Source organism: Centruroides vittatus, unplaced genomic scaffold (assembly GCF_030686945.1).
Source record: "Centruroides vittatus isolate TY-2023 unplaced genomic scaffold, ASM3068694v2 scaffold_752, whole genome shotgun sequence".
Classification (NCBI taxonomy): domain Eukaryota; kingdom Metazoa; phylum Arthropoda; class Arachnida; order Scorpiones; family Buthidae; genus Centruroides; species Centruroides vittatus.
The window spans coordinates 1307716-1417532 of record NW_027122716.1 but is presented as its reverse complement, the minus strand read 5'-3'; the positions used below and the strand labels follow the sequence as shown (position 1 = coordinate 1417532).

The window sequence follows — 109817 nt, the reverse complement described above, 5'->3', positions numbered from 1 at the left end:
AAGCGGCAACTAGTATATGTATATAGAGTAGCCTACATACATACTATATAATAGAAAGGACTAGATTTATGGGCGGGCATTCTAGACATGTGTCCAGGGTTTTCCACAAAACGAAAATAATAAAAATGAAAAAAAAAGAGAGAAAAAGCAATGGATGATTTGGGGAATGAAATATAACATGCTATATTTATAAATGCCGTATAAATTTAAACTAAAGAATGCCGCAGTAGAATTTGCGCAAGCGAAAACCTCTACGGAGGCTTCCAGAACTGTGAGTGCTTTGGGGCTTCAATATAAACAAATCCATCTCTGATCTAGAGTTTATAGGTGTATAAAGTTATACAATTCAGTAAAGTGAACGAATACAAAATAAATATAAGTTATATTCAATAAGTGTATATTGTTTTGATGATTTTTCCCAATTTTTTTTTAACTCTCCGTCCTGTGGGCACTTAGAGGACCTTTTTAACAATCTCATTATGGGTTCGACCAGGCCCACAATTGAGTGGCTAGATGGTGAGGGACGAGGACCAACATATCCGGACGGACCACTTCCAAAAATTCCTGAAGTGCTTTCGATCTGTCGATTTGATCCCAAGTCAATTCCCAGAGCGGTGCTACCTTAACTACTCGGTCATTTGGCCGGATGGCCGAGCGATCAAGGTGGCAGCCTATCGCTCTGGAGGGCCGGAATCGAATTCGGACGGGTCGAAAAATTCTCAAGAATTTTTCACTTGGTGGGCCGTCTGGATGTGTCGGATTTCGTCTCTCACCATCCTGCATCTCCATTATGGGCCTGGCCGAACCCATAATAAGCTTGCTAATGGAGGCCCTCTTAGTGCCCACAGGGAGGAAAGAGCTTTAAAAAAATCTCCATGTTTATTTTGCACTGGGGCATAGAACAATATCGAACCATTGTTTAATGTAAAGTTTGAAAGATATCCACATGCGTTGTCACAGCATTTCACTAGACCACCACAAAATGAGGTGGCAGCCGTGGGTGAAGATACGGCCAGTTCCAATTAAGAGCAGATTTAAAATGCAGTTGGATTGAATAGCATGCATAGGAATTAAAGAACAATATCTTGACCAAACTACCCCTGAAAAATCACGAGATTCAATTTGGATTCGATCTTGAATCCCTCTCAACTAAAGAAAATATCTTACAAGTGATGATCCAGTTTAATAAATTACGAAAAAATGAATTTTTTTATAAATAAATTTAAAAATCTTTTTAGTTAGTTTTATAGATTTTTAAGTATATAAACTCCAATATTCTGATTTTAAATCGAATTATTGTTTACAAAACTTTGGTTTAATAATCTATTGACATTTTTTTTTCTTCTATTTATCTGAATTTCTAGTTAAATTTTGTTCACTTTAACCGAATCAAGAAAGCACATATTCAGGAACGTCGAGAATTTTTCCGAATGGAATTATACCTTTTATTTGCTTTTACTTTTCTCTTAAGTATTAGCGATTCAATTTGGTAGGAAATTGTTTGACTTTATCTGTTGATACTTTTGACGCTTTTCGTTTTATTTTTTCCCCATCAGTTAACAGCATTATCTATTGATCAATCTATATGCTGTCTTATATTTACGTGGAGCAAACTGTTCGTCACCATAATTATTTTTCCTTTATTTAAATTTTTAAACAATTACGTCAGATTTAAAAAAAAATTGAAAGTTAATACAATTTTATTTTTATTTTACGTATTAATTTTCCCGAATAATTTATTCAACATAGTTTTTTGATTCATAATTTTTATGTTTAATGACGAAATTACGCGTAAGCGAGCTACATTAACGAATAAATTATTCACGATAATTAATACAGTTTGAATGTCAACTTTCAAGTACAATTACTTTTCGATAGATTTTAATATAAATACATTTTATACGATTAATCCAATGAGTATCCAAGTAGGCTACATGATTAGCAAGCCCAATGCGTTTGACCACGCTCATAATAGAGAGACCGAGTGGTGAGGGATGGAACCCAACATATCCGGACGGACCATCCCGAAAAATCTCTGGGGTTTTTCGACTCGTCTGGATTTCATCCCGGATCTCTAGAGCAGCTTGGCGAATCTTCAATCCGACCGTCTAAAATTGAAAAGACTTGTAACCTTTTAAAGATAATATATTTTAAAATAACGTTTGATTCAGAAATGTATTTTCATATACACTTGAATATCTGTTTACTTGTTAAATAAGTACCGTATTAATATTATAAAGCCTATGTAAATTAATTACTTATATGACCAGAGCCGTGGCTAGAGCATTTGGAATCAGGAGCAAACTTAAATATGGTACCTTTTGGATAAGTCTTTGATCAATCTGTCATAAATTAAAAATCATTTAAAAAAGACCTTTGTTTATTAATTAACACGATGAATATTATATTTCAATACAGCAGAAAAAGTACCAAGATATTATTAAAAATCACAGCAATGTTCATTAGTTTCAATTTCATTAAAAACATGTAATTAATGTTAGGATTTTGACGCCTCATTATCTCGGCGCCCTGGACACTTGCCCACTCTGACCCCGCCTTTTCACGGCCCTGTATAGACACACTTACGAATTAGTCTGATAAATAATATAAAAATAATGGTTTATTCTGACAACACTCTTCGCAAATTTAGCATTCTATCCGTAGTAAATCATATCGACCTAAATCCTTACTTAAAACAAATAAATAAATAAAAAACACACACAAAAATCTAGATTTAATTTTAATATTAGTATATTATACATTTAAAAATGAATTAAATTTCTTCTGAGGAATTTTTAATGTTAAGGCATACAAATCTCCTTTAGAATTAAACAAAAATTAATTATGAATATTAAAGATAATAATTAAATAAATTTATTACCGATTAATTAATGTTTGTGAAAGTTTTCCTCTTTGTAAATGTGCTATGTTCATCTCAAGCTTATCTCAATTTAAGTTCGATTATAATAATAAAATAGTATATAAATAAAGAGAATTTTTTCTTATTATATAAATATTTATTATTAGATAAATGTATTTTTTGGATCAAATTTTTACTTAATTATTATAATTAAAACACCTTTAAACAATTAAATTAATTCGAAGTGTATGATTAAATAAATAGTTGTCAAAAAATAACTGCATGCGTGATGATTTTCGAAATATATGGCACGGCCTTTAATGAAAATGTTATAAAAAATTCTATGAACGATAAAAATAAAGCCATATGACTACTAAAAGATATGTAAAGTAGGACGCGGATTAAGAAAAAAATTTGAAAAAACAATGATAATAAAACGATCGCATTCAATTATAAATAATAACAAATATTTATCGATTAAACTATAAAAAAATTATTAATATATTCAGAAACGTTTGAAGATTTTATGATCAATATTTAATATCTTATAAAAAAATTTTTCTCGACGGTTAAAAAATAAAATGTAATTTAAAAATTATATTTGAAAAAAATTAAATAGAACAAAACTAAAAAAGTCTAAGATAATTTTGTTTTAAAATTCGATATCTATCAAATATTATGCAATTATAAAATCGATTGCTTGTTTTTACAGATAGGTGCCGCTAAGTTTAGATGTAGCAGATGTGACGTATAACGCATCACTTATCTAAACGTTATCGTACCGGAGATGGTATTTTCGATTCAAAATTCATAAAGTTGAATTAACTCGCTTCAAATAAGTCGTAACAAATATTTAAAAGTATTTTAAATATTAATAAAAACTATTTAAATTTTTAAAAATTAATTTTATAAAAAGCAATTTTTTTTTTTTTTTTTTAAATCAATGTACGGGAAGAATTGGATGTATGTAAATACTCGAAATATCACGACTTTTATCTTTAATGATAAAGCAAATTTATATTGTAAAGAAGTTTATTGATAAAAAAATATTATAATTTTATATTAAAATATTTTTCGCTATTATTTTCAAGTTACAATTTTCAATTGACAAGAAAATAGCAACTTTAAGCGGGAGACCATGTAATGAACAGAATAGCCGCATGCGCAGAAAAGATATTCGTCGATATCTCCGCTTTTCCTTTCGCCCTGCTGTCGATTATAGAAGAAAAACTTTGAAAAGGTAAAAGATGAAAATTATACAATGTAATCCGTTTTTATCTTTTATTCCTTTTTTAAAAATATTTTAAACGTAAATGGCGTTTTTACAACGTTTATTCTTCTTCGAAAATACAACGCCGTATTTGGCTGTTAAAATTACTTGTCATCCAATCGAAATCCGTTTTTTATTAAAAGACGAAAAGAATTTTTTAAAAAAATCTTAAAACGTATTTTAAACGTAAAAATTAATTTTAATTATAACATATTATTAATTTACATCAATGGTAAGAAAATTTTCACGGAAAAGTTTAAATTTTCTAACTTTCGGGAAAGGAAGTGAAATTATTTTTACTTTCATCGACACATCGTATTTTAATAAACAGTTAATTAGAGACAATAAAAATAATTATATTATTTTTCCTAAAATATTTTTAATTTAAAGAAAAAACCCAACAGTTTAATTATAAATTAAATACGCTACACGCCAAATAAAACTTTCTGGTGTTACATTCGATGTTGATCAGTGTTGTAGTTCGTCCTTCGAAAGTGTTTGTTTCGCGGTTGAAATTGATTAAAAAAACCACATGGGATTTATTCATTAAATCAAGCAAAAAAGGGTAATTTTAATACATTTATTATATATTATTTTTATTTATAAACATCTCTGTATTAAATTATATATATATATATATATATATATACATAGAAAAATACAATAGATATAATATACGTACTGTACGTACGTACTGTACATAACGAATATGATGATCAATTAAGTGTCAGTGTAAGTCTACAGTTATTAATAATTTTTAAAAATAATTATAATATAATCAAACTAGCTGTATAAAATAATCGAATAATAATTAATGAAAATAAATTAGCGTTTTTTTAAATTAGTAATTGCACGTATAACGTTAGCGAATAAATTATTACTGTGTATTATGAAACGTAACGGAACTGTTTATTATTAAGATTTTAATTTAAAAATTTTTAAATTAATCGTTTGCAATAAGCTAACGTAACAAGTTAAATAATGGGCATTTATTGTTAAAAAAATAAATGATAAAAAAATGTTATATATTTTCGGTTCCTAAACTAATTTTATTGATACGTTAAATATTCCTGATGAATTATTTAACGTCAATGTATATAAATTATGGATAAATATTCATTATTGTATTCAGAAAACGAGTATTTAATTTATTTGAATGAAATGTTTCTAACATTTGTATATATCGTAGTACTCTATGCTTCGTAGATGGCGCCATTATCTATTTCATTGTTTACATATTTTCCCCGTTTCCTTTTTAAGAATTTTTTCATAAGCAAAAATGTATTCATTCTTTACAAATCATACTGATGGAATCATCATTAACAATATTTACCAATTTAGTCTGATGAGCCAGAACACTATATAAATAAAAGAAATAATTTTCCATTATGAGAGGGGGGAAATAAAAATAAATATTTATTACAAGCTCAGTTTATTAAAAATGATTTGCTGATAGTTTAAAGTATAACATTTATCAAGTAGTATTTAGTTTTTTAATTTTATATGTTCTCTATCTATATAAAGGATTTTTTTTTATATTGAATATTTTTTTATAGGTAAATATGACTTCCATAACATCGGTTCCTTTGACACAAGAAAATCCTCCTCTAGTAAAGAAACTTATCGCGGAAACCGAAAAGCATGTTACGACGATTGCTACGATTCCTCCGCCGGCCGGGATGATTCGACCTTTAGTTACGATTGCAGGAACGCAAACGTCGGTTTCTTCGTCTGCTCCTATGATCAATCTGACAATTAGTAATGGTGAAATAAGAACAAATCAGTCAATTCCACCATCTGTTGCAATGGTTACAGGTAAATAACTTTATGTGGATTGCATTTTAAATATTAAAAAAAATTAAACAATGTGACTAATATTTGGAAGTATTATGAAATTTTTTGTATTTTAGTTAATTGCGTGTTGAAAATATAATGAGTACTTAATATTGTTTTTACCTAGTTTTAAAATTCTTGAGATATTTCATATAATCATTTTTATCTATGCTATTCTAAATATGTTTAATTAAATTCACAATATTTATTAAAGTGCAATTTACTTTCTTCACATTGAAATTTGAAGTGTAAGTATTAAATAATATAACATGTTCATACTTTTTATTGTATAAAGCTGGAAAGTAATATATTTTTATAAATTGATTGGAAAAAGAAATCTGATATCAGTGATGGACTGGGCTTTAAATTGTTAAACGGAAAATGCTTCTTACCAGTGCATAAGGGGGGTTGGGTTATTGGTGCAAAGCACTGACAAAAGGAGGTCTGTATCTCGCCTCCCCACAGAAAATTTTGAAACTTCTGAGATGAATTTAGAGAAATTTCCTTGCTGGAAATGAACCAAATTTTTTGTTATTTGGAAAATGAAAACTAAGTAATCCACCCTATCTCGGGCAGTTTTAATTCAGCCTCCATAACACCATTTCTTTTTTCCTCTTGAAAAATTTAAAAGGAAATATAAATGAACTTGAATGAAATTGGTGTTAAAAGTTTAATTCTGTATTATATAACCTTAAAATTTCTTCTATAAAGGTTTAAAAAATAATTCTAAAAGTTCTACTAACATATGATTAACTTTTATAATAATTTCATTTTTTAGCAACTAGGACTGCAATGCTATTTGGTGCAATGTCATTCAGTGTCATGTAACACATTTTTCTTTATGTACTGTACATAAGCAATGTGGCTTCTAAATATTCTTGTGTAAAAAGAGACCTTGATTTTGATTATATCTGAGATAGTTTAGGAATAGTGGCAGTTACATGCTACATCTCATGACATGTTCAGAGAGAGGTATTGGATTGGATAGTTGCACTGGAATTATGATGGGAGAGTCTAAATCTATGAAATTTCTGGATCAAGGCAAGACTGGAGTATTGCATTGAACTTGGACTTAATATGATGTCACAGCAATGTAGAAAAAATAATAACATTACAGTAGACCCCTCTATAACACGGTAGATACGTTCCGTGTTATATGAATTTGTGTTGTACGAGTCACTTAAATACATGAGCCAATCACAGCCCGGCACATGTGCAGTTAGGGGCTATGGCTGTTTGAAAGGTTTTCTTCCATAAAATTAATCGATTCTAGACTAATTTGACTCAACATTTCCAAATTACGTATAATTTTTTAAGAATAATTCATATAAACTATGCTATAAACAAAAATTGTAGGATTACTTACCGAGTGTGCACCGTTTGACGACGCCATTGCTTAAGTTTGTTTTCATTGCGGAGTGGCTCGTCGAACGGCGGAGTCGTGTTTCCTGATCAGCGAATTTTTCGCAGAAAAATAACTTAACTTTGGAGACATCATTAATAAAAATATAATTTTTATGGCTGTTGAATAATAAATGTTTTTAGTAGGTCTAGTGCTCGTTTAAACTTGATGGTTTGTACAATATTTGCTATTGGTTTAGATTTGACCAATCCTGTCGCAACATGAGTCGGCAATGACATTTTACCACGTTATACAAGTCTCTTTTAGTGTGTTATACGAACCCGATTGCAATTTTTTCGCCGTGTTATATGAATCTGTTATACGAATCTGTGTTATATGAACCCGTGTTATAGGGGGTCTACTATACTAATTTTTGCTATGGTAATATGGTACGATTTAAACATGTAGATGTCACTATAGTACAGAATTAACAACATAACGGTCTGTCAGCATTATGGAAAAATTTATTTTTGCAAGTATTTTCAACAGTATATAACTGCCCCCTTCAGGCAATATTATCATTCACAAAGAAACAGAATGCTATTAGCACCCCAACCTACATTGCACAGGGTCCTTTGCAATAACAGAGACATTGTCACACTCTGAAAAATCTGGGGTTTATGCTATTCCATTACAAAATTCACTAACTGGTCAAATTTGATATATATTGGGGTGACTGCCAGAATGCTCCTCCCCATCTTGCAGAGCATCATGAAAATGTTACACATAATAGGTGTATAACAGAACTAGCTGAACAAGTAATAGAAGGTAAATTTGATCTGTTTTGGTCACAAACATTCTCCCGAGATGATATGGGGATCAAAGAACATTATTTATCTGGGAGTCTCTTTTCATTGCATCAATGTCACCATGCAACTCTTTCAAACTTGACCTACCAGAACTGTGGACAGTGCTATTTAAACTTCTATGGTCATAAGTTGCATATTTTGCACTAAAAAGCATTTTGCTTCATTAATGGCTATGCTGTGTGTTAATCTGTGTTCATATATTAGTTTGGAAATTTTTATTAGTTTTATGTCATTGTGTACTCAGGTTGTTAAAAAATTTTGTAATTTTATCTATTTCAATTATGTTCCATATTTGTGTGTGAGGAATAATTTTTTTTTTTAATGTTCTTTACTGTCTGTATTCCATTTTTCAACTAGTAGCATTCTGTTCTTTGTAAATGATAATATTACACTAAGAAGACAATTAAGTACTGTCACAGGTACTTGCATAAATAAACCTTTCTGTAATGTCAATAGACAGTTGTGTTGTTAATTTTGTAGCATTTCTTGGCATCTAGTATTTTTACATTTTATAACTATCACTATAGTAATAATAGATTTTGATTTGGAATTATTTTTAAAATAATATTTGCACTGCCTGGATAACTAAGGTGGTTAAGGTATCAGCCTACTGCTCTGCAGATCTGGGATTAAATTTAAGTGGGATGAAAAACCCCAGGAATTCTTCAGGGTGGACTTCTCTGGATATGTTGGACCTGTTCCTCACCCTTTTTTAAGTCCATGATGGATTTGGCAGGTCTTTCAAGTGGGCCTGGAAAAAAGATACTTGTGCTCACAGATGGAAAGAATTAAAAAAAACATACATATATAGATTTATACATATTGTTCTATAGGTCTTGGCTGGGTGACGTATGGTACTCAGTTGGGACTCTGGAAGTTTTAAAAAGTTCAACATTTTATAATAATGCACAATGATTTTAAGATTTACTGATGATTTATCAACAATGTCAAAGACTTGTCAATAATGTTTCATTCATTAAGTAAATAGACTTGTCCATGCTGCCAAACATTTTTATATCCTGGCCAGGATTAATTAAAGAGTTATAAGTAAATATTTGTTTATAATCATGTAATATTTAAAGCAGAAAATAATTCAGTTAATTCATTGTAACAGAAATTAATTGCAATTTACCTGTATATGTGCCATAATTGTAATATGTGTAAACAATGTGTGTGTATACATATGCATAATACACATGAAATAGAATGTTCATGTTTTCTATATACTTCTAAGCTTTTTTCACTGATGTGCAATAAATATTTTCATACTTATTCTCTAAGACCCCAAGGAAAATACAGGCTATAATAAACTCAAAATACACCTTAATCTAGTAACAAAAAAGAAATTTAATAACTGAACTAATGTTTTCTGATGTTCTTATTTAAAGATTATCATCAGGTCATACCCTTGACATTTCATGTTAAACATAACAATGATAAGTTAAAATAACCAAACTTTTAACATGGCTTTTATTTTAACATTTGTTTTATGTTCCCACAAAATACTCGTATATTTGCTAGTTATCAATAAAAACAAATATCAATACTTATGAACTATAATAATAATAGAACTATTTCAAATATATTTATAAATTTAAAATACTTAAAATAATTTCATTATTCCTAAAAAGCCATGTAACTTTTTCGTTTAGTTCAACTTCAAATCCAGATAAGAGTTCACTGTTTCATGAAAAGCCATATTCATAAAACTACAGAATGAAGAATGCCATTGGTAGTTCTGACTGGAACTGTCTTAACAATTGGTGTGGAACAGTTCCAAGTAATTCTGAATCCAGAATAGTTTCTTTGAATGGTTCTGACCTGGAACTATCCATACTAGTTTTAACTTGTTATAACCACATAGGAGTGGTTAGATAAAATGGGACTGTTCATCTCAGTGTGCTTTTACCTACTATTTAAGCTAGTCTACTATGAAATATATTATTTTTCTCATTATGTGCATTTGTTTTAATTTACAATAATCATCAGTTTCATTTTATGGAAGAAAAATGTTTTTAAATTTAATTTTTTTTCTTAAATTTCATTGACTTATATTTTTTATAATTGTTCACGGCATTCACAAAAATAACTTTTGAAAAGTAAGTATCAAATTAAGTATTGTTTTCTACAATATTATCCTGTTTTTGAGTTCTTTATATTTTTAAGCTATTACAAAGGTAGCTTTTAGCCCTTGATATAATTAATTTTTAAGCTATTTTTTCTAATCTAATTGGTGTATCATATAAACCTAAGATACATATGGAGATGATAAAATTGAATGCTTTGTTTCATAATACATTCTGTATCTGTTGCTAGTGTATTTATAAGCCTATTATCTTTTTTTTAAAATCAGAGTTATGTCTGGACATTGACAATTTGTTCTCTTTGATAATCTATTTACCAAAAATTTTGGTAAATAATTATAATTATTATTATTATTAGTATGTATAATTATTAGGCTGCAATTTTAAAAAATTATAGACCTATAAATTTCCACTGCTGTCTGTCTGTCTTTCCTTAATCTTGAGAACAGTGTTAGATAAATGAAATTGAAGACCAGATGTGGAAAGTTTTGGGGCAGGAGGCCCCAATTAACTACATATGAACTTTTGATGCAAACCGGAAGTCACGTTATTTTAATTCAAAGTTTCCCACTGGAAAGAGTTAGATAGATAGAGCACAACTCCATTGCTAATTGGAAAAATATGATGTACCTTTACAGGGGCAAAACAATACAGTAATAATTTGAGGTGGAGAGCATACATTTTAAATGAAATAAATTAAAAATGATTGTCACAATGCCAGCTGCAATTTTTAATGTCACAATAAATAATTGTTCATTAAATAATAATTTTTCTCAAATATTATTTAATATAAATAAAACAATAATGCCTATGAATATTGTGCTTCAGAAAAATTTAAATTTTTATTCTTGCATAAGCACTTTAAATAGTGGCTATATTTCTATTTTTTCTATTTTATTTTTTCATTTCATTTTTTACTAAAAAATTAAAATTGAAAATTGCATAAAAGTAATAATAATCTTAGATGATGACAATAATGATAATAATAATGTTTAGCATTTCAGTCCTAATAACTAATTCTAATTATATAGAATACAATATCTGATGAAGAATCAGGTTTGCTCCTATGTTATAGCAAGCATATAATTGTGTACAGCAAATAGCTACATTAACTAGAAAGTTCAGGATAAACTTTTATTCACTCTGCTCTCTTATTTTAATTAATTTTTGATTAGTGAAATGAAATAGTGAAAATGAAAATTTGATTATAAATGACAAGCGTAATAATATTTCAAAGTCATTACTGATGATTAATATTTGTTGAATTTTACTCAGTTATTAATTTTAGATAAAAATATGTCAGAAAATAAAAAATAATATTAAAAGTTAATCAAATTATTAGTTTAATCAAGTAAAATATTAATCTTAAATTGATATGAGTTTTACAGATTTTATTATTGTGGAAACTTGCAAAAGAAAAAATTATTTTTCTCTTTCAATTTATTAACTACAAATGAATCATAATATTTATCGTTCTTGTTAATGAAGAATTAAAATGGTTTTCCTCTATTACAGATGTGCTTATTTTTTTAAATTAATGTTAGAAGCATTTGATTCTTACTGTTCTTATTGCACAAAAGAGACTACCAGTATTTTTACTTTCCCTGCTGTTATATATAACAGAGAGAAAACATGACAATCAGTCAGAAAAGGACCCCTGAAGATTTTTACATTTTTGAACTTGGGACACCTTGAAACGTGTAGAAATGAAAAAATATGGGGGTCATTTCTGTATGTAAAGATGTTAGTGTATGTGTGGGGAGGGCATGATTTTGTTCACTTTCTTCGAAGTTTAATAATTTCTGAAATTTTGCAAGGTTTGTTTATTAGGGAGATTGATGCTATTAAATTTTGGTAATTAAAGATCAAAAAGGTGGGAGGTGGGGGAGATAAAAGAGGTCATGTGTATCTACAGAGTAGGGTTGGACTTAATGACAATTTTACTTGTTATTAACATTTACAATTTTTTTTATAAAACTCATCCCTACCCTCAAATTAAGGTTTTTGCCATTTTATAAAGTTTTTAATAATAAAATATCATAACATATGGTGCCAACAAATGTTGCTGGGAAAGTTAAGCAACTCGTTGCTGAATCTTTTTTATTGTTTTTATTTAAGTAAGCTTGCATGCTGTCTCAAATTTGCCCATGAATTTTAGAATATTGAAATTTTCAATTTGCTTTGTGTCTTTCATCAGGTTTACTTTAATAAAAATAGAGTGTAATTTTTTTTCTTCCTTATCCTAGCTTTCCTATCAATCAGGTTTTGTTGCTGCTTTCAGACGTTAGCCTTTAAGACTGTCACCATGTTTTTGTTTTTATAGATTAATTTTTGTATTTAGTAAAGTTTGTTTAGATGTTTAGGTAAGTGTTATTAAACTTTTTTTTTTTTTAATTGTAGGTAGGTAATCATTTGTAAAAATAATGAATGAAATACAAGTGGTATTTCAATATTCAAACAGTTTCCAACTCAAACTATTTAGTATTTGAACACAAATTCTGGAAAAAAAATCACTTAGTACTCAACTGAATAAATGTAACCTGCTAGAACAAATTTTCAGTTAGTAACCTGTTTTTATTTTGTTATCTGTAAACAATTTTTATGATAAAAATAAAATAAATTGAAGATGTTGCTGATATTTCTGATCAAGATCAATATAAAGCTCTGAAGATGACAATATTTTGTAAAAAGAAAACATCTTGTTGAACTAAAATTAACATTAACATAATACAATAGTTTTAATTGTGATTGTTAGTTGATTATTGATTGCTTTAATAAACATATTTCTCCTAGTAATGAAAAAGAATAGTATACTTTTGCCAACCTTTGGAACCTAACCCTATGTTTTGCATTAGTCCTTTGTTTCATGTAGCATGGATTCACATAACACAGCACTTTTTAGAATGTAACTGCTGTGTTATATGACAGAAACCTTTACTCTGTTTTTCATATTCTCAAATTACACAAATCATTCATTTATGTAATTTTACATACAACTAGCAGATATGTCTAGGCAAAAAGTAAGAACAAACAAAATGAAAATCATATTAAGAGTTTTTTGTTATTTTAGTCTGCCATTGTCATGTTTATCATGAAGTGTTAAATAAATTATAATAAGAAAAAAGAAAATGTAAGACAATAGTATAAAAACAATAAAGAACTTTGATTTGTTTTTTCTTCTCCAAAATAATCTTATTTAAATTTATATAACAAAACTAAAAATAAATGTACAATCAGATTTTGAGGCAAATGGACACAAGATTCCCACCTACCTGTATGATGCCGAATGTGCCCAAGTACATGCTTTTGTGCTTATTAATATTGTGATACTTGGATGGTATAGAAGAGTGTAATTTCATGTAGACAGGAATTAATGTTTTTCAACAGGAAATAGTTGTTGAATTCCATCTGCATAAGATAATTCAAGACATGCAAATTTTTTCTAATGTTGATTCTAACATATCATTCACAACTTAATATGAATGTAATTGACCAACCAATCAAATTTTATGAAAAATGGACAAAATATTTAAACTCTGCACCCTTAAACTTCTGAAAACATATTTTGTTCTCATTGGTAATTTTCATATTCAAATGCCACCAGATTATTCAAATTCTGCTGGTCAGATAGAAAGGAGACCTGTTACAGGTAGGAGGTTGAAATTAATTTCCACCAAAAGTTGTTGGATGAGAGGATAGTCTCTGAAAAATTTCATTGCATTTGTTCAAACTGTTGAAATATACGAAGAACAAACCAACAAACTTTCTTCTTTATGTATTATTTGGATAATTTTAAATAATTTGTTTACAAATGAGGCTCTGCAGCAAATGAAAATAGTGCTTTATGAATAGAAAAGTTGAGTATAGAGAGCATGTTGAATTGAAATTGGGGAAAGCAAATGAGATGAGTGATATGGAGGAGGTTTGGAAGCATTTCCAATCTTGTGTGGTAGAAGCAGCAAAAGAGGTATCTGATGTAACAGAGTAAGCCATGAGAGAAGGACTGTGTGAGGAAATGACAGAATTGAACGAGCAGCAAAAGAGAAAAAGGCTGCATACATGGCCTGACTGAATGACAGTGTGAGTGAGGATGAGTACAAAGTGAAGAGAAGCAGCTGCATGAGTGATTAAGGGAAGTAATGACAGAGTGAATGAAGAATGGACTGAATATGTCCAAGGAGCATTTGAGGAAAATAAAACTAACCTGGAAGCAAATGAAGAATATACTTGACAACAAAAAGAAAAGTGCACTGTGTGTACAAAGTGAAATGGCGAGATGTTACGGGATGAATGTGAAATGCAAAATAAATGTGAATTTTTTGAGCCTGTTGAGGAGCAGTGGAGATAGCATAAATAGAGAAACAATTACAGAGATAAGTGAAGATAGTGGTGAATGTGGCCCTATTCTTTTGAATGAGGTTAGGAATGCAATAAGAATGCAAAATGGAAGATTTCCTGGTCTGGATGATGTGATTGAAGAAATGTTAAAATTTGGAAGAATGAATGCTGTGACTCTGCTGTGTGTTGGAAGAAATGCCATGAATCAGACTATTCATATAAGCTGTCACAAAATTCATCATCATTTTCATTTGCAGCATTGTGTAACAACTCTCTAGAATTCTGATAAATGCTTCTTCAAAATGAGTTTCCAGCAGATGTTCAATGTCTCAAATTTTTGCAGTGTTTAGCGAACCTCCTTTTGGTACATCTTCTGGTGTCAAGTCAGAGATTTGTTTTTCTTTTTCATTTACCATTTTACAAATTTTTCTGTATCTGAATTATAGAACATATCCCTTCTAATAGTGCATTCACTCTTCATTTTCTCAATGTTTAGTCTCTTGGCTTCTGATAGTTGTCAGATACTCTTCCACAGGATAATCGTCATCCAAACTAAAAACTGTTGTATGACATGAATAATTTTCAGTTTGTTTTTTTCTTATAACAGGAAGTTTTCTTTCTTCTCAGTAAGAGCATAAGCTTGATCCAAAGATAGAAATGAATATCTTCTGATTGAAAAAATAATTTCTGTTCTCTTCCACATTTGGAGGTGCCTTATTGGCCAGGAAATAACTACACATTGCAATCTTTGAGCTGTTATTTTGTTTCTTGCACTCATCTCCACCACACCTAATTGTGAAAACAGAAGTTGGATCAATATCAAAAAAATTCAGTAACGAGTTTCTCAACTTTCCCAGCAACATTTGGTGGCATCATCTGTTATGATGTTTTATTTTTTAAAAGTTTTTATATTTTTAACTATTATAAAATTGCAAAAACCTTAATTTTGAGGGTAGGGATGAGTTTTATAAAAAGATCGTAAATGCTAATAAGAAGTAAAATTATCATTAAGTCTGTCTGACACTACTCTGTAGGTACACATGGCCTCTTTTATCTCCCCACCTCCTTGACCTTTAATTACTAAAATTTAATAGCATCAAATAGCATCCCCCTAATAAACAAAGCTCTTTGCAAAATTTCAGAAATTTTTGACAAAAAGCACAGGAGTTATTAAGCTTCAAAGAGGGTAAACAAAATCATGATCCCCACACACACTGTAACGTTCTTACAAACAGAAAAACTCCCAAATTTTTTGCACATTTCTTGACATTTTAAGGTCCTCTGAATCCAAAAATATAAAATTTTTGAGGGGTCATTTTCTAACTGATTGCTATACTTTTTCTGTTATATATAACAGCCAGGAAAATAAAAATATTCTAGTAATAAGTTGTCATTTTTTATTTTGATAACTATTTATTCATTTGGTTCTGCATCACCCATGAAAATTAATAAACTAATTTTACAGCAATTTTAAATTTATTTTAATTTAGGCACCAAATTAGTTCCAGCATTTTTATTTTACTTACCTCTATTTTTTTTTCACATTTTTTGTTTATAGTGCTAAATTTAAACTCTCCTTTTTACCTCTGCTTGCATTGCATTAGTTATTTAATTTCAGTCCAAAGCAGATTTAATATCAAAAACTTGAAATTAAATTTTTAGCTAATTATTTTTCAAGCATAGAAACCACTTATTTTTATGCAAAATACATAGCTTTAACAGCATACTTTCTGTATCTTGCGATCATCTGTATTAATGTTTTTGATTAGTTAAGTGGATAAATTTTGAAATAAATGTAAGCATGGATAAGATGCAGTTTGAAATGAAATTTAATTTTATACATTAAATTATTATTCTATAAGCTTGTTTTTGAATGATGAAACATTCTTATTTTGATAGTTCTTTACATTAGTAATTTGACAGCACAGATGATTAGAAAAAGTTTAAAAAGTGGGTAAGATGCAGTTTGGTTTGGTCTGTATTATATATGACTTACAATTGAGATCAAGTTTTAAAAGTTATAGAATTGTGATGTCTCTTAAATATTCTTAAATAAGATTTCATAAATACAAATGAATAGCTCGGTTCATCTAGGATTCTTTTAATTTAAATAAGATTAGTTTTTTCATTTTGCTGTTAACTCTATTAGAACACAATAAAGACACGTATATTATCTTATAGAACTCCCATGGAATGATGAGTTTAGACCAAAATATTAAAGTATTAAATCCATTGTTTTGCCTATTTCAATCCTTAATATGCTACAGAATGCTCCAGTCTAAATATTGTTCTAAAATGTAACTGTTTTCTCCATTTTATTATGTCCAATTCCCATACAACAATAACGTAAGTCAACTTACTCTTCAATAAAGGATCAAACAACTCAAAATATTCTTGGTTAAATTAAATTTTATTTTGGTCTGCTACCTAATTATCTGAAATTTACTTTGCTTTATATCTTTTAGCTTACGTTAAATTAAATAATAATTATTTTGTCAAAAATTAATTTATTTATATTACAAATTCTTTATTTACTTTAATTTTTATATGAAACTCTGAGTGAATATTACATTTTATACAATTTATAAAATTTGCATTTTCAGTTACAAGAGATTTCAGAGATATCAGTTCTGCAACAACAATTCAGAAACCTATAATTGTAACAGTCTCTGGAGCCCCAGGTACAATTACAACAAACAAACCTCAAGTGAGTATTAATATCTCAAGTATAACAATTCTTCTTAATAAAAATACTTACTGTAGTTTAAATTACTTGCATCTTTATTTATTTACAACAGTATTTGTAAAAACATGTGAATATTTTTACATTTTTTCATATTTTTTTTTTGTTTTATGAAGTTGGCTTTAAATAAGATCATAATTTGTGGTTGAAAAACATGAAAGTGAAATGCTATCTTAAAAATTATGTTTAGTTCTGTAAAAAGACTAGACTCGCTTTTCTAATAATAAAGCTTTATTCAACTCCTGCTTTGTATACAGGATTAGAGCACCATGTATGGGAGAACCCACAATGCAACTAACATAAAAATTAAAAATGAAAAAATATTAAAATTATGTGGATTATCATAACAGTAATAATAATTAACACTTTCTTTTCCTTAATAATATGTCATCTCACACTGGAAAATACTATTAACCTGTTCCTTGGTATTCCTGAGATATTTCAGGCTGAAACATGATGACCTTGACCAGTTGACCCGAGATATCTCGTTTCAGCATCAGAACGTTTTTGAAACTAGATGTCGCTAGTCGTTATAATTTTTATATTAAAACTAACTTCTGAAATATAATTTTTTTGTTCTTACATTTATTAATATATCTATTTTGTTTGTGCAAAATAAAAATATAATTTCTGATGATAGAATAGCCACGATTGTTTTTTTCAAAAACATGTAATTTTTGTTAGGCTTAACATCGACAAAAATTCACGTGGTGCGACACGCAACGGAGAAAAATTTCAACATGGGATATGTTAATATATTGTGTTATATTACATCATATGTATGAGAGTATTAAAATATATTACTCATAAAACAAAAGAAAAACGTTTACTGGAACACAAATCAAACGTACTACACCTTTAACATATCCAGTAGGAAGTCTTTAATAGCTTAAAAACGTTTTTGGCTGCGTTACTCATGCCAACAAATTATAAAATAAACTTGAATCATCTTTAAGTATTAAACATTGAATTGCCATCATAAAGTAAACAAAACTTAAACATAGATCTCAGACCCCAATGTCTGACAGGGGTTGAAAAAAGATCTTGGTCTCTCAGGGTCATCAATCAGCAAAATCCTAGTACAATAAAGAAAATCAAAATTGCAACATGGAATGAAGAACATTGATGAAGTTAGAAAAATTAGAAGCCAAGAATATGAAATATCCAGGAATAAAATACAAATTGGAGGATTATGTGGAACAAGATGGAAGGGAATTGAAGATTTTTACAGTGGATAATTAGGATAATTCATAGTGGAGGAAAGAATGGAATTGCAATAATGCTTAACAAGGAATGGGCATAAAGTGTATGTAATATATACCATGTAAATGACAGGTTACTCATGATAAAAATTAGCAGTATACCAACAGACTTGATAATAATTCAGGCATATTTTTCAACTTTTAACTCAGAGAAAGAAGCAATAGAAAAAAAATGTATGAAGACATTGAAGAACTACTAGAATTGACAACAGAAAAGGACTGTGGAGAGAGAAGCAAAGATAAAGAGGGGTGTAAGACATGGCCACTCACATTCTCTTTATCTGTTTAATATGAAGAGAGTGAAGAGATTATAAAAAAATAAAGAGTAAGACAAAAGGTATAATGATAAATGGGAAAAAGGTACACTGCATCAGGTTTGCTGATGATATAGTGACAATGAGTAATTCAGAAAGAGAAATGAATCATATGCTTAGTATATTGCATGAGAACTTGCATCAATGGATTTAAAACTAAACATTAAGAAAACAAAGGTGACTGTAGTAGAAAAGAACACCAGGAAGACAAAAGCTAACATTAGGATTGACTGGAAGGTGGAACAAGTAAGAAATTTTACCTATTTAGGGAGTGAAATCACAGAAGATAACAGGTATGTAAAGGAGATTAAAAAAAAAGAAAAATTTTTTTGCTTTCAAATACTTGGGAAACAAGCATTTGAAAGCAAAAAAAAAATCTGTTAAAGTCAAAACACCTAAGTATTGAAGCAAAGAAAACATTTACTAAGATGTTTCTCTGAAGCATTTTGTTGTATTGAAATGAATGCTGGACACTAGGAAAGCAAAAGACAACCTGTCTGGAGACAGTAGAAATGCAGATATGCAGGAGAGTAAACAAATCAAGCTGGACTGAACAGAAAAACAAATGAAACAAATCTGAGGGAAGTGGCAGGACAAACGAAGTTAATACAGGAAATAGGGGAAAAGAAAATTAAATTTAAAGGTCATATATTATTAGGCACAATAATTTTTTAAAAACTATTCTTGAAGGCAAAATTCTTGAAAAGAAAGGAGGAGAAAGACAAAGAAAAAGGTATCTGGAAGTGGTCAATGCTTCTATGGGGTTCTAAGATTATTATGAATTAAAAGGACCTCAGTGGACAGAGTATTGGTTGCTGTGACAAGGCAAAGCCTTTAGTAATAGAGACATTGAATTAACACAAAATTTGATTAATGATTAAGCATTTTTCTTAACTTCATTGTTTAATGAATTCAAGGTTAAGGTTTTAGGATAAACTATTTTAAATTCAAAATTATGAAACAACATAATAACAATCCAGTTATTATGTTGTTACTTATCTTATGTAAGTGTGTTTTTGTATTGAATCCTGGTGTGTAAAGAAGATTGATCATAATAACTGGATTGCACATTTCAATACATAAAGAAATAACAACTATGTATAAAACAAAAAATTGAGAGTCAATTAAAATAATAATTTTAATTAAAAATGAAATAAAATAATTTAATGGTTAGCCAAAGCAAGCTTTTAGTTTTCAGATAATTCTGAAACTATTTAAGAATTTTAGATTTATAGTTTTGACTGTTTCAATGATAAAATAAGGTTTTAGGCTGTTATTACAATCTACAATTTTAAGTATTTCAAACTAGTACAAAAACATGCATTACAAACAATTTTGCTAACTCTGTATTAAGAAGAATGTCATGAATATTATATTCTTTAATTTTAACTTTTGTGGATCTGGAAGTCATATCAATGTAGAAGAGACAAGTTTATTAAATAAAGTAAATGTATCAATGTATGTACAGGCTATTTATTAACAGAACTGATTTCAGTGTGTAGCATTCAGAAAAAAAAACCAGTTGTTACCACCAAGCACACTGTGTTTAGACTGGTTTCCACCAGTGCAACAATATGATTGTTTTCACATGTTACCAATTTTATTATATAGAGTCCAAATTTTCTTTACTTTTAGATGAAGAATTATCTCAGACAAATGAAAATGGCATGAATGAATCATGTAGTATCTTGTAATTGTTTGCTTTTCAGACATTTTGAAAGCACACTGTTTGTTTAGTAAAATTATTTGCTATATTATTTCCTGTGCACTTAAAGAACTAATACTGAAATTCAAGTTTGTATACTGAACTTGTCTAATGTGTTTATGCTAGACTTTGATAACAGAAGTGGGATAGAGCATATTCCATTTTTTTCTATTAATTACACTTTAAGATCATTGATTATAAATTAGACATAGATTGAACTGAAATACAGTCGACTCTGCATAAGTCGACACCCGGATAACTTGACACCGTAGGTTAATTAGTCAGTTTTCTGTGATCCTGGCCGACTTACATAGGCAATAATGTTATTAATGTTTAAAAACTCGGTTTACTTGACATCGTTTAACTCGTCACCACTGGATAAATCAACATACTTTTTCTGTTTCACACTTCTTAGACGTCATAAGTCGTCCCCTCCTGAAAATTGTGTTCACACCATACAATAAGCTGTGTGGTGTGAACTCATTTTTCAGGGGAGGGGAGTCGGCTTATCAGAATTCTAAAAAGTGTGAAGCAGAAAAAGTATGTTGATTTAGGTCTAGAAGTTTGACAATGGTGTTTGGAAAGTCAGTGGAATCACGCTCGACATTCCAAATGCCATTGTCAAACTTCTAGGCTTACAGGAAAGCGGCGCTGAACGTCTGACGTACAGTGCCTGTTTTCGCATTTAAAACTTCGACCTCAACTTCGCTATTGTCACAGTTTGGGAGTTTGACTTAGCTACTAATAAAGTGTGGATGAATGTTTGGTACAAGAGTGTGGTCTCAAGAGGATCTCAGGAAATAGCTTACTGTTTATTATGGCATCATTTTTCAAATGCAGTAATAGACAGTTATAAAAATACTCCAGAAGCTGGGTTAAACTATACTGTGGAAACTCCCTACCTTGGTATTCACTCAGCAGAATGGTCACATCATTATGAAAACTGTTTTACAATTTCTACACTTTGATGCATCCTATTAGTTGATTTTAGAGGATTTTAAATTTTCATATAAATTCTTCTGTGCCTGACACATTTGAACATCAAAACATTAGACGTTTCATCTATTTCAAATTTGTGACCTGTAGTAGGTCTTAGAAGAGGACCTACTTCAGGTCACTGAAAATGTTCATTTTTCTGAACTTGCACTATTCTGCTGGGTGAATATCAAGGTAGGGAGTTTCTGCCAGACAGTAAGTTATTTCACATAAAGTACATAATGATATTCGTTGACAGTTGCAAGGACAAAACTGTAATTTTAAAGTAGCATTAACATGGATAAAAAGTTCAGTAGACTTTAGCATTATTTCAGTGATCATAAATTTCTTGTTTTTGGCCACTTATACATGAAAAATGATTTTGATTTTGGAAACATTGAATCTGTCACAAAGAAATGAAATTCACTGTGTACCTTCAGACTGGTTTGACACCACTTGTACTGCCTAACAGAGTAATCTTCAAAACCACACAATAGCACAAAAAAATTTTCAATTAATAGTTCAGCTAGAAAAAGATGTGATGAGAAGAAAAATAAATGAAGAGTATATTCATATATTGTACGTACTGGATAAATAAAATATGATAAAAAAACACACCTTTAACAAACCAGCAAATAAAATTTACTAAAATAAAAAAAGTTTTCGATCGTTCTAACTGATCTTCCTCAGTTAACATAAAATAGAACATAATTTTAAAAATAAAATGAAAATGAGAATTCCAAAATAAATAATTTAATAAATAACTGAAAATGTAGTTGTGGACAATAAAATAAATAACCCAATACAGTATATGAGGTTCAGAAAAGACAGTCCCTATGTTATGTTTTATAAGGAAATTCTTAATCAAAACATTTAATTTCAGAAACTGTTGCAACAAGCAAAAGATGCCTTTTAACAATCATAAACACAAATTAAGCAATGATATCTTTTCAATGCATCTAGAACGGGTGATGAACAAATAAGGAAAAATCATCTGGCATGTAACATATATGATTTTGATTTATTATCTGTTTTTTTCAATTATCCTTTTGATTTATCACCTGATAATCCATTTTTCAATCGGCTTTTTTATGTTTATTCTAATTATAGCATATTCCTTTAATTTCTTTAAATATCATTATTCAAAATCTGAAACTTTGGCATGTGTAAACATCTTTAAAGCTAAGTATACTTACAGTATGGCACACAGACTCTAAAAGGTTCCCATCCCTGATCTAGACCAATAACAGAGACCAAGATAAGTGACATGCTTGATTTACTCTGGTACATTCATCCTGTGTACTACCAGTTATATATATATAATCATTGAAAACAGCAAATGATGATGATGATAAACCTTTGGATGGTGATTGTGGAGATTAATGAACTGAATGAGTCCTACACTATACATTATTGATTGGGCTCTGCACTGCTAAAATTTGTCTCATGTTCACTTTATTTTTATTTGAATTTATTTGGTTCATTATAAATCAATGAAACTGTAATGTGTAAATTTTTACAAAAGTAAATTATTTATGAAAAATAAATAATTTTGTGTGATTATTTCACGTTACATAAAACAGAAAAGTTCATAAAAGTTCATAAACATTTTTATAATTATATCATAAAATACAATAATTATCTGAGCAGTAAACAAATTTTATTTTTGATTGTTCTTTGAATTTTTAAAATATCCTAATAGGGAGTTACCTATGCTTTGAATTTTTGTATACATTTTGATAAATATTAATGTATAATTAGTCATTATTCTTACATACACCATTTATTAGTGATGGCATCATTGGAATGATATGAATAATCAAATGTTTACTAGAATGAATCATTTGAACTTTGTAAAGTTTTAGTTCTTTTAGGTAAATTCTTGAATTTCTCAGATGTTGAAATTACATGTTAAAAATCTAATTTTAATTACCATTTCATTGACAAAAAATTTTTGAGGCAATTTGAATTTTTTTAATTTAAAATTTTAAAGTTCAAACAAAGATTAGAAAACAAAAAATTATACCTTATTGGAACTTTCCTTCTAGATATTAAAAACCAAGCATTTTTGAGCCAATAAGATTCAAATTGCTTCAGTTTTGAATTTCAAATAATCTTTCTTTAATAGAAATATCTAATTATAGGAAATTTTTTAAAAAGTTAAAACTTCTTAAAATTAATTTAAAATAAAAATATTAAAATCTAATTAGATTTTTAATAATTACAGTTAACAACTGTAACAAATGTCATTACAACTCCAATAGTGGTTGCACCTCACACATCAGGATTGTCTACACTTCCACTTGATAAATCTGCTGTTTCTAATATTGCTGCAGCTAATACTGTGCTGAATCAAACAACTCTTCGAGCTACATTGCCTGCAGTGCCTGCAGTTGCAAATAATACTTCCATACCAGTTGTAGTTGTTCCATCAAATGCATCTAAATCAGCAGTGTTATCATCATCATCCAATAATCCATCTCAGTCACCACTTTTAATTGTAGCCACTAGTTCACCTGTTTCAGCTGCTGTTGCAACTACTGTAACCTCCTCTAGTTCAGGCTCTTTTCCACCAACTTTAGTACCTGTTACATCAGTTACTATGTCATCTGGATTAAGGACATCAGTTCCTCTGCCTATTACGGTAACAACACCTGTTGTTGCTATTACAAATCATTCTGCTCCATTAATTCCACCAACTTTAACTCCCGTTTCTTCTCAACCTAAATCTTATCCTGTGACATCAGTTACATCATCATCAGTTTCTTTTTCAAATACAATTACAACTGTGAAAACAGACCCTTGTAGCCCAGATTTTGACCCAATTCAAGCTATGGATTGGAAAGATGGTGTAGCTACTTTGCCAGGAAGTAATCTTAAGGTAATTGTTTCTTGATTTATTGTAGAAATTAAATATCAGTAGTCACATAAAATTGATATTAAATGTTTAATTTGCTAATTGTTCAAGATTTAAGTAAAAATTTATTTTAATAAAATTTTAAAAAATAATTACAAAAGTAATACAAGTATCCCTCATATAACATGGTAGTTATGTTCTGAAAAAGTGCCGTGTTACACAAAACAAAGATCTAACGCAAAACATGGGGCTAGGTTTCAAAAGTTAGCAAAAGGATACTATTCTTTTTAGTTATTAAGAAAAATACATTTATTAAACCAATCAATAATTTATTTTCAATCAATAATTAACTAACAGTCACAATGAAAAGTACAGTATTACAATTTAGTATTAATTTTAGTTAAATGAGGGCATTTCATATTTCGTTCATTATTTTTATGAATGATTACTTACCTACAATTAAAAAAAGTTTAATTATACTTACCTAAAAATGTTTGAATGAATTTTACTAAATATAAAGATTAATTTATAAGAACGAAATTGTGACAGTCTTAAGGGCTAATGTCCGAAAGCAACGACAATGACACCTGCTTGATAGTGCAATTTTTTCTTCCTTGTTTTTGCTTTTCTGTCAGTTTGTAATATATATTATAAAATAGTTAGAAAGAAATAGGAAATTTTTACTTTTTATAGATTTGTTAGAAATTTTTATGGTTATTATTCTAAGGTATTTTTGTGTGTGTTTATTTATATTTAGATAGTTACCAGATTGCTTTTTTCTAAAATAGTATATATTAAAACATTATTTATTGGTAAATTATTATATAATTTATTATGTACACAAATAGAAAGCTTTCTTGGATTTCTTTCTGTTACAATTGAATGGTTTTATTGTTGATAATCTGTTATATGGAGTTGTGTAACAAGAACTTGTCTAGTATAATATATATTATAATGCTAAATAAAGAGCTCTTTAGAATGAAAATTTTATAAATCTATCAGAGTAACTAGATACTGCATATATAAAAATTTTTTCGTATTTTCTGACAATTTATTTTAGTTTTGTGATATGATACGTGCATGCGTTCCATGATGTTTAAATAATACTGAACAATATGATGAGTTTAAATGCACATGTGTTCCACTTTCCATATGATTGCAAATTAAATATTATTGTCTAGTAGGACCTGCCATGCCATCAAAAGGCACAGCTCCTCTTTAAAATTAATGCAGGTGGTTCTGCATCCTGCCTTGAAAATTTCAATCACCTCCAAGCATTTGAGATGTTCCGGGTGTAGGGTGGTAAGGATAATATGGGCTCCAGTGAAATCTGCCGTAATATCAGATGCAATCATATGGAAAATGGAGTGCATGCACATTCGAACTCATTGTTCAATATTATTTAAATTTAAATAAATTTAAATAATATTATAAAAATATTAAAAATTATAAAAAAATCATAAAAATTTTATAAATATAAAATATATTTTTAAAATGTTTAAACAAAATTAATGTTCCTTCTAGTTCAAAATAAATGAATTTGGAACATTAGAAATGATAAATGAAGATTGGACATCAGATTTATCTCTTCAAGTACTTAACCAGAATTCTAAGGAAGAAATTAATGATATTTCAAAAGAATGTAAAGATGTAGATAAAAATCAAGTTAGGTCTGTTTTAGTTAAGAAAATAGAGCCCAAAACTACTACAAGTAAGTTTGTTTGCCAGTTACTTTAATTGAAAAATTTAAACAAGTTTAACTTTTACCAATAAAAAAATTAGAATATACTTATATGGTGATAAATACCACTACAATAAATATGATTATAAAAAAAATGTAAAAATAGTTTAGCCTGTATAATTAATGTTATTAAAATTTTGCTTTGGTATGTTTATATGGAAAATACTGCTTTTAATGAGTTTTATGCTAATTATTTATTCACTTCTCTTTTATTAGCTTCAGATAACATCAAGCAGACTGTTATTGAAGTTGTCAGTGTTGCACCAGTAGAAAAGCCTGATGATATATGTCGATGTGAAAATTGTGGATGTTATGGTTTAATAAGTGAATTTCATAAATCTGGACGATTCTGTAGTCAATCGTGTATGTCCAGCTATTCAACCAAGTTAGTATATTAAGAAAAATTCAGTTCATAAATTTTGCTAAATATCATTAAGTATTTATGGAGGGGAAAAAAATGAAATATGCAATGTTTTAATTCTTTGATATGTAATTTAATTTGTTAACAAAGTTTTTTTTACTTTACTTGACAAGCTACATCAACCAGATAATATTTAAAGTATTTATAGAATTTTTATATAAGCACTTCTTCTGGAACCTGTTACTGGTGTGCTTCGTGAAAATACAGACTTATCACAAATACCATGGATATCCTGGTTTCCGGAGACCTTTGTGAAATGGCCATTAGACAACTTGAGCGCAAGGTCCCCTCATTCCTCCCGAACATCCTACTTTATAAGAGATACATAGACGACATTCTCTTTAAAAGTGAATTCTCATATAAAGCATTATTTATTTATGAACCTTTAAAGGATTTTCTTTTTCTTGTATTAAAATATATAAAAATTTGGTTATTTTTTTAATTAAATTTTTATTAAAAATTTTCTCATTGAACTGCTGTCAAACTTCATCAAAATGTGGTATGAAAAAATTATTTTGTTAGTTAAAAATAATTTCTATGAAATATACTTATTGGATATTACTAAAGAAGATAAATAATAAATGTATAGTACTACGTCTAAATTGTTTGCTAATAATGTGTCAAATAGAAATAGCAGAGACATCCTGTTTTTCATTGCTAGTACACGGAGTTAAATTGATATTATGTGAAAAACCTTAAGTTTTCTAAGTCACATATACCATCTCTTAAGAAAAAATCATTTTAATGAAATAATTGTGCAGTGGACCTTGGGATAAGTGTAAGACTTCTTTCTATTAGTTTCTTCAATAAAGTAGTTTTTAAAGACTTGAATATCATGGAGTGATAGAATTTCAAAATTCTAACTTTTCAGTATATTTTATTCATTCATTTATAATTTTTTCATTATATTTCCATATACAGGGTAGTTTGAAATTATAAAATTTTAAAATATTTTCTGCATAAATGGCATATTTCCACACTTAATAAAAAAAAATCTCTAAAACGAAACTGTATTTTTTACATTTTAATTTTTTTATCTTGCAACTTAGAAACAATTGCATTACAGACTTTGTGCTGTCCTGTATTTATTAATATTAATTAATGTAATAATATAAAAAAATATTTTATAATAAATCTTACATATTTTTCTGGATTTTTTAAAAACCAAAAAATAAATTGTTTTTTTTTATATTAGGGGTGGAGAAAAAATAAAACTTTATTACCATTAAAGAAGAAGAAGAAAAAACAAATATATACCCAATCATCAGAAGAAGTAAGATATTCAAAATCTATTACAATATTTATTGCAACACACACAATATTTCTGGTAGCATGTAAGCTTTGAAAAATTATTATTTGTATTCATAATATTCATATCATGAAACTTAAAAAGTATCATACATTTTGAAAATGGAAATAAGTTGATTTTCTAAACTGAAAAGAAAATATATTATTAATTGAATATTTAAGATTATAAATAAATCTTTCTTCTTTAATTAAAATATTTTGTAATTATAATTTTTTATTCATATTACTTGTGTAATGTAAATTAGTAAGTAACTTACTAATTTACATTACATAATGTAACAAATAACTTACTAATTTATAATTAACTATGGAAATTTAAATTTACAAAAAATTTTAATCAATTTTATGTATATTTTTTCATATTAGCCTCCCAGAAAAGAGATTAAACTTAATGTTAAAGTAGAAGATAATACCAAATCTTCAGATAAAACAGAAAAAAATAATTTGGGCTTTTCATGGACAACATATTTGGAAAAAGAGAAAGCAGTTGCTGCACCAATAAAACAATTTCGTGATGTATGAATTTTTTATTGTAAACACAATCCAGTGATTTTATTTGTTCTGATTTTTGTTAATTTGTTTAATGATAACTTATAATTAATATTATTCATATGCTTAGTTTTAAAAATTTTATGATTAAATAGAAGACAGCACTACAACAGACACTGAATCAACTTCCAGTATGTATAATACAAAAAACAAACACTGCACAAACATTTGCCAACTTCCAAGTTCTTCGGGTGTGACTGAATGGAATGTTATTGAAACTAATGCCTATTTGTAAAAATTTTTAAAACAACATAATTCGAATGACCATTTGAAAATAAATGTAAATTTAATGCTGCATAAGTGTAGTCATGCACATAATGATCATTCAACTAACAACTATAATGTTCTGTCTAACAGGACCCGACAAGTCTTTTTTACATGGCTCTCCATCACAATGGATCAGTCATATGCTTTCTCTGAGATATGTCTATGGATGTCCCAATACTTACGATACCATATCAACACTTTCCTTCAATACCAAGTATTTTTGTACTTGATACTTTTGGTCCAAACCAGTAGTGGTATTGATACTTTTCCTGGAGTATCTGATCTGGTATCATTTCATTTTTCACAGACAAAGTCTGACCAAAACCAGATTTTGCAGCCAAATCACAAACCAAAATGGAATTTTAAACTATATTCAGTTAAGTTAAACTTATATAAAATTATTAATGATCCAATATCAATAAATGTATTACATCAAATTTCATTTCCAGAATCTATATATGCTTAGAGTTCTGATTAGTATTTATGAATAAATATTTAGTTAAACATTATGCAGTACATTTGTTTGTTAATTAACTTGATCCACCAGTGATGTTTAAAATGAACTACAATTTGTATGTACTTGTTTGCACTGACATTTTGTAAAATTTGAACACAATAAAACTTTCAGTGTAAAGACACTGTTCTACTTTTCCACTAATGATTGCTTATCTATGTCTATCCTATATATAGTAGTACCCATAAAGTTCATTAACATGACTCTAGATCTGGGACTTCTTTTCTATACATAAGATGACATACAAGTGCCAACTGAAGTACCAACCAATGCACTGACTTCTGAATCAGATAGCACAGATTCAGTTACCTGGAGTAAGCAGCAAAATATTAATTGCTGCTCTGGGGCCCACTCCACCTTCATTGTAATGAGTACAGTACACCTATCCCACTTTTTACATGGTCCATTTTACATCATTTTGAAATAATGCTTTGTCAACCAAAAGAAAACTAATCCTCCATAAGCCGGAAAGGAAAGAAAATTTAAATTTTCATGTATTTTTCTACAATACAATTGCATAAGATTGGAAAATTAATCTATCATTTTAGGTAATCTATTTTTTAAATAAAAAGAATGTTTCAGATCTACTTGCAGCTTCAAAGACTGCTTTCTATTACACTTCTCACAAATACTACTGGAAGGCAAAAAGTCAATTTTTTCAGTAAATCTCACATCCGAAGAAATCCTCTCATTCAAGCCTTATTTCTTTTATTAACCATGCAACAACAAAATAAGGTCTACAGTTGTGCAAATACACCAACAGATATCCATAACTGTAATTTACCTTAAAGTTGTTATTCCTGATTTTTTCAATCTCACACATACAAACTCCACAAAAAAATAAATTAAAATGCAATCAAATTATACTGCCATACATATGCAGTAACCAACACTGTATAATTGAGCGTAAGTGATTTTCATATAGATAAGAGTTGTTTTAAATTTGCATATGTAACTTTCACAAACAAGATCTCATTCAAGAAGCAGAAGTATGATATAGGTGAAATTTTACAATCCTACAATCTAGTCTATTAGTTTCAATAGTTGAAAAATAATTAAGAAAAAATTAAAATTACATTATGTTACATCAAATATAATCATGTTACAAATAGGAAGCAAGCACTTTTTAATCATCATACATAATTGAAAAATTTTATTTATCGAATTTAATGAATCTAGCAAGGATTTAATTAATTTTTTTTATTTTCTCAGTATCAATCAATTCCTACATACAAGAATGGTTTTAAAGTTGGCATGAAACTTGAAGGTTTGGATCCAAAACATCCTTCCATGTTTTGTGTTTTGAGCGTTGCTGAAGTCTGTGGTTTTCGAATACGATTACATTTTGATGGCTATTCTCATTGTTATGACTTCTGGCTAAATGCTGATTCTATTGATATTTTTCCTGTGGGATGGTGTGAGAAAACTTGTCATCAACTTCATCCACCAAAAGGTTAGATAATTTTAATTGATAATTATATAATTTTCTTAATATTTATATTCTTTTATATAATTGATGATTATATAAAAGAAATTTTAATTTAAAATTTCAAGATTTTTTAAAACTTAAATTATTTTAAATTCTTCACTTGTATCAAATTGAAAGAAATACTTATATCTTTAATTTGCTCATTTTATTTAAAAAAATTAAAAATTTAATATATTTTCATTAAACTACTATTTTTATTCATTTTTTTTTAAAGTCTAAAAATTCTTCATGGATAAATTTTTTATAATGAATTAGATTTTAAGAAAAATACTTATGTATTGAAAAATGTTTTTTTTTCCTTTATCTTAAGAATTATCTTTTAAAAGGTAACTACAAATCTTTCAGGGAATAGTGTTAATATCAAGTTTATCTGATACAAACTTATATATCAATCTTTCTGTTGTGTGTTAAGATCTTTGAAACTTTCTTATTAGCATGCTGCTTTGCATAGATTACATATTCATTATTAGTAATGGCATTATTTATTAGACATAAAATATAAGTTAGTTCTATTAAGATAACACTTTATTATAAATTTAAATTATTTATATATTTTCATAGAAACAAAATAAATTCAGAAGTACTTCAAAATTGCTAGTTATTTCATATTAAAAATTTCAAACAATTATGGATTGTTTTGATCACTATGTATTTCAGTATGATGGAAAATCATATCTGTTCAGGAATTTTTGTTTACTTGTTAAATTAACAAGTTTATAATTAAGTAAAATGTAATTTTTTAAAATAATATATATCACTTTTTGTTTATATCTTTGTCTATTTTGGACCTTATTTATTAATAGGTCTTACTATACCAGTGTAATAAGTCCTATTAATAAATAAAGTCCAAAGTAGACAAGGATATAAACAGAAATTGATAAGAGTAAGGACAGATGTAAATAGAATTAATATATATTACTATATAATTTATATTCATTATCACTCGATTCTTCCTTGGTCTTTCAATAAATTCATACAATTCTCTTTTATCTCTTACAGTGCTGATTAATCTGTTAGAAATAAAAAATAATTATGATTTGTTTTATTTATAATTATTTGCTTTTGTCTTTATCTGGCTAGTTATTTTGTATCCAGTTATATTGATTGACTATGCATGAGTTATTACTATTTATCTGAAAAATTACTTCATAAGAATTTTTTTATGAAGTCCTTTTTCAGATAAATCATTTATTTCAATATGAGAATTTTGGTTTTAAATAAATAAGTTGTAAGAAAGTTGCTGATTATTAATTTTCTGTTTTAAAATTTTTAGGCTTTACTTCTCAAGAGTTTAATTGGAATCATTACTTACAAATCAGTAAAGCTCAAGCGGCACCAAAACATTTGTTTGCTTGTAAAAATTTACAGGTAATTTTGTGAATATGCTAATATAACTTTAAAAATGTAAAAATTGAATTTATTTTAAACTAAAAAAATAATGCATGTTCATTTTGTTAATTTTTGAAAGATAAATCAAAATTGTAAGGTATGTATTTTTTTATTTTAAATTCAAAATCTTATGACATTTTGTACTTAAGCTATTAATCAAATAATTTTAAAATTAAAACAATGAAGCTTCAAAAATGTCATGACAGAGAGAGAGATTGAGTATTTCAAAATAATTTTTTTATTTTTATTCTACCTTTACAACATTTATATAATTTATTAAAACTTATTATTTTCAACTGTAAAAAGTTTTTAAATGTTTTAACAGTCCTAATTGCATTATTATTTTATCTGTTTTTTTTTTTAAAGAAAAAATTCAACATCAAATTCTCTGAAATTTCAATTTTGGAGAATATAGATGTTGCATATAATTTTGGAATTCCTTACAAGATATTTGATATGACTAACTAGACACAGTATCTAGAAGTATCTAAAATTTTAACTTTTTTTTTGTTTTTAAATTGTCTGTGTTTTTTTTAGCTGATTAGTGTTTTTCTTAAGATTTCCATCTATATGAAATTTGAAAAATAAATCTCGGGAGATTCAAGATTTCATCATGTATGATTCTAAATTTTTAAAAAGAATAATTTTAATTATTTGATTAAATCTGGATATTTCTGATCAGTTCTGTGTGTCATCATCATTTAGCAAATATGGAACAAACTAGCTGTTTCTTCATACATGTTCAATTCTATTAAAATAATGGAATAACTTTTCACAAAAAAGACCTATAGACATATTTGAATTATTTACAATAGACATTGCAATGGAATAGTGATCTTATTCTACAGCTAAAACTTTTTAAAATTCAGTAGGAAAAATAATATAAATAATTTAAATTTGTATTGGAAAAGGATAAAAATTAATATCAATAACTCAACATCTATACTTTTTCCAGTAGTGTTTTAATATAGATTAAAACACTACTGGAAAACTATAGAAGTATAGAGTTAGATATTTTGGTTTGTGTTTCCAGTTTTTTTTTCTACAAGTATGTTTATAAAAATTAATGCAGTAAGAATTTGGAAATATAAATTATGTAAGTTATATTTAATTATAAGCCATAAAATATACTTTCACTTATTACTTTCACTTTTCAACAAACACTAACCAGTTTTAATCTTTATTCTTTTGTATTTACATTTGTTTGAAGTAGCATTCAATCAAATTATTTATTAAATTTTTAATGTAGATATTGTTCAAATCATACATAAGAAATGTCTTTTGTCTTCATTTTTTATTCATAATTAATGTAATATTTTTTGTTCAATTAATTTATCATTTTTTATGAAAAAATAATTTTTAGGTATTCATTTTAATATTTATCTAGGCACAAAGAGATCTTTCCAGCATTGCATGAGTATATTCATATAGTGCATTAGTTCTACTGTAACATTTATATTAAAGTAAGTTCATTCATTCAAAAAAAAATATGTGTAAATTTATGTAGGCATTCTGAGGCAATAACTAAAGTTTTCAAACAAGAATAAGATAAAAATTAAAAATGCAATTTTGACAAATATGATGACACATGATGCTAAAAAAGAATCCTTAACAATTCTTACAAAATAGCCAATATGAATGCAGTCTGTTAGTTGGTAGAAGATACTGCAATAAGTGTCAGTTTTGTTCAGTTGCTTGCTGTGCCCTCTCCACCAGTTCCACTTTAATCAAGGATGGTTTGCCACAGTCTTCCATGGATTGCCTGCACTGTTACCTGACCATATTGTTACTCATGATGTCCAGTCCATACATTTCACACAACTATTGGTGGATCTCTGCTACTGTCAGCTTTTTAGTTTGCAAAAACCTGATTACAGCACATACCTCATATTCAGTGGGTGACTGTATGAGAGCAGCCATCTTTTATGTAGCACTGTGCTATAGAAACTGTCTCTATGGAGCAGCACATACACTAGATTATGATCAAATATTCTTCCTTCATGCCTGTGCAAGTGCATCTCACTCCAATCTCCAGCACCACTTTCTGGCACTTTCAGAACTTATTTTCTGGACATGTCTCATATATTATGGGATAAAAATTAAATGAAGAAAAGTAAAGAACAAAACTGTTTATAACATACTGCGTGCCACCAGTCACACCAGAACTGGCATTGTCTGATGCATATACCATGGAAAGCAATGTGACTACAGCTGTACAACAGCCCACCAAATTCAAGACTAGCCACTTTCCAAATTAGCCAGTTTTCTGGTATTTTCAAATATTTGGTTCAGTATTGCATAGCAAAATAAAGCTAACTGTTTTTATATTAATTAATGCAATGTTGGTCTTTATTCGTTAGAATCAAAGATTTCTTGTTATGCTATATTTTAAAATGATTCTTTTCTATTATTCTTACACTTGAGAGAGATGGGAAAATCTATGTATTGTCTTGGAATTGCTGTGCAATTTACACATGTCCTTTTTTTTGGATGAATTAATCTATTTTGTGTAAACATTGCTGCAAAAATAATGTATCATATGCACATACTGTACTTGTACTTGTGCAATACTGGAAAGATTTTTTTGTATCTGAATAAATAGTAAAGTGAATATACTTTATACATGTAATAGTAATAATTACCTGTATAGCAATCTGTAAAACTATTTTTAATTATAGACTGTGACACCACATGGATTCAGAGTGGGAATGAAATTGGAAGCTGTTGATAGAAAAGATACATCTCTTGTATGCGTTGCTTCAGTAACAGATGTCATGGATAACAGATTTCTTATTCATTTTGATGGATGGGATGATATATATGATTACTGGGCTGATCCAACATCTCCATACATCCATCCCGTAAACTGGTGCAAAGAAACAGGAAATGTTCTTATTCCACCCAATAGTGAGTTTTCAAAGTAAAATTTAATTAAAATTTTTTGACTATTTTTCAGAAATATTATAAGAATGAAAATATATTCAAATTGCATGGAATTTGGCCACATTGTTAGTTTATGTATTTTCAATTAGAATAATCAAGTAGTAATATATCTCAGTTCAAATATGCTTGAAAATTATATTTATGCAAAAATCTTGACATAACAGAGATTTGAGAATTAAGAGATATATAGTAGATGCCACTCATTGTAATTATAAATATTATTAGTCATCTAATATTATCAAAATCAACACATCCCAAAACAAATTATTTAATGTTACAAAACTTTTGCTATTGTAATCAGAAATTCACATATTGTTAGTAACATAATGATAATGTTGGAATTTATTTAGATAGTTAATAATAGCCAACTGACAAACAGACAATAAAGGTTAAAAGCCATGTAATTCCAATTCAAATGTTAGAACAATGGTCAGAATCAATTTAATCATCCCATCATAAAAGATGTTTACTCTTAATGTGTTAAATGTTTTTTTAATTTTGCACTCAATATTGTATACAATACAGCAAGCAAATCTGGATGTAAAATAAAAGTTTAGTAATTAATAACAGGTAAAAACAAGTTATAAAAATAAATTTAATTATCATTTTGTTACATTTCCATTTTATTTAACAAGTAATTAGTGTTGTTTTGGTAGATTGTGTCTTAGTTATCAGTGCCTGATATACTATACCAAAGCAAGGTTAAAGTTTATCTACTTAAAATGTTGTTAGTATAGTTATGTGCTATTTGTGATATGTTTTTGTATGGTTTCTTTCTGTAACATGATATATATTACTTTTATTAAGATTTAATGTTTCTAGACTTAATTTAGAAATAAAATTTCAAATCAAGTAAATATATTACTATGCTGAGAGACTTTTCAAATACTGCATATATATTTTTTAGTTTGTTTAGGATAAGAATTATTGTTATAAAAACTTTATATTTAATTTATAATTAATATCAAATTGATGACAGTTAAAATAATCTTCTATGAATAAAAAGCCAATATTAATGTAAGGGTTTGTCTTTTGATACTTATAGTTGAATGTAAGTGATTACACTCAAATTTTTGACAGCAAGTAGATTATGCCTACTACTTGAGTTGAGCATTTTGGGGATGATGTAACATGGTCTCTTGAGGCTAGGGATAAGAAGGAAATGATGAGATTCAGTTGAAAGGAGACACTCAGCACATCTAACAACATTTAAAACATTTATTAGACTGCATTAAAGTTCATATAGTACACATCTAAGTAAGACAAAGGATTAGCATTATGTCTGTTATTGCTGCAGAGAGAGAGAGAGAGAGAGAGAGAGTTCACAGTTTACAATATCTTTAAATCTTGACAAATAATTCCTACATTGAACACAAACAGTTCTCAATGTCAGAAAAATAGTTCATGAGGAGCAAGAGCTTTGGATTCAGACAATTTATATGGAGAAGCACCCAAATAGAAATTAAGCTGAATCATGCTAGCACAAATCTAACTGTGGGGAGAAAGGCACACAAACATTAATCCCAATGATTTGAAAACCAGGTGACAATTGACTAAAATAGAGGTGACTAATAATCAAGGATGTGTCATAAGGTATCACAATTGACCTGAGAAAGCATTAGTTGACACTTTCTCAGGTCAGAAAGTTGACATATCTGAGATTCTGGTGGGTTTATCATCAGGTTTTTTCATTTTTGTTCAATTCTCATGTTAAAGAGTTAATGTTTTAAAATAATTACAAGAAATTATGTACTGTCAGTCAGTAGTGGATCAGAGATCCCAACAAATGTCCAGAGAAACTTTATTTCATTAGGTCTAATGTCCTATCATGTCAGTCCAGTTACCATAGTATTGCTAGTTCAGTTTAAATTCTTATTAGAAGTGGAGTGATTTTTTAAAAGGATTGCATTTATTTCCTTGTTCTATATTATTATTTTATTTTTCATTAACAATTTTCAATTATTATCTCAGCATTTTTTCTTTTGTAATTACTACTACTATTTTTATTTTTTAACAAATTTATAAATACTTTTGAATAATTTCTATTATTCAGGAATATTTTAAAATTAAGATGTAAAAGAATTTAAATAAAAAGCAAAGTAATTTTTTTAAAATCATTTTATCCATGTTCTTTGTTACATTTTTTAATAAAGCAAACAATAACTGAACATTAATGTAGTAAGTATGGTTGCTGTGTATACTAATTCTGTGTGTACCATCCTTGTAATCCAAATAATGATTTTGGTAGACGATCATACAGCAATGGTTAGGAAAATTTTCGTTTATTTAGTCAAATGCATTTCGGGTTGGTTTATCTCCCAACCCCTCTTCAGTGCTGTTAAAGAATACAAAATATGTATTCTTTTGTATTCTTTAACAGCACTGAAGAGGGGTTGGGAGATAAACCAACCCGAAATGCATTTGACTAAATAAACGAAAATTTTCCTAACCATTGCTGTATGATCGTCTACCAAAATCATTATTTGGATTACAAGGACGGTACACACAGAAATAACTGAATATATTGTATAGTACTTTACATATTAAAGATACATCACTAAATTTTCATCACGCTTGGTTCCAAAATCTTGCCAGATTAAACATTTTGCCAGAACAATTATGGTCACATATAATAATAATTAGTCAACACACTCCTGTAATCCACTAATGATATACTTCCCATATATCTAATGTATACCATGTACTACTAGAAACTTAAATATTAAATGTAAATTACAATTCACACCACCACTGACATTCTCATCTCTTAGAAAGCCATAAATTAGATAGCTAGGATTAAATTTAAGCAAAACAAACTAAGAATATCACAAAATTATGATATCACCATGAACAAGTGTAGTGTAAATAATGTAAATAAATGTGCCCTACATACAATGCCATGGGAATTTCAAGTTCCCTCTAATAATTTTGTCTAGATTAAAGGTGATGTCAGACCATCAGTTGCCAGAAATTTGGTGGTGTACCTATATTAGAAAACTTCACCACTCATACACAGATTGAATTATACCTAAAGAACAGTGTGATTTGGGATCTAAGATCAATTAGGAAATTCATTCTTAGACATGATCAAATAATTACTGGCATAGGAAACGATGTACTTGAAAAATAACTATCCCAAAAGGGTTAAATTATAAGAATTATCTTATCTGAATGGAATGTGATAAAAATAAAAATCATAATGATGTAATTTTTATCATTTTTATATTGTTTGCAAATAAAAAGTTGGGTTAAAGTTTACCTAGGGAACCCCAATGGCCGCGCTTCCGGTCGCCATTTTGTTTGCTGTACTACGCACGCGTACTACGTTCAAAAAATTATGCAAATTAGTTAGTATGTATAATTTTTTGAAAAAATAATAATTACATTAGTAAAAAATAAATGTTTTAAGATTGTTTTATATTTCATAGCTAGCTGAACTTGCAAAATAAACTGTTACTCACGTGTTTGACGCTCTGTCATACATTTTCTGTCCGTTTCTTCTCGCTTTTCCTTGATTTGCGATCCCTATCGCTGATGTTTCTCTTTTTACTTGATATTTTTACACGTTTTTTAGTTTCGCCACACGAATGTGCCTTACTTTTTTCCCTTCTTACACTCGTCGCTTTGTGGAGCAGCTGGAACGGACTCCGGTTCTTTCCATTTCGGCTCGATTCCGGCACGTTGCATCACGAAAAGTAGACGGAATAAAAACTTACCTATTTACTATTAAAAATAGCAGAAAGTAGCATTTTTTCTTCAAAAATGTTTACCTGGTGAAAAAAAACCACTCGCAGCAGTCGAGCCGTCACGAAAAACAAAAAATTTGCATACGATAGCGTTATTTAAAAATTGCGCCACCTACACCGAATTTCTAACATCACCTGCCGTCGAGATTACCAGAAGCGCGGTCATTGGGGTTCCCTAGGTAAACTTTAACCAAAAGTTGTCATCTAATTTTTGGTACTTTTACAGATTACAGAGATCCTGATAGATTTACGTGGGAAAAATATTTATCAGAAACAAAAGCTCAAGTTGTTCCCAATCGAGCCTTTAAACGACGCCCACCACATGGTTTTAAAAAAGATATGAAATTAGAAGTGGTAGATAAAAGAAATCCCATGTTAATTCGTGTTGCTACTATTGCTGATACTCAATCTCATGCTATTAAAATTCATTTTGATGGTTGGTCAGATGCTTATGATTATTGGTTAGATGATGATTCACCAGATATTCATCCAGTTTCTTGGTGTACTAGAACTGGTCATCCTCTTCAGCCTCCTATAAGTATGTTATGAATTTTATAATTTAAATCTTCATTGCTTGATTTGATATTCTAATTATTAAACATTAACAATTAATAATTTTAAAATTTCTGATAGTATAACAGATTAATAAAACTTTTTCAATCTATCTGTATTAATCCTATAATATTTTTAAAATTATAATATGTTGAAGAAAGCAATTATTTAATCCTGGAATAAAATGATAGACTGATTTTAAACTCTTTTATAACATTGAATCATATATAAATAATATCTTCATTGTAGAAACAATATATGTAAATTTATACATACTTAACACAATTTATTTTTGTTTTAGGTGAAATGACAATAACTAATTCCAGTGGATGCCCAACAACTGGTTGTCAAGGTATTGGGCATATAAAAGGTCCTAAATATACCAGTCATCACAGGTATTGTTATGTTAATCCAATAAATATATTATAAAAATAATTTTATTAGTTGCAATTTATATTTAATCTAATAAAATATTTTGGTAAACAGTAATGCTTTATTTCTCAAAGGTTTTAAATGAAAACAGCTGCTTTGTGTATTTTTAATGCCTAATGATTGCTGGTTTGGGCTATATTAATGTTACTGTTAATAATTGAATGTTTTACTTAAAAGTATCTAAACTATTTCTAAGTCCATTAAGTTTAATCTAAGGTGGCATAAAATATTAACATGAAATTTTAAATGTGACTTTTGAAATTTTTCACACACAACTAAGAATAGAAATTTCTGAATTTAAAAGTGAAATTATTTATGAATTAAATAAAATGTAAAGCTCACAGAAAATAGTAAGTGAAATAGTACTTAAAATAATTAAAATTTTAAACAACTAATATTACATTTTTTGAATATTCAATTCTTTTATACTGTCTGTAAAAGTGATAGAAAACAAAAAAAGTTCAGACTTGTTTCATTATTACAAACACTAAATATGATACCATTTAGAGTTTGTATAGATATGATTATGACATACAGTTTATGCATAGGCAACCCAAGGATTTGCAAGGTCTTAGGCAAAATTTATTTTTTGAGGCCCATTAAAAGAACAATGGAGATAGAGGGTAGATTTATTTAGATCTATGAGAATATGAACTTTTTTAATATAGAAACAGAAAGTACATATTTTAATTACTTTATTTTAAGTTTTACAATAAATTAGAAAATTCAATAGGTTTACAAGGTCCAAAATGTCAAAGAAACAATTCTTGTACAACAATTTTATAAAAAATCAAAACATTTTAATAAACTAAACTTGACTTCAAAAGTTATAATTTCAACAAAAATAAATTATTATAAAATTCAAATATTCAATTATTCAATTCAAAATTTATTCGTAATAAGGCGATAGCCAGTTACAAAGGATGTTTTTGACAACAATCGCTTATTATTAATGTTAAAAAATACACTAGCAACACAAGTCAAACCAAGCATTATATTCCACATTTAGTTACCAATTATAATTATTTTAATAACATCAATTTAAAGTCATTTCAACCTATACTGCAACTGGTAACTTTCTTCATACACATGGTTCTATAACATACAATACCATTAATTTATGTTATTTATGTATTCAATGAATTTGTTACATTAAAAATTTGTGGGCATATTTATATAGTCTATAAATTATGTCTATCTTGGCTGTATGGAATATTTCATACATTGCTCTTTCATTAGTGCACCTTGTTAACATATGCAAGTCAAGATTGTGTGCCAGTTCCTTTGCATCTTTACAGCCACAAAACATATGAAATTTTGAAATTATTTTTTGGCATCTTGGGCAGATACTCTTAGAAAACTCAATGAAATTATTATTAATTAATATTAATTCTTTGTTTATTCTGAGTTGTATGAAAAATCTTTTAACATTAAAAGCCAGGTTAGTTAACATGTAGTTATTAATAAATGGATACTCAAGAATTATGTTATACCAATCAGTTTTCTCTCTTGTGAATATGTCTTCTATGTCTTGTGATAAAGAGATTTCGAGCACATTTTGTATCAACATTTGGAAATGTTGTTCACTTATTTCAGGTAAATCTAGGAATATTTTAATAGAATATCCAAAGCGCTTTAAAATTTGTGCAATTTGTGACACCCAGTTTTTGCTTTGTACCTTAATCAAAGATTTTCGATACAATTGGTATAATAATACAGTTGAAAGATTTCGAGCGTCTCTTATTTTAAATAAAAATTTCATGTATCTCCTTATTAAGGTAGCACTCAATTTAAACCTGCTTAATTCCAGTCTTAACACGCTACCTGGTGTGTTGTAATCCAGCAAAAAAATCTTGCGTACAAACCTATTTTGGATAACTTCTAATTTTTGAAAGTTCGTAAGGCTCCAAATTGGGGCCGCATAGCCAATGGAATTCATTATTATAGAGTTAAACAGCCGGAAATGAACTTGGATGTTCTTTATCTTTGCCCTGAAAAACAATCTAACCATATTATTTATTAAAGTATTTGCTTCGGCGGTGGCTTTTTTGTACTGTTTATCGAAGGATAAATTGGGTGTCAAAATGATACCTAAAAATTTTATTTCCTGGACTACTTCCAGTTCTTCATTATTAATAAAGAACGACATATGCTTCTTTGGTAGGTTAGCTCCATTCCTGAATATCATGACTTTGGATTTTTTTGGGTTTATTTTTAATTTCAGGCCATCTAAATAATTCTTCACTAGTTGAATTTTTCTACGCAAGGCCGCGGCAGTTGGAGCAATGATTACTATATCGTCCGCGTAGGATAACGAATGAACAACTTGTTCTTCTATTATAAACCCATCGTCTTCGTTCTCAAAACAATTATTTAAGTCAAAGGTAAAAAAATTGAACAGATAAGGAGACCAAGGGTCTCCTTGCAATAACCCTCTGGCTGAGTCAAACGATGGCCACTGAATATAGTTCTGTTTGATTATTGTTTTGTACCTACCAAACAACAATCCGACAATTTCTGTTAGTCGTTCGCTTGCATGATAATATGTCATTTTCGATTGTAAGCCGGTGATGCTCACCGAATCATATGCCTTTTCCAGGTCTAAAAAAAGTGCAAAGACCTTCCGTCTTTTCTTAATTAGCTGTAGCTGTACAATTGCTATTAGTATGAAGATGGCTAGTTGGGTACCTCCATTTTTGATATACGCATATTGAGTTTCATTCTTATACTTGTTTTCAACTATCCACTTGTTAAACTTCGACATTAGAACGGCTGTGAAAACTTTGCGCAGCCCTGACAACAATGCAATTGGGCGGTAATTAATTGGGTCTTTTCTATCACTGTGTTTAAATATCATAGCAAATATTACTTCATTCCATGAGACTGGTATCACTCCTCGATTATAAAACCCGTTGAATTGTCGAGTTAAAAAACTGACCATTTCTATTGGAAAGTTTTTGATTATATAATTAGAAATTAAATCAGACCCTGGAGCAGAATTTTCTTTTAACTTTTTAATACAATGCTGTATTTCTTCTACTGTAATCACTTCCTCAAAATCATTGCCTTGAGATGGTCTAGTTATTTCCTTCTTTGCACTATTTTTACTTTTATACACTTCTGAGAAAGTACCAAAATAACGAAGCCAATTACTATAGGGCACTTGGATTGAATCTTTGTGTATTGACTTAGAACTTCGAAAGCCATTAATTATCGACCAAAACGACGCTGTATCTCTGGTCGCAATCAACTTATCGCTTATTTCTGAATAATACCTCTTCTTTTTTGCCTTCACAAGGTTATTATATGCTTTCTTACTGTTTAAATACTTCTTCAACGCTTCTTCTGTATTTACTTTTCTAAATTTCTGTAGATTCTTTTGTTTTCTAATTTTGAAAGAATAGCACTTATTATCAAACCACTTGTTTTTATATTTGACTGCGTTGTTGCCTGAACTTTTCTTAAACCGATAGGAGTCCAATAATGCCATTAAATGATTGTAATTTTCTATCGGATCATTTTCCCTTTCATGAAATAATACATCATTAATATTATTCGTAATTTCATTACAAAATTTAACTTTGTTAACAGACAATTTTATTCCTTCATTAGCTTTACTAGCTTGGTAAGCTCCGCACCCCCCGTTTCGATCTTCTGTGCTCCCACTTAACTCCAAACGGACCGGGAAATGGTCAGAATCGTCCTTGTCTAAAACTGACAGTGTATTGCACTGTTCTACCAAAAACTCTGAGCATATGATGTAGTCGATGATTGATTTTCCCATTGGCGAGACGAAGGAGAACTCGGCAGGAATGTCGCCCATGAACCTTCCATTTAATATAAAAAACTCATTTACTTTTACAAAATCCAAAAGGATTCGACCATCGGCATTAACCGTCTTATCTTTGGATATTCTTTTATTATTAATATTATTTATCTTGATACTTTTTGTGTCCAATAACTCACCTATACGGGCATTGAAGTCACCTCCAATCAACCATAGATTAACAACATTGGACCACTGATCGATAGTTCTTTGGACTTCATTTAGTATTGACTTTTTATCTGAAGATGGTGCCAGATAAATTAGTACAATTCCCACAAGCGACTCTTCCCAACATATGCTAATACTGTGTTCTAGCTCGATTACAACAAAAATAAACTTATCTGTAATACAATATTTAAATAGCTTACCAAAATTCTTCTTGATTAACAGCAATAATCCACCCGCTGGACGACCCTTTTCACACTTCCTCTGAGCTCCGCTGAACAACACCGTGTTTTCACGTTTTAACACCTCCTCGTCTTCTTTATTTAGATTAACAATCCAGGTTTCCGTGAAGCCACATATCGTTTGAGATTTTATATACTCTTTTACTGACTTCCTATGCATTTTCCCCCGGAGACCTTGTATATTCCAAAAACTAATAAATAATTTGTCTCTAACGTTATTAGTATATCTTATAAATGCAAAATTGTTATTGCTAACATCGTTGACTCTATCATCCAGACTTATGATAGAGTTTTGAACTAATTGTAGATTATTTCCAATTGAACCAGAATTAGATGTATTACACCTTATTTCCCCGTCCTTCCCTAACTCTGCAGTCAAACATCTCCTAAAAAATGATTCAATTGGATGATCTTATTTGAGGCAATATCGTACGTATATACTAAGTTATCTTTTATGTTGTCCAGTTCTTGTAGCTTATATCTAATAATCATCTCGTACTATTATTTTTTTCTTGTTTAACTTTTCTAGTTTAATTCTGGCCTGTAAATGTTTTTTCCTTATCCTCGATCTCCTACATAAATCAGCCGTAAAAATTATTTTTTTCTCATTCTCACCAACTAAATTCGGTTTCGTTCTCCAAAATTCTTTAAGAATTAAATTCCTTATATTTACAGACTCTAGGATTACTTTAACAATAGGTTTATTATTACTGCTATTTAATTTAATTAATCCTTCTATTTCAACATTTTTTAATTCTAATTCATTATTAATAAATGAATTTATTTCTTGTAAATAATCTAGTGTTGCGAATGGATAATTTATAATAATTATGTTCTTTTTAGTCTTTTCATTTGCTAATTTGTCAAACTCAAATTCGAACATACCTTTAAGATGGTCATTAGTTTCCGATTTTTTATCCAATTCTTGTAGCTTATATCTAATTTCCGTCAATTCCTCTTTATAACACTTATTTTCTTCTTTCAATATATTTACCTCAGATTTAATCGATTGAATCTCGATATTTAACCGACAAAAATTATCCTGGATTAACTCGTAAATAGATTGCAATGTATATGGAGATTTAACTGCAGTTTGTAATTCCGGTTCATTTACTGGTTCAAAATAATCATGAATTGTTGGTTCTTTCGTGAATACAGACGGTTGTTTACTCTCTTCTTCTATTTGGTGGTAATCTATACTTAAAATTTCTACTTGTTGGTTTTCTTTCTCCTCGTCCTTGGAGCTTTCCTTCCGAGGTCTCCCACGCCCCTTCTTTTGCATATCCTGATGACTTATTTGTTGTGGGGAACGGGGGAGAGGACCTGGATTGGGCTCAACTCCAGCAATTATTAACAATATTATAATCAAATCCAGGGATAAACTATTCGCCAATTTCTCTATTTTACCGTCAAACATATTCCTCTTCCTTTGACACAATTGTATTTTAGTATACTAAGTATCAGCTACTTTCAAAAGTTCACTCTCACACCAGACGAGCAACTCACATCCTGTCATAAAATTCAAATATTACAAATTTCAAATTCAGTATTTACAATAAAATTAATTATTAGTATGTGTTACAATATTGTGAAATCACAGTTGAGGGTATAACCCTCTTGTTGGGACATTAAGGCCTGCTCATGGGGTCACTGGATGGCGGTTAGGTGGGCTATTACTCGAGTGGGGAGGAGTTGCTGATAAGTTCGAACATAGCAGGGTGAATGTCCAGAGTTAATTAAATGAGAGAGTCACCAAATGTAACTACTCTACCAAATGTAAGATTTACTAAATAAACTATCAACAAGATACTTAATTCAAAATACAAATATAACTGAATGTAATCGAGCCTAACTAGAGTTACATCTCTAAACTGAGAGTATACTGTTAAACCAAGAAAGAGAGAGAGAGCTTATACTAATTTAAGTTTACTACCTTGGCTGAAGGTCTAGAAAATAGTCTTCTTCTCTATAGACAGAGGAGGGATGAGGGAATGCACAAGTGAGAATTTGCAAGAGAACTCTATTCTTATGACAGGTTCTTGGCAATCGTTGACTGGCTTCCTATGGCTATGTCCTTATACAATGAACTTATACGATGAAAGAGTATTACATAAGAATAGATTTTACTTCATTTTAATAGTACTATTTTAATGCTGTTATAAAGCAAAGAAACAGCCTATGTGGCATATTCAGACTAATGTCGACTGCATCTCATATGGCAATCTATTCTTTGGATCTATTCTTTGGATTCTTTGACTGCCCTGAATGGCGGGAAAATCGCCCCTTTTATCATAATTTCTGACCAATAGTATTAAAGGATTTACGTTTGCTAACAGGATGTGCAGGGATGTGCAGAGGCGTAAACAACTGATGGTTTGATTTAAGATAAGAAATAAACTCTTGGGAAGGGAAGTTGATTTCCCTTTTTTGTAAAAAGTGACAGCTGTGTCTTCCTTTTTTGTAAACAAGATGTAGTGAATAAATATAATTTCTCACGCTAATTAACTGCTATAATTTCAATTCTCACATCATTATGATTATTTAAAATCTCAACAATTAACTTGATTAGGGAATGAACCCTAGCAGAAGAAAAACCATCAATCAACACCAATTATTCAATCATTTTACACTCTAACCAGCAGGAGTGAAGACTAACCTCTTGTGGGATTCAATTCCATTTATTATTCCAATGTTGTTATGAAATTACAACAGTTGGAAAATATTTAGATAGATGTTGAGGTTTAACATAACTCAACCCCAAAACACAGTAACTGAAACAAAAGGAAAAAAAACAATGTAAGTAACTAAATATAACTATAAATAAAAATCTCTCTCGCTATTACAGTAGGGAATACACTTATCACCAACTACTGGGGATAAGTGCATTCTCTAGCATTGTTGAATCAGAATCAGAACATGGTTTTTTAAAAAATAAATAACAGTCACCAAGATTTGATATTCTTGAACTGTTGCTGTAGAACCAGGTAAGTTATTCCAGCAATTGGTTTTTGATGCTAGATAATCTTTGATTTGCCTCACTGACTGAAACTTTCAATTTTTAGAACTGCAGGGACACATACTACTCAACCTTAAATGCTTAAGAGTCTTCTTTTCATGCTTGTTTTTATTTGCTTAATATTTGTAGTTTTATTATATATATATATAAAACCAAATTATACAGATAATATATATATAATATATATATATATATATATATAACTGTATAATTTGGTTTCAAATTTGGATATACAGTCGACTTTGCATAAGTCGACACCCGGATAACTCGTCACCGTAGGTTAATTAGTCAGTTTTCTGTGGTCTCGGCCGACTTACATAGGCAATAATGTTATTAATGTTAAAAAATTCGGTTTACTCGATATCGTTTAACTCGTCACCACTGGATAAATCAACATACTTTTTCTGTTTCACACTTTTTTGACGTCTGATAAGTCGACTCCCCTCCTGAAAAAATGAGTTCACACCGTACACTAAGCTGTGTGGTGTGAACTCATTTTTCAGGGGGGAGTCGACTTATCAGTATTCTAAAAAGTGTGAAACAGAAAAAGCATGTTGATGTATCCAGTGGTTACGAGTTAAACAATGTTGAGTAAACCGAGTTTTTTAACATTAATAACATTATTGCCTATGTAAGTTGGCCAGGACCACAAAAAATTGACTACATAACCGACGAATGACGAGTTATCCGGGTGTCGACTTACGCGGAGTCGACTGTATAGCATTTTTTTACATTTATATATATGTACAGTATAGACATGTATTCTTTATACATGTATTTTATATTTTCAGTTCATTTGGATGTCCTTACTCACAACTTAATATGAACAAAGAAACGGCACTTCAAGATAGGCTTGGTCCATCAAAGGCATCAGTAATAGACATTGCAAAGAGACAATATGAATGGAGGTATAGTGGAACAATAGCAAAAATAATGCCTCGGAATAATTCTACAGATGTTTTGAAGTATGATTAATATTTATAAATTTCCAGAATTAATATTGATTATTAATTTTGATTTTTTATTTAATTTAAATTTTTGTGGAAAGTTTAGTTTTTAATTGAAGATAATGGATGGAAATGGTATTTCATCACACTACATCTGTTATTATTTAACAAGGATATTTTAGTATTAACAATATAGACTAATTTGACACAGTGTGTTCTTAAAACAATCTATTAAATATCTATTAACAATCTCTGAGGAGTTTTTCATGTAACTAAACTATATATATTCCATAAATTTCAATTACATAAAAGTGATATTTTTCTGAAAATTGCTATAAATTTAATAAATTGAAATTAAAATCTCTCATCTTTATAAAAACTTTTTAATATTAATAGTAATTCTTAATTGCAAAATTTGAAACTTTTTTTTTTACCTTTTTAAAGTTCAATAAAAGCATACATAATTTCTTGTCTACATTCTATCATAATAAATATAAATTACAAGGTTATTGTTGGTTATTTCTACAAATCCATGTCTATTCATTTTGGACATGTAATGAAAATATGAATATATTTTTCATTATTCATGTTTTATACAATTAATTGCACTTTGAATTAGATTTAAAAGTTGTAAAATTGAAAATTTTCATTAGATTCATATGATAGTATTTCACATTTTATGTATTCAATTCCATGATTAAAATTAGACTATGGTCCATGTGATGAGTTTGCATTCTATTAGATTTGTTTAATTAATTCATTGAGCTATAAGTAGTCTCTAGTGAATAAGTTTCATTCTTTCACATTGGTTCAATAAGAGTATTACATAAGAATAGATTTTACTTCATTTTAATAGTACCATTTTAATGCTGTTATAATAATCATTTCAAGAAGAAAACCCATTGCAATATATGAGCATTATTTCATTTGACAACAGTATTATTTATTATCATCATATAGATTAGAAATAATACTAGGTTTTAAATTTGTTCATAATTCAAGTAAGTCTTGTTTTCAGTGTTGACATATTGATAATATTGAATTTTTTTAATTATGATATTTTAAATGTGTTTTTTCATCTACATAATTTCTGTTTTGTTTACAAGCTTTGTTTCTGGTGAGTTATTTGCAAACATATTTGTGTTGGGATTTGCAGTATCATTAAATTTCATCATTATTTCTCCTAACTTTTCTTCAAGAAATTTATCAAAGCCCAAACAATTGTCAGGTTAGATCAGGCAATTATTTGGCTTTAATATGACTTTTATCTATCAGGCTTACAGATGTTTAATTTCTTATGAATATGTTCATTAATCATAACATGAAAAAGGAGCCTGTTCCTGTTTTTAGAAAAATTTACAAAAGTCCACAAATTTCTTTCAATATGAGTATATTTGAAAAGAAATTTTGCTTATTTGATCAGTCTGTAACATCATTACCTATAGATCAAAAATACAGCAACACATTTAACTTTGCATTCAGTTATTCTTAGTTTGGAAGTTGTAAATTAATAAAACAATTAAATTATTATTCATATAAATTTAAGAACATATGATTTAAATAATGTGCAACTGGCTAATCAGAGTTGTTACCATTTAATTGAATACTGTTCTTTCACCCAAGTACTGGCACTTTATCACTTCTGATGCAAAACCTGATGATGCTTGCATATTTTAAAATTTTTATTATTTTCAATGTTTCTTTGAAATATAATTATTGCCTCTTGAAATATATTACTGTAAATTATTGTTACAGATAGTTCTGAAAATTACTTCATCATTTGAGAGAGAATTTTTAACCCTTTTATTTAATTTTACAGGAATATTTGCAAAGGTTTCTGTGAGAGAGGATAGAATTACATAATGAATTTCATTGTTTTTTTAATTTCAATGACAGTCACAACTAACAAAATCAAGTGTACTTTTCAAACCTGTTCAATGTTTTAGTGAATTTACTAATTCATACTATTCTTAAGTATTATTTAATTTTTTATTTGGTTTTTACCCAACAAAGGGACTGATACAGAGAATTCAGAGCCAACTAGCAATCACATAACCCAAGCATTACTGGGTAGATCAGCTAGTGTGTGTATGTTATATATATATATATATATATATATTACAAATATACAACAGATTATTTATACAGTAGAGCGTCGATAAGTGGAACGTCGGTAAGTGGAATGGCCGGAAAGTGGAACGATTTTCAGTTGGACTGTGTCGTGCTGAATCGAATGTTTTTGATACTAAATTTACTTCTAAAGTATAATTTTCATGTTTTTTATATTCTTTAATATATTTATTTTGTTTGTACAAAATGCAGAAATAATTTTTAACGATACGATAGCCTCGATTATTATTATAAAAATTTTCGTTAGGCTTAAAATCGACGAAAATTCAACACGAAGCGACACGCAACGGAGAAAAATTTGAACATCGGACAGGTTAATGTATTTTTTCGTACAAAGTCGGAAACTGGAACAAATCATTAACTGGAAGGACCCCAGTCCCCAATTGGTTCCACTTATCGACGCTCTACTGTATATTACTTCACCAATTTTTTTGTTTTACATTTTACGATATCATCTTTCATGACATGTTTTCTATTGAATACATTATTTTTCTATGAGGTTTATATATTTATATCTTTTTCTTATAGTAATATTTAAATTCAAACTTCTTTACACTTAGTTATTCATATAATCAGACATGCTGTTATAATCTAATTTTTTAAGATTAATATTAAAGTATAAAGGTTTTTATTATAATTTTTCACGTATAAAATTTTACCAGAACTAATTAATATAAAGTTTACTAAATATTATGTATCTTACATAAAATACTTTAAGACTATATTAATTATCTTTACACAAAAGTTATATATAAACATGTCATATTTGTATGTTTCTTTGCAGATATAATATATGTTCGTCAGAGGAAAATAAAGAAATAAAATATATAGGTTAGTATTTTGTATATTTTATTTCAGAAAAATTGACTATAAAATTCAATGATCTAATAATTTTAATTACAGATTAAAATTATTAAATGATAAATTACTTTTGAAATTGTCAATTATAGCACAAAAATAAATTTTAATTAACACTTTGTTTAATTAATAGTATTAAGGAATTAGATTGACAAAATAAAATGAGTGGTAGAGTGGGTCAATAAAGCAATTTTGTTCCTATGAACTGAGGGTTGCTGCAGTTTCCCCTTATGAAATACAAGCTCCTTCTAAATTTTTGATAGTGGTTGCAGTCTTGTGATGCATGAATTCTAGTAATTTATTAAACTGATATCAATTTATTAAATTATTCTAATTTATCAAGAAATGATAGCTTAACTACCTATCACTAGCCAAATTGATTTCTATCCAGTTAGTTATTAGCCTTAATATAGCCCAATAGATATCTGGCAGATTGTTTGACTCAAAAAAATATATATAATAAACAACTATCTGGTATATGTGATATCAGCTCAATTTTCAATAATAATACTTTTCAATTTAGAGAAAACAAATTTGGTAAAATTTGCTTCCTAGTTGAAGTTTAAAGCTGTTTATCCAAGATATCTAGAATGCCAAAATTTTGGCTTGACTGTTAAGATATTTCACAAAAATAATTATGCTGCATTAGAGATTCCATCATAGTAGAATTATAAAATTTTAAAGTGGGAAGATACATCAGAATTTTTAAAATAATCAGCATAATCAGATGGCAGGTTATCAAATATACCAAGAAAGGACTAATATAAATTTTAATAGTAAATAATTTAATTCTGTTGATGGATAATTTTCATTTATATAACCATTTGTGAAAACACTCAGAATTACATACTTGGTCTCAGTGAAGAGGTTTTTTTGCTTTACTTCAAATAATTCCTATTATCATCCTAGTTATCAAGCAAAATATGTATTAGCCTCAAACAGATATTTTGAAATTAAGATTTGGTCTATATCTGTTTTCTGGTGACAATTACCAGTTTTATTCAAATAATAATTGCCCTTGAATCCTCAAGTAGTAGCCATGGTCAAATATATTTGAAAATTTCTGAATTTCATGATACTGAACTTTCTGATACACTTCAGATTTATGAAAATTTTGTAAAATTAGGGAATCAAAGTTTACAATATTTAAGAAATAAATTTTAGAAAATGAAATATGTAAAATGTAGAATATAAAGTAACAACTACAAAGTATATGTACTGTATTTTTTTTTTTTTTACTGGTTTATAGAGTCATTATAAATAAAGATACAAACTATACTTGAAATGGCAACGTTATTTATGAAAAGTTTGATTTTTAATATATCTAAATACTTTGTTATCCATTTAATGCCTGCTATTATCAGTGCTGTGAGAAATAACTGCCCTCACATACTAACCACAAAGAAAATATGCAATTTAAAATAGCAATAGTAGTCATGGTTATTATTTGAAAATTGGCATAATAGTCAGTTCAACAAATTTTAGAATTGGAACACAAAATGAAAGACATTACTACAACTACATGCAAATAAAATAGCTGTAATCTCTAGTTACACATATTCTGATAATACAGATATTCAAGAAACATAAAGTTTTAAATAGCTATCTTTTGCTATTAATATTTGGCATGTATAACGTCTGTCGGCTTTATATAAAATTTATATATCGACAAAGATACTTGTAAAATAAATTACTGTCCTCTTCAGGCAGAATCATTCATATTGAACAAAACATTTCAAATTCAAGAAAAAGAACCTGAACATCAACCAACATTTTTTCAAATTGCTTGTCTTGCATGTCCTGCATAGAAAATTTAAATTGCACATGTACAATTTACAAAATTATACAATGATGTGTAAAAGAAAAATATCAAGAATAAAATTGGATTAAAATAAAATACATAAATAATAATAATAATAAATTAAGCAGTCAATAAACAAATAATAAACATATAGCAATGCAGTGCTGCTATGGGGTGTTTTATCAGAAGCCATGTGATTTACAACTTTAGAAAATATACCAGAGTTGTGGATAACACTGTTTAATCTAGTGTGGGAGAGTTGCACAGTGACATTGTTGAGATGTGGAATGTTGCTAAACCTTATATTTGTGTTAACTTTATAATAATCCTATTGCAGAAATAGATGGAAAATGTTCCAAATGCCAAAATCCTTATGTTAAAGAAATTAGTATAATTATTACAATTTTTAGTAATATACTGTTTTATTTATTCTAACATAACTGAAAATTGAATAAACTACAGTGGTACTTCATAGTTCAAATGCTTCAGAGTTCAAACACCAATTTTGACAAAAATTTGCTATGGAGTTCTAATGATATTTTAATGTTTGAACTGTTAGAGTGCATTTTTCATTCTGTGCAATTCAAAGTGTAAAATAAGTTTCTGAACAAAGAATGTAATCTCAAATTAGCAATAATGTGATTTAATTATAGAAGTTGTGAATTTTATCATACATCTATGTTAAGTAAAACAACTGTCAAAAATACACAAAAACTTTTTGTTCAACCCAATATAACCTTTACTTATTAATCATGACATCCCAGAAGTGTATGGAAGTAATGAAATCTAACTAGTAAAAGGAAGGAAGGCTTGTAAAAGACTAAGATGAAAAGAAACTTATCACAAAGCATGAAAGCAGTACATGTGGTGGATCTGGCAGTCTTGTTTAAAATGCCTAAGTCCATGGTGTGCAACCAGTAAATACAAGTTTTATTTTATTATACATTATTTACATATTTTATTTGTTGTTTTCATGTTTGAATTTATTATTAGGGCATTTAATTGTGTTATTTTTACCTTAAAACAGCAAATACACATAATTTAAGTTTATTGAAATGGATACTGTTTAGGGTCCAGGAATGGATTAATTCAATTTCCATTATTTCTAAAGGAAAAAATTGCTTTGGAATTCAAACAGCCTCTTGGAATGGATTAAGTTCAAAGGGGTTACTAGGCACCACTATATTTCATAAAAACACAAACAGAATAATACTATACAATCTTTCTTCAGTAAGTATTAACATGCTTTTAACATCAAAAGACATTTTTCACAATGTCACAGTTTAGAATTCAAGGCTTGATTATTTAATTGGCCATGGATATACTGAGAAATTTCTGTTAAAAATTTATACACTACAGTTTTAAAAAATAGTTGAATTCTTTCTTAACTTTATTTTATGAAAATTTATAAAAAAAATGAAATTTTAACTCTCTTCAAAATTTTGAATGCATCTATATGAATTATATGAGAATAATTTTGTATTGTTGTGAAATGTATATTTGTCTTCACTTGAATATAATATTAATATAAAATATAATTTAAAAAATATATATGTAGAAATATAATATAACTTAAAGTTATTATATATTAATATAAAAAAATAATAATATTTTTTTATATTAATTTGAATGTAATATTTTGTACTAAATTTAATTTCAATATATATTAATACATAATATACATTTAAGTATATAAACAAAATTGTAAATTGTTACAGCAATTTTTACAATATTGATATTGAGAATTAATATTTCTCTAAAATTTCATTTAATTCTTTATGATGATGTAGTGTATTTAGACACATCAAACTACTCTAAGAGAATTTATTTCTCCTGAAAACATGCATTAATTTTATAGTGTCTTGATTAGTAATAAGTAAAAAACAAATACAGTAAAACATTGAAACTCAAGGGACCAAAAAGTAACACAACTTTGAATTATCTGAACTTTCTCAAATCAAATGTTTTTGTAATTCTAAAATAAAAATATAACATTATCTTACATAATTTCACCCATTTGGTTACAAATGTGTTATTATTATTACTTTGACAGTTTTTCTGAAATAGCTTAAATTACAATTGGTCTGTACATACTTAATGAAAATGTATTGTATAGAATTTATACAGAACTTTGAAAATCATGTATTTATGCACTAATCATAATAAATTAAAATTAAATTTTAAAGAGAATTAATGATGCAACTTACCTTATCGTGACTTACCTTATTTATCACATTCGAGATTGCTTAAGTACTTCAATAAGAATTATCGATGAATTTCGTCTCGAGCAGTGTTTTTGACTTTTTTCCCATCATTGACCAGTAAAATTATAGGTAATTTTACATGAACAATAATTATATGCAACTATGAATTATGCTTATTCATTAGGCATATACATGCTTATCTAGGGCTATTTCTCTATCTCTTAATTAATTCTACATTATTATTTAAATATCATCCGTAATCAACTTCTCAAGCATCAGTATGGTCAAATGTTTTTCTGCAAGCTGGTGGTTGAAAAACACTGGTCTAGAGGACCAATGGCTAGTTCTATGAAAAATTCACTGTCTTGAGTTCGAATGAAAATAGTGATCTGATGAAAACAAGTTCTATTAACAGCTAAAGCTATAAGTAGGCATTCTATTGTGAATAAACATGTCTATTTAATCAACTTTGGAATTATTGGAACAATAGATTTTTGCAAAAATGATCCAAAACAATTAAATCCCAAACAGATTTCTTCCAAAACATAAAAAAAAAAATCTTTTGTAAAATTCTCTCTTCTTTAGCAACTCCGTAGGAAGTCCAAATGACTTGAATGGATGTCCAATAAATCAGTATAATTGGTAAAATCAAAATTGAAAATGCCACTTGAGCATGGAAACTTTTTCTTATGATCGGATATTACAAATTAAATGATATTACATGTTTATGTTTTCATCGGTCACCAGTCCAGATAATGATTTTGAATTTCATTGTATGCTTATTTCAAATTATCCAAACTAAAATATATGCAAAAATCCCATTCTTTTGGCTAGGGACAAGATTTAACTTCAAATTATGTGGTACTTTGAATTATTGAGGTTTACTGTATTTGCATAGTTTACAATTTTCATTTAAGTTATCCATAATAAAAAAAAAGATAACTAGAAATGTATGCTATATATATATATATATATTACATACATTTTTCTAGTTAATATATTTTGATATAATTTTACATAATATAAAAATGAAAGATCTTCAGGATTTTATAACCAATAATATTTTGACTGATTACTGTAGTAAAAATAATTATTGTTGAATTTTAAAACTCATCGTTTTATTACATGAAGAATATTTGATATTTTTATGTACAAATTTACATCCAATTATTATTTGAATATTGCTATTTTTACAATACATATATTATATAGCTATTTTTACAATATAATATATAATCATTATTTAATGAACAAATTACTTTATCATTGATTTAAATAAAATTTTACTCATAAGGAGTTTTTGAAATTTTTTATAGATGATGACGAATCAAAATCTTCTCATGAAACTATTCAAGACAATCAACCAATAACTCAAGAAGAATCCTTATTCAGACCTTCTAGTGAATTACCTTTGTGTTGGGAACAACATTCCAAACTTTTACCTGGTGTTTGTCACATAGCAGGTCATATGGTATCTAAATGGTCTATTGGTCAGGTAGCAGATTTTGTTGCTACTCTTCCCGGTTGTGAAGATAAATCAAGGATTTTTAGTGAAGAGGTATGTTTAACAATTATATTCTATTAAAATTTTAATACCCAATATGCAATAAAACTGACATACAAAAATTACAACTGTTAAGGAATTTACCAAACACTAAACAAATGTTATATTTTTATATTAGTCAATGACAGTCTTGTTTCAAGTTACAAGTCTCAAGTCATTTTCTAGAAAAATTTTAATCCTATTTCACCAACAGACAATTAGACAATTCACAAATTTTACAACTATATTAAATCTAGGATTAGCAACTTTGCATTCTACATTTTTAAGATTAGACATGAATTAGTGACTGGTTCATTGAGTTTACTGGAAAAAGTTTTTTGTTTGAAACTGAAATTAATTAATTTATCGATTGTACGTGAGAAGAGAGAGAATTTTATCAATACTTTTGTTTTATTTTTTGAGTAAATTTTATATATTCTGCTTGATTTAAATTAATATTTAAACAAAAGAATACCCTTCCTAATCAAGAGTATTTCAATATTTTTGTTAAAACAGTTTTATTTAATATCTAATTTTAATAATCATAAAAGGTTCCTTCATAAAAAGTTTTGTATTAACATTTTATTATTTTACAAAAAAAATTTTTTTTTAGATTTAATTGTTTTTAAAATGAAAGTTTATACATTTTACATATTTACATATTTAAGCTTTATTGAAGCTTGCAAAAATTAATTAAAAATGTATATAAAAATAAATTAATTTCAATAATTTTTATTATTAGCAAATTGATGGAGAAGCATTTCTACTCTTAAATCAGACAGACATTGTGAAACTTTTGGATATAAAGTTGGGACCAGCCTTGAAAATCTATAACAGCATTTTAATGTTCCGTAACTCATTACATAATTGATAATCAATTAGTCTAAGAAAAAAAATACTTTTTCTTATATTGTAATTAATTTCCTTCCAAGAAAGCATTGTTATATCAAAGATGTGTCGTCTTTATATGAATGAATTTTATTAGAAATGTAATTAAAATCTTATCCTTCAGCATAATCATAACAATTATTAATGTATTGACATTCCATTTTAATGACAATATTGAGATTGGTTACAAAAAAATTTTTAAATATATTTTAAATGCATTGTAGATGATTATTTAATTTTTCAGTTCTTAAAAAACCTTCCTAACTCTCCTACACATAATTTTAAACTTTATGTTACAATACCTAAATGAAAATACAATGATTTTACAAATAGAATTAACATATAGGAAGTTAATGATGCTAAGAATCATGCAAAGAAATTGAAGAATTATAAATTCAAATTTGGATTTATATCACATAACAAATGTAAAATACATTTAAAAATCATTATTAAATTATTAAATATTCATATTACAATTTAATTGCATAATGTATATAAAATATTAAGCAAATTCATTATTGTCATTTATGAATAAACCATTAAGAGGCATAAAACGAACGGAAAAATTTTGTATATTTATATAATGTTGTTATTATATAAAATGCTCTTTTCAAAAATGTTTTTTGAATAAAATTTTTGTTTTTTAAGACTTATTTAAAAGTTATATTTAAACTATAGTAATTTAGGATCCTAAATACATAATCGTCATATTCTTTTTATAATTTTAGAATTATATTATTTATTGCGTATCAATTGAATTAATAGATAAGTGCTACCAAGTAATCAAATATGTTGTTATATTTTAAAACAAACCATAAATTTAGCAACTAAACTACCGTATTTTACGGACTATAAGACGCACTTTTTTCTTGGAAAAATTGCCTCCAAAATTCAAGTGCGTCTTATAGTCCGTAAAATACGGTATATTTCAAAGTTTATAAGCAATTAAAACTGTCTTCAGACAATGACTGAGGATACAATTCATTAATGAAAATAGATCAGATGATACTAACTGATGTATTCTAAATATGAATTCAAAATCAGTTTTAATTTATAATTACTTCTAAATGTGACATCTGTGTTTTCAACTTATAAAACTGGATCAAATAATTGGTATGTTGTATGCCAAAATACATTATCAAGTCAAATAAATGAACCATATTTCACTTTCTGGTCATGAAAGAATTGGTTGTGGCATGATTTGATGCCATATTTTTTATCAATTTTGTGTTCTGTTTTTTTCATAGTTAGATATTCTTAATTGTTTAGAATTTATTTAAACATAAAATTATAGACATGTTAAAAAAAAAAATAGCTTAAATGTAGCATTGCGATTATTGCTAGAACTTCATTATTATTATTATCATGGATATAACTTAAATTAAATGAGATTTTAGTTATTTAACACTAATTTCTAATTACTATTATTTCGAAATTAGCCCTCATTATTTAAATGAAATTGTACATTTGAAATAAAGATATTTTAGAGCTTAACAAAGCAATAAATAATCATTATATTACTTATTTAAAAAAGTCTATTTTGAGATCTGGTGGAGGAAATATCTGATACTGAATAACGTGTAAATCGTAATGTGAGTTTTTACTGTATATATTTATATAAATATATATATCTTAAGGTGCCATCTCTTTCATCTCCATATCATTTCATTGAAATATTTCTATGTTAAATCCATTTATATATTATATTTACTGTTTTCTACAAATTATTTTTCTAAACTGTTATTACTTTGTGTGTATGAATGCTTAAGCAGAATTTGAACGTGTGAATTTTGAATTTCAAAATGTAAAGTGTAATGCAAACGTTAAAAAGATTTGCTCATTTTAGAAAAATTGTAAATATTTGTAAAAGTTTGTTATTGTATGTAAAATTTGAATAAATTAAAGAAATCGTATCTAATGATTTTATTTTCACATTAGAAATTTTTCTTTTTTATAGGCCTATATATAATTTTTTTTTTAAATTATAAAAATATATAAACTTGATTGCCAAGTAAAATAGCTATAGTTGCAATGGCATTTGAAAATCAAATATGAAAGAAAATTGGGCTGCAATTTTAAAAAATTGTAGACCAATAAATTCCAACTGTTGGATGTGTGTCTGTCCTTACTTAATCTCTAGAACGGAGTTAGATGAAATCCGAGACCAGGTATAGAAAGGTTAGGAGCAGGAGGTCTCGATTAACTATATATGAACTTCCGATACAAACCAGAAGTTACGTTATTTCAATTTAAAACTTTTCTCTTGAAAGGAGTTAACGACTTCCCTTAGCAATGGAGTCTTGCCAAAGTATGATGTACAGGAGTAAGCTACTAATAATTTGAGGTGGGGAGCATATATATTTAAAAATGTGATTAAAAATTGCAGCCCGGCATTGTGACAATATCACAATAAATAATGCTAGTTTAAATTAGTTTATATGTTATATTTTTATATTAGTCAATGACAGTTTTGTTTCAAGTTACAAGTCTCAAGTCATTTTCTAGAAAAATTTTAATCCTATTTCACCAACAGACAATTAGACAATTCACAAATTTTACACATCCAAATTTAATCCACATTTAAATTTTACAATTTTACCAAAGTTTGCTTACGCATCGGGTTACCCAGCTTCGGACTTTTTTTAACTTCGCCCTGTGGGCACTAAGAGAGCCTCTTTTTGCAAGCCCATTATGGGTTCGGCTAGGCCCACAATGAGCGGCCGGGAGGTGAGGGACGGGGCCTAACATATCCGAACAAACCCCCTCGAAAAATTCCTGGGGATTATTTGACCCGTCCTGATTCGATTTCGGGTCCCCCAGAGCGGTAGGCTGCCACCTTGACCGCTTGGCCACCCGGCCCTCAGTTTCGGGCTTTAAAACAACGGAGAGCACAAGTTTTAGTGTTTTGGGTTTAATTTTAAAGTTTTAAAAAAGCTAAACCGTCTTTATCAAAAGCATAAAATATGTGCTCTTATATAGAATATGAAATGACATCACACTTGCGGAATATGAATAATATCATATTGTTTGTTACTTGGTAATTAAAGGTTATTAGAGTGATACAAATATACCTATTACCAAAGTATAACATGCAGGACAGATAGAATCAAACGTACCGAAAGCCTATGTCCCAGTCGAATACAGGTGCGTTCGTTAATAGCGGTCGCTCCGTGTTTTTTGCAAACACGGGTGTGCGCTGCTGTTTGAAGGCATTTGGGAACGACGGTAAAAGAAAGAAAGAAAAAAGATGACGGCATCCATAATACAGATAATATCGTGATGGAAAGTTGTGTGTCTATGGTGTCTATCGTGATGGAAGTTGTGTGTCTAAAACGCATATTTTAGAATCTACGATTCTAAAATATGCGTTTTAGACACACAACTTAGAAGAAAGACTTACAAATTGTAAAATTTACCCATCAAATGAATTGTCTTGCCAACAAAGCATTAAACATAGCCACGAAAAAATTAGAATGCGGACTACCATTTGAAAAAAATTCGTGATAACATATCACCATTGTGCACTAACGTACACTTTCACAACTTCTAAATTTTCATTCATAAAACCACATAATGGACACAAAAACGAAACTATCTGAGCCATGGAGGACGCCATGTTGCTTTCCACCGTAAACTACTGACAAGCAGCCGTTTTTGCCGTCCGACTGTGCGCACTACAGCCAGAGTATAGGAACTCGTTCCGCAGGTGGTTTTAGACAGATACCGTTCGCGCGGAGTTACGCGGCACCCTACGTCACGATGAAGTAGTTCGTCTACTGGACACCGAGCACGCTTCGTCTCAATTAGCATTATTTTTTGATGTTAAATCTCCTGGTATACCTGGAATTTTTTATTCTTGACAGGTTTTATACAATGCCACAAAAATTAGCTTATCTCAGCCAAAAAAATTAGACATTGCAAAATAAAAAAAAAATTCAGCAACGTGTTAAAAAGTAAAAAGTAACTTTTATATTTTTAATTATAATGCTTAATTAAAATTGTATGTGGTGCCATCTATTATAAGATTTTATCATAAAAAGCTTTTTATATTATTATAAAATGGCAAAGCGATTAATTTTGAGGATACAGACGAGCTTTATTTAAAAAAAAAAAAAAAAAATGTAAATACTACTAACGAGTAAAATCGTCAATAAGCCGATTTATCTCGAAATATGACAAGTGACCCCATCTATCTCATCATCCTCTTAACTTTAATCCTCAAATTTAATAGCATTATCCCCTTATTTAGAAGCTACTACCAAGCTAACTTTCGTTTCTTTAATATTTCAAAATCGTATAATAATTAAAAAAGAGAAATTTGTGTATACTGAATATCATATAGGCATATATATTGATATATATTTACAAGTGTACAAGTCAGTGATTCCCAAACTTTTTCGAGCCCCCTTGGTTTCATAAACTTATACTCAACGCCCCCAACCTATTTTCCCTTGTGTGAGAAAGGCTTGGAAATATTTTTAGGAAAGCTTTTCTACGAACGTCACACATTGTGTTCTCACCGAACAGTACATTGTTCTCCACATCTGGAAACCATTAAATGCAATGTTTAACAGAGAAAAAGGAAAGGTTGTCAGTGACCCAATCCTTACCTATGGTTACCGTTCAGTGCCGTCTTCAGCAACTTCTGTCGCCCATGGAGCTATAATATCTAACTGGAGCAGCAATGCTTTCTTGCTACTAGCGGAGCACTTGAAGTCGGAAATGGCTTCACCGTAGAGCAAACCGCCATATTGCGAGGGGGAAGAAAGTTTGTTTTTCTTTCGAACGTTGGAAAAAAGATGGTAAAGGTAAAAAATAACATAAAAACTGTAAAGAAAACATTTGGTTAGATTTTTTTATTTATCATAGGCAGTGAAGCCCAAGCCATAGATTCTATAAAATGTTTCATCCGTACATCTCTCGCTTCTGGGTAAATCTTCGATATCACTTTTCTCAATTTCTACTTAGCCAATCTCGATTAAACTTTTTTATTAGAAGCGGAACACGACGATGATAAAAATATATTTATCCGGCATTCTAGTCAAGAATCAACTAGTAGTAGTTTTCGATGCTTTATCTGATTTTCCAACCAGGTTGTTTCTATGTTACGTGCATGTCGAGTTATATCTTACTAAAAATCTCAAGATCTTTTGATCTCATGTGGTATATATCAGATCAAAATATATCATATTGAAAAATATCCTCGAAATTTTCCTTTCCAAGAATATTTTTCGAATGCGCTTTTTACTTTCCCTACTGTTACGTATATATAAAAAAGGGAAGTACAGTAGAGCGTCGATAAGTGGAACCAATTGGGGAGTGGGGTCCTTCCAGTTAATGATTTGTTCCAGTTTCCGACTTTGTACGAAAAAATACATTAACCTGTCCGATGTTCAAATTTTTCTCCGTTGCGTATCGCTTCCTGTTGAATTTTTCTCCGTTGCGTGTCGCTTCGTGTTGAATTTTCGTCGATTTTAAGCCTAACGAAAATTTTTATAATAATCATCGAGGCTATCGTATCGTTAAAAATTATTTCTGCATTTTGTACAAACAAAATAAATATATTAAAGAATATAAAAAACATGAAAATTATACTTTAGAAGTAAATTTAGTATCAAAAACATTCGATTCAGCACGACACAGTCCGACTGAAAATCGTTCCACTTTCCGGCCATTCCACTTACCGACGTTCCACTTATCGACGCTCTACTGTATTGGTATCGTATAATTCAAATATTACCCTCAGTTCTTTTTGTAAATCTCGCATGTGTGTTAGAGTCTATTTAGTTAATCTTCCTGTTCTTCAGTTTATCGCACAATTTTGCAGCTCCAATCTCCTTTACGACGTCCAAATGCAGAAATTTTGCCTACCGCTCTGGAGGACCCGGAATCCAATCTGGACGGGTCGAAAAATCCCCAGGAATTTTTGGGGGGATGGTCCGACCAGATATGTCGGCCCCACTCCCTCATCACCCAGCTGCCCCATTGTGGGCCTGGCCGAACCCATGATGAGCTCGCTAAAACAGGCTCTCTAATGTCCACAGGGCAGAGAGTTTAAAAAAATCTAACATGAGGATGTTAATTAGTCGACATGTACAATGAAGATGCTGTCTGTGTTTAACTAATTTAAAATAAGAATTAACAAATCTTAAAATGTTTTACCAAAAGCATTTTGAGATTTGTTAAGCCTTGTTGAATTAATTTGATTGATCGACCGTTTAGATATCGATTGATCGGAGTAATATTTACGTGAATATTTATTTTTGAATAATTTTTTTTCCGAAAAATCCGAAAAATCAAAAAAAATTTTTTTTCTCCGAGGGTCTAAAAACCCATTTTCTGTGTAACGCTATGTAAACCGATCGAACTGAGTTCGATTGCGGGTACGAAGGGGGTACCCGCAATACCCGCAATGATGTGCAATTAACGCTTAATTGTTTTTTATGGAATTTTTTTATGGAACTTTATTCATCCTTCTAAAGTTCTAGCGCGCCGATTTTACTTCGGTAAAGTTATTTAAAGCTATTTTCTGATGTAAAAAACAACATCCAATAGTTTTTTAATTTTTTTAATTAATAGATTTTTTTATAATTACGTGTAATTAAGTCGGGGGGTCGGAAATTTCAATTAAAATCGTAATTAAAAAAAAAAAATTTGAAATATCCCTCCATCTAGTATTCACCCTACTTTTTACTCTTCTCCACCCGAGAGTTTCATGAGAATGTCCCGCGAAACACGACACCAGCTGTTCTCAAGGTCATCCAGCTGTGTAAACAATGACTCATCGGTGTCAAGTTTCGCGCTAAGGCAAGAAAAAGGAAATTGTACTTGGAAGCTTTTTCTTCAAAATTAACACATTTCTTTCGTTTTTTTCATTTTTATTATTTTTAATATAATTAATTATGTTTAATTACAAAATTTAAAAAAAGTAGGAAAAAAGGGGTTAATAAAACCACAAAAAATTCACAAAACTCACTTAAATTTTAAAATATGGTAGATTTTTTATAAAAGTGGTTAAGTGCAAGGGCGTCGCCAGGGGGAGGGGCAGAGGGGCAGTTGCCCTCCCCTAGAAATTCGAAAAAGTTATTTAAATGCTAAGTTTTAATTAAAATAATATTCTTAGGCTTCTTGTAAGTTAAAGAAAATGTTTTATTTGAGATATTTCTTTTCCGGTACATAGTAAATGATTAAAACTTTATGAATTGTTTCTATTTTACCTACATACAGTTCATATCCTCTATCAATTTACATCATCTTGCCCCCCTTACCCATTGGCTGGCGTCGTCCTTGGTTAAGTGCACATTTCTTTACAAATATATTACCCGGAAGTAGTAATTTTTGTTTGTTTACCTTTTCTGAATTGAGATTGTCCTTCGCCATCTCGGTGTCGTCTGCTACAGAATAACGCACGCGCCCAATTTTCCGGGACAGACCGTTAACGTCACTCTGACTTACTTGCTGTTATATATGCATAGAAAAGAACCACTTTAAAATATAATTAGGTAATTAATTCTTTTACATAAGTAATATTAAATAAAAGAATTACGTAATTATATTTTAAAGTAGTTTGTCTCTACGCATGCCCAGATAAAGATTAATTTCGCGCCTTTTATAACGGACTCACGAAAAGCGCGCGATTAGTTTTGAAAGATTAAGAACGCATGCGCAGTAATCGAAATTTTTCTTTATATATAATCTATTTTTTTGATTTCGAAACTTAAACATTCAATTAAATACTTTAAAAATAAAATATTTTTGTTACTAAAAATAATAAATAGATGCACGACGATTTCAATCAGAACTTAAAAAATAAATTTATAAATATTGAAAAAAGTTTGATTTATGCGCATGCGTAAAGGAAGCGTCCGTTATTAGTTTTCGACTTAGGGAAGATCGGAAATAAATCGAATTGAATCTTCAACATTCGGAAAATCTGTGCAGTTTAATTTACAAATAAACAACAGAATGAGAGAAATCGTCCATTTACAAGCGGGACAATGCGGAAATCAGATTGGCGCTAAGGTAAAACGAAATTAATGACGTTCATAACCGAACGTCATTAAAATTAATCCGTAATATAAAAAATTTGGCAATTGTAAATAAATGATTATTGTTACGTAGTTTTGGGAGGTGATTTCTGACGAGCACGGAATCGATCCCACCGGAACTTACCACGGAGATTCGGATCTGCAGTTGGAAAGGATCAACGTGTACTACAATGAAGCTACGGGTTTGTTCTTCTGAAAGACGAAAAATAGCTTTTTATATTGTGTACGGTGTTTTTATCTTCGATATTTCTGTTTGACAGGCGGCAAGTACGTGCCTCGAGCTATTCTAGTGGATTTAGAACCGGGAACGATGGATTCCGTTCGGTCCGGTGCTTTCGGTCAATTATTCAGACCGGATAATTTCGTTTTTGGTGGGTTTAATTAATGGAAAAGTATTATTTTCCTAAGCTCTTTCGGTAATTACTTAATAAAGGTTTAACGTGTAGGTCAAAGCGGTGCCGGCAACAATTGGGCAAAAGGTCATTACACGGAAGGCGCCGAGTTGGTGGATTCGGTTTTGGACGTGGTGAGAAAAGAAGCCGAAAGCTGCGATTGCATCCAAGGTTTTCAGTTGACGCATTCTCTGGGAGGAGGAACGGGATCCGGAATGGGGACGCTTCTCATTACCAAAATTCGAGAGGAATATCCCGATCGAATCATGAATACCTTCAGCATCGTTCCCTCACCGAAAGTAAGCTTTTCCGTCTTCTCCATCCAATCATTTTGTTTATATTAATCGACTCTTTTTTCTTAGTAAGATGAACATTTCTAGCATTTTCTTTCGAAACTGATGGTAATTAAAATCGGTGTAGAAATATTCACGATAAATTTTCAATTAAAACTTAAAAAACACTACGAATGCCACGTGAATTTCGCAAAATACTGGCATTCGTTATTTAATATGTAAATTCAATTTCGGCAATAACCATAAAAATATTCTAACACCTTTTCTTCAGTTTTACACTTTATACAATACACATATATAATTTTAAATTCATCACTTAGTAAATTAAGTGGAAAAACAATTGCAGTATAAAAAACGAACTTATATAACTGCTTTAAGGGAACAAAAAAAATTTATTACTTTGGGTTGTAGTTTTATTTTGTTATTTTATTTCGTTAAAGTAGTTAGCCTATGTTATTCAGTTAATGTGAGCTTTTGGAGTTATTTTTTAAAAAAATTATTAAAAATTAAAAATACACATTAAAATAAATAAATATTAAAAATATTTTGAGTAATTATAACTTTCACAAAAATTTATCATCAAAATTAAACCAAAAACAGGGAAAAAATGTAATAATTAAAGTATAAAATTGATTTAATATTATAATTTAATCGGTACTTTTCCGTTAAGTGGGCGTCATTCAATTTTCAATCCAGTTTTAAAAAAAACGATGAATAATTTCACATTTTTTACAGATAAACCTTATAAACATGTATACAAACACGTGTTTAAGCATATTGGATTTGGCTAAAAATAGTAGTAAATATGACTGACGCCCAGTTAACGGAAAGTACCATTTAATCTTACAATATTTTTAGGTATCGGACACAGTAGTGGAGCCTTACAACGCCACCCTGTCTGTTCATCAGTTAGTAGAAAACACCGATGAAACCTACAGCATAGATAACGAGGCCTTGTACGACATTTGCTTCAGAACCCTGAAATTAACCACTCCGACCTACGGTGACCTGAATCATTTGGTGTCGGCTACTATGTCCGGTGTTACCACGTGCTTGAGATTCCCGGGTCAACTGAATGCAGATTTACGGAAGTTGGCGGTGAACATGGTTCCGTTCCCTCGTCTTCATTTTTTTATGCCCGGTTTCGCTCCTCTCACCTCTCGCGGAAGTCAACAGTATCGAGCTCTGACGGTTCCCGAATTGACGCAACAAATGTTTGATGCCAAAAACATGATGGCAGCTTGCGATCCTCGTCACGGTCGCTACTTGACCGTGGCAGCCATCTTTCGCGGTAGGATGAGCATGAAAGAAGTGGACGAGCAAATGCTAAATGTCCAGAACAAAAATAGCAGCTACTTTGTAGAATGGATACCGAATAACGTAAAAACGGCCGTTTGCGACATTCCTCCTCGCGGATTAAAGATGTCGGCAACATTCATAGGTAACACTACGGCCATTCAAGAGCTGTTCAAACGCATCTCGGAGCAGTTCACCGCCATGTTTCGTAGAAAAGCCTTTTTGCATTGGTATACCGGAGAGGGAATGGACGAGATGGAATTTACCGAAGCCGAATCAAATATGAACGATTTAGTTTCCGAATACCAGCAGTATCAAGAAGCTACCGCAGACGAAGAAGGAGAGTTTGACGAAGAGGAAGCCGAGGAAGCCTAAGATTTTTTATTTCTATTCATAAATTATCTGTGTTTATTTTAAAATATTCAATTTGTTTTTTATTCTGTTTAAAATTAACCTTAACAATGTATTGCGAACTAACTATAATACCGTAAAATATAAATGAATGTAACTTAATATTTTTCCGTTATAATGTTTTTATAAACCCGAATTTTAACAAAAAGAACACAGTGTATTCTCATCATCATCAAATGTGTTTATCAGTTATCAGTTAGTATGGAAATTTTTCACGTCCAAGCAGAAATCCTATACAGTTCTTTCATACACACCTCACTTGAAAACTCGGTAATTAATATTACCGTAAACTTTTAGCCTGAAATACAACGTATACATAATGTATTGATGTTAGTTAATATCAACGACATTTCCGCTTATTTGCCAGATGTATTTTGTTGAAACTGAAAACAATATAAGTAAACTTGAAATTTCAATAGGAAATTGGCCAAGTTTACAAAGTTAATCTGCAGACAGCATATTAAATTTATATGAGGGTATTGTGTTCATATATCACATAATTGTATTGACGATATTTATTTTTAAAATGTAAAGATCTAACAAGTACGTAAAAGTAAAGAAACATCAGCAATTACTTGTATTGTGACATTAAAAATTGCAGTCTGCAATTGTAACAATCATATTTTTAATTTAATTTAATTAATATATATCCTCTCCACCTCAAACTAGTGGCTTGCCCCTGGGTACATCGTACTTTTCCTTTAACAACAGTCATACAGGTTATTCATTTACTACTTCAGAAGAAATGTTTTGAATTGAAATAACATGACTTCCGGTTTGTATCGGAAGTTCGTATATAGTTAATCGGGTCCTCCTGCTCTTTAGGTTTCCATATCTGGTTTCAGATTTCTCGAAATTAAGGAAAGACGGACGGACGACAGTGGGAATTTATAAGTTTACAAGTTTTTCAAACTAGCCTAATAAGTTTCTAAAGGGAGACAAAACGACTAATCCCAACAATCGTCTCTTGACAATTGTTGGGAAACGGGGTAAGGAACAATCTTGACAAATAAATTCGTTAACTACTCGTTGAACCTTTAAATGCAATTCCAGGATAAATAATTAACAGTTCGCAATCTCAAAAACACAGTCTCTAACGTTTTCGATCTACATAGGAGATCTTCCTCGGGATTCGTTGAATTGGAATGCGCATTGAATTGTTGGAATAGGCCTTTGCTAATTTACGAAATTGTAATTATATTGAAAAGCTTATATCAGAAACAATTCCCGATGAAAGAATATACATGCTGTGAAATCTCTATCCTCTAATCTGTTTAGTATACGCCCATATAACGAGGGGCTACTATATTAACCAATTATTAAATAACTTCGGCCGCAACCTTCGCTAATAACTAACTGTAGATTTAAATAACGTTATTATGTAATATATTAGTATTTTTTGTTTTTGTTGTAAGTTTTAGTACCAGTGATACTGTTCGCGAACAAAAGTGGCAAAACCAAACTTGATCTATCGAAAAGAACTTTAATGTTGACGCACAAAAATTCAGGCTCCATTGCTGAATGGGTAAAAAGTTATTAAAGTATAAAATTAATGTACAGTAGGGCTTCATCATACGTGACCAATATGCTCCAAGACCTCTCCCGAAAGCGGAATTTCGGGAGAGTTCTTGGAGCCTTTAAGAGAGAACCCTTCTAAGTATTTCCTATAAGTTACTATCATACGTAGCACATATTTTTTGTACATATAAATAAACAAGGCAAATAAACACTATATTAACAATATAACATCGTAAATCTAAAAAATAAAAAAAGTTTTCGAAATAGACTTTCTTTTCTCACTAAGGGCTGACACACGGATATTTTTCGCTCGGAGCGTGACAATACATGGGTTGAAATGAGCGAACACGCGGCCTTCCTGCGGAATTTTGGCGCCGAATCCATTTCCGAACGAAATACGTGAACTGGCATAGTTTTTTTTTTTTTTTTAATTTCCGTAACTAAATTTTACGCGTGAAGTTTAGGGTCGTGTGTTCTGGCCTCGAATCTTAAAATTATAATTTTTTCATCTAAAGTAAAAGTTTACGGCTTATCAGAGCTACCAGCACCTTTTGCAAATTAGCATAAACGAAACAAAGAAAAGCACTGATACAACTTATTACAAGCGAGAACTCTGGAGTCCGGACAAAAATTAATGCGAGTTCCAAGTATTTAGTGCAAATCAAAGGAGACATAATAACGCCTTCTCTAAACGAGAATATGTTTGCCTGAGCAAGATTCTGAGAGACTTCCTAACGTTAAAAAATGGAGAGGATTTAGCGCAAATTAAAAATTTTTATTTTACTTTTTTTCGGTTTGCCAAATTTTAATGTTTGAATGTTATGTAAAATAACTATGATTATAATCAATATTACTTGAAGTTATAAATTCTAACCAGCTTTTGTAAGGAAAATTTATCCAAATTCCAGAATTAAGCTGAAAATTCTAACCTACCATTTTCATACAATAATTAATTTATAAAAAAATCCAACGAGTTGCTTAACTTTCCCGGCAACATTTAAAACTGCACGTGGTGCCATCTGTTACGATATTTTATTTTAAAAACTTTTTATATTTTTAATTATTATAAAATGGCAAAAAACTTACTTTTGAGAGTAGGGATGAGTTTTATAAAACACTGTAAATGGTAGTAACGAGTGGAATCGTCATTAAGTCCGACCCTACTCGAGATAGGACACACGACCCCACTTTATCTCCCCACCCTCTCGACCTTTATTAACCAAAATATTAATAGCATCAATTCCCTAATAAACGAACCTCCTTGCAAAATTTTCCATGAAGTAAGAGAGTAATTAAGCTTCGAAGAGGGTGGAACAAAATCGTTCCTTCCCCGCACACAGGAAAAAAAATATATATTTTTTTTTTTTGCATTTCTCGACGTTTCAAAGTTCCGAGTCCAAAAATGTAAAAATCTTAGGGGGAGGGGTCATTTTTTTGATCGATCACCATACTTTCCCCACTATTACATAATTATAACAGGGCTGGGAATGTAAAAATTGTTCGTATGTAACAAATTAATAAATTATATCAATAAAGCTAAATTATAATTATAGAAAAACAAGTATGATTATGTAAATAATAGATTTATCAATTAATGCAATAAATGATGAACTAACTAACAGACAGGAGCAAACTTACCTGTAGAGACAAATTTAATTAACTAATTTGAGGTGATATTGTTTATTAATCTAGTAATTATATTTGTTTTATTGTAATTAGGATTTCCACAAGTTAATATATGCATCAATATATTAACCATACTTTCTATTAAATATGATAAATGGATATTAGATTTTAAATAAGAATTTCAAAACAGTACAACATCATAATTTATTTTTCTAAAAGAGTTTTACAACATTAATAAATGTATAAGAGAGATAAGAGATTATTAAATAAATACGTACCATTTGAATAGTACAGAGATAAAACATTACTACTATTTTATTAGATGACAAACTACACATACCAAAAATTGGCAACAAAATAAGATTCACAATACTGCGTATCAATCTTTGAAAGGCTTTTTATAATATAGTTGCAATATTGCATGCTAAAAATTATCTACATCTGATATTAATTTAGAGCAATACAAAACTAGTTTTTTTTTTTATCTGGATATCTTATGGCACATAACTATGGATAACAATTCCACTTACGTTTCATTATTTTTTTTATTTTTCATGCACCTTAATTTGTCTAATCTTTCATATGTTCAATAGAATATATTATATAAGTTTGTTACATATCAATTTAAAGTTGACGACATTTACGTAGACATTAATAATAATAATAATTATAAAATTCAAAATATAATCTGTTTTTAATTCAAGTGGTATTTTATTCAAAAATTAATAAAACCCTGATATATTTAAAACCAGAATTATACAACAGAATGGAAAAAATTTCCATTTCTCAATGCTGTTGAGAGGAAGATTGAACAATGAAAAGTGAATGATGTACATTGAATAAAGATGATTGTTTTCAAGTATATAAATCCACAACACCAGGTAGATTATAATAATTTTCTTTTTCTACATAAATTGTCTAAAAATTTTATCTTCAAATAAGAAATTATAAATAAATTCATTGAAAAATTAAAAATTCATAATTACATTCAATCCTTTTTCAAAATATTTGGATGTTGTCTTAAAGTTTGGTTTAAAAACCAGAGATCAAAACTTTTTAAAATGAAATATATTCATCAATAATTACAGTCAATAATTTACATAATTTACATATATTTATATTTCAACAAAATATATTTTGTTGGAAATATATATAATAAATTGCATATTATAAATGTTGGCTCGAGAAGGTAACCAAAATTTATTGCTCTTTATAACCATGTTTTGAAACAGCATATAATGAATTGATATATTTTTTGCACAAGAATGATATATTTGAAACACTTTTCAAACGACACGCCGTTTTGGTTGCATTTCCGAGCCACGGAATAAAACGGACAATATCCAATTATTTTGATAATTTTGAGCAACGACTATAAATTACATAAGGCATAACGAGATTACAATGACTTGTAATCGACTTGTATCGCACATTTAATAATTGCAATAATTTATTACATTCTACGTTTCTAAATTAAACTATTTAAATCTCATGTTTTTAAAATGATACATATAGATTTTTTCTATAACAAGTTATATATCTGATTTATATATTTACAAATGGAATACTATTTGTTAGAATTAGTAGTTTCCAATTCTAATTTTTGTAGATAAATGATTTTTTTTTAAATAATTAAAAACACATGAATTTTCCTTTCATCAACATATTTTTACACATGAAAAAATGATTGTCTTATTAATTTTTACAATTTGGCAATTCAAAAAATACATATAACTAAACTTTTAAATTAGAATTTCAATAAAAATTTATTCTTAAATTACTATATTTATTGTATTAAATAAATTTAATTTCTGATGATTTTGGAATATTTTTATCATGAATTTCCAAAAAAGTAAAATGGTTAAAAGACAATCTTTTGTCTTATTAAGAATTAAAAAAAATCATTTCTTCAAAATTTTATCATTGTTTAAATTCCAAATTTTGATATTTAATGCTTTGGCATATCATTATTCTTTTTCTAGAAGTTTCAAAATGAGAATCTAAAAATTATTTTGAAATTAAAATTGACAATTTTTCAAGAAACATTAACATAAATTATAACAATATGAAACTATAATTTAATTCAATAAATTAACTAACAATCTTTTTAATTCAAATGAGTGAATAATTTAGTCAAATTTAGAACTAACTACAATTAATTTGATTGTAAATATCTTTATTTGTAAAAGCCAGCTGTCTGAAATTTCAAAATATTTCATTAAAATATTTTAGAATGGTCTTTACTGATAATATATACTTAAACAGAATTAAATCAGTAAAAATCAATTACATTACTATTATTATTATTTTTTTAGTTAATTTAAATTCAAAACTGAAGTAGTTTTCAATATGCATTTTTTTAGTTTCATTTAAGAATAATCTTTTAGTAAAATAAATCTAATTTAATTTACTCTTTTTATGTAATTTTTTGGCTTAAAGTATGTTTAATATTTTTTGATAAATGTTATTTTCTTTAATAAACAAACAAGTTTTAATTAATGTCATTGAATCATTACTATTTAGTTTACAAAAATATTTTTTTGAAGCAGTAGAAATTTTAACCTTTTGATAAATTTTTAAATTAATGATATTTTTAAATAAGCAGTATAATTAAACTTACTTGAAGATATATATTTTAACATTTTTACAGATGGCTGTTAGTATCATCTGTTTTGTTAAAAAAACAAGTATTTATGAATATTTTTAATAAACAAAAAATTTTTAAATTATACACAGCAAACAAAAATATAGTCATTTAAATTATAGAGTCATTTATAATATTTGGAACTAAATTACTCCAAAATATTTCTGTAAACTTAAGTAAATAACATATATATTTTCTTATTTTTAGTTTTAAAAATCAATTACAAAAAATCTCACGTAGACAGAAAGACAAACCCACTATACAATTTCATGTATACAGTATATTTCTGATGAAACGAAGTTGTTTGATGGAATTTCATAGCTAAAATAAATATAATATTCCAATTATAATTAATAAAATTACATTCAAACAGTAGAAGACTATTTTTAGTTATGGAATAAACATTAAAAAACAAAGTTTATCTTATATACTTAATTATACTTTTATAACTTTCTGTTCAACACAAAAGACAAATTAATAATTTAAAAATATTTGAACAAATTAATAGTATGAAAACATCACCTGAAATAAATGAATAAATAATAATAAAGTTATATGTTCAAAGTTATAAATGTCCATTCAATACTTAAAGATAAATACCGTATTTTACGGACTATAAGACGCACCTTAATTTTTAAGCAATTTTTTTTTAAAAATACCTGTAAGACGCTACGGACTATAAGATGCACCTGAATTTTGAAAGCAATTTTTTGAAGAAAAAAGTGCGTCTTATAGTCCGTAAAATACGGTATATATATGGATTATGGTATTAAAACTATAGAAATACGGGTGTAACAAAAAAAAAGCTATTCTCTATAATTGTTTTTAATATTCTGCTTCATCTATGAGTTCTGGCCTGCCAAAAAATGCTGGGGAATAAGTACCTAAGTACTAACACTAGCATTGTCAATTTTTTAAATAATTTTGTACTTTCTTAATGCTTCTGTCAACAGATTGAGGTAAATAAATATTGCTCAAGTATTCCCTACTGTAATAAATGCAAACAAAGCCTTATCCACTTTAAGATTTTGTTGTATCCAATAAAAAAAAATAGTAGTAGTTGGAAAGAAAGTGTGTTTCAATATGTATTTACTTAGAGTAACATTTTGTTTTCTTTTACAAAATTAAACAAAGTCATTTATAGGAAGTGCTCAGAATGTCCTCTGCAAACATGGATGTTTATTGAGCTCAGTTGTTTTTATTAGAAATACTCATATTAAAACAAGTTTAATTTCCATATATTAAAAGAAAAGAAGAAATGTACGAGTTTCGGTTTCGGTTTCTATCGGAACGGACGCTTTTCTTTGTCTCCGCTTTGAATTTGGCTTTTTGTGCTTCCAGCCCGCTAAACTAGCACGCTTTCGACGGCTTGAAGTGTTAGTTTTCCTCGCTTCCGTCCTCGCCCCGTGATAGTCTGCGCAGGTAGGAGTTTTCTTTTCTTTTTCGGCTTTCACTCAGCGTAGAGGTCTCGCAGGCCTCGGGAGAGGAGCCGACACCGCCGGCTGCGGTGCCAAGCCCCGTCCACGCTGTTTCTCGGTTCTTCTCTCCGCTCTCAGAGCTGGACAAACTTTGTTCCATTCATCCAGATTTTCCCCCGGACCACCTTTATACCGTCTTTTTGGAGGGACATGGCCCCCTCCATCGCTTACGTCCAGCAGACTTGCACGCAGCGCTCCAACCGCACTTCCCCCACCCAGACCTCCTCACAGACGTCAGATACTCCCGAGGGGGATTCCTCATCCTGAAGACACAGGACTCCCACACTGCTGAGGCGGCTCTCCAAATCGACACCCTCACCGGATCCTCTGTCCGCAGTCGACTGGCCCCGCACTCAGCCCTCACAGCATACCTCCTCCGGGGGGTCGACCCCTCTATAACAGTACAGGAGATATATGAGGCCCTCACAGTGGCTGATCACCCGGTCATCGAAATTCGCCGTTTCACACGCAAGGAGGACACCATACCCTCTCAAGTACCACCGTCTACATGTCGGTGGCCAGAGCTGTCCCGATCGACTATATGACAATATATTATCAGCGATACCCATGTACGCGTTACATCCCCCGTCCGCGCATGTGCGATCGATGTCTTTCCTTCGGTCACTCCGCCCGCACTTGCCGGGGACGCCGTTGCTGTCCCAAATGCGAGGCTGATCACGACCAAACTAACTGCACCACCTCTGCCAGTGGGTGCATGCGCTGCGGGGGGAAACACAGTGTCGACTCCCCAAACTGCTTGATCTTTCGACATGAAGCTCAACTTCTAAAATTCAGTGCCCTACAGCGCATCTCATATGTCGAGACAAAGCGAACTCAACACGGTCCTCCCTGCACGTTTGCTCAGGCGGCAACCGCCGTCACCAAGGATGCGCAAGAGGTTGGTGGCAAGCCTCCTCGCCGGGATCGTGACACCACTGGCTCCCCCAATGGCATGCAGGGGGACCTTACAACTCTTCTACACCGCGTAAGCCAACTCGACTCTACCGTGGCCGCTCTCCGAGCGGAGATACGGAACCTTTGTCAAACTGCCCGCCCACAATCACAAACGCCCATCTCGACATCGCCCCCACCTGACCGACCTCTAGGACCGGAACAGGCCACGACCACACCAATACCAAACAAACGTCCTTCCCTCACAGCAGAAACAACAGCTGACACACAGCGAAGCAAAAAGAAAAAAGGGACCAAACACAACCAACCAACCACAACAATGACGCCCGACATGGACGACCCAGGGTCGGACATGGAATCCCAATCGGCTCCAGGTCCATCCCATGCCCCTTCCCACAAGGACCTCAATACGCCCACACCAGCTGAGTCTGCAAAACTCCATCGTCACCAGCAAAAGACACAACACTCAAATGGCTAATTCTCCAAATAACCAACACACTCTCCGTCTCATACAATGGAACGCGCGGGGGGTTCGATCGAAACGCGACCGCCTCCTAACCACAGAATGGTACCGCGACGCGGATATCATCATCATCCAGGAGACCTTCCTGACGCCAGATATACCCTTCTCTCTTCCGGGGTTCACTGTGTTTCGGGCAGACCGCACCACAGCCCAGGGAGGAGGAATACTCACTGCTATAGCCCACCGTTGGCCTGTCCGGCACAGCTCGCAAAACCCCACCATCCAGGGCCTCGAATATCAAGAAACACTGATCTATGTTACGGGGAAGCCCCTCTCTGTCATCAACGTTTATGCCCCACACGGGGACCTAACCGAGGACATGCTTGATACTCTCACACAAAACCATCATCGGCCGCGCATCATTGGAGGCAACTGGAATGCACATCACCCCCTATAGGATGATGAATGCGGGCGCCCCGACGGGGTGGGCCGTACTTTATTCAACTGGCTCACGACAGCCAATATCAGTTGCTTCAATATGGGGGAGCCCACCCATTTCCGCCAAGGAGGCGCCTCAGCCATTGACATAACCCTCTGCTCACCTGATCTTATGGGGACGATTGCCTGGAGTACCAGCGCTGATACACTCACCAGCGACCACACTCCGGTGCTGCTAACTTTGTCCCTACCAGGCTCCATCGACACCCTGGCCATTTCACGGACACGCTGGCACACGAATTGGGACAAGTATGCCACCAACATCAGCCAAAGCTGAACGGAGGGAGAGCCTCATCCCAACGACTACCACTCGTTAATCAATAAGATCCGCACGGCGCTCACAGACTCAACCGAAGGTCGCGCAGCCCCTCCTAGGGGACTGCCCCCTTGGTGGACCCCAGCATGCAGCCGCCTACAGGCCAAGAAACGCCGCGCCTTCAGGCTGGCCCGTCAGTTAGCTTCGATCACTTGGTGGAACACCTACAAAAAACTGGGGGCTGAGCTTCGTCGCAAGGTCCGCCACTCCCGCCACGAGTGGTGGAACAGCATATGTACGTCCCCTCCCTCTCACTCTACACTTTTTCGGATCTTCCGCCAGCTGCGAAGCCCACCAGCTATAGCAAATACCCAGAACATCATCCAGACCCCCACCACCCTCCTAACACCGCTTCAACAGGCGGAAGCACTAGCCAACTTCTTTGGGAGGTCTCGCCCAATCAGAGCTTTCGCTCCCCTCTCGGCACCCCACCAGCCCACAACGACAAGCGACGACCGTCCTTTTCACATCCAGGAACTGGTTTGCGCACTCCGCCGGATCCGCAACACCACGCCTGGCCCAAACGAGATCAGCGCTCAGGCCCTAAGGGCGCTCCCGATCGCCAGCCTCCGCACCCTTCTGGACCTCTTCAACGAGTTCTGGATTTCCGGGACCTGTCCCCCGATTGGAAAACAGCTACAATCATTCCCATCGCAAAACCAGACCGGCCCACTACGAGCTGCAGCTCGTATAGACCAATATCCCTGACTTCTCATCTCGCCAAGATCTTTGAACACCTTGTCTTGCACCGCCTTCAGGCGCATGCAATGCAGACAAACCACTTCCATCCCTACCATTTCGGCTTCTTACCTTATCATGGTGTCCAGGAAGCACTGATCACCATACATCACCACATTGCGGTAGCTTGGGCACAGCGCCGCTGGACGTACTTAATTGCCCTCGACCTGGAGGGAGCGTATGATTCTGTCTGCCACCATGGCATTCTGGCAAAGCTGTCTTCCCTGGGCGTAGGAGGCCGGATGTCGCGCTGGCTTTCCTCTTTCCTACTCCAGCGCACTTTCCGGGTTCGCTGGAGAGGCGCGATGTCATCGTACCACACTCTCACGCAGGGTGTCCCACAGGGCAGCGTTTTAGCGCCTTTCCTGTTCACCAGCTACATGGCGGACCTCTTGGAGGGCATCCCTCCGAACGTCAAGGCAATCCTATATGTAGATGACCTCTTTCTTCTCGTTACGAGTACCAGCCCCATTCAGGCCACCAACCGCGCCCAAAGCGCGCTCCAGAGCCACTCTTTCTCCGCAACAAAAAGCGCTGTCATGGACCTGTCACCCAAACATAACCGCCTGCCAATAGTGCTGACACTGCCCTCGGGAAGAATCCTGCAACGCACCATCATACGAGTCCTGGGCATGCATTTTTCTCATACATTCACGTGGATGGCCCACGAGACTTTCACACACACAAAACTGACCAGAGCGGGATCTTTTCTTAAATATTTCGCATCCCGCCGTAACGGTGCTCGTACAGCGGAGTTCCTCAGGCTTTTCTTTGCGGTTCTCAGCCCAATGGCCAAGTTTGGAGCACCGCTCCTGGATGGCGCTCCACCCACCACCATCAATCACATTGAGAAACCCCTCAATGCCGCACTCCGAACGGCGCTGGGCGTGCCCAGGACGACCCCTCTCTTATCACTCTACACAGAGACTGGTTATGTGCCGCTACGGCCGAGGCTACGTCTCAGAATACTCTCCCATGAGGCGGCTCAAATATCGAGGGGCAGCTTTAGCCCACTACATGACCTCTACCAAAACGCCTCAAGTCTGGACTTTTATCGCTGGTGCCGTCACCAGGAACCTTATGTGTACTGGGTCTTTTCCCGTTACCGTCGGGAAGGCCAACTCATGTCACTCATCTATCGCCAGTGTTGTGTGCCACCAAGCACTGCCAGCGTCCATCCACACATCAGCCTAGATGACTACCCCACTTCGTCCACCGACCACCAGTTGTCACGAGCGTCCGTTTCCGGGAGACTGTCGCGGCAAAATGGCCGGGCTGGCTCTGCCTAGGCGCGGATGCATCCAAATCCAGTACTTGGACCGCCATTGGCATAGTCCTCTCGAACACAAACAAAACAGAGGCCTGGTTCCTGCACAATTACTGCAGCGTCTTCGGGGCAGAAGCCCAGGGCATCCTGCGCGCAATCCACATCAGCGCCTCGCTGGCCAAACCCACCGTCATCTTCTCCGACAGCCGCTCGGTCATCCAGGCTATGGCCAACGTCTCGTTCTCATCACCACCTATGATCATTGATCTTGCGGCTTTTGTCAGCACACACACGGTGCCCATCGTCATCGGCTAAACACCAGGCCACACCAACATTCGGATCAACGAGGCGGCCAACAAAGTGGCCCGCCGTGACCCGTTCAGTGGCTCCATCTGGAAACCCCTCACGCCACGAGACCTCACCCGGGCCATGCAGGACACCACCATCGGCACCCTGATGGATTCCTGGTCAGCAGCGCTCTGCAACAAAGGCCAAGACCACCTTCGCCCGTTTGCCCCCTGGAGGTACAGTTGTGCGTCGTCTCGCCACGCGGAGACACTTTTGGCCCGGCTTCGGACTGAGACGGCCCCATTACATGCGTTCCTGTACTCTCAGCACCTACACAACTCTCCGGGGTGCCCCCATTGTGGCGCAGCGGAAACTACACTACATCACTGGCTACATTGCCCCAAATACACCACAGCCCGCAAGGACCTCGGCAACACGATGACTCTTAACGTGTCTCTGGTGCGCACGCTGACGCCTATCTACTGGCCACCGGCCTCCATTACTCCTAGTCAGCACGTGGCGGCACTGGAGCGCTACATTAGCCTCACCGGTCGTTTCGCTTAGCAACTGGCAACGTTGGTCGGAGAAAGAGCCGTAAAGGCTATAATCTCCATATGAAACTGTGAAAGAAGAAGAAGAAGAAGAAATGTATGAACTTTCACTTCTATGTTACCAACATGTACAGTACAAGCCAAAGTTTGTAACTGATATTCCAAAAATCAGTCCCCTGAAGATGGCCTATGCTTTAGGATTAAAATGTTAATGTATAAGCAAATAAATGTCTCTCAGCAGCCAAAGGTGTTTAGTGATGATTTTAGTAATTAGTCAACATAGGCTTTGCTTACTCTTGTATGAACCATAATCCATGTTGTATAACTTGTTGCTAGCAGTTTATCAAGATATAGGTTGGCCTATTAGTTCACTCCATAGTTCTGCAGCTTCTATGAATGTACCAGATCAATATTTCATGACAAGTCAATGCAAAATTCACTCTTTCCCAACAGTAGTCATTGTTGATCTGCCATTATTGCATCCAGGCACAACAGAACTGGTTTCTTCATAGTGTCTGAGGAAAATTCTGACACTCGACTCATTCAAAAACAATTCCCAAGCAATTTGACATGTGATGATCAAGAAATGGTTTTCATTAACTGACGAAGGCAAACACCCAGCAAAAAGAAACATGCAGTAGACAATATAAAACTGAATTTATTTATGCATAACATAATTATATACAGATTAGACTCAAATAGATTCCAACTCTAGGGCAGTTAATTATATTATTTATAATAATGAGCTAAGTTTTGTGGATATTTTAAGTGCAGTACAGGCTGCACAATAAAAGTTATGCCAAAGTTAGAGGGTTGGACCTAAGAGAATGGATGGGAGCCCAAAAGAAGTCCTCGGTGGTCCAACTAAAAGATGTCTAGTTTACCCATCGGCTATAAGACCATGACCCATGATTAAGGTATAGTCTCTAATTATAGCATCTTGTTTGAGGGTGGTTTTCCCACTTTCAAAAAGGAGAAATGTTTCTTGAAGATCAACTCAAATGTGGTCGTCCATACAACATTCAAACTGATAAAAATGTTGAGAAAATTCGATCTCATTAATGAAGATTGCTGTTGAACCATTGATGAACTTGATTTGTCTGGAATTTCATGGAGTTTGATTCAGCAAATTTTGCCACTAGAACTCGGCATGAGAAGAGTTTCCACAAAGTTTGTTCCGTGTTTGTTGATTGCCAATCAGAAAGGCAGCATCGGAACCCTTTCTGATCATTTGGAAGAACATTTGGAAAATGATCCAGACTTGTTTTCTAATGTGATAACTGGTGATGAATCGTGGTGTTATGGTTACAATCTGGAAACCAAATGTCAATCCAGCCAGCAGAAAACATCAAGATCTCATCACAAAAAAGCAAGACAAGTGAAGTCAAATGTGAAAACCATGTTAATCTGTTTTTTTTTTCTCATGTGAAAGGAATTGTTCATTCCAAATTCATCCATCCAGCCAGACACTCAATCAACATTGTTATCTGAAAGTCCTCAAAAGACTCTGTGATGCTGTAAGAAGGAAAAGAAGGGACTTGTGGCAAATGAGGGATTGGTTTTTCCATCACAGCATGTGCCTGCTCACACATGCAGCAGTTTCTCTTGTGCTCTCTGTGCAGCATTTTTTGACAAGAAATGGCATGACCCTCCTCCCTCACTCCCCTATTTGCCTGATCTTGCACCTTTTGATTTTTTTTGTTCTCTAGGATGAAGAAGGAACTCAAAGGGAAGCAATTTCAGACAGTAGAAGAGGTGAAAACAAAACGACAGAGATGCCTAGAGGCATTTTGGAACAGGAATTTTCTAGGTGTTTTGAACAATGGAAAAAACGTTTGGACAAATGTATTGAGGCTAATGGAGAGTATTTTGAAGGAGATTAAAATATGAAGTTGTTAAAATAAATACACGATTTTTTTCTGAATTTTTTCATGTTATTTTTGGGTCTGCCCACGTATAGTTAATAGGCCTAGTTTCCATATATGTCTTGTCTTTTATCTATGTTCTCGAGATTAAGGAAAGGCAGACAAACAAATGACAATGGAAATTTATAAGTCTACAACTTTTTCAAATTGCAGCCAAATAAAAATATATATTTAATAAAATATAATAATTTTGAAAATTATAAATAATAATAAAATACTTACATATAATTTATACATGAAAGCTTGATTTTGTTGCTAATGGATTATGGTTGGATAGTTTGATTTTCATTAGATATAATATTTGTAACATCAGAATTTTGAGAAATCAAACAATCATTATCAATGCTTTTGAAGTTTTTACTTATACCATTAGAATTTTGGTCATAGCTCTCCATTAAAGTTTCTGTTGTGACATTTTTGGTTATAGTGTCTTTCAGATGTTCTAGAGATAAGAGAGTTGTCAATGATGATGATGATATAATAAGTAAAAATAATTCAATTTTGCTTTCAAAAGAACATAGATCATTTAAACTATTTTTGAAATACTTACCATATACATATTCTGTATTATTGCAATTAGAATTTGAAGATATGTCTCTATATGGTATTTCATCTGATTTCTGCAGCAGCTCATTTTCTTGAATACCAACTCCAATTGATCTGGTTGAACAGTTGGGTTCATTCTTATACACAGCAGAAGAAATATTAAAATCAGTTTTTGGCAAACTATTTAATTCTGAAGAAATGCAATCTGATGAATTTGGCAAATATAATGAATCTTTTGATGATAAATTATCTACTACAGATTTATCCTTTTCAGAACAATATTCATTATCTGAAATTCCAACAAATTTAATTGGTTGTGCATGGGGTTTAGTTCCAGTTTTGGGTCCAATTGCTTTCAATGGTTGTTTTGTCACATTAGAAAGAGTTACCGTTGGTGTTAAACAAGGTGCAGAACACAATGTTGAAACAGGAAGTATTGTTGATATGAGATCAGTATTAACTACAGTATTGCATGCTAAATTTGTTTCTTCATTGTTGTCCAAATAAATTTTCAAACTGTTATCTTCTATTAACTTCTCTGTTTCTTCTTTATGACAACTATCGTTTTTCTTTAAAATTGATTTCTTTCTCGAAATATCAGGGCTAGCTGAACCTTTCTTTCCTATTGCAGTAGTAGAATCAGTTGTATCCAGAAGTAAGGAACTTTTGTTTATATTTTTTCCTAAAATTTTGTAAATAAAATAAATTATTAATTCTATAACAATATATAAATATTATTATTTATTACTAAATTTACTAATTACTATAATTAAAATGACTAATATTACTAAATTTTTATAAGATTCATTGTTTTAAAAATAAAATTTTGTATATTTACCAGTGGCGTGCCATGACATTTGATGATAGGGAAGCTGTGTTTCTGTAAGAAGCCGACTTACAGGGGCAATCAATTAATTGCGCGTCAGGGCCCGTTCGTATTCGTTTGTTCGATAAGCCAGTAAAAACCGTATACTTCTTTAAATGTATTTTTAATAGATTATCTGACGTACTTAATAAATAACAGAGGTAATTATATTGAACTTTATTAGATTCAATAAATTTCCTATGCCCTCTAAATGCCAATTCTTGCTTTGAGAAAAAACATATAACATCTATTAATTTAGATATATCTATTAATCGTAATTATCTTGTTATAATTTTCAATATTTATTTTATATTGTCTACCAATGTTAAATTCTATTCCGCTTTGATTTCCAAATTGCTTCAATTTTACGAAAGAATTGTCTGTCATTCGTCATAAATTTTATCATCAAAATGTTGAAATTTTTTTGTTGACGTATTTATATTTAATTTAGGCACTGGTCTTTCTCTTTTAATAATGTTTTCTTTTTCATTATATGGTCTTGAGCCAAAACTTTTTTAAAATAAATTTTTGAATCACTAGCCACGATATAACGGCTAAAATTAAAATTATCAGAAAAAACTTACTTGGTAAAACAAAATGTGTGATGAATATACATACCTAGTACAAAAAATTCTTCAATTGTATGAATATACTTTTAAAGAAACTTATAATTAAATATAACTTTGTGAAGAAACGCACATCAAAATAACAAAATATTCTTTACTTTTTAAATCTTAAAACAATCCACTTAGTCAAATAGCTCCCTACGAGTGGCTAATGAATGGAATCAGAGACGGTCCAGGTAGGTGTGTGCGTGCCAAATCCCGAGGGTGCCGATACCAATCAATGTCAAATGCCTCTTTTGTCACTTCACTAGTATATATCAAAGGACGCGACAGGGTTGTTGTAGATTTTAAACGTTTCTCACCACAGCTGTAAAAATCTAAATATGTTAAACTTAACAGATTGTCCGTCGTTCGTTTTCTAACTAATTCGTTTTAGGACCAAGTGTTTTCGGAACTTTCCAAAATTTACAACTTTTCGGTCACTGTCATTGAACTGGAAAAATTTCTGTCTTTATTACATCTAATATTATGAAGAGATTAGACCCCACTGTACTCGACAAGAGATTGGTTCAGTTAAGCTTCTGTTTAAGTAAAATTTCGGCTCTTTCATCAGGGTTTTATTTATGTTTCTAATTCCCTAATCACTTAATTATTTAACTACTTCTTAAGTAGAAATAAGTTGAAACCAGTTACTTTGTACTTGAATATCTGTAGTCTTGGGAAAGAAGTGGAAAGAAATTTTTATGACAACCGATACATAAATTGTAAATTTAAGGAAAATAAATTCTAGAGCTTTTTTTGTACCATTGTACATTCATTAAATTTGGTTGTAAATGATGCTGCCAAAGTAACAGTTAATTTTTTAACACTGTACTAGAATTGTACGTGTTTTTTTCTGCATCCCTTTACAGATGGGACATACTATAATCGTAATATCACCGGTTTAACATTGAAATCCGTAAGTAATATAAGATGAGAGAGCAGAATAAATGCAGAATAAATATATCAAATATCTTAATGGATTTTTTTTAAACTCCTGTCAACTATACAAAACTATCATAAAAACATGCCAGTAAATTCCTATCGGTTGGGTTAAGTTATAAATCTAGTCTAGGGTGGGCAACCTTTTTATAACATGGGCCAGAATAAATTTTACATTTTTTCTGCGAGCCGTAGTAGTTAATTGATGCCTTCTTGTGACTTGTAATTTTTTTAGTCTGTAAATATGAAATAAATAAATAAAAAGTTAATTACTACATTTATTTCTCTTATCGTTTTCGAAAATTACAAAGAATTGGAAAAATAACTAATTAATAGTTATTTTTCCAATTTAATAATATATTAAAGATCTTGCGGGCCGGATAGAAACTTTTCATGAACTGTAGCTGGTCCACAGGCCGGGGGTTGCCCGCTGTTGATCTAGTCTATTCATGATTCACATAATCGGGCGAGGGCAGCCGAATATCTAGCAGGCAGGCGGCTAACAGCCCACAACCGGTCCGGGATATAAAATTAGATGCTTTAAGCATGTGTTGCTTCTACCTGCTAAACCGGGTGACGTTGGTGCTCTGTAAACCGCATGTGTCAATGCCTATATAATCTGGCTGATTGGAAACTGACCTGGTTTCGACACTCCTTCCGCCACTGAATTATTCAAATATATAATAGCAATCTTATCGTTTTTTTCACATGTAGTATAGAAATTTGTAAAAGATACATAATGCAGTTATAATAAAATATTAATTTTAATTAATGCAAAGTATGTTAAAATATGAAAATTTATATTTTATAAAATACAAGGGAAGGTCATTGGAAGGTGGAATCGGCGCTTCCATCGTTTCCAATGACGGCACGCCACTGATATTTACAATATTCTCAGTAATACCTGAGAACAGATATTTTAACATAATTACATAACTTTTTTAATTAAGTTATGAAACTAACAGTTAAATAACAAATAAATAAATACATGTCACTGATTGATAACATGTTAGAAAATGAAAAGAAAATACTATATGCTAAAAATATAATATAGTAACATCTTAATTTTTTTCGTCTGATGGTTGTTTTAATTTTAATTAATATTTGGAGACAAAGTTCGCCCATGCAGGGACCACCATTTATTAATTCTGTGTTCCCTGACAGGCAATACAATCTCAAATATTAATAGTAACATATGTTTAAAATGGAATTTAACAATATTGATCACAGCTTTCTATTTTGGCAGGTGTCCATTTTATAGAAGATAACATTCTGTTATGATTTTATTAATACAGAAAAAGAGAAAGGGAAAAAATGTTATATTAAAATTACATTTTACTGCTTCTCCTACAGTATGTATTTTATGTTTCAAAGACATATTGAAAAAAATCAAAATGTGTATGTGCTGCATAGAGAAAAATATCTCTGTAAAAACCCAGTAACCATAGAAAGTATTTTAATCATCCCTACTCTCTACAACATAGCAGTTAGTATTCAGTAAAGTGACCAAATCTTGAAAAGTAAAAAGCAGAATGTTAGGTCTGGCACTTCAATGTGACATCAAATGAGTCACGTGATCAATTTTGGTCAATGATTGTTGGTCAAGTAAATAATCTTTCAATGATCTCAAACATTGCAAAACAATGATTTTTCTACAAAATATGTAAAAATTTAAAAAGAAACAAGTATTGAAACCAATCTGGATATTCTGCAAAGCCAGATGAACAGGATTTGACTGTAGTTGCAGTTACTCTGATAAATTCAGCTTTATTCATATTATATTATACAATTGGATCTTTGTAAAAAGGACAGGAGAATTTGAGAATAGAGACAATGAAAAAAGTGGACAGATGAATTTGAGAATGGAGACAACAAAAGAGGTGGGATTGAAAAGAGAAGTTTCAGACCAAAACAGCTCAATTGACTGTCAGGGGGACTAGAAGAGTGAAGAGCTGTTTAGTTAGAATTCAAGATACTGGCTTTAAGTAAAAAATTTTATTATGTTCTATTCATAATGTATCTTTGTATGTGATTATTTTTTCTCAACTATGGTTTGTAAATTTTCTTTGTACACAATTATTTTATCTCAAAGAAATTTTATTATTGTATAATTAAACTTCTAAAGAATTTCTTAATCATTCATTGTTTTGTTTTTCTTTGCTTATCTCCAATAGTTTTTTTTTGGTCAGATGATTGCAATTCTGTGGAATAGGCCTCTTTCCACTCTGAGAGCACTAACAGGTCTATCTCCAATGGTTAAACAGACACTTCAGACTATTAAAGAACTAACATAACTAACTTATGATAAAGTTTCTCTCTGTCTTAAGCCCACCACAAACTAGGAAATGAAATGCCATTGCTTTTGACACAGGCAATTTTTATGGTCACATGGCTGTTCTCCTTAGATGATCTGGCAATGTTGCCACTTGTGATATCGCTTCTACGGAACCAAAAAACATTTCATCTACCCATCTAAGAATTACTGCACAGTAGTTCTTTTTTTTTTTTTTTGTCAAATAGCAACAACCTGCAACATTTGCTGATGTTAGAGTGGCTGCCTCCATTTGTTGTCTATTTGGCAGAAATTTAATAAATAAACAAAAAACGAAATCAGGAACCCAATACATTTATAAATTTCAATAAAATGAATGAAATAATTTATATTCTTACATCTATGAAAATCTATCAAACAGCTAACTGGGATTACAATGCTTCATAATCCCAGCATAGCAAATACATGACAAAGATCACTGCACAAACATGTGCCTTGTTTGTGGCCTTTACTGCACACTCTTTTCTCACAAACTTTCAAATGCTCATGAATGTCACTGATCATTACCCTAAAAATCCAACTTCTTGGATCTGAGAGGCATTGAATGGACTGCCTACTTTCCATCAAAGGGTATAACAGAGTGAGGTTGAGTCAATGACCAGGCAATTGATGGTTGACCGTGCAATATTCAAACGAATTTCACTCAATGTTACTTTCGACCAATTTTCTTTGATATTTTCTAGTTTGTGGTGAACATTACACTTACATATCAATCACAATCCAATTATTTTAATCTGTTCTTCTTCAGTGATGAATCAACCTTTTCTGTGTGCAGGAAAGGTAACAGACACTATTGCCACTGATTTGTAACAGTGAATCTATAAATGCTAGAAATGGCAATTGGAAATTTAAATCTGTCTATATTCTTGATCTTTTCATGCAAAATCTGCTTAACATGTTTTATAAAACATTTCATAGATAATATGATGATAAAAAGTTGTCATATCATTTCATTTATTTCTTTTAATTAATATTTTTTACAACAAATAGCATTGGTTGAAATAAATAATGTACGTAATAATGAATTTTTATCATTAAAGTAAATTAATTAATTACATTGCATTATAATGTTTTAATATACAAATGACTATTTGTTTAATATTACTTGATAAACTTTATATTTTATAAAGTTGTGTCATTTCAAAAATATTCATTTTATTTTTCTAGAGTAATTTTTCATATCAAATTTAACATTACAACTTTATTTTTAGTGATGAGGAAATTTTCCTAATAATGCATATTTCCAAAGTTCTCAGAAGGAAAATTCATATTCAAGCATTACTAACCAGATTTGTTGAGAACCTGTATGGGATCAGAAGTAAAATGGGCCCTTTTGCCTCTTAACAAATTCCTTTTGCCATTTTTTTTAAAAACATGTGAAATGCATAAAATATTTCTTTATTCATAAAAAGCAGTCTTAAAGATTATTTTCTGTTAGTAAAAGTAACATTAATTTTATAGAGGTAGTTATCCTAAGTTTTCTCTAGGCCGAGGGAAAAAGCCCCATTATAACTGCAACCATAGACTTGTACATCAAGAATTTTTCTCATTTTTAAGTGTAGCCTATGCATTGAAAAATAAGAAAATTCAAAAAATTGAATGTTAATATTTGACATTCTCAAATCTCATTGCAATTTGTTGTTGATTCACAGGAAGCTTTACAACTGATTATCAGAAGAATAACAGAGAAGAAAATGAAGTATAATATGGAAAACTATTGTAAATTATACATTTATCAAATTAACTTTTAAATTCTCTTCACATATTCTGAATTATTTGTGAAAATATGAATAATAAACAACTAATCTTCCAAATTATTTAAACTAAACATTTAATTTTTACTGTAAAATAATATCCTACATCAATTATAATTTTTCTGCTTACCTAAATAAGGAAACGAAACTTTTATTCCAACTTTTGATTTTCCACTACTTTGATGACTTCCAGTACTTCCAGTGAGAGAATCAGCAGATGATCCTAAACTACATGAAGGTGTACCTCTTCCATCAAACCTTGATCTAGATTTTAAATTTTGAAACAGCCATGGTCTCTTAAAAGAAAAAGCATTAAGCAATGGATTACGAATATCAGATGAGAGACGAGGTTTTGGTGTAATATTTAATGGTTTTCCATCATCTTGAGTTTGACATTCAGATGGTTCGTTGTCTTTATTTTTAAGTAAATTATTTTTATTAGCAATTTCAGGATTAAAAGATGTGTTTTTACTATTATACATTTTCTGAGATAAATCTTCAACATTAGAAACAGTGTAATTATTATTATCAAATGGATTTATGTAAACACTATTGTTGGATGTAAAAGTACCTGAAGGTTTTGACGTTTCATCTAAATAAAGATCACCTAATGATGCAAACTGATGAGTATTACAACTTAAATATGTGTCCGAACTTTCTTCACTCCCAATATCCCACTTATTTATTGTTTTCATTTCGATGTTAGTTTGTACATCAGCATAAGTTGGCAAATCTTGATCTATGAATTCTTTAACTTCCTAGAAATAAATTATTTGGAGTATTAATAAAAACTATAAAAAATTACAATAAATAGCAAAAAATAAATTTCATTTCCAGCATAGGTAATTTAATGTAAAAACTATCTAAATTTTTTCAAATTTCCTTATAAAATCTGTATAATAAATTTTTTTGCAATATTAAATTACCTATATTGAATATGATTTTTTGTTCAATAAAATTTAATGTAAATTCCAGTGATTAACTTATTGATAAATTTCATTAAAAAATAATGAAAATATATAAAATAATTATTATAAAATAAAAAATATTCAGGCTGTGTTATATGTATTCTTACATTCAATAATCTTTCCTTTACAAAAGCAATTTGATTAAAAATAAAATGAAAAATTAAAACAATAACTGAATTTAATTTTCACTTACTATATACCTTTTGACATAATTATTCCAAGAAATTATGATATTGGCCCAAATATAAGTCCACTCCCAATTTTGGAATCCTTATTTTTTGAAAAAATTAGGACCTGAATATAAGTTGACCTTTTATTATTAATTTTATTTGCATACAAAAAATTAGCAATTTGTATTAAAAGAATTTGGAAAGTCATTGAAACAATACTTCATCACATTCATATCTTCATCAAAACTTTCACTGATATTATTCCTCTTTCCTATTTCATTGCCACCATGATCCAAGTAGACACTTCCTTGAACAGTATATTATCAACTGTTCTGTATTTATTCTATGTAGTTATTCTAACTTTTTTTGAGAATATGTGGAATTCTGTTTATTTTTATCTATACAATTGATTATGAAAATCTGTCTCGTTAAACTAATTATGAAAAGAAAAAAATGTAATTGAAGTTTTTAGCAAGTTAATAAAGACAAATTTACCAACACTATCATAAAAGAGCAATATATAAAAATTTATATGAATTGATCCTATCTAGAATTTTCGGTGTTGTAATTTTCAAAATCTCTGAATAAAAATGTAAAAATTAAAATAACTTAATATACAAAAATAATTAAATACAAAGTTAAATTATTTTGAAGAAATACCTACTGTAGATACAAAGCCCTGTGAATAACTTGCTATGGAATTTGAACCTTCTAATTGATTATTTTTCATTCGATCAAGTGCTCCACAACTATCACTTCTTAAATTAGAAGACTTTGCATTTTGTAACTCTGAGATATCCAATAAATTATTAGAAATTGGATTTATAATGCCTGATGGTAATGACTGAGCTTGAGAATCTTTTCTCCAATTTGGACAACGTTCAATTATTGAAGAATCAATATTTTTGTAGCAAATTGCACCTGTGTTTATTTGTGAAGATTCATTTCCAACACTTACTGCATCAATCTGTAAAAATTAAATTAAGAAATATTAGGCTTAAATATGATTTTAATACTATATTTTATAAATACTATAGGGCACAAATAATGATTTTTAATTAAATCAAACCAATCTAATAGATTTAACAAAATTTAATTTTAATTGAAAATTTTTAGTTTATACAATTAAATACAATTATTAATTATTATTTTGCCAAACTAATCATTACATTCAGTTTAATTAATTGTGTCAAGCGATTGTAATAGGTATATTATGTAAAGTATCACATAAAAGGAAATAAAGTGTAAAATATAAAATACATTTACTATACAGAGCTTTACGACCAAGTTTCATTCCAACGACTATGTCGTTAAGCGAATTGATTGATAAGCAAGGAGCTTGTGCCGGGAATATAGAATTGTTGTAAAATTATACAAATTATGCAACAAACTTCAAATTTATTCATAAAAAGACTATTATAGTACACTATTAGCCTATTATAGTACACTTAGTGCACATGTCACCATTTGCCACTGATCGACACTCAAGCTGAGAAAGGGAATTCCCCGAATTGCAGGTCGAAACTCGATTGGTCGTAAGTGCAAGTGGTCGTTAAGCAGATAGGTCATAAAGTGAGGAGTACCTGTATTATATTAGTTAGGCTTGTTATATAATAAAATTGATCCTTCTTAGCTTTAATGAAAATTGAGATATGCAGCACAAATGCTATCTGCATTAGAATTGCTACATGTTTGAAAATTGATTAAGTACACAGAGCTATGAACCTAATACAGATAAAAGAATGTAAGTAATAGCACTGTACATTATTAGTAAAAAGTCATCCATTCATAGCTAATTTTAATTTATTACAATCAAAGTTGTAATCCAATACATTTATGAAATTCTCAAACACAAACTTATACAATACTTGGATTTTTCAACAGAAGCCTTACATATCAGTGATGACTGGAAGGAGAATAAGAAAAGAGTATCTATTATAATTTCCTTTTTCAAAGCTGGTATTTCACTGCAATATTTTATAATCCAAATTTAAAATAATTTAATTTGAAAAAGAGAGACTATCACAAATTAATTGTTGCAAACTGATTTTATTTAATCACGAAATGATAAAAATAGTTCCATACCACAACCTTTTCATTACTTGATAATAGGGTTAAATAAAATATGAGACTAAACACAAATACAGTAGAGCACCGAATATCCAAAACAATTTGGGACTGAGTTTGTTCTGATAACTGATCATTTACAAAAAAATATATTAAACACAAAACTGTACTGTATATATTTTGTATCACATATCTTACAAATACATACCTTACATAAAGTAGTACTTTAAAGTAGGCCTACAGTTTAGGTTGGCAGGGAGGGGGAAAGTGCTGCAGTGCCACAGCACTGCAGCACTTTCCCCCTCCCTGCCAACCTAAACTGGTAGAAATTTGAATTTGCTGATTGAAATGGTTGATTGATATTCAGATAATAGATGCCCTACTGTAATACTGGAACACGAGATGAAAATAATAGAAACATTCTACAAATCAGTTCTCTGATTTTTCCAAGACAAAGAAATCAAGTGCATGTTAGGATAAAATAAATACAGGAAGTGTACATATAAACACATATGGAATAAAACTGCATAAAATTAAAAACAAAGTTTAAATGTAAGTTGAAATAACTAAAGTTACATTCAGCTTAAATATTTTTAAATTAAAAATGTTATCAACAGTATTTTGAGATTCTAAAAATGTGTTATTAGTTATGAAATATTATAATTTTGAGAGAACAATATATAATAATCTTAATAATCTTTACATACATCAGTCAGGAACATCAATAAAAATTTTTCAAAATATTTTCACTTTCCTAACTCCTCACAATTACTGTTTTTTACATCCTCAGGTGTTAATAAGCTGGTCTAAAAATGAAAACAATGTGAAAAACTATAAATAATCATCATTTAAATGGTGTCATTTTTGAATTTTCAATTTAATAATTTTGATTGTGTAACAAAAAAGATAATTTCTGATTAAATTTTATCCAGTTTATTAATATTTTATAAGGGAGAATTAAAGATCAAATTTAATAAATTTATATTTTTGTAACAAATTAAAGAACATATAAAAAAAAATAAGTAAAACCAATTTTTCCCCTTTCAAAGTCATATAATTTTAGGGTTGTGGATTAATAACAAGATAAATTATTTTTATTTAATAAAATGTATTATTTTAAATTTTAATAATTCAGTGATTCTAAAAAGATAATCTTTCTCCTAATTAACAATTTTAATGAATTAAAAATTGAAAATAATAACTCATTAAAAAGAAATGTTCAATTAAAAAAGCTAAATAGATTAGTAAACATTTTCTGTAATTTAATCATTTTGCTTGTTTATAAAAATTGTACACACTCTTCTAAATGAATTTGGGTATTCAAGTAATAGCTGTGTATCCATGTACTCAATACCCAGATACAAAAATGGGCACCCAACACTCAGTGCCAGTGGCCAGTGATGGAATAATCCATGATGAACTAAAGCTCTACTTCCAGTATAATACGGAAAATACTTTGTTGCGTTTTTACTTAAGTTTTGTAAAAATTAAGATGAGTTATTGGTTATTTTATGATTTTTTCAAACTAATTAGATCAATGATAACTGACAGGCATTCTTATTCCTTTAGTGATCTGGAAAATGGGAGATAATTTCAAGTATGACAGATACCTCATAGAACCAAGTGAAAGTGAGATTCATAAACACTAGCAAATAATCAGTGCTTCTCAAACTTTCTGTGTCACAGACCAATGTTTTTTCACTTCAATCCATTGTGGACTAGCATTTTGTAAAATTAAATTAAAACAGTTATAAAAAGAAGAGAATGGAATTCAAATGTATTTTACATTTTTTTATTTTAATTTTTAGACTGATTAGTAAGAAAAATATAACAACAAAATTTGGTTCTAATCATTTTGAAAAAAAAGTGGGTTTATAGGCAGCTTTAAATTGCAAGTCCCCTGCATTAACTGTTTAAATAATAAAGAAAACAAAAGTTATAAAATATGTTTTTAAAATATGTTTTACAAATGTTTTTAAATAGTTTTATTAACATAATATATAAAATAATGAAATTTTAAGTGAAATCTCATTGTAGTTCAGTAATAAATTATTTGCATACCAGCTGGATCAGTGGTGGTCTGTGAACAGTTTATTACTGGGCTGTAATGACATTTCAGTAGCATTGGTATAAATCACAATGACAATAGATAATATAGAAGATATCCATTTACTTTAATAATTAAAATTAAAAAATTTGATAGTGTATATTTATAATTCAATGCTTCAATAAGACAATATTTTATTGGTTGATCATTAAATATTTAATTAAAAAAATGTTAATTATCACATAACATTTATACTGTATAATGAATGTCATAAAATTTATCATAATACTTTTAATTCTTCTAAAATTAGAAAAAAAATTTTTTTTACACTTAAACAAACTTTTTTACTATAAACTGTTTACATTTTTTTATTGCACAGTAATGAAAAGAGAATTTATCCATTTTCTCTAGAATGAGGCAACAGCAAAATTCCTACTCAAAAGCAACAGCAGCATTAAACTTATTAAATGAGAAAAAACAAGTGTGTGTGTGTATTAAAAATTCAAAGTAAAAATGTGGATTTCATTCTTTTAACAAATATAATTTTTAATCATGATAAAAAATAGATGTTTGTATTTCTCATATATTGGATATGAATACACTATGTACTGTATTTAAATATTTCCAATTTTAGATTTGTATCTGGATATATTACTGGTCGAGAACCACTTTATTCTATCTTCAGTTATGTACAGTACATTTTGAGAAATTGAGCTTGAAAGTTAAAAACACTGCTGAACGAATTCACATAGTACAAATTGTTCTTGTTACAATAGTACAATATGCAAAAATGGAGATAGAGTAAGTGGTTCTCAGCAAGCAATATATTGCGAGTATGATAAATTTAAAAATTTTTCTATTATGCAATAAAAAGAAATAACAATCAAAATTTTATGATAAGTATAAAATACAAAACTAACCTGACTAGGATTTTGTCCTGATTCCATTAGAACATCAATGAAATCCATACTCTTTGCAAAAGCATCTCGCAAATTTACATGATGAAATGAAACAATGCTACCTTCTCGTTTTGCACGTTCTAGTGCTTCTTTTCGTTTTAAAGCCTTCTCTCGTCTCATTTGATTCTTATAAAACTCAGAAAAATTGTTGACAATGATAGGAATAGGCAGTGCAATAACCAACACACCACAGATACAACACAAAGTACCTATCACTTTTCCCAGTGGTGTGGTAGGGTAAATATCACCGTATCCAACTGTCGTCATTGTGATACTTGCCCACCAGAATGTTTCTGGGATACTTGTAAATTTCGTCGAGTGCTCATCCTTCTCAGCAAAATACGCAAGACTTGAAAATATCATGATACCAATTGCTAAAAATAACATTAATAAACCTAATTCTTTGTAACTGTTTCTTAATGTAAAACCTAAACTTTGAAGACCAGTAGAATGCCTGGCTAATTTCAAGATTCGGAGTATTCTCATTATTCTAAATACTTGTACTAAACGTCGAACATCATACAATGAATCTCCTTGTCTGTTTGATTCAATTAAAAATAAAGAAACAAAATAAGGCAAAATAGCTAGAAGATCAATTGTGTTTAGTACACCTTTGAAAAATTTCCATTTATTTGGAGATGAAATAAAACGAAGTAAATATTCAAGTGTAAACCAAGTTATGCAGACAGCTTCTACCACAGCAAGATTGTGATTATCCACAGGATGACCATCTTTGTCTTTTTCTTGTAACTGGGGCAAGGTGTTAAGTGTCAATGCAATCGTTGATAGAATAACGAACAAAATTGACAGAACACCAACAACCTGTAAGATAGAAGCTAAAACTGTGGATGATGTTTGCGAAAAAGTTAATAAAACCTAAATTTTAAATATATTTGCATAATAGTAATATATCAATGAAATACATGCAACAAAATAACTTTTAATGCAATAAATACATAGCAAAAAATAAAATAAAAAATAACAATACAAAAATAAAAATATAAAACCAAAAACATCTTTTATGCTTTTACATCTTTGTTTCGTAGCAGAAGTTCTTCTCCAGACAATTTATCATTTTTCTTATCACTTCATAGCAGAAATATTCATGCAATTGTGACACAAGTGCAAGAATTTATCCACAGATGTTAGTGAACAACAGCGTGCAGTGAAAGCTTACACATGCATATCTGGCAGCACTGTGAAATGCGGTTGTTCACTGCCCAATCCTATCAAAGTCACAAACATCAGGCCTTGAAACATGGAGGACAGACAAAAAAAGCAAAACATGAGAAAGCATTATTAGCAAATACTTTGCAAAACACAAATTTATTCATTTTAATTAAAGTATAAATATATTTTTATATGAGTTTGTCAAAAAATGAAGAAAATTATTTTAATTATTTTTAATTAAATAAATAAATACAAATTTATTGACAAAAAATTTATTAGAATAAAAAAGTTACATATTACTTAATTTTGTAACAAATCTGAAGCATGATATATTAAAAAAAACTTCTGATGTTAAAATCAAGATTTAAATCATTAAAATGAGTATTTAATAAATTGGAAATAAAATAACATTTTGTTAGAATGTTAATTTAACTCTTTTCATTTTGAATTATATCAAACTAGTTTGTCTATGTATATAAAAATTATGAAAAACAATCTTTGAATGATAATTAATGATTTAATGACGAATTATTTAATGATTATAAGATTGATCAATAAAATGGTACTAAATGGAGAACAGTGTAATTGCTCCACATCTTCCAACTGACACACCTCTATGACACACCCATACAGAGAAAGATGAAGATTGGAACATAAATAACTAAGATAATAATAATATTGTAATTCAACAATTGACGAAATGTTATTCAGATATAAACTGGATATAAAATAACTAAAAGAAAAATGGTAAAGAATGAATTAAAAGCAAGGAAATATTTAAAATTAGTTATATGTAAAAATATATAATTTTTTTAATGAAAATGATAATCAAATATCTTTTTAAAAAATATGATAAACTGTAAATGTATTATTGAACGTAAGTTACATTTGTAAACTGAAAAAGAATTATGTGATAGGGAATAAAAATGCATTTTTTAAACAACATATAAATTATGAAAACATTCTTCCTGATCTAATCTAATATTAAAAGAACTTATTGATCCTATAGCAATCTCATAGTAAAATTTTAAAATATATTAGAATAAATAATATCTACTTTTTCTTCAAAATAATGACAAACTCATACAACTATATTTTTTGCATTTGTAATAATATTCATTACTATTAACTAATTAATTTTTCAATAATTTTAAATTATATTAATATTATACAATTATTTTTGTTGAATATTTCACTAAAATAGTTTACTTATTTAAATAACTTATGTATAAATAATCTATTTTCTATATATTTAATCATAAATGTATCAATTGTATTGTGTAATACATACAAAATGGAATAAAATTTATAATTATATGTTCAATTCATATGTCTTAACAATATAACAAATCACTAAATTAGAAGAAAACAGCTATTACTGTATACTTTACATTTCACAATCCACATTAAGTGTTGTCAAAACAAACTATATTATTTATGTTAAATCAAAACACACAACCAATATTCATTAGACACCAAAACGGTTTTCATTATACACCCATAATTTAATACTATTTTTCAAGCTACATTAATACACAATAAGACAAGTACTATAAACACAAATACATAAATAAGCATTATTAATATTTTGCCAGATATAATGTTTTCTGATTATATGGACTATGATTCTTTCATTTTGTATGTATTGACTAAATTATGTATATTACTTAACATAATCATATTAGCATAGACATTAGAATATGTTAAAATAAATTATTAAGTATTGATACTTTTATATTAATTATTTTTAGAATTAGAAAAAATCTAGATGAATTCTTCTGCATTTCTGTTTATAAATAACTTGGAAAATTCATTTCCCAAGACTATAAAAGAAACTGACAAACAGACTAAGTGTAATAACTAATGTTTTAAATTTTCAGAAAATAATTTTTTATTAATTAAAATATTAACTAATAATTTTTTAATAAACATAATAAATTATCAGTTTGTATTGCAATCAATGAATCTATATTTAATTTACACATAACTCAAAGTAAAAAATATAAAATACAATATTAATGAAGATATTGACTAACAAATTATTATTAAAAAAATCTATGGTAAATTACCATAAATATAAATAAAATATTATGTCTTTTAATACTTTTGTTGCACATAATGCTGTGTATTATTGTTTCTCTTGATCAAATTGTCATAAAAGTGTACTGTTGCCTGTATCATGGATTTCAGAAATATAAGCTCTTTTAAAAAGAAAATTATTAACAAAGTAGAAACTTAAGTCTTATTATTTTATTGCATTCATTACAAATTATATCTATTATTGATCATCTTATTTATATTTAATTACATACTCACTCTTGCTGCAAGGGATGAGGTTGGCTTTTTCTAACAAATCCCAAAGAAACTTACGATATGGCGAGCACCTCCCATATCCAAAAAATTCTTCATCTCTTTCTAACAAAGATTCTGCTTCTTTTCTCATCTCTTCATGAACATGTTCTTTCCTCTGATGATATTTATGTTGACAACATGATTCTAAATATAATTCATCAATACCCCAATATTCTAAATCATCACTAAATGCTAAAACACACATTTCTTCAACTAAATGAAGTTTTCCAGTACGAAAAAAATTTAAAACAGCACCAAATGATTTGGGATGACGATCAAAAAAATATTCATTGTCAACTAAACTGTAGTCATCACATATCTCCATGATTGCTTCATGTGTATTGCACTCTCTCAAACGTCCTAGTCGAGTATGCGGTAATCTTTCTAATGTACACCATAACACCTCATGTTTTGTTCCACCAACATTTATAATTACTCTTTTATTCAGAGCTTTATTTCGCATAATCATGAAAGGTTCTGGAGGAGGTGAAGACAAAGGGCGAGAGGGTATATTTTCCACATTTGTTAAAAAATGTGGTAATGGTGTTACTTTTGAAATGGCTGTTCCATGTGATCCTTGTGTTAGTGGAAGTACAGGAATAATTAAGGGAGATGTAACTTGTGGTGTCATATTTAATGAAGGTCGTCTTTCGGGGCTTTGAACAACTAATGTTTGCTGTGAACTGGGTTTGAAGGTAAAAATAGCAGATCTTGCTTTTTCTAATTTATTAGAATTTGTCATCTGCATTGCAACTTTATCACCAAAACTATAGAGAAAAACTTTGAAGTTATATTATATCTAAACTGTAAAAAAACCATTCAACTATACAAAGTTATAAATTATTTTAAAATTTTTCATTTGGGGGATGTTTTACAAATGTCTTCCAAAATAGTCATGTTTCTGTTAGGATCTGTAAAAGAAATTAAAAATGCATACTTAACAATTAAAATAACTTAAATTTTAAACAGCCTAAAAAATTAATATAAAAATTATTAAACAGACTATCCCTATTATAAACTTGATGTACAAAATATTTCATATTTCAAAGCAGATTTAAATGAAAAGTCTACATATATTTCATTACAATGGAAATGGCCTCAATTCATAAAAAATTATTATGGGTCAAAGATCATAATTATTCATGTTACGTGAAAGTCATTGCCTTGTTCAATGAGTCATTAGAAAATTGTATTTATAAAGCCTAATATGTGCAATAATACAGATGATAGCAGTTGATATCACACTTTATAGTGGTGTTACCACCTGTCCAGTTTTCACCCGGACAGTCCAGGAATTGACTCACTGTCCGAGTGAACTATTAATTTCATCCGGGAATTTCGTAGAAATTGTAAAATTACGATGAAACAAAGTTCTTGCAAATATTTTTATAAATTTACACCATTTGAACAGCTAAAGACCGCCCTCATTGAAACTCATCTGCCATTCCGCCATGCTACTCTGTTTACGCTGACGTGTGATGCACAACCTGCCTCTCAACCTTTTTTTTTTTTTTGCTTTTCTTTTTTTTTTTTTTCTTGTACTGTATGGAGCTAAATTATCTGTTCTTTCTTTCTTAATTTAGGTTACATACGTTACTCCTATGCAAGTCCCTAGTCCCTAGTCGTAACTGATTTAGAACGGCATGCACATTATTCTTTGCATTGTAAAATGACATTGCGCATGCGTCAGGAACTTCCATTCGAACAAACCTGACCTGCCGTCCGGGTCAGCGATTTTGTAAAGGTGGTAACACTATTTTATAGTGTAAGAAAAATTAATTTTTCAAGTACAGTAAATTGAGTGATCAAACAAAAACAGGATATGCAAGAAACAATATAAGATTTGTAGGAAATGAGAGTTGGTGGCACCTGACTGACACATTACATGTTACCAATGCCAAAATGTAGTGTTAGCTTATTATTATTAAATTAAATTTTGTAATAAATGAACTAAAGAACAGCAAAATTTCATAGTAAAAAGTTACATTATAAAAATTTACTGAAAATTAAGGCATTGGTTTATATAAATATAAACATCTGTTAACCTAATTTTCAGATTAATGCCAAACAATTACTAGAGTAACCAGTAAGGTTATATCTAAATTAATAGTTCTAGAAGCAAAGATTGGATGAAGATCCAGGTAACTGGCAATGCATCTGCATGGTAAACAAGAGTTGTGGGTTAAATTCCTGTTTTAGGCCAATTCTTTTCTTCCAAAACTCTCTAAATTAATTATTAAAATATTAATTTAATTATAATTATTAAATTTATGAAGAGATTGCACCTAATGCCTATCTTTAGGCCAAATTAGACTACTTTGCATTTAATTAGTAATTAGTAGCATTATTATAGGTGAATATATTCCTGAAATTATATGGGTTTATGCAAAAATATTCCAAACCTTCTCTGTAAACAAATCTTTGTAGGCAAAGTTTTTAATTAATGAGTGACTATCTGCAAAGTCCATGTGTAACAAAATTTTCTGATGAAAGACTTCAAGACACATTCAGTCTGCTTAGAAGTAAATCCAATGATATCTTTAAAGCATTTATCTAGAAAGAACTTGATAAATCTTATGATTCAGTTTATATGACTATGAAATAAATCAAACTTAGAATAGTCTTATGGGTCATAGAGGGGTAAATATTTTTATTTAATTAAGTTTCAAATGCTATCTTTTGGGCCCATAGTAAATAAATATTCAACATTAAAAAGTTTCTTGTAACACACAGTAGGGCAGTAATAAGAATGGTATCATTAAATTTAAATTTATCTTTGTATACTAGTACATTTATCAATTAACAGGACTTATTATACTGGAAAATTATGGATGCAGATATTTAGTCTTACAGATCAGAAATAATATTTTTTGTTTAGTTCACCTGAACACATACAAGTCCGAAACACAAGCTTAAAGTGTATGTCCCTCCTCAGCAGGCATTCAAAAAGCACTTTCTATAATTAACAATTAAAATGTTTGTAACAAAAAACATTTTAATTGTTAATTATAGAAAGTGCTTTTTGAATGCCTGCTGAGGAGGGACATACAAGTCCGAAACACAAGCTTAAAGGGTATGTGTTCAGGTGAACTAAATAAAAAATATTATTTCTGATCTGTAAGACTAAATATCTGCATCCATAATTTTCTAGTATAATAAGTCCTGTTAATTGATAAATGTACTAGTATACAAAGATAAATTTAAGTTATGATAAAGGACACAAAGGCATAATAATTAAAGGTATCATTAAATTCCTCATGCAACTTCCTTCTTGTAAATCCTGTTTTTGTTTGATTACCTAAAAAACATTAGAACCTTGTTTTAATGGATCACTCAGGCTGCTGAAAATCATCTGCTCTTCCAAGAATCCATTACATCATGAACAACAGATTTCATTCCAGGAAAATATCCATTATTTGAAAAATTTCTATTTTTTAACCCCATACTTGAAATTATTCACTCTCTTGAGATCTCCATCATTTATAAAAACATGTATGTTACAAGACCATACATTATGCCATACGTGCATATGATAAAACTGATGAAAACTGTACATACAGTAAGTGCAAAAAGAAGCACAGTACATATGCTCATTAGCACTTCACTTACTTTCATGATTTGTTAAAAAACTTGCCCATCTTAGTTTGTTTTGATGCTACTTTTCTGCCTATTGAATACAGCAACCTCTTGACATATATATGCCTGCTATGCCATGTACAACATGTTCATTTATGCTGAAACTCATCAGGAAGGGCTTCACAATTTGGAAAGACTTGATAGTCTCATTAAATTTCATGACTGTAATAGGCCTAGCATCAGAATATTCACTAGGGAGCTCCTCAAACATATCAGCCTGATGACTCCTTCATACAATTCTTTAATTGTATATATTCCAGATGTAACAAGTTCATCATTAAACTCTACAAATTCCTGGAAACACCCAACCAAATGTTGAAAAAATGCAAAGTTTACAATAGATGGAACTAGAGAAAAAAATCTATTATTCTGAGAAATCTTGTTCTGCAATCTGTTAAAATGAAATTCTACTAAAAACACAAAAATGCTTTACTAACAAGTCTAAAAAAGAATCAATCTGTATTATAAATATTAATGTGAAGTAAGATAATGTGGATAGCAAATGTGTGAGATGTTCCATATAATAGACATATAAATGATTGGAATTGGGTATGCTATGGATTATCTAATTTCATATGCAAGTTACTTTTTATATACAAGGACAAGTCAAAAAAGAGTAAGAATGACTATTACTCAAACAATGTATTAAACAGCATCTAGGTTGAAATAGTCTTTATTTTTTTAAGTAGTCCCTATCAAGTTGTATGCACTTAATTCAATGTATCTGCCAGTCCTGGAAGACATGCTGGAATCCATCTTTTAACATCAGCTTCAGAACCGTTGATGAGCTGAAATGCTGACCCTGTAGCTCAGATTTCAGATGAGGGGGAAAAGTCACACAGAGCAAAGTCTGGGCTGTACTGTGATAGTCATGCGAATGTACAATAGTCCACAAGAGGTAGTATACAAAAAATAACAACAATAATTTATTTTTTTCATGTGATTAGCAATACACAGGATTCTTTTGTATTCTAATTCTTAATGTTATACAATATCCAAAACTGGGACGAGGAATCGAGCGAATACAGAACAAAAGAATGTGCTCGCGACAAATAAGAAAAGATGGACTTGTAATCTTACGAATAACTTACACTAAATTATAAACTAAAAAGGAAAGGAAGAATAGGAAGAAGTTTTAGTATGATAGAGGTGGTTATAAGGAATACCTGGGTTCTCTGTTTGGTATTGACACTCTTCTGGTGGGGAACAACGCTAAATTGTTTCTCCCTGATCTTTTTTGGATCTCTTCGAAGATTCTCCTTATACGAGGGACGTTGTCTCTCTCTTTACGTTAGTGGGGGTCCTTTCTCTTTCTGTAGGCCACCTTCGTCTCCCTTTGTCCTTCTAGACGACGAGCAGGAGCACTGAGAGTCCGATCCAAGAATGAACCTTCTTATCGTTCTAGCAGCCTCAGGAACTTCACTTCCCATTGTTAACATGGTTTGTGGAAAGGGTTACCCCACCCACAGGAAGAAATGTTAATAGAAAATTCGAGAAAACAAAAAGAAAAACAAAGAAGAAAGAAAACTTAAAACTAAATTTATATCTAATATATATATAATATGGTATATTGCCACAGTACAGAGGGTATGGCATACATTCAATGTTTGAATGTTTACTATATATTTCCTGCAGCCAAAAAAGGCAAAGTTATTCAATCTGTGGTAAAGGTAATGGTGATTTCCATCTTCAACTACAATGGAATGGTTTATCAACATGAAATGTCCCTGCATAAAACAGTTACTGGGCAGTGTCACTTAACAATTTTGAAGTTCTTGGCCAAACACATCTGACAAAACAAGCCCTGAGCAACTTGTCCAACTAGTTGGCACCTACACCATCATAATGCAAGCCCTCATGTTGCCAATGTTATTGCTCAACATTTGACCTGACAAAACATTGACTGTGGCTAAACCCTCTACAGCTCTGTAAGACTTTTTCTTCTTCCCTCATCTGAAATTGGAGCTACAAAGCTAGTGTTCTGGCTCATCAATGGTCATTCTGAAGATGTCAAAAGACAGGTTCCAGTATGTTCAGCATGTCTTCTAGGACTGTCAGACATGTTGGGCCAAGTGCATACAACTAGACAGAGATTACTTCATAAGAGGCCATATCAACCTAAGTCCTGCCTCAGTGGCTTGCCATGACATTTGATGATAAAAAAGCTGCGTTTGCATAAAAATTTTAAACAAATACCGGAAATGACAAAAATTAACAGTTTGTTTATTTTAATTCTAAAATAGATACATTGACATGAAACAAAGATATAAGAACTTCTTTTTTTTATTTTTTATAAACTAACTGTATTTGGCAATTTTTTCTGCAAAGTCATTAATTACTTTATTATAAAAATCACTTGTCGTTGATTCCATCAAAGTACTTAAAAGCTTTTTTCCATTGAAAGCAACACTAGTGACAACAATCTTTCCTCTGATTGAGTGTTCCTTGCCAATGTATGAATTTGCTTCATGGTTGAAAAACTGCATTCAACAGATGTGTTTTTCAACCGTGAAGCGAATTCATACATTGGCAAGGAACAGCTCATAGATGGTACTGTAAAAATTAATATTAAATCACATAATTCTTTTAGTACATCTTCATTCAGATCGTCATTAATTATAATATTTTTATGTCTAAGAATGACTTGCCAATATAGTCTGGACATGAATATAAATGTTGCAATTCACTATGTAATTTAAATAAATCAAAAAATTTTCCAAAAATTTACTTAAGGAATTAAAACTTGCTTCGGAAAATTGTTTTTCATAATATTTAAAATTATTAACATCTAAAAGTGATAAAAATTCTAAAAATTTTATGTCCGAAAATCTGTCAATATAATTATAATTAAATATAGGTTTGTAAAGAAATGTACATAAAAATAACATAAAATCTTCTTTACTTTTTAAATCTTAAAACAATCCACTTAGTCAAATAGCTCTCTATGAGTGGCTAATGGATGGAATCATTGGAAGCATTATATGATATTTTGGTGTGTAGCATCCACAAGCTAAACTGCAAGAGGTTGGTGCTCTATAAAGCACATGCGCAAATGTGTTAATCTGGCTGCTCTACATGATTCAGATATTTTTGCTGTGGGAAGCTGTCCCATATTTGACAATACAGTGCTTCCATTGGGAATATACATATACAAATTTAAATTTCATATTTATAAAGAGATCAGACCAGTGGTCCTTTACACTTTTTGATCACTAGTCTGATCTCCTTGTTATTCTTGTGTGTTTTTGCAAAGCCGAATAGTCAGCGAAGCCATTACCGCATTCTTTCCTTTTCTCAAAGGATCCCATATCACAGGTACAGATGTACCCAGATTATTTGGCTTTGCAAAAACACATAAGAATAACAAGGAGATCAGACTGGTGGTCAAAAAGTGTAAAGGACTGACATATAAACTGAGAAGTGCCTGCATAGATAGTTATCAGAGCAGATAGAGAATAACCATTTTATTACAAGGAACCTGCTAAACTTAGTAAATGAACTCCAAACCGTATCTTTAATGGATAAAGAGATTGGTTCAACGATGGAATTTGAAAATCTATATCCATCAATAAAACTGGATTCATGTTATCATGCGTTAATTGACACCTTACGCATATTAAACCCAGACGTGGTGGCTTCCCTGAGGATATGGAGCTGCTTGCAGACTTGATATGTTTCCAATCATTCTTCAGCTTTGAAGGCAAGATATATAATTGAAGGAAAGGAGTGCTTATGGGAAGCCTGATGTTAGGGTTACTCTGCAAGTTGGTTCTATGTAAATTAGAACAAATTACTATTAGGAATTTTAGAGAGGATATAATCTTATACAAAAGATATGTAGATGATGTATCCATTTTATGGAGGAATGACATAAGAATACAACATTTTTTGAATGAGATAAATTCTAACAAAGATGATTTAAAACTAAAATTAGAGCAACTTAGTGCAACAGAAGTGCAGTTTTTAGACATTAGCATTACATTTGAAAACAGTTCCTTAAGCACAAAGGTATATATCAAGCCCACCCACGACCCACTATACATTCCTTCCTCATCCAATGATCCTCACACGTATAAGATATCGACATTTAGAGCTCTTATTAGAAGGGCATTTAATTATTGCTCCAATGTGTATGACAGGTGGGAAGAATTAAATAGGATCAGAACCGTTGCTAGATCCTTGGGATTTAGAGCAAAAATCATTGAGGAGTTAATAAGATCATATTCGGATCCTAATAAAAAGAAGATAAAAGAGAATATGAACAAAGAACTTACTAAATTCACATACAACAGAAGAATGTCCAATATCATGAAGGAAATTGCCAACTACAAGAATACAAGATTAATATACAAACAGATTCCCATAGTTTATAGTCTTCATAGAAACGACAAGGATAATATCAAGGAGGAACAATCTGGTGTGTACAGGATACCATATAAAAATGATCAACTAGACACGAACAAAGAATATATACCGTATTTTACGGACTTAAGACGCACTTTTATTTTCGAAAAATTGCCTCCAAAATTCAGGAGCGTCTTATAGTCTGTAGCGTCTTATAGGTATTTTTTTTTTTTTAAATTGCTTAAAAATTAAGGTGCGTCTTATAGTCCGTAAAATACGGTAGGTGTCATCACCAGGAATTTGAGCAAAAGGCTTAAAGAGCATGTATACAATATAAATAAAGGGCACTATAATATGGCATATCCAGAGTAGCACAAACAGAAGGTTTGGTTGTTGAATGGAATGAGGCTAGGATTGTTAGACAAGTGCACTCACCATTTTTAGCAATGGCTGTAGAAAAAATTTGAAATATATAGATCCAGTCTTACTGGCAAATGTTTGAACCACAAAGAAACCACAAGTTTACCATTGGCATGGAAATATATGATCAATAATAACCCAGTATAATATAATATATAACACGTGCTCGGTCAATATAATTAAGTATATTGTGTTGATATAGTTGTATTTTTTGTTTATTTTATTTTACTTTACTTGAATACATGTATTTTAATTAGTTCAATTTAACATTTTTATATATATTTGTTATTTAAACTAATTGTTCGAACAGATATGAAATTTGAATTCCAATACAAAAAAATGTTCCAGAAAAATTCAAAGTACCTAACAATGACCTGTAGATCAGGTTGAAAACATTTGTAAGACAATAAATATTGATTCTCAGAAGTGTAAGTTGTGTGTCAAAGTATTCAAAGAATCGAAGTGTATATTGAATTTGACTATACTGAAAATTTTCATATGCCATATTTATACATTAAATAAGTTTAATTTAATAAATTAGCTGAAAAAATTTTTATATATGTGTAGTAACAATTAAAACTATATTTCATATAAGAATCAAAATATTTCATTATTTCTGATTAATACTCCTGCTTAACACTTTCCATGCATATCACTTATTGTTTGCTTGGAAAGCTGATTTACAGGCTAATAATCATTTTCATCTTCAAGTTAATCTGTGTAGAAACAAGCACAGGTACTTATGCTTATATGTATTATTATTTTATTTATTCAAATAAGTGCTTGTTTTTACAAAGCATTTATTCTTTAAATGTCATGCTGCTCGAATCTAGTATTTTCCTGAAAACTTGACCCCTGATTTTGATATGATTGTATAATAAAGTTAATCATTCAACTTCTATATTACCATGTTTTAAGCTAAACAACAACTACAAAGATGCTTTATTTTTGTTTATTGATTAACATTACTGAATTAACATTAGTGTTAATTTCCTGCAAAACAACAATATTTTTGTTACATTTATATTTTTTATAAATTTTTATTTTATTGATCTATCTGAAACATGGATCATATTTGAATGTATGTCATATTAGAGCAAATATACTAAATAGTCAATGCAAGCAAATAGGAACAAATGGTAAAATGAATATTAATCTGTAAAAAAAACTTCCTAGGCAAGCATAAAATAGGATTATGAGTTACATTTTTTGTTCTATAATCCATTACAATGCAATTTCCAATTTAAATATTTCAATTTTTGCACTAAGCAGATGATGAGGAATAATTAATGAAATAAACAGTTTGATTAAATAAATTTAAAAGTCATTTATCCTAATAATGTAGACTTTACATTTTTAACCTATTTTTGTCATCATACTCTAAATGTATAGTTTTCAAATAGATATTAATGCATTCAAGGAATATTTCTTAAACTGTAAATTATACACAAACAAAGCTAAATTATCTTGAGACATTCTAAATAATTTATTTACAAATTTCAGCACTTTTATTATTTTAAAGCAATGAATTTAATAAATTATTTACAGGCATTTTGTGTTGAATTTCGTATGTTTTATGATATATCCCCCCCAATTTTACCGGGATTATTTCACACAGAAACTTTAAATTCAATAATATTCAGAGAATAATCTAAAATTTATTGAAACAACACAAAACTAATAATATTAGAACATTTTACTTCGTGTTGCTGCACTTCCTTTAAACGGGATCAAACTAGAATTACTATTTTATTTATGTTTTTTCTTTACAGATTTAAATTTATCATTAAATTATTATAACTGTAAAAAAATATAATACAATAAATTAGCCTTCAGAATGTATTATATAATACATAATACATTTTTAAAAAATTTAAATTTTAAATATAAAGCGATACATTATATTTAAAATTATTTTTTTTTTTCCTCTCTCTCTTACGGCAAAACTCACAAGAATATTTATAAAATAATCAATTTCAATTTATTTAAAATTTGAAATCATTCATTGTTACGTCATCAATGTTTACATTTTGAAAAGTGATTTGTCACATTAAATAATAATATATTAAAAAAAATTAAAATAAAAAAATAAAAAAATAAAAAGCGATTGGAATAAAAATAAAAGTATTGATTTTTGCTAGCTGTCAAATGTCAAAATTTTACCTTTCTCGTTGTTGTCGAATGAAAGACGATTTTATAATAATTAATCATTCCTCATTGTTTTCGATACCGTATAATAAATAAACAAAATATAAACACTTGGAGATAATACGCTACAACTGAAAACGTTCATTCTAGGCTACAGGTTGTGTACCTAACTGAACACTTCCCACACTTTCTATCAACAGATGGAGCTGAGATTTGTGCAACGCCATCTTCCGTGCAGAATTCTATTGATTTATGATTTATTTTAAGAAGAAGAAAAAAAAAAAAATGAAAAATATCTATTATATAAATTTTATAAAAATTAAGAAAAAGAAATTATTAAATAATGTATATTTAGATTTTATATATCTTACATGATATAAATTTAATAAATAAATAAATATATAT

The 109817-nt window shown here is 30.1% G+C and overlaps 3 protein-coding genes across 3 annotated transcripts; 2 read left to right on the top strand and 1 right to left on the bottom strand.

Annotated features, from left to right (window-relative positions):
- Nucleotides 1-4485: 4485 nt before the first annotated feature.
- Nucleotides 4486-57975, top strand: LOC136989663 (lethal(3)malignant brain tumor-like protein 4). The gene is made up of 17 exons (XM_067287886.1): nt 4486-4695; nt 5687-5945; nt 17200-17303; nt 23823-24476; nt 25977-26163; nt 26410-26582; nt 27810-27887; nt 28289-28438; nt 30465-30705; nt 32015-32109; nt 34809-35037; nt 39046-39357; nt 39673-39766; nt 47844-48017; nt 50914-50960; nt 56309-56550; nt 57278-57975. The coding sequence occupies exons 2-17, from the start codon at nt 5693-5695 to the stop codon at nt 57404-57406; spliced, it is 3162 nt and encodes a 1053-aa protein (XP_067143987.1). The 5' UTR covers nt 4486-4695; nt 5687-5692; the 3' UTR covers nt 57407-57975.
- Nucleotides 57976-65332: 7357 nt separating this feature from the next.
- On the top strand, nt 65333-67976 carry LOC136989722 (tubulin beta-4B chain). The gene is made up of 5 exons (XM_067287965.1): nt 65333-65445; nt 65545-65653; nt 65732-65842; nt 65918-66162; nt 67015-67976. Exons 1-5 carry the CDS (start codon nt 65389-65391, stop codon nt 67825-67827), a joined length of 1335 nt encoding a protein of 444 aa, XP_067144066.1. The 5' UTR covers nt 65333-65388; the 3' UTR covers nt 67828-67976.
- Nucleotides 67977-73312: 5336 nt separating this feature from the next.
- Nucleotides 73313-109598, bottom strand: LOC136989645 (potassium voltage-gated channel subfamily B member 1-like). Its single transcript, XM_067287864.1, is given in 9 exon segments — nt 73313-73972; nt 82310-82529; nt 82638-83315; nt 89262-89889; nt 90934-91236; nt 95304-96164; nt 98829-98855; nt 98857-99775; nt 109428-109598. Coding segments are annotated over 7 exon segments (3432 nt in total). The 5' UTR covers nt 99613-99775; nt 109428-109598; the 3' UTR covers nt 73313-73972; nt 82310-82350.
- Between the last annotated feature and the right edge of the window lie 219 nt (nt 109599-109817).

Excerpts from the sequence above, each read along its gene's own strand:
- LOC136989663 (XM_067287886.1), top strand. The coding sequence starts at position 5,693 with ATGACTTCCATAACATCGGTTCCTTTGACACAAGAAAATCCTCCTCTA. Across the intron at positions 30,706-32,014 it reads TCAACTTCATCCACCAAAAG|GCTTTACTTCTCAAGAGTTT; the intron begins GTTAGATAATTT and ends TAAAATTTTTAG. Across the intron at positions 39,767-47,843 it reads AAATATACCAGTCATCACAG|TTCATTTGGATGTCCTTACT; the intron begins GTATTGTTATGT and ends TTATATTTTCAG.
- LOC136989722 (XM_067287965.1), top strand. The coding sequence starts at position 65,389 with ATGAGAGAAATCGTCCATTTACAAGCGGGACAATGCGGAAATCAGATT. Across the intron at positions 65,446-65,544 it reads GAAATCAGATTGGCGCTAAG|TTTTGGGAGGTGATTTCTGA; the intron begins GTAAAACGAAAT and ends ATTGTTACGTAG. Across the intron at positions 66,163-67,014 it reads GCATCGTTCCCTCACCGAAA|GTATCGGACACAGTAGTGGA; the intron begins GTAAGCTTTTCC and ends CAATATTTTTAG.